Source organism: Ascaphus truei, chromosome 1 (assembly GCF_040206685.1).
Source record: "Ascaphus truei isolate aAscTru1 chromosome 1, aAscTru1.hap1, whole genome shotgun sequence".
Lineage (NCBI taxonomy): Eukaryota > Metazoa > Chordata > Amphibia > Anura > Ascaphidae > Ascaphus > Ascaphus truei.
In genome coordinates, this window is record NC_134483.1 from 166392295 (window position 1) to 166536473 (window position 144179).

At 45.3% G+C, this 144179-nt stretch overlaps 1 protein-coding gene and 1 long non-coding RNA gene across 3 annotated transcripts; one reads left to right on the plus strand and one right to left on the minus strand.

Annotated features, from left to right (window-relative positions):
- The first annotated feature begins 4349 nt into the window (after window positions 1–4349).
- Window positions 4350–98917, plus strand: CFAP95 (cilia and flagella associated protein 95). Its single transcript, XM_075597814.1, is given in 7 exon segments — window positions 4350–4633; window positions 7132–7193; window positions 7196–7242; window positions 42990–43111; window positions 68900–68968; window positions 77016–77076; window positions 98594–98917. Coding segments are annotated over 7 exon segments (669 nt in total). The 5' UTR covers window positions 4350–4508; the 3' UTR covers window positions 98777–98917.
- LOC142493574 (uncharacterized) lies at window positions 11532–17636 on the minus strand. 2 transcript variants are annotated; one of them, XR_012801139.1, is made up of 2 exons: window positions 16924–17636; window positions 11532–12286 (listed from the first exon to the last, which is right to left on the minus strand). It is a non-coding gene; the product is annotated as an uncharacterized LOC142493574 (long non-coding RNA). The 2 variants fall into 2 exon arrangements; XR_012801140.1 differs by having other exon boundaries at window positions 11532–12295.
- Window positions 98918–144179: the final 45262 nt, after the last annotated feature.

Genomic DNA, 144179 nt, shown 5'->3' on the forward strand with positions numbered 1-144179 from the left:
TTGTACTTAATGTTAAGGATAGGGTTACAAAAGGTTTATAAACGGTTGTCCACCCTTTATCTTGGGTTCTTCTATACCATCTTGATTGCTGAGAGAAATGCTATGCAATGTCTGCATGCAAGGCCTTTTCATGGCTTTTCGTGTCTTGGGATGATGAAGATTGCTGTATGAACTGCCAGTCCAGATGTGACTGTTTCATCATTTCCATCTTTAAGTAAGTGTCCATATTTTGCCTGTTATTTGTATATTTTGTGTGTTCACCTTTATCAAGGAATAAATTATATTTTATCATATCTAAGTCTCGTCCCAGTTGAACCCAGTTATATATATATATATATATTATATATATTATTTGGTGTGTATTGTTGATAGCCTGTCACAAAGCTCCCGTCACACTCACAAATATATGTCAAACAAGATCCCCGATGAAGTGACCTTGCGTCACGAAACAAGTTGGAGTTTTTTTGTGATCTGATAAGATTTATTGGGTCTACTTAGCTCAGTTGAGCTCTTCTGGACTTTTAATGAATACTCGAATGTTCAGTTCTAATGCTGCCGGACCGCGCTGTTGTGCCTCTACTTTCCTCCATCTGCTTTGCTGGCTCTGACTGCTCCGGTTCCTGGAGGGATAGAAAGGTGTGAACCACTACAACATCTGCAGCCATAACCCAGCTCGTGAGAGAGGACGTGGTACTCACCGTGGATCCTTTGCAGCAGACAGAGAAGCATACTGTCCTTTATTGGTTGACGCTTACTTGATTTTCTATTCTGATTTTCTATTCTGTACGTGCATATTTACCTTTTTACATAAACACTATTTGTTATATACTACACTATGAGGGTTTTGCGCTTTCTTCTGTTTTATCACATGGCGATGCGTTGCTATGACAATGTGATGTCACATGACGGCGCGTGATCTTGGAAATGCATCATCATGTGACATTGTGGTGTCATTTGATGTTGCTACACTGCAGGAGGAGGTGGCTGTCACGATAATTTACAGGGTTATAATATACACATAATTACTGGGTTGCATTGAATACGACTGTGATATGATAAAGAGATTTTATTCCTTCAAATAAGGTGGACACACAATGTTGGACAAATAACAGACGGGATATTTACACTTACTTGGGATGGGGAACATGAAGTAGCCAGGATCCGGGCGAGCAATTCATTCAGCAACACAGGATACACACGAAGACCTCTGGGTAGAGGGCTTACAGTGTCTTAAATAGATTTTAGCCTCTACTCCTTAACATTGGGACCCAGGTATTGGAGAACAATTATCTGGACCCAATTAACTCTTGCCAGCTCACGTGGGAGCAAGCTGGTACATGCCCCCTGGTAGGTGGGACATGCGCACACACTGTCAGTCAGAGTCCCATTTAGTGCACCCCACTCCTAAGCCTGGTGCCTCTGAGTCTGCCATCTGTATTTCTTCACAGAGGAAAGGCTGACTGGAGGTGTGATTTGTGGCACCTAAACATACACAACCAGATCCTGCTATCTCTTCCCCCCTGCACACTCAATCTGGGGGGTGAAGCCTTGATCCGGACAAAGCACGCAGACTCATCGGCACCTGATGGCTCATTACAATTCCACCGGGCCAGGAACTTTCGTGGGCTAATTGGGTAGCCCTGACTATACAGAAATATATCACAATTTATATACCGGTATATCAAAAGTACTCAATTCGGTTAATCTGAGAGGGCTGAAATCTGTCATGCAATCCTGACTCGGGGGTCTGTGCCTTGTGGCCAAATTTCAGACTTCCAGCTATCACGGAACCGGAGATAGCAATATTGGGTTTTAAAACCTCATGTTACACAAACCACATTTCAAAAACAGCAGTAATTGCAACAGCCCTGTAACCTCTGCATAGGAATACATGGCATTCTGTATGTCACTGCAAATGGTGGCCAAAAAGGCAGAAAGTGGAACAAAGGGCTATAATCTTTCAAACACAGTTAACCCCTTCCCTCCTGACCTGATCCCAGTGTAGATGTTTGGTGCAATCACGTCACAGGGCGGGAACACATAAAACAAAGGGGAATACATTTTGTGCTGAAGCAGGGGACTGCAGAAATTCATGTATACGATTACATTAACCCCTCACATCCTGCACGACTGTAGGGGCTGCCAACTGGGGGTTGACCCCTTTATTACACGCCTGGCAAGCTTATCATGACAGTGGCCGGACGGCAAAAAGGTAAGTGCCTATCGGGGGCAACATTTTACATTCGCTACTTGTTGCTGTAGCAACCAAAGGATAGTACATTTAAAAAAATCATAAAAGGTGGCATTAGGAGTTAAAATAATAATAATAAAAAAATAATAATTGCAGTCAATTTTATCTTACACACTGATTTATGTAAAACACCCATACAAAATGTTTCATGTTTTGCTTTTAAAAAATGTTGAAATATGCAAGTATTTTTACGTATTTGTATTCACATTTATACTGTATACCGATAAATAAAGTTTTTTTTCATGCGATATGGATTACATCAGACCGGGGGGGGAGGGCCCAACTAATATCACGGATAACAGGGGGTCTTGATGCTGGGACTCAGTTGGAACTACAGCTCAACCCTGTTATACCGTGGTGCTTGGGGTCCAAAGAAGCACATCGCGTTATAAGCGGATCGCATAAAAAACAAATTTGCCCAGAATTGCACTCCTCAGGGGTTTCGCGGCCACTGGAGAGGGAAAGCTGGAATAACTCTCCCATCTGTCCCAGACCTGGCACCCCCACGCAGGACTGACCCAGCATTGGCAGCAGCAGGCAGCTCTCTCCTCTCCCTGCTTCTGCTGTCAGCTTCCGGCTGACAGGAGAGAGGAAAATCAGAGCCAGCTCCCTTAAAGAGACAGTATGTCTCTGCGTGTGTGTGTGTGTTGTGCAGTCCGTGGTGAAATGAATGTAAAAGACATCGTTCGAGGGCGGCAAAATTTTGGGGCAGCAAAAATGTCCGCCCCCATATTCTTTTGCCACGCTCTTGGGTCTATCGGACCTAATGGGAAGTCATTTTAGCTGTTGCGGCCGGCTCCTCACCCGGCGCTCTCATCCTCCTTCGCCTAGGGGCGGAGGATTTTGAAATCCACCGCTGACTCTGGAGCGTTCTAGTCACTTTTTTTTAACCAACATAAGAGTTTTTTAATGTCTGAAATCCATCTGCAATGTTTCATAACCATTTTTTTTTTCATTAAAAAAAAAAGAAGTGTTACTTAACATTGTAGTTTATAGAAAGGCCATATGAATAAAGTCAGTCTTCGTTTGCCCATCTATAGCAAAAATCAGTAACCCTTGTGCTGCCAGGGATGGGGGCTAGACCTCTGGCAGCAAATGGGTTAAGTTAAGTACTACATCACAAATATGGTTGGCTGGATATGAAATGTACAGTGAAAATGTATTAAAAGGAAACCTTACTTTCTTATCGAAAAGACGAAATGTATACAATAAAAAAGAAACATTTTTTTGTTGATACTCCATTTCAAGCAGCAGCCTGCCAGATAAACTGTATCTAATCATCTCTATTGGGTTTTCCAAGAGTATATAGGCTTGTATATTTATCAATGTCATTTTCTCCCATGGGAAGTATGCTTATAAATAGAAAGATAAACTCAATATTGAAAAACAAATATGCTTTGGTGTCCCGTTTTTGTGATCTTTTGGGAGACGTTGGAAATCTATTTTGTCAATTTGAATTCCACGTTTATGACCTGCATTTGAATATTTACTTTATGTTTTTTTTTCTGTTTACTTTTATTAATCTCAAATCATCATGTCGTAATTATTTTAGTTAGAACAAATACAACAATTTTAAGATATGATTTCAATAAGATTGTTAGAATTAATATAACTCAGTCCTACTGGATGAATATGTTCAACAACAATAATAGATAACATATTTTATTCATACTGTAAGCAAATCACCTACAAGACATAGAAGATAAAGAAATCAGCACAACGTGACAGTGGTAAAATAAGATGGTTTTAATATACGCTGAGCTACACCGCTCCTCTGTCTTTTCACCGCTCACTGCATCCTCTGGGTTTCAGTATTGGCGGAGTGATCTTGGAAGCTCTGCGGTGTGTTAGCGTCCTGCGTTACCATGGAGCCATTGATTGACGTGATACGTTTTAGCTACCACTGTCCAATACTTTACTTTAAATATGCGCGACTCCAAGAGATGCCACATATCTTCGCTATCACAATTGACAAAATAACTTAAACAAGCCGTTTTTGTGGGTTGGCTCCTGTTGAGATGTTTAGTGATAGAATTAAAGGGAGGCAAATGGGAGAACTACTTTGCGAACGCTGGAGTATGTTGCGCCGCAGAGCGGAGGAGCACCAGAACGCCTGATTGAGCGACACGACTTGAGGACAGTAGGACATTCCAAACAGGTTCAGACTAGGAGAAGAACGCTACTGTAGGTGGGAAGTCAGCGCCAGTGCTGTGAGGGTCCATTTGGCCTCAGCTGTTCTGGTATAACTGAACCTCACATGAGAATGGAGATTTCTGCAATGGAAGAGGCCCCGAGACCTGACCTCCTAGAGAGGAAGGGCTCTCTGTACCTGCGCTCAAACCACACAATGCAATATGACAGACCCACCTTGGTATCAGGCTGGTAAGAAAGGACCTACTGTACAGTATGATACAGAACGTGATAGAATTGAGAATATTACCAGTACTTTTTTTGGGGGGGGGGGGGGGGGGGGGTTGATTCAACTTTTTTAAAGATCTAGGAGCAACATACCCGAAATAGTTTTTGAGAAATAAGAAGGCAAAACAGGTAGTCTTAAAAAATATACAATACAATGTTTTTTTCTCTCTGTATAGAATCATTATTATAAACGAACACCATTATAAAGCAGGAAAACTATTCTGAAGATAATGGGTTAGTTGGGCCACCTGTAAGTACTCTTTAGTTTAGCTTTCAGGGTATGGGATGTTACAAAGTACAACTCCGTTTTTTATTTAGTCTACATTTCCACTTTTTTCTAACACTATAAAATATGATCTACATTCTTTTCATTTTTTTTATTTAGGGTTCTTTTAACATTGTGATATTACATACAGCAAGCCAGACATGGCCACAAGGGTCATGTTACATTACAAATGGTATGAAATAACCATAGGGGGTGAGGAGTGACAACTCCTTGTGACCTTGGGCATCTCACTTGATCTCGCTGTGCCTCAGGCACCAAAAACATGGATCGTAAGGTTGTCTGGGCAGACACTGTCTGTTAAAATCATATGTGCTGCGTACCGCGCGCTATACTTAGGGTTGCCATGTGGCTTCTCCAAAAATACTGGACACAATGGTGAACGGTGCGACGCGGCCGAGAATCGTTGGTGGGGAAGAATGTTATTTATAAATGACCTGTTACGTCATTTTTTCTAAATTTCACTCCAATTATTCACCAGTTTGCACCAATTTATAGCGTTTCGTAAAAAATCTGGGGAGGAGTCTTGGGAGTGAGTGCCCTTCCGAGGAATTTTTTTTTTTTAGAAAATAGAATATGAAATGGAGCAAATTTATGCAAATTGGTGCATGCTTGGAGTGCAATTTAGAAGAAATGACGTAATGGTCAGATCATTTATAAATAACTGACCTTAAGTCATATCGTACATGGCGAGCAATACTAATCTTAATGCTCCTCTCCCACAAATTCCAAGATTGTTGCCCCCCTCCTCATCCTCTCTCTCCCCTTATCCTCTCCCCCCCTCGTCCTCACCCCCCTCCTTTCCTCTCACCCCCTTCATTCTCTATCACCCCCCCCCCCTCTCCCTGCATCCTCTCACCCCCCTCCCTGTCATTATCACCCCACAGGACAGCTAGAGAACACACATAAATACACACACACACACACACACACACACACACACACACACCAGTACAAGTACAAACACACACACACACCAGGACAAAACAGAACAAATCCACACAGGACACAGTCTCGCCTCTCTGCTCCATGCTTTTCCTCGTCTTTGGCCCCAACCCCAGGCTCCTGCCACCTCCATCCTGATTGGCTGCTGCTGTGTAATGCAGCCAGTCAGGATGGAGGAAGCTGCCTAGCCCCCTAGCATCAGTAGCCCCTTCTATCCCTTCTCAGGGGAAATCCCACGATTGGTTACTACAGTAAGTCCGGAGAGGTAATACCGGCCACATACATGTCCCCCCCTTCCCCTCCTGCACACATACATGCCCGGTATTATCTCTCATTTTTTACCGGACAGAGTAACCAAATACAGGGCTATCCGGTTCAATATGAGACACCTGGCAACCCTAACTATACTGTAATTGTGTCTATATGTAATAAAGTAATTATTATTAACAGTCCAGTTAAAGCTACAATTAAGGTGATCAGGAAGTGTAAAAGGAGTAACAACCAGCAATCGTATGAGAGAGAGAAATAGAAGAGATTTCCAGGCTGTTGTGAGGATCTATTCTTTATCTGCCTCATCCCATTGTGTTACATCAAAAATATAATTTATATTTTTTAATAACGGCCTGAATAGCTTTATCAGCATGTGAAAATGTAAGGAACTTTGTCATGTTTAAAAGGCACAGAACAACTGCTTTTTATAATACGGCCTGTATGCTTATAGGGCTCCGTGTTAAAATGGATAAGAAGCAGAAGGTGACACTGTGCTCATTTGCATGTCATTCCCCCGAATTCCTGGCTACAGTGGGAAGCGCTGTATGCTAAGTGATAATGGGGAAACGCAGGGTTACAGACCTGTCTGAGAAGTGGTATTGTTATGATAATTCTGACATTGGAAAGGCATGGATATAGAAAACACTCTGCAATGCAACACCTATTCTTCCTTATTAACATCTATTACCCCGTTTCCTGCCAGAGGGGCCAGCAACGTCACCCACTGCCATCTACAGGGCACCTGGAAAGAATGTTAATAATTGACTTAAGATGCAAATTTCAGATGGTTTTCACTTGACCTCTGCATATATCAGTATGTCCTTTATTACTTTCTGCTTTTAACACATCCTTGGATATAACTTGTAATGTTACTTAAAATGATCTGTGTTTGTGGATTGTTAACCTTTTTTTTTTTTTCAAATTAAATAATGACAACTGAAATAATTTGTGTTTCTTTCTTGAGGCATCAGAGTCGTGAAGCGGAACCTAAAGATTACGATGTCACAGCACTTCCATTAGGCAAGAAAATATGTCTCGATCAACATATACAAGAATTGGAAATGTAGAAAATGATGTGAGTAGCAGTACTTTCATATTTAGACTCCAATATATAATTTCCTTCTGAGTAGGGTGACCAGATTTTGAAAATGAAAAACCGGGACACATTTTTTTTTATATATATATATATATATATATATATAACAGTTTATTTATTGTAGTACACTTATACTTTACTACCATTAGAGAGAGAGAGTGTGTGTGTGTGTGTGTGTGTGTGTGTGTGTGTGTGTGTGTGTGTACACCTCAATAATCGAACAAAAAAACCCCCCAGATGTGAATGATTCTGAACCCATTAACCAGTGTCAGGATGCCCCCTCTTCACAATTTCTAAAAGCAGCAATCCCGCCTGGGATCTTACCTGATCCGCAGTCCCTCAAGGTACTATACTAGAGGGGAGGTGTTCCTTACCTGTCTTCCGATGTCTCCCGCGTGAAATTTGAGTCAGATCTGGAAGAAAGCAGAGTAGGTTACTTCGGTGTAGGTATACGGCAGTTAAGATAAGACAGAGGGTGAGGGAGACAGGGAGGAGGAGGGCGAGGGAGGGAGACAGGGATGGAGGGAGACAGGGATGGAGGGAGACAGGGATGGAGGGAGACAGGGATGGAGGGAGACAGGGATGGAGGGAGACAGGGATGGAGGGAGACAGGGATGGAGGGAGACAGGGATGGAGGGAGACAGGGATGGAGGGAGACAGGGATGGAGGGAGACAGGGATGGAGGGAGACAGGGATGGAGGGAGACACGGATGGAGGGAGACAGGGAGGGAGGGAGGGAGACAGGGAGGGAGGGAGACAGGGAGGGCGAGGGAGGGAGGGCGAGGGAGGGAGGGAGACAGGAAGGGAGGGCGAGGGAGGGAGACAGACAGGAAGGGAGGGCGAGGGAGGGAGACAGGGCGAGGGAGGGAGACAGGGAGGGAGGGAGACAGGGAGGGAGGGAGGGTGAGACAGGGAGGGAGGGAGGGTGAGACAGGGAGGGAGGGAGGGTGAGACAGGGAGGGTGAGACAGGGAGGGTGAGACAGGGAGGGTGAGACAGGGAGGGTGAGACAGGAGGGTGAGACAGGGAGGGTGAGACAGGGAGGGTGAGACAGGGAGGGTGAGACAGAGAGGGTGACACAGGGAGGGTGACACAGGGAGGGTGAGGGAGGGTGAGACAGGGAGTGTGAGGGAGGGTGAGACAGAGTGTGAGGGAGGGTGAGACAGGGAGGGAGGGTGAGACAGGGAGGAAGGGAGGGAGGGTGAGACAGGGAGGGAGGGTGAGACAGGGAGGGAGGGTGAGACAGGGAGGGAGGGTGAGACAGGGAGGGTGAGACAGGGAGGGTGAGACAGGGAGGGAGGGAGGGGGAGGGAGAGACAGGGAGGGAGGGAGGGTGAGACAGGGAGGGAGGGAAGGTGAGACAGGGAGGGAGGGAGGGTGAGACAGGGAGGGTGAGACAGGGAGGGAGACAGGGTGGGAGACAGGGTGGAGGGAAGGAGGGAGGCAAGGAGGGAGACAGGGTGGGAGGGAAGGAGGGAGACAGGGTGGGATGGAAGGAGGGAGACAGGGTGGGAGGGAAGGAGGGAGACAGGGTGGGAGGGAAGGAGGGAGACAGGGTGGGAGGGAAGGAGGGAGACAGGGTGGGAAACAGGGTGGAGGAAAGGAGGGAGACAGGGTGGGAGACAGGGTGGGGGGGAAGGAGGGAGACAGGGTGGGAGACAGGGTGGGAGGGAAGGAGGGAGACAGGGTGGGAGGGAAGGAGGGAGACAGGGTGGGAGACAGGGTGGATGGGAAGCAGGGAGACAGGGTGGGGGAGAGGGAGGGAGAGAGAGGAGGGAGGGAGAGGGAGGGAGAGAGACACCACCCACTGACACACACACTGATACACACACACACACACACACACTGATGCACACACACCCCCACTGATACACACACACACACTGATACTGATACACACACCCCCACTGATACACACACACCCCCCCCCACTGATACACACACACACCCCCACTGATACACACACCCCCACACTGATACACACACCCCCACACTGATACACACACCCCCACACTGATAAACACACACACCCCCCCCACTGATACACACACACCCCCACTGATACACCCCCCCCACTGATACACCCCCCCCCACTGATTACACCCCCCCCCCCACTGATACACACACCCCCACTGATACACACCCCCACCCCCACTGATACACACACACTCCCCCAATGATACACACACACACCCCCACTGATACACACACACACACACACACACACCCCACTGATACACCACAAACACACAAACACACCCACACACACACACACACACACACACACACACACACACACACACACACACACACACACACACACACACACACACTGATACACACCACACACACTGATACACACACACACAGATACACACACACACAGATACACACATACACACACACACACAGATACACACACACACACACACACACACACACACACACTGATACACACACACCCACTGATACACACACCCCCCCACTGATACACACACACACACCACTGATACACACACACACACACCCCACTGATACACACACACCCACTGATACACACACACATACACACACACACACACTGATACACACACACCATACACACACACACACTGATACACACACACTGATACACACACACACACTGATACACACACACACACTGATACTGATACACACACCCCCACTGATACACACACACACCCCTACTGATGTGGAAAGCGTAAATAAAAAACACAGTGTGAGGTTATTTTGAAACAGAATAACACGTGAATTTATTCAAGTCAAGTGCACAACGGAGACAGCTTCAAAACAAAAGCTCTCTCAATAATAACACGATATGCCATATATTTATACCCTAAATCCTAAAGCTCCACCCCTTTATGGGGGGGCTTGCACGTCACTAACATTACCTCATTTTGTAATACATAACAATACTAAAGCTGATGTCATTTTGTAATACATAATAATATTGTATAACTACCTGTCAGCTAGAAACCATTCTGGGGTTAAATGGGATGTGCTTATTCTGTCGCCTAGCAATATGTTATGAGAATAAATTCTACTGCAAGAATCTAAGCTTATCTCATGGGTTCTCATAACTTTTAGCCTGTTTACACTTTCAATTTGAAGCTAATTGGATGAGGAAGAGTCAATAAGAGCGAAAACATTCCTTTCTCTGCTTCACACATTTGTTTATACAGAAATGAAACACAGAAATTAGACTCACAAAGACAAGACAAGATGGCGGATTGAAATATTCACACAAAATGGCTTCATCCTAAATGCTGTTATGTTGTTATGCCAGACCCCCTAATGTCTCAACTTCGTCAGTCCCTCCTCTGATTCTTTAAAACATTGTTTTTTTGAGAATTATTGGTATGATTTTAGTCCAGAAACACGTTGGGAGGCACAAGGGTGCTCCATCATTTCATAATGTTGCTTGAGGGTGTAGGACAGTGCACGAGGGTGCCTGCCAAATGTAGTCATAGTCTCGTAGTATGGCGTTATAGCCAAATTCTTTTCCGGAGTTAGAACATTGTACTTGGCATCTTCTTTCTTCAAGGGACTGCTGTAGATTGTTTCAGCAAACAATGGCATCATATCTGCAGAGGGGGTTGCATATTTGTGGATCATGCCTTTGACAAACGTAACACAAACATAGATGACAACGAGTATCACACTCACACACATTACCGCATTCAAAAATTTCGCTCCTAGTGATCCCACCAATCCAGTCAGCTCCAAAAGGTCCCAGTCTGTGTCACCTTCCTTCCTAAGTCTTTCTTGAATTTCTCCTATCTTATCTAACTCATGTTGTACCTAGCCACTCTGATCTTGGATGAAAACACAACATTGTTCTTTAATTAGGGCACATACACCTCCTTTTGATGCTAAAATGTAATCTAAAGCCATTCTGTTTTGTAAGGCCATAAGCCTGATTTGAACCTGTTCTTGGTTTAATGATGAAATTAAAAACTGCAAAATTAAGGCCACATCCTTCCTGTAAATTGTTATCTGACTGAACATACATTTTTACACAGGTTTCATTGGTTGGTGGAGACACTTGACCCATAAATTGATTCTTGTTCCTAGTGTGTGATACACCCTTTAAAGAGGTTCCCTTAAAAAATTGGAAAATACAGAAATTATACACATAATACTAAAAACCTTATTTTATGCAAGCAACCTTTCTTTGGATATGCAGTTGCTAGATAAAGGAAATTGCATCTATCTCTATCATCATATATTTTCAGCTATTACTGAGAATTGAAGGGGTTTGGTATCTGTGGAAGCGAAATGCATGATCCTCACCCCTGCACGCATTGTATACATCATTCACTCTGAATATCAGAACAGACAATGTCTGCGATGGTCAACATGGCTGACTTATGATCCTTTCCTTGTGGCTGACACACCCCCTGGGTGACCCCCTCCTCTCGGTGGAGGTGCAACACACTTCTGGATCAAAGTTTTGCTGCATATGACACATACATAGAGAGTGATGAGTACTGCCAAAACACATACAAGAGCTTTCACAAGCCACGCTTCCAGGAAACCAATCCTCCCATCAAGGCTCATTTCTACATACACCTTAAATTTCTAACTTAAACATACTCTAAAGAATAAAAATATTGAGTCTCTGAAAAATGAAATGTTCTGATAGAAATCAGGAATATTGAGTCTCTAAAAAATAGAATGTTTTGAGTCTTTGAAAAAATGAAATGTTCCTGATAAGACCAGGCCTCTGCCTGGTATCTTATTTTCCTCGTTGGTTAACGGTTAGAGTTTTGACTCGGCAAGACGTTAACTTGATGCAGCTGTGCTTTAGATGACTTTGGTCTTTGGTGGAGCTGGAATGAGCTTTACTGAACTTTGGGTCCAGGGAAAGAACTCTGCCACTTTAATTGCTGTATTGGTGGTTAGTACGGGCCCTTTCATCTGGGATGAAGAGCATGCTTGTTTAGGAACTACTTGACCTTTAACTCCGTCTCGTGTAGGTGCACTTTTATCATACCTTATGCCTAGAGAGACTTAAAAAATATATTAGTGGCATACAATACTTATTAATTGTTTTATTACCAATAGATGGTCCTTAATTTGTTCTTTTGAACTACTGACTACTGTCTTAACATCCGCATATAGACAGAGGTATCTCCTATTAATGCTCCTCATATTTAAAACTAAGCAGCTAATGTGGACTTTACTGTACTACAATCTAAGTTCCTAAGGCTTTGGGCCTCAGTCATTGTCAAACCAATTGCTTCCATAATCAACTCTATCCTGTCTACAGGCCATATCCCTAAGACCTGGAAAACTACCAGAGCTGTCCCAATCTTCAAAAGTGGGGATAAAAACACTGTCTCAAACTACAGACCAATATCTCTTCTCCCAATACACACTTGCTCTCATTCATGCCTCACTATCATCTCCTCCGATGCAAATGGTATCAACCTTTTCATAAAATACTAACTAACCTTAAAACTTGCCCCACAAATTAAACATCCCAATAGCCTGCACTCATGGCTATTATTTCACACACAGTCACTCCTACCACACCCATTGTGGCCAAGCACTGCCATCTACAGCACTTATTCCCTCACCTGCTATCTCTGTAAATTTCCCTTAAACCTTAGATTGTAAGCTCTTAAGGGCAGGGATTTCCTTTCCTATTGTCTGATTTTGCTGCACTTACTATTCTATCATAATTCCCTCTACTGTATTCTTTATGAAGTGCTGAGAACATTTTTTACGCTATATATATAAAGTCATACATTGCAATACACTACTATCCAAAGTTATGGACAAAAATGTGTTCACTTCCAATTAAACAATTACTATACTAAGACAAATACCCCTAGCCAATTCCAGTCAGGCCTCCACCCCAAACACTCCATTGTAACTATTCTGCTAAAATGTGAAATGCCTTGCATATAATATATACCCTGCTCACTTATGTAATTGTATTTGTAACTATGTATCACCTGTCCTTTAACTCTATACCTAGAACATATCCAAAAATGAGAGGTGACTCCCAATGCACCACTTTGGCAAAACATTCTACAAATATTTTAACAATAACTACTGCTTATAATAAAATTGTACACCTATGGAAAAATAAATGGTTAAAAGTTATAAAATATATCACATATTCAGTTAATAGACAAATGATTTTGTATAAGACTTCACACTAATGTCTTGCTTTATATAATCTCTTTGCACAGTGCTGAGCACACGGTCAGCTTTATCATTTTAAAGACACTCTGCATATTCATCTGACTAAAGAAAAAATATTTTCTATAAGACTTGTTTCCGGGCAAAGAGCCATTTTGTTTCTGGGCGTTTTGCCAATTGACCCTGAAAAGATAAGATAATGACACACCACGGCTTCTTCCTAAAAAATAATTATTATTGGATTGGAACTTTTGCTTAAAGTTTAAATACATGGAGCTTTATCCAGAGCCCTAAGAACTACATTTTTTATGACCTTTCAAAAATGAACCAACGGGCTTTTATATAGCTGAGGTTCATATAACTTCTTAACACACAAATAACGCCACACGCTCATGCTATCTCCCTCCACTCAGTTCTCTTTAATGCCTTCTGTATGAACTTTCATAGTTCCACTGATTTAATTCACTACAAATTTATGCTATTCTGTTGCAATTCTGTCCTTTCTCAAGCTACACAAACCTATTTCTTTCCATTAATCAACAATCATAAGTCTACCCCACACAAATTCTTCCTTCATCTCACCTCAGGACTTTTGCTGACTATTTTTAAGAAAGAGGTTGAATCCATACACCAGAACATTCCCTCTTTTTCCTCCTATCCTATTTTGCTTCCAACTCTCTACCTGCTTTCCTTGACTCTTTTTCCACTGTCTCAAAAGAGTGTCACCATCACTACTGTTCTAGTCTTCTCCCTCTAATCTGCTACATTTCCATTCTCCTTCAAACATGTAATAGTTATACCATGTCTCAAAAATAGCAAGCTTGACCCTACCTCTCTTTCTAACTACTGAACTTGTCTTGCATTCTCCTGTTTGCTCCATTTTCTCACACCCATTCTCTCCTTAACCCTCTACAATCTGACTTCTGCACTGCTCCCTCCACGGAGACAATTCTCACTAAAATAACTCATGACCTATATGCTGCCCAAGACAGAGGTCATTACACTCTGCTCCTATTACTCCACCTCTCTGAAGCATTTGCCTCTGTGGACCATACTCTTCTCTTTTCTCTGTACACACTCTCTCTAGGTGACCTAATAACATCTCTTAGGTTTAAATATCACCACTATGCTGACAACACCCTCATTTACTTTTCAACCCTTGACCTTACACCTGCCATACAAACCTAAGTTTCTGAATGTCTCTCTGTTATCTCATCCTGGAAGGCCCTCTTTCGCCTTAAATTTAACATGGCAAAAACAGAGTTCCTCATACTTCCTCCCAAACCTGACCCTATTATCTCCTTCCACATTACTCTTGAATCTTCCATCCAGTAGCTCAAGCACGCTGCTTAGGGGTCACTCCCAACTCCTCTCTCATATTCTCCTCTTTCATTCAAAACATTTCTATAACTGTCGCTTTTTCTTCCACAATATCACAAAGATATACCTGTTCCTCTGTTGCTCAACTATTAAAAACTCTGATTCAGACCCTCATTCTCTCCCCTCTTGATTACTGTAATCCCCTGCTATCCCAGCTTCCTGACTTTCACCTGTCTTCCCTACTATCTATCCCAAACGCTGCTGCGAGAATTACTCTACTCTTTAAACTCTGATTCTGCGTTTCCCCTCCTGAAATTCCTCTCCTGGTTTCTAATCAAGTCCTACTGTTTCTGTATGCTCTCCCTACCTACCAAGTAGATTGTAAGCTCCTCAGAGCAGTGACTTCTCTTTGCTCAACTTTTACTTTTATGTCTGGATCACTTATTCTATGACCTCTTACCTTTACCATTTGATAACTATATGATTACGACATGCACCACTCCTGTGAAGCGCTGAGCCTATTAATGGCGTTCTATACATGAAAACATACAATACAATATATACTTCAAACAATGCTTATGAGCTTTTACCCATATTTTTAAACACAAAATATTCCATGTGTTTTTACTGGTTACACACAATACAGAACACACACAATACAGACACCCAAAGAACATAGACACAAACTTCTCTCCTACACAGCGAATCAGCTTCTCATATAAATAACCTGCTTTTATTCTCTTTCTAGTTGCCATTAGAACAGAAGGAAAAAGAATATTTTCTGGTTCAAAAGACCTATTCGTGTGGCCAGTACGAACAAATCTTTTCAATTCCATTCTTTTTCTTCTACTCTCTCTCTTAGGGCTGCTCTGCAATTACTGGCAACATGTCCTACCTTTTTACACTTATAACACTTTCTGTCCCTTCCAAACAATATACACACAGTCTCTAATTTTATCCCAAATTTTTTTTTGCATATAAACCTGTCATAAAAATAACCCTCAATATCTACTTCCTCAACACCACATATGCCTTAATTATCTATCGGCAAATTCACTTGCTATTTATTTCCTATTCACTTTCTTTTTCACTTGTTATTATATTAACTTCTGTCCTGGCAATAGTAAAAATTAATACAGCGGGACCCTTCTGTCCCTCAACAGAATTCTTTTGACCCATATTAATGTAAGGTATGTTTCCCTGTGGGATTCAAAAACACACGAGACGGCGCTCCCTGAGCTTATCAATCCCACAGAAAAAGACCCCTCTTTCATTTAAACATCTGCGCAATTAGTTGATAATAGTACAAACAAAAACAGTGCCATTCACTGGCCAACAAAATATTTATATTGTCTCTTTTCGTTCTCTGTATTCATTCTTTATTATTTTCGTCTGCAGACACACAATCCTTTGAGAATTTTTGGTTTCCCATTATTCCCCTGTTACAGAAATCAAATTTAATTGACCTGTACAATACTTCTTCGGTTACAGAAATCAAATTTAATTGACCTGTACAATACTTCGGCTACAGCAATCAACTGTTAATTGACCTGTACAATTTAGCGTTACAATAATCAACGCAAGCTGATTACGTACAACTCTTTTGGCATGTTATTGTTCTGAATAGTGTAAATATGCAGATAAGGACCTGTCACGAGACTGTTCCCCAATCACATTTTCTCATTATAACTATACCAAAGAAAAACTTGAATCACTTCAGCGGGTCCAACCCAGTCCTGATAAACCTTATACTTTTATAACATGGATACAGATAAGACTTTCTAACCAGATCTCCATGAATAACTCACTTGGTAAGTAAATGACAAAACAGAGCAAATGTACAATCAGGGACCCGTCCTGCTCAGACAACAAAAATATTTATCACAACCCAGGACGGTCTGAAAACAATCCCTTTAAGCACAAAAACACTCACTTTCATCACCAAAACACCAAAACCTTTAACGGGACTCTTACCTTAGCCCCTAACAACTCTTAACAACTCTTACACTTTAAAATGAATACAGGAACAGAGAATAATAAATTCACGTGAAACTGCTAGGGATTCTTACTCGTCACATCAGATAAGACACCGTTCAAAAATCAGCTCCACGCACCACTCAAAACAATTTAATCAGGCTGTTTGTCTAAAAAATGCAGGTAGCCTTACCTTGATTCATATGTGAGCTCAGATTTGAGTGATGGAGGAGTGATTCATCCGGGTGCTCGATTCCGATGATATTGAGTCCCTACTTCGGAATGCGCCATCTGTGGAAAGCGTAAATAAAAAACACAGTGTGAGGTTATTTTGAAACAGAATAACACGTGAATTTATTCAAGTCAAGTGCACAACGGAGACAGCTTCAAAACAAAAGCTCTCTCAATAATAACACGATATGCCATATATTTATACCCTAAATCCTAAAGCTCCACCCCTTTATGGGGGGGCTTGCACGTCACTAAACATTACCTCATTTTGTAATACATAACAATACTAAAGCTGATGTCATTTTGTAATACATAATAATATTGTATAACTACCTGTCAGCTAGAAACCATTCTGGGGTTAAATGGGATGTGCTTATTCTGTCGCCTAGCAATATGTTATGAGAATAAATTCTACTGCAAGAATCTAAGCTTATCTCATGGGTTCTCATAACTTTTAGCCTGTTTACACTTTCAATTTGAAGCTAATTGGATGAGGAAGAGTCAATAAGAGCGAAAACATTCCTTTCTCTGCTTCACACATTTGTTTATACAGAAATGAAACACAGAAATTAGACTCACAAAGACAAGACAAGATGGCGGATTGAAATATTCACACAAAATGGCTTCATCCTAAATGCTGTTATGTTGTTATGCCAGACCCCCTAATGTCTCAACTTCGTCACTGATACACACACCCCCACTGATACATACACCCACCCCCACTGATACACACACCCCCCCCCACTGATACACCCCCCCCCCCCACTGATACACCCCCCCACACTGATACACACACACACACACACCCCCACTGATACACACCCCCACACCCCCACTGATACACACACCCCCCCACTGATACACACCCCCCCCCACTGATACACCCCCCCCCACTGATACACACACACACCCCCACTGATACACACACACCCCCCCACTGATACACACACACCCCCCCACTGATACACACACACACACCCACTGATACACACACACACCCCCACTGATACACACACACACACACACACACTGATACACACACACCCCCCCACTGATACACACACACACCCCCACTGATACACACACACACACCCACACCCACTGATACACACACACACACACACACACACCCACTGATACACAGACACACACACCCACTGATACACACACACCCACTGATACACACACACACACTGATACACACACACACACACACACACACAGATACACACATACACACACACACACACACACACAGATACACACACACACACACACACTGATACACACACACCCACTGATACACACACACACCCACTGATACACACACACACCCCCACTGATACACACACACACCCCCACTGATACACACACACACACCCCCACTGATACACACACACCCCCCCACTGATACACACACACCCACGGATACACACACACATACACACACACACACATACACACACACACACTGATACACACACACATACACACACACACACTGATACACACACACACTGATACTGATACACCCCCCCCACTGATACACCCCCCCCCCACTGATACACCCCCCCCCACTGATACACACCCCCCCCCACTGATACATCCCCCCACACTGATACACACACACACACACACCCCCACTGATACACACACACACCCCCCCACTGATACACACACCCCCCCACTGATACACACACACACCCCCACTGATACACCCCCCACTGATACACACACACACCCCCACTGATACACACACACCCCCCCACTGATACACACACCCCCCCCCACTGATACACACACACACCCCCACTGATACACACACACACCCCCACTGATACACACACACACACCCACTGATACACACACACACCCCCACTGATACACACACACACACACACACACACACACACACACACTGATACACACACACCCACTGATACACACACACAAACACACACAGACACACACACCCACTGATACACAGACACACCCACCCACTGATACACACACACACACCCACTGATACACACACACACAAACACACACAGACACACACACACCCACTGATACACACACACCCACCCACTGATACACACACACACCCACTGATACACACACACACCCACTGATACACACACACACACACACACTGATACACACACACACACACACACACACACACACACTGATACAGACACATCCACACTGATACACCCCCCCCCCACTGATACACACACACACACCCCCACTGATACACACACCCCCCCACTGATACACACACACACCCCCACTGATACACCCCCCACTGATACACACACACACCCCCACTGATACACACACACCCCCACTGATACACACACACCCCCCCACTGATACACACACACACCCCCACTGATACACACACACACCCCCACTGATACACTCACACACACACCCACTGATACACACACACACCCCCACTGATACACACACACACACACACACACACACACACACACTGATACACACACACACACACACACCCACTGATACACACACACAGACACACACACACACACTGATACACAGACACACACACACCCACTGATACACACACACACACCCACTGATACACACACACACAAACACACACAGACACACACACCCACTGATACACACACACCCACTGATACACACACCCACCCACTGATACACACACACACACACTGATACACACACACACACACACACACACACACACACACACACACACACACACACACACACTGATACAGACACATCCACACTGATACACCCCCCCCCCACTGATACACACACACACCCCCACTGATACACACACCCCCACTGATACACACACACACCCCCACTGATACACACACACCCCCCAACTGATACACACACCCCCACTGATACACACACACACCCCAACTGATACACACACACCCCCCCACTGATACACACCCCCCCCCACTGATACACACCCCCCCCACTGATACACACACACACACACACACACACACACACACACCTACTGATACACACACAAACACACACACACACACCCACTGATACACACACACACACCCACTGATACACACACACACACACACACACACACACACTGATACACACACACTGATACACCCACACCCACTGATACACCCACACCCACTGATACACACACACACTCCCACACTGATACACACACACACACACACACACACACACACACACACACACACACACACACACACACACACACACTGATACACCCACACCCACTGATACACACACACACACACACACACACTGATACACACACCCACTGATACACACACACACACACACTGATACACACACCCACTGATACACACACACACACACACACACACACACACTGATACACACACACACACACACACTGATACACACACACACTGATACACACACACACACACACACACACACACACACACACACACACACTGATACACACACACACCCACTGATACACACACACACACCCACTGATACACACACACCCACTGATACACACACACCCACTGATACACACACACCCACTGATACACACCCACCCACTGATACACACCCACCCACTGATACACACCCACCCACTGATACACCCACTGATACACATACACACACCCACTGATACACCCACACCCACTGATACACACACACATACACACACACACTGATACACATTCACACTGATACACATACACATACACACTGATACACATACACACACACACACACACTGATACACATACACACACACTGATACACACACTGATACACACATACAGATACACCCCGCCTCCCCCTGCACCACCCACCAGCCCCTGCACCGCCCGCGACCGCGCAGCAACCACTGCCCGTCCGCGAGCTCATCTCCCACACCAAGGGGACGGGGGGAAGTGAGCGCCGGGGGGCAAAGCTGTGAGCGCCGGGGGGCAAAGCTGGGAGCGCCGGGGGGGCAAAGCTGGGAGCGCCGGGGGGGCAAAGCTGGGAGCGCCGATGGACAATGGTGGGAGCGCCGGGGCGGCAATGGTGGGAGCGCCGGGGGGGCAATGGTGGGAGCGCCGGGGGGGCAATGGTGGGAGCGCTGGGGGGGCAATAGTGGGAGCGCTGGGGGGGCAATGGTGGGAGCGCCGAGGGGGGGCAATGCTGGGCGCGCCAGGAGGGGCAATGCTGGGAGCGCCGGGGGGGGGGGGGGGGCAAAGGTACAAGGTGGTACAAAGGCAGGCGCACCCCCGCTACCACCTCCTATTACCCCCCCCTGGCTGGGACCCGGGACAGAAGGGGGACACTCACGCGCACAGAGGAAGCCGGGAAGACACGTGTGCTCTGCACAAAGCGGAAGTCCCGCCCCCGGCTTCCTCTGACCTGCCTGCAACCAATCCCCTGCGGGCCGGCCGGCATTCTAAGTCCCGCCCCCGGCATCATCATTCATCCAATCCCCTGCGGGCCGGCCGGCATTCTAAGTCCCGCCCCCGGCATTCTCCATCACTCAGTCCCCCCGGCAGCATTCACACACACACATAGACAATACTTACCGGCCGCCGCATTCTCCTCACCGCCGCTGCACTGCAATACCGGGACCAGGGACAAAAACCGGGACAAAAACCGGGACAGACTTAAACCGGTACAGGCCTCAAAAAACCGGGACTGTACCGGTAAAACAGGTACGAATGGTCACCCTACTTCTGAGAGCAGTCATAAGTAGGTAATGTTAACAAAGCAGACCCAATTTATTGTGCGTTATGGTTGAGAAACCTTACAAACCTTAACTACACTTTCACAAAGTTTTTTTTCAATTGAATTTCTATGGTTTTATCCTATTGATCATAGATAGCAATTGATCCCAAGGACTCTTTTTTTTGTTTCTCTATCTCTAATGTCCCTGCTCCACATTGACAATCCTTAAACGTCTTAATAATATCACTCATAGGTGATAAGGTGGGCCTTCTCCATAAACTGTCTCATGTCTTCTGAGGTTTGTGAAGAAGCTGCTAGAAGATCTATCTATCCTATCTATCCTATCTATCCTATCTATCTATCTATATCAGACAATTGGCTCCTGACAGCGAGGAGACCCTTTGTGACTCGTAATAGCAGCAGAATAATATAAAATTGTTTTTACACCCCACCTGTTGTCTTGCTGGATGGTAAATTCTGTTGCCATAATCAGGTCTGTGTGTTGTCTTTGTAACTATAATAACTACAAAACACTTTATCCTTTTTGAGACCCAACCACTCAAAGGCATTTCTACCCCAAAGCCACTAACTCCACAGCAAGTTTCATACATCCGTTCAGTTGTTTTGCCATTAATATCTATTTTACCTCAATAACTGCCCATCACATCTATTCTTCCTCAGTATCTGCCCCTCATATCTATCTTACCTTGGTAACTGTCCTCACTGTCAGGAGCCAATTGCCTGATGTACTGAGTGAGCAGAGCGACGAGACAGTGAGCGAGGAGCAGAGAATGTGAAGGGCGGATGGTTCAGTCGGAAATGAGGTCTGGCGGGGATCTGTAGTCGGAACATGACGGTTCAAGAGAGATGTGTGGAGTTTTCAGATTCCCCCACATGGGAGTTGATGGTGCGGCCCTGGATATTTTTTTTATCTTTTAACCTTAAATTTCTCCAAAACACCTTAGGCTGAGTCCCCGCTGGCGCTGAGCGCGCTTACCTTAGTCAAGGTGGATCGTCACATCCACGCTCATGCTGTGTGCGCGCGCTCATGCGCGGGGCTTAGATAAACAAACATAACTGACTTTTGAGCGCGCTCAACTTGTCTGCAACGCCCACCCGCGCACGCTTGCGATATAGCTAGGACAGCCGAGTGCTCATGCTTGGAGAGCTGGTGACATTACCGCTCTCAAGCATGATCGCGGTGAGTGCCAGTGTGGCCGCAGCCTTATCCTTTTAAAAACCAACCACTCAAAGGCACATCTACCCCTAAGCCAGTAACTGCATCCAAATTTCACACAAATCCATTCTTTCCTATTTGAGTTACATGGGCCTAAAAGTTCCATTGTCGTGCTCCAGCCCCATGAATGGAAATAGAAAAAGTGAAAAACAAAATGGCGGTGCACATGAATATGAAGGGTTGGAGTGGAGACAAACACTGAACAATAGATTATTGACACATGCCAAAGAAAAATGCTGAGGGTAGAAATACTCTTAATGCGTTTCGCACCTAACCTGGCACTTTGTCAAAGAGTAAGTGACATGCGTCCCTGCCGTCGTTTATGTAGCAGTATCACACCGGAACTACCGCCCCCATTGCTGAGGGAAAGGTGTCCAACTGGGAAAGAACTGGGAGGTGAAACCACCTCCACAAATCAGGAGGCATCGGTTCCAGTGTGACGCAACCAAATGACCACCACCGTAATTAAAAAAACATAAATAATATGAAAGACTTAATTATACCTCAAATATAAACATACTCAAATAGCGTATCTGACTAGCACATATTCTGCACAGTGTTAAAGCGGGGTAACGTGGAGGCCCCAGACACCTGGGTGCCATTGAGCAGCTTTGGGGAACCTAGGATTCAGGTAAGATATTAAAAAAAAAAAAAAAAAAACCAGCAATGTGCATGTTTCACCAAAAAAGCCCGATTGGCTGCATCGGACAATGTAAAATAAGGCCCAAAGAATCTATAGTATCTCACGTGTTAATTAATGTCTCTTGTAAACCATAAATGGCCACTATACAAGGTTAGAAGAGAGAAGTGATGATTAATGTATTGATCACCTATCACATATTGGAAAAAGGAGCATAGATATTTTTCCCCCATGCTCAAATTGGTGTTAACCTAGTCTTTCCAAAAAGGATCTAAATTTTATAAGCATCTTGACAGGGCATTGTGCCAAAGAAGGGCACACACAACTAATGGAAGAGATCATTTGAATGGATTACAATTTGGTGATCAATGTCTTTTTAAAAACAAATCAATGTTGCATAGTAGATGAGGTTAAAAAAAGACATGTCCATTAAGTTCAACCCATGCCAAATTTAAACGAAAGATACTCTATCCCATATCCCTACCTACAGTACACTGATCAAGGGGAAGGGAAACAAAAATCCCCAGTGAAATATCATCCAATGATTCCATAAGGGAATAAATTCCTTCCTGACTCCCAAGAATTGGCAATCAGATTACTCCCTGGATCAACATTCTTACCATGTTTACTTATTTGGTATATCCCTTGTCACGGTGAGATTATGGCAGGCTGTATAAGGTCACATAAATATATATAACAGATGATATATATTTATCACTGGGTCTGAACTGAAACGAGTCTTAGATATAATAAAGTATATTTATTCCTTTGGATAGGTGAACACACGAATAATACAGTAACAGACAAGAAGTACACTTACTTTGGGGTTGGGGAATGAGAAGTATATAGCATAGAAATTCTCTCGCCATCAGATGATAAATTGAAGACCAAGGATACAGGGTGAACGTCCGTTTATAAACCTTTTGTGCCCTATCCTTAACCTTGAGTACCGTGGATTGGTTTTCAATTAACTCCAGCCAGTGGTTAACGTGGGAACACTTTTTGACCCATGCCCCCCGGCCAGTTGGGATATGCGCAGTAGAGCTCTGGGGTCCCATTTCTATAACCCCTCCTCTATATCAGGAATGCCAGCTAGTCTACCAAATGGAGTACCTGGCAGGAAATCCTTTGTTGTGAGGTGTGAAATGGAACAATTGAAGACTGCCCTGGTTTGAGGAGTCTCCACCCTCATGCAAACAGTGGAGGTGACAAAATCCTTTGAAACATACTCAGGTCCTAGACATGGGGTCGCCTTTCTGGCCATATGCTACTCTGGTATGCAAAGGAATTTCCTCTGAGTTTTACCCATCTCTTGGAATACAGTATGTTGGATAAAACATGAACATATTAAAATATCCGGTTCCTTTGGATCCAGCAGGTCCAAACTCCCCAGTTCTCAATGCCGGAACTGGGACACCCTATGGTCCAAGTTGCGACCTGCTACGACCTGGGAAACCGGAGATACACAAATACACTTAAAAACCGTTTTACATTTTAATACACAAAACTCCGCTGTAAATCAAATCACGGTTTTTCACTAAATCCCCATTGAAAACAACGGGTTCCGCCGCCATAGACTCTCAATGGCAAATCGCCGCCATTGGCGGCTATGGGAATCCCCGCCATAGACTTTCAACGGGGCGATGCCGCCGCTGAAGTCAATGGCGGTTTTCCGCCGTAGCCGGTCAATGGGGTTTGGCCGCCATTGAAGTCTATGGGAAAAATCCCGAACTTTCAAGGGGGTCCATACTCCGTCAGGTTGGTCCCAGAGGGTCAAGGATGGTTCTGCAGTGATGCTGGAGCATTGACTACAGACACCCCAAACCCTGACTCTCTGGACCCTCCGGAACAGGAGCTATGGAATACCAAATTTCTGCATTTGACACTTAGCCGTTTTCCTGAGCTGTTTCTGCCGCCGCCATTGGAACCTATTGCGCGACCCGCTCTCCTCGGTTCGACCCTTATCGGGGGTCCATGATACGGGGACCCGGTTGTGGTCGAGTGGGGGGAGGTCTAGGAACATGGGACAGAAAGAATTTTATTCCTAGGTGCCCTAGAACTGTTTATTCCCACGCCACTTGTCGTTGAACTTGACTTGTAAGTGATCAAAGCTCTCCTATTGAAAATGTATCCGCTTTGCGGTTAAGCGGTTTGGACGGCAGCCAACTTGTTCCTGGAAAGCTCTCTCGAGGGTTTCTCCATTGAAGTCAATGAGCCCATTGACTTTCAATGGGAAACCGCCGCTCTCCCTCTCGGACGCCATCTGCTGGTCTTCTCAGGAACCAGACTCCCCAGCAAGATTCACCATTAAGAAGCATTGAGCCCTAATGGCGGCCTATGGGAACCTGCAAAATGGTGCCTGAAAAGGCGGGAAAATTACACAAAGGGCTATAATCACTATACCACTATTAACCCTTGTGCTCCCGGATGGATCCCAGTGTGTGTGCTGCAGACCAGATGTTACAATAAAACAGGAAAAAAACAGGGGAATACACATGTACATGTCATTACAGGGGTTAAATCACCGTTCTGGGTCTTAGCCCAGTTAACCCTTTGACTCCCAGGGAAGGTCAGGGGATGGCCAAATGGGGTGTAACCCCTTTAATCCCGGGCCACCCCCGTTCTCCCTCTACATCCCTGTATACATTTCCTATCTAAAAAGATGTCCAACTTTTTTTTTTTTTAACATATCTATTGTATCTGCCATTACAGTCTCCATGGGCAATGAATTCCACATTTTAACTGCCCTTACTGTAAAGAACACTTTCCTTTGTTGCTGGTGAAATCCCCTTTCCTCCAACCTTAAGGGATGATCCCGAGTTCTTTGTACTGCCCGTGGGATGAATAGTTCTTTTGAAAGCCCCTTGTACTTTCCCAGAATATATTTGTATATAGTTATCATATCCCCTCTTAGACGCCTCTTTTTAAACAAAGCTAATTTAGCTAGCCTCTCCTCATAAATCAGATTAGCCACCCCCTTTATTAGTTTGGTGGCTTTTCTCTACTTTCTCTAGTGCCATAATGTATTTTCTAAGGACTGGTGCCCAAAATTGTACTCCATATTTAAGGTGTTGTCTTACGTAATGCTTTATAAAGGGGCATAATTATGTTTACTTCCCTTCCATCCATTGCCTGTTTAATGCAAGATAAGCTCTTGTTGCCTTTGCAGCTACTGTATGACTTTGGGCACTATTGCTATGACTGCTGTCTACAAGCACTCCTAAATCCTTCTCCAACAAGGATTCTCCTAATTTATCCCCATTTAATTTGTAAGTCGCCTGTTTATTCTTGTTTCCCTAATGCATAGCCTTATATTTATCTGTAAAAAGAACAAGAGAAACAAGCGCACATACCCTAGTGCAGCGGTGCGCAAACTGTGGGGCGCGACCCCCAGGGGGGGCGCGAGACTGCCGACGGGGGGCGCGGGGTTTACAGAGGCCCCGCGCGCTTCCCGAAGGCACTTAAATTAAGTGCGGGGGGAGCTGCAGGGCCTCTGTAAACCTAACTTACCGTGGCTCCGGCGGCTTCCTCCCTGCGTCGCCATGGCAACGCGGCGTCAAAATGACGCTGCGAGGTCATGTGACGTCCCGTTGCTATGGCAACGTGACGTCATTACGCCGGAGCGCGGGTAAGTTGGGGTTGGGGGGGGCGCGGGAGTGAGGGGACAGCCGGCAGGGGGGCGCAGGGAAAAAAGTTTGCGCCCCCCTGCCCTAGTGCATTACCAAAAATATGAACAATTTATTAAAAAGAGGGGGGGGAGGAAGACAAATAAAATTGATAAAATTGAGCATGGAATGAGAGCACCGATACCGGCAACTGGCTGGAAGATCCACCGTCGGATGAAGAAATCCTCAATCGATAGAGCCATACACAGCAGCAGGGAACCCAGAGACTTTAAGTTCAGTAGCCGACAGGTAATTCAATGCAACCCGATCGGTGTGCAAAATGTCTATTTTTCCACGGGTACCCGGTACCTGGTTTTCTTCAATTTAGATGACACGGTACAACACTAGTAGGAAATATACCCCTGTGTCGACGCTCTCATGTTTGATTGCGGTAATAAAAATGAATCCCCTGCTTTGGGAATTAGTGCAGTGCTCCACTAAGAATTATTGCAGGCTTTTTAAAAATATTTTTCAGGCTGCAATAAGCAACAGAAAAACATTTAAAAACGCGGTAGGTTATACATTAGACTGCTGTAGTGCAGAATAGCTCATTATTGCATGGAAACTCCCATTCAAGACAATGGTGGTTTCCATGCCAAAGTCCCCCGATCAGCACTATCACAGGTAGTAAATAACCCTCTAATTTTGCGTTGAATATAATTCTCTTTTTAGGTATTCCCTTTTTATTTTATTTTTTTATTTAACATCATTATGGACACCAGAGGGGGCACTAATACCTTATGCAAAAAGGGTTAAGACAGTTAAGTGTTTGTTTTTTGTTTCTGGCTGGGTTAAAGCTTATTATCTGTAACAATGAGTACCACAACGACAGGAATATGCTCTATTGTCACAACGTCGTGCGTACTCTGTATTGTGTGTATCAGATGACCGCACCCTTGTATTCTATCACAATGTATTTACATACTTTCTGTAAGTGTATGAGAGGAGAGTGACTGCAGAAGTAATACATATAGTAGTTTATCTCTATTGAAAACAAGTATGTATGTGTACATGTAAGCCTGGTTCAGTGTGATAGCAATTCACTCCCAAAATACATAATGTATGAACATGTTATTTCCTTATGTGCTGAGGTAAGTAATTTAGTCCAGAAAACAACTGAGCAGCAACCCCCCCCCCCCCACTCCCCACCCCAAATAATAAAAAACCTAAGCAGTAACGTACGCTGAAACTTTATGCTGTTGTCAGATGTTTCCTTTTTTTAATTCTAAAACTCTATGCTTGAGATCATTAACATTAGTGGTCACCTTGGTAACATCTGCTTAATATGTGTGAATAGCGACAGGCATTGTTATATAATAATGCATCACTAAGAAAACAACAGGTGGATATTAGTTAAACCAACATAACAACATGTATAGTTTTTAGTGAGCAGAGAGATGTACATGTTGTGCTTGCTGTAATGTTTCCTCTGTTGTCCTCTCTTACCCTGTATTTCAAAACAGTGAGAAGTGGGGTTATGCACAGTTGAGTGGAAGTTGCTGCGTCATTAACTATGTACTGCCTACTTCTCACTAAATAGTGGCCTTAGGGGGTCACTAATCTCCAATAATGGGCATCTAAGTTTTATCCCGCGTTCAAGGTCGCTGATTGGGGAGGAGGAGCAGGGGGGGGGGAGGGAGGGAGGGAGGGAGGCAGGCAGGCAGGCGAGAGTCCGGACAACTGTTTCTGGAGGCCCGTCTGGCTTATACTGACCGAGCCCAATTTCCATGATTGGCAGCTCAGCTGGGCCCTCCTTCGTCACCATTGACGTGGTCAACTCGCACATACCGAGACTCCCCCTCCCCGCTTAACAAACCTTCAGCATCCTCCTTTTCTTCCCCCTGCTCAACAGCTGGGCCCAGGTCAACACTGTGTCCTTGGCCCCGTAAAAGCTGTTAGTTTCCCTTCACGCACTCGCCATACATGTCAATGGCAGTAAACGCTGGATTGATGTCTGAGTGAATCCTGGCATTAGAGTCTCTCCCGCAGGAACCTTAAGATACATTTATTTAAAAAAAAAATGTTTTTAACTTTATCAAAGTGATACTGAAGACATTTTTAGCATTCTCCATGTTTGTTTATTGATTCCTATATGTGGTTTCCAATTTGAATGTATTCTTTAAATCTCGTTACTTATTGTCTACATGTATGATAAACGTGCAGATTTGGTTGTATAGAGAAAGTGCTATGACAAAGACGGAATATTTATACGGAAAAGTGTATTTGCTTTTAGCAGGCCCGATGTATCCACATCTAAATGAAAAAAAAATGTGTGCAGTGAACTGCAACAATAATTAAAAACCTCCTATGACGCCTTTTAGTTTTATATTGATCCAACTTACCTGCTGGCGTTTTGTAATGTAGGTTTACAAGCAGAACGGATAAGTACATTCTATGCACCCAGTAATAATACAGCATATTGAGTGTAAAACCTTTTTACATAATGTCTTTGCTAAAATAAATTGTGTATCTACTACTTTTTTTTTCTTTGAATACATCTGAAAATTCAACAGATTGAACAGTGTTCATGTATTACGATTGACCAGTTTAAGTACTAGAAGAATTTAAAGCACTTAGCAAGCTGTGACAGAGATTGCGCAGGAGTTTTTTTTACATTTTACACTTCAGAATTAAGTGTACATATCTAGTTTTATTAATATACAGTAGCACATACACCTGAAGAATTTTTGTCTTTGTTAACCTTGCTGTGGCAATAAATTGGCACATCAAGACATAGTTACACATACATAACTAGTGTAACCCATGTCCCCCCCCCCCCCCCCCCAGACACAGATGGCTATCTAGGGTGTAGTGAGGCTGGCTACGTGTACTTGGGTGGTGCGTACCTGCTTGGAACAGGAGGGCCTGAGTCTCCCGCATTGGTGTTGGGGACAACAGGACCAGGCTTCTGGGGTAATTGCCTCCATTCTCTATAAGCCCCAGGGATGTGGGGTAGGACCCTTACAGAGAAGACACTGGTCCCAGGGGGAATGCTCCTTAACTCACACACAGTCTCTTTGTAAAATATCAGCAAGGTCTTTATTGTCTGGCAACACGGTGAGGTAGGTCACTGCAGTTCATGCAAAGTCAACAGTTCATAGGAAGCAGTTCTCCCTAATGTAAAGGACTGTTCTCGCCTCTCCTTCTCTCCAAGTAGGCTTCCCAGCAGGATGGTCTGTGGGAGGCCTCAATACCCCTATGCACACCTCAGAGGGTATCCTCTGGGTGGGGATTGATTCTCCCCCTCACCCCCTTAGCTGGGTGAGGGGCATTGGTCCACTCTGCTGCTGCTCGCTCTCCAAACTCATAGGTTGGTCTCCTTACTCCCTCTTCTGTACGTAGGACAGAACATCACTCCTCTCCTCCAACTCCCAGGACAGACAAGAAACAACTGCCACTGACAGGAACTGGCCACTAAATAGAGTCAGCCCTGCCCTGCATGATGTCAGCAGGACCTCCCTTCTGTCTAGGCCTGCAGAGTCAGGGGGCCCGCCTCCATCACGCTAGGCAGGGCTTGAAGGGGGAAAACCCATGGTTACTACTGGCGCCTGCCCTTACCAGGGCTTACTCCAGTAGGAGAAGGATAAGTAGCCCGCTCTTACTTACAGGGGCTACACTAGTAATGCCTCTTTCACATAAACATGCTCATTCTTATCATACTGTATACATAGTGTTGTTTTTTTCAAGCACTTTGCCTGGCTGTTAGGCAGTTCGTCTTCTGTTTTTTCCCTTTAAAGGAGCAGAACATGTTGGTTTTGTTTTTTGTAGGTGGGAAGCAGGGGGTCTTCGGAGCTGATCTGCGTTAATTTCAGCTCCGAGATATTTACCTCCATAGTGGGTGCCGGTAGTGGCTCCAGAGGTCCTTCTATACGTCTAATAGACACGGTCTCTGTCAATTTCCAATGTTTATTACCAATTATGAATACAAACAAATCAAGCGCTATATACCCTACAACAATATGTGCTTTTAAGTGATAAAATCAAATAACAAAAAACAAATGAAACAGTTAACAATCTAAGTTACTCTATTCTTTCCCTGGAAAATAGTCTGTCCCTTAGTCCAAATTAAGACATATGTCAAAAAGAGACCGGCGCAACCTCAATGCAGAGACAAGGGAGAGAGCTAAACTAAACAAAAGTATATTTAGGCATGGATAGAACTCAAAGTGAAGGGGGGGGGTGTAAGTGGAGAGTGGTTGTTGTCCGAGTGCCGAGGTCAGGGTTGGAGAGGTGCGAATCGTCAGAGATAGGCGGGGTCAGAAGTACGGAGGTGCGGAGTCCAAAAGCAAAGCCGGGTCGGTACACAGAGCAAGTTTCAGCAAGGCAAGACTGTGGAGGCAGACATGAGGAGCCAGTGGCACAGCTGAGCATATAAGGAAGTGAGCGACCAATGGGAGGAGAGATGGAGCGGAGGTGCATCCTCAGCGGGGATAGGCAGAGGTGCAGGAGACAGGTAACACAAAAAACAAAACTGTGCGCTACTACCTAACTACCTATAAAGTTTAAATGTATAAATATATACAGTGCAGTGACTATACCATCAATTTAGTGACAAAAAATGTATAAAAAATTAAACCACAACTCCCACAGTGAGATAATTATACATTAAATAATAAGTGCCACATAACCGTGTTGGGGATAATGGCGTCTGCAGCTGTAAACGCAGGGGTGGCTCAGCACCCCACACACACTAAGAGAATGGAAACAAAAGAAAACAGCGCACAACGCCAAATAGTGAAGCAAATTCAACAATATATTATAGAATTAAAAAGGGGGTAATATATCTGCGTACATGAAAAAAGTTGGTAAAAGGCATGTAGTGTGTATCACACTGTTTACCACTCGGCAGCTGTTAGCTGTAGATTCAGGTGCTTGCTTCCCTCTGCTGCTGCAGCTCAGTTGATTCTGGGGCAGGATGTCAGTCTTTTCACTCCCAAGGGGATTTCCCTTCATGCAGCCAGGTTCAGCAGCTGGTACTGGGGCTCGGTGAAATCGCTCCTGCTTCCTGGCCGATATGAAGCTGCTCCTGTACCTCGGCAGGTGTATCCTCTGCACAGAGGTTAAAACGCAGCTTGCTGCTGTCTACACAGCAGTGGTGGATTCAATAGGGAAGTTTGAACAGTCTTACAAAGTCTCTCACAAGTGTCCAAAACAGCACACAGGATGAAATAAAAACAGGACAGGCCAACACATAGACAAAGGCCAATGTAAGCAGATATAAGGCAATAGAATGTTACATCCAACTAGTTTCGTAGAATTAACTACTTCTTCAGGGAATAATTAGGCCATTACCCAGAGGTCTTAAATACCTCACATAGATACCTTATTGGTCAACCAATTAGGGATAGACCAATCATCTATAATAGGTAATGGTCTGCGTGATAGGGAAGATGTGTAGTTTACTTTTAAAACAACAACTTTATTAACAAAAAAACAAAAACAAAACAATACCTATTTAATATAAACTTACATATAGACAAAACCTAGCATAAATAATTAAAAACATGCTGGAATAAAAGAAACACAATATTAGTCGACTTAAAATAGACACCATCATTACTTGCATAAAAAGATGTAACTAGAAAAAAGCGTAGGATAAAGAAAGGAAAACAGAGATACAGAGATAAATGATACATCCCCTAGGTACAGAGGGGTGGTGAGCTAAAGATTCAATAAAGTGCCCAAATATCCACATCCTCATTTAACCCCTTAGGGGACATAGTATCTAACTTATGTATCCAATATGTCTCTTTAGAAGACAATGTTTTAACTCTGTCCCCTCCTCTTCTATTTACAGGAATCAACTGAATCCCCTTAAAAGTGAGACTTGACGGATCTTTATTATGGTGTATCAGGAAGTGTCTAGATACACTATGTTTTTCAAAACCATTTTTAATATTTCTGACATGTTCCTGAATCCGAACTTTAAGGCTGCGTTTGGTTCTGCCTACATATTGATACCCACACGCACATTCCAATAGGTATACAATATGTGTAGAGGTACATAGAATAAAGTCATCAATATTAAAAACTTCCTTCGTTACTTGTGAATAAAAAATGTGTTTGTCAGGATGTTGGTATTTACAAATCGTGCAATTACCACAGATATAGTTGCCTTTTGGTTTAGGCCCTAGCCAGTTCTTTTTCGATGTAGTATTGCTCTTACTTATAAAAACATCACTAGGAGCTAACAAGTTTTTGATATTTTTTGCTCTCCTGTAAATAAACCGTGGTTTAACGTCAAGATGTGATCCCAAAATGGGATCATTGCACAATATACCCCAGTGTTTGTTAAAAACCTTTTCAATGTCTCTATGAACCGAATTAAAGTCTGTAATGAAAGCCACATTAAGAGTGTCCTTTTTTGTGTTTTGACCTTCTTTATTTTTAATCGTGGATCTATTTTGAACTAACATATCCTTACGATCCATATTACGTACCCTTATGATCTCTCTTTCTAGAAGTTCCTTAGGATATCCCCTCTCTCTAAATCTCCAAAATAATTTGTTAGCCTGTTGGTTGAAAACCTCTAAACTACTACAGTTACGTCTGAGTCTCACAAATTGCCCCCCTGGTATGTTGTTTATCCATGTCTTTTTGTGATTACTATTCGCCATCAGCACATTGCTGGTATCCACCTCCTTAAAGAAGGTCTCAGTCTCCACGGTGCCATCCATTTTGGAAGTTAATCTTAAGTCCAAAAAATCTATCTGGGTGGCATCCACCTTGTGTGTGAACTCAAGGTTGTAGTCATTCCTATTAAGGTTGGCTACAAATGCACTGGCTGAATCGTAATCACCATCCCACACACACAGGATGTCGTCTATGTAGCGTCTCCACACAACGACATTCCTGTGGTATGGTTGGTCGGGCATGATAAACTGAGACTCCCACCTTCCCACGTACAGGTTTGCCAAGCTGGGGGCAAACCTAGTACCCATTGCAGTTCCGCAAACCTGTAGGCAGAAAGTGGAGAGAAACAGAAAATAATTATGTTTCAATATGAAACTGATAGACTCTAGAATAAATTCCCTATTTAATGGATGCAGATCAGAGTCTGATTCCAGAAAGGAATTAACAGCATCCAACCCTTTCTGGTGAGGTATATTAGTATACAGGGATTTTATGTCACATGTAATCCATACATATGAACTTTTCCATTCAAAATCTTTAAATAAGTTTAGAACTGCTGTAGAGTCCTTCAGATAAGAGGTTAATTTTCCAACATACGGTTGGAGAAAAAAATCCACATATTGACTAAGGTTGGCTGACATAGATTGTATACCTGACACAATTGGGCGTCCAGGTGGGTCAACCAGAGCCTTATGAATTTTCGGCAGGTGGTAGAATATGGGTATCCTAGGAAATTCAGAAAATAGAAAAGCAAACTCTGTTGTGTTGATGACGGACAGGGCTACTGCGTTGTCTAATAGTGCTTTAAGCACCCTTAGATATTCAGCTGTAGGGTCCTTAGGTAATTTTACATAGGACGTTGTATCGTTGAGAAGCCTTAGAGCTTCTTTTTCGTAGTCACACCTATTTTGGACTACTACGCCCCCACCTTTATCTGCCTGTCTTATAATGAGGCTTTCGTCATCACGCAAAGTTTTAAGGGCTAAGGACTCACTTGCACTGAGGTTGTGTTTAATATCACCTGACTTAAAATTACTAGATAAAATGTTAAAATCATTGATGACCATATTAAAAAATGTATCAATATGATGACCCTTGGAATGTGCGGGATAAAACTTGGATTGGGTTTTAAAATCAGTATGTTTGATTTTAACTTCCGTATCTATATTACTCACAGAAACCATTGCAGCCTTCTAGAAAGAGAGATCATAAGGGTACGTAATATGGATCGTAAGGATATGTTAGTTCAAAATAGATCCACGATTAAAAATAAAGAAGGTCAAAACACAAAAAAGGACACTCTTAATGTGGCTTTCATTACAGACTTTAATTCGGTTCATAGAGACATTGAAAAGGTTTTTAACAAACACTGGGGTATATTGTGCAATGATCCCATTTTGGGATCACATCTTGACGTTAAACCACGGTTTATTTACAGGAGAGCAAAAAATATCAAAAACTTGTTAGCTCCTAGTGATGTTTTTATAAGTAAGAGCAATACTACATCGAAAAAGAACTGGCTAGGGCCTAAACCAAAAGGCAACTATATCTGTGGTAATTGCACGATTTGTAAATACCAACATCCTGACAAACACATTTTTTATTCACAAGTAACGAAGGAAGTTTTTAATATTGATGACTTTATTCTATGTACCTCTACACATATTGTATACCTATTGGAATGTGCGTGTGGGTATCAATATGTAGGCAGAACCAAACGCAGCCTTAAAGTTCGGATTCAGGAACATGTCAGAAATATTAAAAATGGTTTTGAAAAACATAGTGTATCTAGACACTTCCTGATACACCATAATAAAGATCCGTCAAGTCTCACTTTTAAGGGGATTCAGTTGATTCCTGTAAATAGAAGAGGAGGGGACAGAGTTAAAACATTGTCTTCTAAAGAGACATATTGGATACATAAGTTAGATACTATGTCCCCTAAGGGGTTAAATGAGGATGTGGATATTTGGGCACTTTATTGAATCTTTAGCTCACCACCCCTCTGTACCTAGGGGATGTATCATTTATCTCTGTATCTCTGTTTTCCTTTCTTTATCCTACGCTTTTTTCTAGTTACATCTTTTTATGCAAGTAATGATGGTGTCTATTTTAAGTCGACTAATATTGTGTTTCTTTTATTCCAGCATGTTTTTAATTATTTATGCTAGGTTTTGTCTATATGTAAGTTTATATTAAATAGGTATTGTTTTGTTTTTGTTTTTTTGTTAATAAAGTTGTTGTTTTAAAAGTAAACTACACATCTTCCCTATCACGCAGACCATTACCTATTATAGATGATTGGTCTATCCCTAATTGGTTGACCAATAAGGTATCTATGTGAGGTATTTAAGACCTCTGGGTAATGGCCTAATTATTCCCTGAAGAAGTAGTTAATTCTACGAAACTAGTTGGATGTAACATTCTATTGCCTTATATCTGCTTACATTGGCCTTTGTCTATGTGTTGGCCTGTCCTGTTTTTATTTCATCCTGTGTGCTGTTTTGGACACTTGTGAGAGACTTTGTAAGACTGTTCAAACTTCCCTATTGAATCCACCACTGCTGTGTAGACAGCAGCAAGCTGCGTTTTAACCTCTGTGCAGAGGATACACCTGCCGAGGTACAGGAGCAGCTTCATATCGGCCAGGAAGCAGGAGCGATTTCACCGAGCCCCAGTACCAGCTGCTGAACCTGGCTGCATGAAGGGAAATCCCCTTGGGAGTGAAAAGACTGACGTCCTGCCCCAGAATCAACTGAGCTGCAGCAGCAGAGGGAAGCAAGCACCTGAATCTACAGCTAACAGCTGCCGAGTGGTAAACAGTGTGATACACACTACATGCCTTTTACCAACTTTTTTCATGTACGCAGATATATTACCCCCTTTTTAATTCTATAATATATTGTTGAATTTGCTTCACTATTTGGCGTTGTGCGCTGTTTTCTTTTGTTTCCATTCTCGCAGGAGACAGGTGTTGGCTATGCAACTGATTGCGTCTGACGCGGAGCTTGTGTGCATTGCGCACGCGTCACCTGCGCCCGCCGCACACTGTAGGTGCGCGAGCGCAATCCGGAGGCAGGACCCTCCGCCTCTGTCCTCGGCAGACAGCCATGTGCACGCCTGCGCATAGCGCTGCTGAGGGCAGGCGCGGGTCCCGAGGACGTGCTGCCGCGAGCAGGGACCGTGGAGTTGAAGGAAGGTAAGGCGGGAGTGCGCCGAGGGCGGCGTGACTCCTGGTTCCTTAGGCTGCGGTCCCAGTGCGTATTACAGCGCACAAGCACCCCCCCCCCAATCAGTGCGAGCCCAGTACCTGCATTTGCGTGCATTTAGCAGCCGCGCTGTGCTGCAAGTTTCACAGATCCAATTTTTTTTTGTGGAACTTGTGACGGAGGAGTGACCACGCCCCGCCGGCGGTCCAGCCAATGAGGGCGAACCAGCCACGTGAGGTCATGGCCACGCCCCTGCAAAACCCCCGCCATGCCCCCTTCCATCGCAATCTCTCCCAAGACTGCGATCTGCGGTGAAGCACTGTGCACGCGCCGGCCTTCCCGGCGGGGGGCGAGTGTGCTACAGAACGCACTGGGACCGCAGCCTTACAAGTTGGTTCGACAAGTAGACAAGTGTGAGGCAGCCTTCCACACTTGCTGTGAGTATTTTCAATATGTAGTAAAACTGTTTGGTCTACTTTTCAACATTTTATCAAGTATATTGGACATCTGTGATCTGTTTAGATCAGTGTTTTTCAATCTTAGGGTTGCGGCCCATTAGTGGGTCATGGGAGGATAGTCACTGGCTTGCAGAGGAGGGGGAGATAAGGAGAGGTAGAGGGGAGTGAGAGAGGGAAGAGTAAGAGAGGAGGAGAGTGATGGAGATGGGAAGAGAGAGAAGGGGGAGAAAGATTGAGGGAGGCAGAAAGTGAGTGGGTCATAGTCAAAAATGTGATTCTTATACTGGGTCACGAGAAAAAAACATTAGAAAAATACTGATTTTAGATGATTTAACCTTATTTTTTTTCCCTAATACCTTGGAGAAACACAGAAAACAAGTCTTCATCATCCTGGAATGACTATTGACGATTCAACTGTATGCAAAGGTTGAAAAATGTGAATTTAAACAGCCCATTGAGTTTCTTAAAGGTGTTTTGTCCCAGGAAGGTTTAACTATGGATCCCAAGAAAGTGTTTGCCATACAGGATTGGCCTTCCTTTATGGATACTAATGGCATACAGTGTGAGATGCATTATAAATATACTGGCTTTTCATGTAAAGATTCTTCAGTATTGTGGAGTACTTTACTACCCCAAGTATGAACTGCTTTAATGCTTTTATCAAATCTAGGGCTGAATGAGCAGCTCAGTGAGTCAAAGCACTGACTGAAAACCACTGAGTAGAAGCAGAGCAGCCTAGTACAAATCCCGGCGTCAACTCCTTGTGACCTTGGGCAAGTCCCCTTTTCTCCCTATGGATCAGGCACCAAAAACACAGATTGTAAACTCGTGGGGCAGGGACTGTGTCTGTAAAATCATATGTACACTGCTGGTTACCGTGCATTATATTTTATCTGTGAAGCACTTTGAGTCCCATCGGGAGAAAGGGGCTATATGAAATAAAAGTTATTATATTATTAAATCTGATGCTATCAGTCTTCTTACGCCAGTTTCCTTTACCTTTTATAATGACATGCACTGGAAGTTGGTGCCCTAATGATGGCTAGTGAATTTGATCAGTTATATGTTCGTATCTAGGAGTCATCACACTGACAATGTTCTGGGAGCGGTAAATGCAATCTAATTTGAGTACTTAGAGGTGCATCACAACCCAACACGAACCCCTCTAAAGTTTAACTCCCTGTCTGTCATGTTGTCTAACTCTAGCATGTAAAGTTTTTTTTTTTTTTCTTCCTGGTTAAAATATTATTTTTATCAATAAAAAGACTTTGATAATCCCATCACGAGCACTATATTGATAGCATCCGTTGCCCAAGTGTCTTTTCCATTGTGCCGCTAGCATGTTTGTTGGGACCTCGATGGAGATCTTCATGCATTTGTGTAGGTATTCACCTACCTCTTATGTTTCACATACTGCACATAACGTTCATCACAATGTTACCAGCAACCTTTTTTTTTCGAGAGTGCAATAACATCAACTATGCTGGAATTATATTAGCTCATCTGAAGATAAACCAACTTTTTTCTTTACTGTTAAATGCACATCTGACATGGAATTATAATGAAAAAGCCCAAGGATAGCCTCTTGGATATTTTACCATTCCCAAATTATATGATTTGTTTTATATAGAAGTATACATAAACATGTTGAGCAATAGGATACATATAAAAAGCAATACAACACAGCAGGGTATCCTTATGAGCAATGACCGTTTGCCTTTAATGGCCTGAAAAGTGCTGATTCTGATGTTTCACAGAACATTTCTTTTTCGATCACATGTTTCTTTTGAATAAAAATACATATTATTATTTCCATATAAATGGAATGATGATACATAAAAATAATTCACCGCTTTTGCAGATTCAGTTTGAGCTCTTTCAATTTTATTATAGCACATAACATTTTATTTTGGCCATTGTGATTCACTATTGAAAAGCAGCAAATAATTATGTAAGCTAGAAGAACATGCAGCGAAAAGCGGTGCACTGCAAAAAGTGAAGTAAGGTAAGCTCCAATAAAGTTTTAAAAAATGAAGTTTATTGGGCTCGTGACCTCATAGAGCAGGAGTGCGCAAATGGTGTTAACCTTCTGATTTAATACTAACTAACCTTAAAACTCGCCTCACAAATCAAGCATCCCAATAGCCTGCACTCATGGCTATTGTCCCACAGTCACTCCTACCACCCATTGTGACCAAGCACTGCCATATACAGCACTTATTCTCTCACCTGCTGTCTCTGTAAATCTTCCATCATACCACTTAGATTGTAAGCTTTTTCGGGCAGGGATTTCCTTTCCTATTGTCTGATTTTGCTGCACTTATTGTATTATAATTCACTGTACTGTATTCTTTGTGAAGCGCAGAGTACATTTGTGGCGCTATATAAATAAAGATATATGCATACATTTGATGCCGGAGTGAGCAGGGGAGGAGAGCAGGCAGGGGCGCTTTGTTAAAGAGTAGATATTCCGTTGCCATATTACGTGATTATGTACAAGCCCGCACCGGAAGTGACACTGCGCGTGACCCGGATCGGCGTCTGTCAGACTAGCCGGCACCAGCCTCGGTTCACGCACACAGCGCCTCCTTCTGGTGGAGGTCAACTATGCACAATTATATATAATATATAAAATATATACAACAAACAAATTACATGAACTAATGTCATATGCATGGATTCAAAACAAATGCCTCTCAAATGTAGATGGGATCACTTAATCATTGCTCATCATGCCATTGCATAGATGCATCTTTGATATAAATTAATCATTATATAATAAATGTTACATAAATAGGAGTTTAGCTAGTTTATAATTTCTATCCAAACAGTGTTCAGTCCTAAGTCAAAATATGCATTAATCTGCTAATATCCTACATGTGTGTTTTTTTTTTTTTAATAAATCGGTTCTATGAGAAAATACTTGTAGCATAAAAAAAAAACGCAATTACATTTTTAATGTATTATAATTGTAGCCCCGGTCTCTTTTTGGTCCCAGAGACCCCGGCCGGAGCAGGGAGCGCTCCGAGTCCCCGGAGTCTCAACGGCGCACCCGGCTAGCGGGGGTCGCCATTACAGGTGCTCGCGCATGCGCAGAAGTCTCACCGAAGCCAGTACCAAGTCGCGCATGCGCAGGAGAAGCGCACACGTGGCCCCAATGTAAAAGCAGCCTCTGCGGGACTACAACTCCCATGAGGCTGAGGGCCCAGGATTCCCTAGAGCAGGGATTGATACTTTTCGCGGGCTTAGGGCAGTGGCAGTTGGAGCTGGGAGCAGGAAGGGGAAGGCAGGGTGTAGGGAGCAAGTGGCTCCTACACCAGGTAAGGTATCCCCAGGTCCCAGGCAGGCCCCAATCAACTGTTAGGGTAGTGGGTAGGTACTGAGGGACGGCCCCTAAGGTAGGGACCCTGCCCTTAGGTGTGAGTGTGTGTGCAGTCTTGTCAGTGTCACGGCTCTCAGTGCTGTGAGTGCTGACAAGAAGGCACAGTGTGAGTGCAGTGCGGTTGCTGCAAGTACAGTGTGAGTGCAGTGGGGTTGCTGCAGGTACTAGGGAGAAGCTAGTGAGAGGGGATCTGGGAGGTTAAGGGAGAGGTAGTGTGGGTGCAGGGGGTCAGTGACCCGCCTGCATAGGACAGTTTAACCCCGCAGGCCCTAGGAGTATTCCCTGAAGTCACAATAGGTTGCAGTGCTGCAGGGAAGCCCTATAGGATAGGAACGCCATTCACCTTACTGTGTAGACAGCTAGGGACAAAGCACAGAGTTGCGGCAGTTGCAGTCATCTGGGACCAGACGGCTGGACACCATGATATCTGGAGGCTACGTGTCAGAGGTGTCTGACCCTTTTTGAAGCTGTTGCCGGTCACCGCCGTGACGGAAGGTATTATTACATCAAGTGCACCAACACCGGTCAACAGGCGCTGATACCGCCTTAGGCTTAACTCTTTAGGGACACTAAGCGAGTGGCTAAAGAACTGAGCCTATACCAATACATTACCGTACATGGACACGGTGTGGAGCACGCGGTTACGGGACAGAGACGGTACTCATTAGGAGCGTGCTGAGCCACTACCGTTATAAGGACGGTACAGTTATTAGGGTGTTAGGCATTGCTGCTAAGGTTATGTGTTAGGTTATGTGTTAGGATATGCTGTGTGTATTGATATGTGTTATTGCTACGTTGCATTATAGAGTGATAAGGTTACCGTGCATTATTACAGTAAAACTGGTTGCATTCATATGTGTGTTATTGTATTTCTTGCCCAGGGCAATCTCACACCACGGGGATCCTGGGTAAGTGGAGGCGCTGCGCTATAAGTGTTACCCCAGGCTCCCAGCTAGCAGAGGCTCAGATCTCCTGGAGCCACAGGTTGTGTACAGTGACCAGTAGTCTCTTTGGGAGCGTCAGAAAAAGGGCTACATAATGTAATAAGCATTTTTTTGTTTCTATAGCAACCAGTTACAATGTCCCACTGACTGCAGAATACTCCTCTGCAGGCATTTAGTGAACCCCCAAGCCGAATCTTTGCTGATCGATCACAGAAGAACGGATCGATCGGCAACTTAGCTAATTACTTATCATTGTGTGGACTGTATTCATGCACATATTAAACGAAGAAGGGGGGGGGGGGGTAACGGCAGCTTGGACTGCTGCTTTATCCCATTTTCTATCTCAAAGCCCTGGTTTCAGTGCCTTCTATCACTTAAATAAAAATCCAAATGCGCTTAAAAGTGTGATAACCTTAAGGGATAGAAGTTCATCAGGTCCTCCTTCAAGAGCTGTCTCCCAGGCTTCTTGTGGTGTCCAGTAGGAAGCTTGAGTGTTAACCCCCTATGAGGGCTTCCTGTTGGCCCACAGGATCTGTGGGATTTGGTGGCTGTGTAATTGTTTCCAACAGCTGAAAGACCAGCAACTAAAACTTCAACTATCTCCGAAGAGCTAAACATACTGCTGTTCAGTTCTAATTCTTTAAGAAAAAGAGTGTGTTGGGGGTCGGGGGGGCATAGTAGGCTGAACTGCTGTTTTAAACAAAAATTTACCTTTTAAGGGTTGTCCCACCTATAACCAACTAACGGAAGTGTCTTGTTTAATGTAGATGAGGTAATCCGTAACTTAAAAGCAGCAGTATGCGCAATATGTTTTCTGGCGTTAAAAATGTTCATACCACAATCAATCCACGTTGAAGCTACTACGCAGTTTAAAGTTGTACTAGACATATTGGTCTGGAGAAGTGTAGATTTGTTGTAAATTGTGATAGCTTGAAGGGGAGCAACATTAAAGTTCTTCTTAAACTAAATTATAGCCTGCAGACCTTTCAGGACCTCACAGTTCTCCTCTTCAAGTTTAGTGCAACAGTCTGGTCCCCTACCCGTTCTCACAACCTGCAATAAACCAAATCAAAATCTATACAAAAAAAAAAATAGATGTTGAAACCCAGATTTTTTAATTTCTGCGTCTTTTCAGATTTGGGACACATCAACAGAAGATCACCTATCTCAAATTCACTTACAGAAAGACTATGAAGTCAAAGATGTTCCCAAATTAATGATTAACGAGGGCAACATCGATACAGTCACTATCAAAAGGTAAGATACTCAATATTCACAGTCATTTGCAATTTCTATTGCATTTAAATGGTTGTATCCAGTGTTGCGCACCATGGCATAACATGTTGTGATACTGCTTCCCAGTGCTGGAGAAGAGATGTTCTCCAATCGAATGAATGGAAATACGACATTCTCTCATATTGAATAGGAGTCAATGTGTCAGGAATGATGAAATTTATTTGTAAAGGACAATCATTTTTTTAAAAGCGCCAAGTACAGTGGAGGTACAAACAGATATAAATGACATAAACAGAGTTGCATACTGAAAATAAGTGCGTGTTTTTGTGTTCCTCCGATTCAATGCTTGTTCGTAAGCATTGAAAATACTATGAGATCCTTGTGTGAAAATACAGATTCCGACACAGGTTTCTAGCAGTTCACATATATTTACTCTTTAGGCAGTTTACAATCCCAAGCTTCAGTTAGGCTGCGATTATACACAAACGCCCGTGGTGTCGCCTGTAGCAACACCGCGCGGCGCAAAAACAAGTTTGCTACCTACGTGAAAATTGCCTATACCAAATGCGTCCGTCTCCCGGCTTGCTACTGCAAAGCGGGAGACAGTTAAAGCGTTTTCAAAATTTGTTTTCGGGTTGCGACTGCCGCGTGTCGCGGACGACCAATCAAAAAACAGATTTCAGCCAGCAGTCGTGTGCACAAAAGAATGTGCTTGTGCACATGTTGCTCTGTGACGTCGCTATTGTGACTTCACAGATGCGTGCGCCCTGCAGTTCGGCTGTATAATCGCAGCCTTGATTACAGACAAGATGTGGTTACAGGTTATAAATGGAGATCAGTCTTTTTTCGAGCAGTCTCTCCTGCTCTCAGGTTCTATTCCTAAAAACAGGTGTGATATAGCTTTTTCCTAACTACAAATTAACCTTTTCATTTTAACTTTTTCATAGCTTGTTAGTATGAACAAACAGCTCTTAGAACAAAGCACAAAGCATGTATTCATTATTGAAGGTAGTATCTCTGCAGTCCGTGCTCCGGTGTACTCCCATTTATACCAAGCAAAGTTGTTTCTTTTGCACTCTGTGAAACCCTGTCTCAGCAGTTACACAGAACATGCAAAATTAACCCTTATATGGAAACTTCAGTGAAGCTGAATTTTTAACCCCACAAATCTATCTACAAATCCCCTCTCAGTGCATAGGCACTATCAGAGTCTTGATAGAAGATTTTTCTGGAACTCGTTGGCCTCGACGATGAGACTTCTGTTGTTTCTGACAAACTACAGCTTGTTGTACAAATATAATTGAATTGAAACATTACTATTGTACCTTCTAATGAAGCTATGATTGGATATATCATTACATTTAACACACTAGTGACTGTTAAAGGCTTTTGAACCAAGATAACTTTGATTTTGGTGACATTGGTTTGATTTTTCAAAAGTCCTTCCAATCTTAACGTAACATTACAGTTAACCATTGTTTCGGTTACGGGAAGTGCATCGGGCCACTTCATATTAGTCTCTGAACAAAGTTGGGCAGTTTATTTTTTGAGAATATCATTCTGTCTTTACACTGTGCCTGCGCTTTGAGGGTGCTATGCGCGGTGAAAATGTTGAAGTGTTTTTTTTTTTTTTTTTTTCAAAATTTTTTATTAGGCATTTAGATAATTCACAGTATGCATGAAACAAACGATAATACAGCCTAATACAGATTTTCTCCTTTTGTTGGTTAGAGAAACCAGAAATAAAAGAGGAAAGCTCACCGCTCCCCTGACCCTCCAGGGGCTATGTGGGGAGCGCGAGTATGGAAACAGAGAGTAAGAGTGGGAATAGGAAGGGGAGGGTGGGTGGGGGGGGGGGGGAGATACCCATTGCTTCCCGTATCCTCAGTCTATTTTCATTGGTGCCCCTGACCTGGTTTTCCTTTCTCTCTCTCTCTTTTTTTTTTTTCTCCCATATGTGGATTAGTGGCGTAGAGGTGCCATATGGGATAGCCACGGATCCCATATTTTGTTAAAGGAGTCAGTGGATCTTTTCAAGAAGGCAGATAGTTTCTCCATATTCATCACCTCTTGCACCCTATTTTTTACCGTTTGTTTTGAGGGGGGAGACACCTTCTTCCAGGCGGCTGCCACCGCACATCTAGCCGCTGTAAGAATGAAGGAGATTAATTTACTTGTTGGTCGGTCCAAATTTTCTAAGGGCCTGGCCAACAGGTAGGTCAACGGGTCAATAGGGATTTTGAGGTCTGTGACCTCCTCTATTAATTTTTGTATTGTTCCCCAATATTTTTGAATTTCCGGACATGTCCACCAAATATGGGCCATGTCCCCCTTCTGACCGCAACCTCTCCAGCATAAATCGGACGCCTGGGGGTAAATTTGATTTATTCTAACTGGGGTAAGATACCAGCGAAACAGTATTTTATATATGTTTTCTTTGATTGTGGTACATATGGAAGTTCCTGAGGCATTTTCCCAAATTCTTTCCCAATCCTCTCGGTCTATAACTATTTCCAATTCTGCTGCCCAATGCAGCATATAGTCATGTGTAGGGGCTTCTATGGCCCTTTCCAATTCACCGTAGATTTGTGTTATAAGACCTTTCTGGTGGCCTGTTTCTCTACAGAGCCGCTCGAAACTGGTGAGAGGGGGAAATTTCAACGTTGGGGATAAAGTTTGAATAAAATGCCGAATTTGTAGATACTTGAAGACATCCAATCTTGCTATTTCATATTTGGTTTTTAGGTGTTGATAACTCAGGAACTCCTCAAAGCTCAGGAGGTCAGCAACCGCTCTAATATTTTTTGTTTTAAATTGGTCCCATTGTCTGGGCTCACAGCCAGGGGGGAATTTCGGATTTTTATAAATTGGTATGAGTTGGGATTGAGGTGTGGTGAGCTTAAATTTAAATTTGCATTTTGTCCAAATCTCCCATGTGTGTCTCGTTGGGCCTAACTTAAATTTACTGTTCTGCATGTCTTCCCTGCTCAGGGACCAAAGGCAAGCCGGCAGTGAAGGCGTCCCGGCATAGTATGATTCTATATCTAGCCAACAGTATTGGTTTGGGTTGGCATTCCAAACTACTACCTGTCGCAATTGGGCGGCTTGGTAGTATTTTGTGATGTCTGGAACACCAAGTCCTCCTCTCCCCCTTGATGCCAAAAGAACTGTCCTGGTGATTCTGGGTTTCTTACCCTGCCAAATAAAGTGGAAGATTAGTTTTTGAATGTTCTTTAATTCTGAGCCAGGGATGTGGACCGGGAGAGTCTGAAAATAATATAATAATCTAGGGAGTATGTTCATTTTAACTGATATCATCCTCCCGATCCATGATATCTGATATCCTCCCCATTTCTCTAGATCTTGTTTGATTTTCCGGAACAGAGTCGGATAATTTTGTTGATATAGGGATTGGTAGTTCCTCGTTATCTTTACTCCCAAATATTTGATACTCGAGGAGCTCCAATGATAGTTAAAGTTTAGTTTGAGGAGTTTCACCTCTGGCTCTGACAGGCTTAAATTTAGTGCTTCCGATTTGTCATTATTGATTTTATAACCTGAAATATCTCCAAAGTCCCGGAGCTCTTTTTGGAGGTTAGGTAGGGATGTTTGGGGTTGTGTAAGGGTTAGGATGACATCATCTGCGAATAGCGATATTTTGTGCTGCCTGTGTCCAATTTCTATTCCTTTGATGTCTCTATTGGCTCTAATTGCAGATGCTAGGGGTTCTATGGTTAATGCAAAGAGGAGAGGAGATAGGGGGCATCCCTGTCGAGTTCCATTAGTGATCTCAAATCTCTGGTTACTGCCCCCTGGTAGTTTTACTGTTGCAGACGGGTTTTGATATAATCTACGGACTCCTTCTAGGTATGCGTCTTTGAATCCGAATTTACACATAACTTGGTCCATGAATAGCCAGTCTATTCTATCGAACGCCTTCTCTGCATCTAGGCTTAGGAGTAGTGCTTTGGTCTCTGTGAGATGGACATGTTCGATAATGTCTATTATCTTCCGAGTATTGTCCGAGGCCTGTCTGCCTGCTACGAATCCTACTTGATCACTATCTATTAATCTCGGTAAGATGGGGTTTAATCTATTTGCGAGTATTTTGCTATATAGCTTGAGATCACAATTGAGCAGGGAGATTGGACGATAGCTTCCACATTGCATCGGGTCCCTGCCTTCTTTATGTATAATGGCCAGGGTGGCCAGGGACATTGACGTGGGGATTTGATTTCCTTCCATGAAATCGTTAAATATCTTTAGAAGATGCGTGGATAGTACTGGCAAGAATCTCTTATAGTAGACATTAGTGAACCCGTCGGGGCCAGGAGACTTAGTAATTTTTAGTGATTTGACCGCCTCTTCCAGTTCCTCTTTTGAGATCTCAGCGTTGAGGACTGTGTTTTCCTCCTCCGTTAGTGTGGGGAGCTTACATTTATCTAAATATTGCGCTATTAATTCGGATGCTATTGATTCAGGCCGGCCATTTTTTGATCTTAGATTATACAGTTCGGTGTAAAATTTTGTAAATTCAGCTGCTATTTTGCTATCACTATGTTGTATTTCACCAGACCTACTCTTGATTGCCGTGATTTGGGACCGTTTATGTACCCCTCTTAATTTAGTCGCCAAAAGTCTGTCTGCCTTGTTCCCCTTGTCATAATATTGTTGATTAGTCCATTTGAGGGCCTTCTCAACATCCTCCAGCTGGATTTGTCTAAGTTTTACTCTGGCTGTTGTCAATGTTTTATATATTTTTTTTGAGGGGTTGGTTTTATGAGATTGTTCTATTATTTTGATATTATCCGTAAGCTCCTTTATTAATTTTTGGCGGGCTTTTTTCCTGTGGGATGCGATAGAAATGAATTTCCCTCTAATGGTTGCCTTATGGGCCTCCCACAGGATTGCTGGTGAGGAGACGGATCCTGAGTTAAAAAAAAAATAGTCCCGAATAGCGGCTCTGATCTCTCTTTCTATCTCAGGATGATTGAGTAATGAATCATTTAGTCTCCATGAGTAATTTATTGTTTTTTCAAAGGGGGTCGTCAAGGTTAAGGTAATCGGGGCATGATCAGACCATGTGATTGGTCCTATGTTGGAGTCGGATGTCGCCGCCACCACATTTTTTGTGGCCAAAAAGTGATCTATTCGAGAGTAGGTCTGGTGAGGTGCTGAGTAAAAAGTATAGTCTCTCTGGCCCTGATGTTGGGCCCTCCATATGTCCACTAGTGAGAACTCGCTTAAGATTCCCCTAAACCTTTTCCCTATGATCTGGGAGGGGGTTGTGCGGGGGGGACCCATTGTGGTTGATCTGTCCTCGGTAGGGTTAAGGACCATGTTTAGGTCTCCTCCCACTATCATCGATGACAGATATCCCGGGTCTATGCCCTCGAGAACTTTCTTTAGGAATTCTGTTTGATTCTCGTTCGGGGCATATACATTGACCAGAGCGATTGCTGAGCCCGCTAAGGAGCCATATACCACTAGAAATCTACCCTCTGGGTCCGCCGTTGTTTTGATATGATTAAATGGGGTGCCCTGTCTGATCAGGACAGCTACACCCCTCTTTTTACTAGTAAACGATGCGCAAAAACACATTGGGAACACTTTTTTGAATAAATTTGGGGGGTCTTGTGATGTGAAATGGGTCTCCTGTAGGAATATGATGTCTCCCCCTGATCTTTTCATATCTTGAAGTGCTACTCTCCTTTTTCGGTTATTTTGGAGCCCTTTTACGTTGAGTGAGGTTAATTTAATTGTGGCTTGGCTAGCCATTTGGGTTCTTTTTTTTTTTTTTGGATAATACCATAAGGCCTTCTCTTTCCCACTTGAGAGGCCATGATCCAGTAACTCTGAGTCTGGTTTAAATTTCTGAAGGTATAGAGGTTGTGGGTTTTTTTTTCGGTTAGAATAGATATCTTAAGCTGAGGAAGGGGGGCGTGGGAAGGGGTAGGTGGGGGTGGGGCGGAGATCTGCTGGGACAGGGTCAACAGATAGAGATAGGTTGTAACAAGGCCCACAAAAGGCCTTAACATATTTTCACCAGCCTTAAGAACGGCCGGCATTTGGACCAGGTGGGTCCCTTGGGGGTGATTCCGGGTTCGTCAACCGCTGGAGGTCAGAGGAGTCCAGACCCTCTATAGAATTTACTTAACCCATTTAGTATAGACCCCCAGTCCATGTGTGTGGGGAAGCAAAGAAGGCATAGGAACATTTCAAGTACTTCAAACATTTCACATCTCAAAAAGACAACCATATTGTAACTATGCGTTGTGAGAGTGGAGTAACCTCTTAAATATCTAACTTAAACAATTTCCGTTTTCTTTTGTATGCTCGCTTCCCTTGGGTGGGAGGGATAGGGGGAGGAGGGGAGGGGGGGGAGGAGGGGAGGAGGGGGTAAGGAGGAAGGGAGGGGGGAGGAGGAGGAGGGGGGGGAGGAGAGGGGGGGGGAGGGGAGGAGGAGGGGGAGGGGGGGGGAGGGGTGGAGGGGGAGGAGGGGGGAGGGAGGGGGAAGGGGGGGGAGGGGGGGGGAGGGGGGGGAGGGAGGGGAGGGGGGGAGGGGAAGGGGGGAGGGGGGGGGGAAGAGGGGGGAGGGGGGGGAGGGGGGGAAGGGGGGGGAGGGAGGGGGGAAGGGGGGAAGGGGGGGGAGGGAGGGGGGGGAAGGGGAGGGAGGGGGGGGAAGGGGGGGAGGGGGGGAAGAGGGAGGGAGGGGGGGAAGGGGGGGAGGGAGGGGGGGGAAGGGGGGAGGGAGGGGGGGGAAGGGGGGAGGGAGGGAGGGGGGGGAAGGGGGAGGGAGGGGGGGGGGAGGGGGAGGGAGGGGGAGGGAGGGGGGGGGAGGGGGGGAAGGGGGGAGGGAGGGGGGGGGAAGGGAGGGAGGGGGGGGAAGAGAGGGAGGGGGGGGAAGGGGGGGAAGGGGGGGGAGGGGAAGGGGGGGGAGGGAGGGGAAGGGGGGGAGGGGAGAGGGGGGGGAGGGGAGAGGGGGGGAGGGGAGAGGGGGGGGAGGGGAGAGGGGAGGGAAGGGGGGGAGGGAGGGGAAGGGGGGGGAGGGAAGAGGGGGGGGGAAGGGGGGGAGGGAGGGGAAGGGGGGGAGGGGAGAGGGGGGGGAGGGGAGAGGGGGGGGGAGGGGAGAGGGGGGGGGAGGGGAGAGGGGGGGGAAGGGGGGGGTGGGAGGGGAAGGGGGGGGGGGGAGAGGGGGGGGAGGGGTGGGGGGTGGGGAGGGGGGGGAGGGGTGGGGAGGGGGGTGGGGAGGGGGAGGAGGGTCTAGGTGCAATTAAAACATTTCAAATATTTCACTTCACATTTTTGTGTAACATAACTCTTATACAACTCTGCGCAGAAAACATATTTTATACAATTCTGTGACCATACAAGATAAGTTCGGCTTTCTTTCGTATGTTTGTTTTCCCCTTAGTGTTTTTCCCTCTTATTTATCTTTGCGTTTATGTGAGGTACTAGGTAGGCTTGTTAGCAGGGGTAAGAGGGGGGGGGTCTAGGTGCGGCCCAAGCATTTCACATTTCTGTATAGCACAACTATTATGTAACTCTACACAGGGAGTATAGGGAGGGGAGGGGGGGGGAGGGAGAGAGGGGAGGGGAGGGGGGGAGGGAGAGAGGGGAGGGAAAGAGGGGGGAATGGGGGGAGGGGGGGGGAATGGGGGGAGGGGGGGAGGGAGGGGGGGGAAGGGGGGAGGGAGGGAGGGGGGGGAAGGGGGAGGGAGGGGGGGGGAGGGGGAGGGAGGGGGAGGGAGGGGGGGGGAGGGGGGGAAGGGGGGAGGGAGGGGGGGGGAAGGGAGGGAGGGGGGGGAAGAGAGGGAGGGGGGGGAAGGGGGGGAAGGGGGGGGAGGGGAAGGGGGGGGAGGGAGGGGAAGGGGGGGAGGGGAGAGGGGGGGGAGGGGAGAGGGGGGGAGGGGAGAGGGGGGGGAGGGGAGAGGGGAGGGAAGGGGGGGAGGGAGGGGAAGGGGGGGGAGGGAAGAGGGGGGGGGAAGGGGGGGAGGGAGGGGAAGGGGGGGAGGGGAGAGGGGGGGGAGGGGAGAGGGGGGGGGAGGGGAGAGGGGGGGGAGGGGAGAGGGGGGGGAAGGGGGGGTGGGAGGGGAAGGGGGGGGGGGGAGAGGGGGGGGAGGGGTGGGGGGTGGGGAGGGGGGGGAGGGGTGGGGAGGGGGGTGGGGAGGGGGAGGAGGGTCTAGGTGCAATTAAAACATTTCAAATATTTCACTTCACATTTTTGTGTAACATAACTCTTATACAACTCTGCGCAGAAAACATATTTTATACAATTCTGTGACCATACAAGATAAGTTCGGCTTTCTTTCGTATGTTTGTTTTCCCCTTAGTGTTTTTCCCTCTTATTTATCTTTGCGTTTATGTGAGGTACTAGGTAGGCTTGTTAGCAGGGGTAAGAGGGGGGGGGTCTAGGTGCGGCCCAAGCATTTCACATTTCTGTATAGCACAACTATTATGTAACTCTACACAGGGAGTATAGGGAGGGGAGGGGGGGGGAGGGAGAGAGGGGAGGGGGGGAGGGAGAGAGGGGAGGGAAAGAGGGGGGAATGGGGGGAGGGGGGGGGAATGGGGGGAGGGGGGGAGGGAGGGGGGGAAGGGGGGGAGGGGGGAGGGAGGGGGGGGAGAGGGGGGAGGGGAAGGGTTTGGAGGGGGGAGGGGGGGAAGGGGGGGAGGGGAGGGGAAAGGGGGGGAGGGGAGAGGGGTGGGGAGGGGGAGGAGGGTCTAGGTGCGATTAAAACATTTCAAATATTTCACTTCACATTTTTGTGTAACATAACTCTTATACAACTCTGCGCCGAAAACATATTTTATACAATTCTGTGACTATACAAGATAAGTTCGACTTTCTTTCGTATGTTTGTTTTCTCCTTAGTGTTTTTCCCTCTTATTTATCTTTGCGTTTAGGTGAGGTACTAGGTAGGCTTGTTAGCAGGGGTAGGAGGGGAGGGGCCTAGGTGCGGCTCAAGCATTTCACATTTCTGTATAGCACAACTATTATGTAACTCTACACAGGGAGTATAGGGAGGGGAGGGGGGGGGGAGGGAAAGAGGGGAGGGAGAGAGGGGAGGGGGGGGGGGTAGGAGGTGGGCCTGGTTGCAGTTCAAACATTTCAGACATCTCCCATTTCTGTATAACACAGCTATTATGTAACTCTGCGCTAAAGATATATTGTGAATCGTTTTGTGACTAAATAAGATTAATACAACTTTATTTTATATATTCGTTTCCTCTTAGTATGTTTCTCCCATTGTTTTTGTGCTTAAGTAGGGTGCTAGGTGGGTTTGCTAGTAAGGGTGGGGAGGGGAGGTGGAAGAGAAGGGGAGATGAGGGGGGGGTGGGGGAATAGGGGGGAGAGGGAGGGGGAGAAAAAGGGGGGGGGGGGAGGGGGGGGAAAGAGGGGGGGGACACGTGGGACATGCGAGTGTGTGGGGGGAGGGGTGGAAGAGGGGGGGGGTATGCGTGGGGAAGGGGGGAAGGGGGAGGGGGGGGGGCGATTGCGTGTCTGGGTTACAGGGGGGGGGGGGGAAGGATAGAGGGGAAGCAAGGTGTTAATTGAGATATAACAGTTATATTATTTTAATCTACTCACGACCTCCGGATCATCACTATTAACTTATGATTTTAAGTTCTTTGATTCAGTCTGGGTGGTCCGTCTTCCTGGTATCCTAGCCGCCCCTAGTCCCACAGACTGGGGAGTCCTCTGTGGCAACGGGGGTCCATGGATCGTTGGCGGAAAGGCTGGATGCCGACACCGACCCCCCCCCTCCCCCCAATCCAGAGGCCCGCTCCACGGGACCGGAGAAACCGGCAAAAGGAGGGGGAGGGAGATCATATTTAAAGCGGGACCGAAAAGCCGGAGATTGAGGCTGGTGGGGGCAAAACCGGGATCTAAATTCCTCTTATGCTCCGGAGTTAGAAGATCAGCGATCCTACTGCTCCGGGTTGAGTCAGTCGGTTTCCCGGTCTTACCGTCGGCGGACGGGATCCTCTTCTGAGTCATCGCAGGAGTAGGCGGTGTTCTGTGTCAGCTCATCCTAGAAGTTGGCGGCTTACTTCTTGGTGCTGTTCTGGTCTGGTAAGATGATTTTAACGATGAGCAGAGGCGTCCCCCCTCCTCGAAGTCTCCTCAGAGCCATCTCGAGAACAGGCGCCTCGTGACTTCACATTGGGAGTGGAGGTTGGCGCCGGATTACCATGGGGGTCCGCAGCCCGCGCTCCAGTGCGGCCCCGGACCAACAAGGTAAGTGGGGGCACTCTTCCCCCTCCGGGTCTGTCCGGGGGGATTTCTCTGAGTGCCGCGGCGGTTGTCATTTTTCTCTAGGGTGTTGGGCCGCAATTCTCTCCGATGTTCGGGGGGGGTCTCCTGATGTATTTTCAGCGGTAGGATTGGTCGTTATCCACGTTTGAGGTGGAGTTAGACCTAATGCTTTTGCGAAGGGGGCCATGTCCACGGGTATTTCATGGACAGAACTTTCCATCCTGTTAACTGTGAGTTTGAAAGGGAATCCCCATCTGTATTGGATTCCTTTCTCGCGGAGTAGGTTGGTTAAAGGTTTTAATTCACGTCTGCGGTCTCTCGTTGCCTTTGACAAGTCGTTATAGACTTGGAGAGTTTCGTTTGAAAGGTTATTTCCCCCAGGTCCCGGCAGGCCGCAATTATTTTTTCTTTTGATGTGTATTTATGCATCTTTATTATAATGTCCCTACGCCGCCTCGGGTCGTCTGATTTAGGTCCTAGGGCGCGATGAGCCCTATCCATTTCGAGCTCTTTCTCCTCCAGCTCCCCGCATACTAAGTTAAAGAGCTCCATGAGGTATGGTCGGAGTTGATCCTGTGCGACCGACTCCGGTACGTTCCGGACGCGGATGTTTTGGCGCCGGTCACGATTTTCTTGCTCCTCCATAGCTTCTTTAAGGAGGGTGATCTCTTCTCCTAGACGGCCTATCTCTTCCTCCGCTTCACTCTGTCTTTGTTGAGACTCAGTGAGTTTTTTCTCTAGGGTAGTTGTTTTCTCTGTCAGCCCTGAGATTCCTTCTTATGTCGCTCACTGCGGTTCTGAGCTCAGTCTGAAAGGAGGATTGGAGCGTCGTTGCCATAGCCCCCAGGAGTTCTTCCAAGTATGCCCTGGTTATGGGTTGATCAGGGCTTGCTGGGGTGCGATCTTTTGGCTGGGTTTTTTTCCCTGAAAGCGCCGTGGCGCATGCGGTCCGCCGCCATCTTGAGGCTCCATCGTGCTGTCCCTGGCCCGTTGCGACGGAGAAAAGTATTTGGCAACTCCCTGATTGCTCGCTTTTTTGGTTTTTGACATCGCCTAGTTCTTTAGCTATCCGGGGTGTAAGTGTTACCCGGCAATTTTGGGGGAAAAATGTGGGTTTTTGCGTCTTTTAATGCGCGGGTCTATGGAGCTCCTCTTCTACCGTCCATACCGGGTGACGTCTCCGGAAGTCCCCCCATTAGGTTTTATTTTAAATCATGCATGTCCCCTTTAATTATGGGGGGGGGGGGTGGGCTGTGTACATTTGTTAAAGCCCTCTCCTCTGTAGGCTCTTTGTGCACTTCTGCAAAAGTGCTCTTTCCCAGGGGATGTCTCTTCTGGGTCTTCCCAATCTCCTGGAGTCCCTGGTCTGTGGTTTTTGGGGAGTGGGGAGGGGGGAGGGGGGTGGAGGGGGCCGGGGTAGTCCGCACACTCTGCAGGCACTTCTGCAGAGTGCCGGGTCAAAATGGCCGCCCCCGCTCCTCTCAACTCTCTGCCCCACCAACCTCCAGTCGCACACTTGCAGCCGCGCGGGGACTAACGGCAGACAGCCTCTCGTCCCGCTTCTTACCCGGCCACCCACGCACTGTGGGGTCAAGGAGGAGCGCCGCTCTCAGCCGCGTCCGGGCCGTCCCCTGGGGAAAATGGCTGCTGCACCGCGTCTCCCGGCTCCTACTTGCTCTCCGCCGGCTGGTTGGTGTTTTTTTTTAAATATTTTATTATTTATTTAATAGCTCCGCCGCCCGCGCCTTCCGCTGGTATAATTCCCTGTGGGTTTGCAGGGGAAAGGCTGCTTTACGGGGCTTTGGGGCCCGGAGCTCTTGAGCTGCACGTCTTCTCGGCTCTGCAGTTGGCCACGCCCCCCATGTTGAAGTGTTTTTAATACATCACAAAGTTGGTCATAATTCCGGTGAAATAAGTTCCCTGTCGCTATTTATGGTCAAGGGAATTCCAAACCTTGGGAATAACGCTCTTAAAGTATTTTGCAGAGTATAATTGCGTCTGAATGTATGCATGGATAGGCTTCAAACCAGCCAGAGAAATGTCCGGCACAACAAAAACATATCCATATTTCCAGCGTATAGGCATTTGTATAAAATCAATTAGCATGTTTACAAATGGTCCTCACGGTGGGGATGTGCAGCCTGTCTGATTTTAACTGCTTTGCCCACCTCGTGTACCTGACAAATTGGGCATTTTTTTACAGTATTGCTGTACCAGAGCAGTATACCAACATTTTATAATCTATACAATAATCCCCCCTTTTGCCAGCGTGAGATATACCATATATCGCTCAAGCAAGGTGGGGAAAAAGGATCTCTGGTGCCACCAGGCGGCGTCCGGAGAGTGCCAGAGTCCATCAGGGTGTAATAGGCACCCGGCCAGTCTCTATGATTTTAATTTACACCATGGGACAGAACGTTACATTTGGGCTAGATCACTAAAATCAGTGATTAGAGACTGGGTGGTAAATATAAACATTGTAGTATCCCGAGGTACATGCGGATATAAAATTATATAGTACCAAAAACATAAATAGAATCAGTGTACACAGTAGCTGTTTCACCTGCAGCGAGTACACAAACATAAAAAAGGACATTAAAAAAAATGCAACTTGAACTGGATAAAGCTTGGGTAGAAGATTTGCATTAAAACCCTCATGTTGGGATAATCTGACATTAAATTACCCATCATATCTCTCTGACGGAACCATACAGAATAAAACCTGGATTGCTCAGAGATACATTCTTTAAAATGAGAGGTTATAGACACAAGATTGAAGGTGGGACACCTTTGGAGAGAGAAATCATAAAATGTCACATGTTTAGTTAACTTCACAGTAGAAGAACAAATGGTGCATGTTGGACTTCAGAAATATCTTGTTCTTTAACATCCTGTACACCCCATAGCATAGTTTTTGAATTCCACTCTATTAATGAAACTAATTTTTCCTACCTAAACCTAGGGCGTGTTACCCTCTGAGATTCGCAATCACTGGGGAAAAACACCACACCGGACTTGGACCTAAACCTAGAGCGTGTTTCCCTTTGAGATTCACAATACCCGAGACCCTCAACCTGAGAATCTTACTCTAAAGAGAAAGACCCCACTTGGAATTCTGGTAAACCACATCGGACTATCCCGAAAACAGAAGTCCTAACCAAACAACCTTCCCCCTCTGCTGGGTTCCAGGGCCTAGGGGTTTTCCCTGTTGAAAACCCCCACCTCGGATAATCCCACCGAAGGGGTATTTAACCGGTTTTACCAAAATAAAAAAATAAGTTTGTCTAACAGCTCGTTTAATTAGTTTTTAAAAAAATGGATGGCATCAACTTAACATGAGTACCTGTAACTCACCACTCCCTTTTCCAGACCCCCACATAAAAATTAGATGTTTTGTTAAAAAAATAAACAAGGTCTCTCACCTGGTGCTTTAGGGGTCTGGCAAAATTGCATCCTGAGATTGCTGGTATCCTCACTGCGTTTTAGTCTTTTGGGTCACGGCGCCAGAATTTTCATGGAGAAAAAATCAGTTCACACTTATTATTTAGGCAAAAGCAATCTGTTTAGAAACTTTTATTGCAGCGGCCGCTTGCAAGAGTACATTCATATAAAATTCAAGACATGTGTCTGATCTAACATAAATGCACTGATGAGATGTTCCAAAACAGCCTTACTTATACCCCATAAAGGGGGCGGGCATGCATAATTTCATATGTCATTATTGGTAATACATTTGCTATATTATGTGGCCAACTAAACATAAAAAACAGATTTTGCTGCCTGACAATCTCATCTTCCCCCTTCAAGGCGAACAGCTGTATCTCTCTTGCCTAAGGCTTTGGTCCCGCTTGCTACTGCGGATGCTGCAGGGACGAGAGCCCTCCCCTCAATGGCGCCGGGCCCGCTGCGAGGGGGGGCCGCAGCGCTGTGGCGAGATTTTCTCCTGCTCTCAATAGAATTAAGAGCAGGACTCGCGACGGAGCGCTAGGCCACGCCCCCCGGCGGTTCAGCGAATGAGGGCGAACTTGCCGGGTGATGTCATAGCCGTGCCCCCGTCACTCCCCCGCCACACCCCCCCGCCCCGGTCTCTCTTCCTGCACCTCACTGCAGACCGGGGAATCGGCTGCACGCGCCGCCAGCCTCGCGGGCGCGCGTGCAGCGCAGGCACTGGGACCTTAGCCTTACTCTACAAAGAGACAATGAACAGATTAGAACTGGAGGGGCCCATATCAGGAAAATAAACACAGGGTCAGATATTATAAGGTGATAACGTTCAGAGAAGGAAAAAACTTCTTTCATATGTCTAGTCCACTACGTCACTGTTACCCATAATATACTGTAACACAAAACATGGCGTTTCTCATATTATACATTTGTTAGTAATGTAACGTTTGTGATAATCATTTGTAAGGTGTATATGGTCTGAGGAAGGGACAGGATTGTCCTGAAACGTCACTACTTTGTATTTGCTCTGATGTACTAAATACAGCAGAAGTTTTTGAACTCCATTTAAAGTCTCCTGTGTGCTACCTCTATTTCCAATATCTACTATACTTACGTGGATCCAGTTTTGAGATGCTGGGGTCAACAGAGGGTGAGCACCAAGGAGGAAAAACATTTATAATATTTGTACTTAAAAGCATTGGTGTGCCACTTACAGTTTGGTCCGGAAATAATTGGACACTGACACAATTTTCATAATTTTGGCTCTGTACGCCACCACAATGGATTTGAAATGAAACAACTGAGATGCAATAGAAGTGCAGACTTTCAGCTTTAATTCAAGGGGTTGAACAAAAATATCGTATGAAACGTTTAGGAATTGCAACCATTTTCATACACAGTCCCCTTATTTCAGGGTCTCAAATGTAATTGGACAAATGAACACAATCATAAATAAAATGTTAATTTTTAATACTTTGTCAAGAATCCTTTGCTTGAAGTCTGGAACGCATGGACATCACCAAACGCTGGGTTTCCTCCTTTGTGGTGCTTTGCCAGGCCTTTACTGCAGCTGTCTTCAGTTCTTGTTTGTTCGTGGGTCTTTCTGCCTTAAGTTTTGTCTTCAGCAAGTGAAATGCATGCTCGATCGGGTTGAGATTAGGTGATTGACTCAGCCATTGAACAATATTCCACTTCTTTGCCTTAAAAACTCCTGGGTTGCTTTTCGCAGTATGTTTTGGGTCATTGTCCATCTGTAAAGTGAAGCGCCGTCCAATGAACTTTGCTGAATTTGGCTGAATCTGAGCAGACAATATATCCCTATACACTTCAGAATTCATCCGGCTGCTTCTGCCTTCTGTCACATCATCAATAAACACTAGTGACCCAGTGCCATTGTAAGCCATGCATGCCCCTGCCATCACACTGCCTCCACCGTGTTTTACAGATGATGTGGTATGCTTCGGATCATAAGCCGTTCCAAGCCTTCTCCATACTTTTTTCTTCCCATCATTCTGATACAGGTTAATCTTAGTTTCATCTGTCCAAAGAATGCTGTTCCAGAACTTGGCTGGCTTTTTTAGATATTGTTTGGCAAAGTCTAATCTGGCCTTTCTATTCTTGAGGCTTATGAATGGTTTGCACCTTGTGGTGAACCCTCTGTATTTGCTCTCGTGAAGTCTTCTCTCTATGGTATACTTGGATAATGATATTCCTACCTCCTGGAGAGTGTTCTTCACTTGGCTGGATGTTGTGAAGGGGTTTTTCTTTACCATGGAAAGGATCCTACGATCATCCACCACTGTTGTCTTCCGTGGACATCCAGCCCTTTTTGTGTTGCAGAGCTCACCAGCGCGTTCTTTTTTTTTTTTTTTTCTCAGAATGTACCAAACTGTTGATTTGGCCACTCCTAATGTTCCTGCTATCTCTCTGATGGATTTTCTTTTTTTTTTTCAGCCTAGCCTATGGATGCCCTGTTTCACTTGCATTGAGAGCTCCTATGACCGTATGTTGTGGGTTCACAGCAACAGCTTCCAAATGCGAATGCCACACCTGGAATCAACTCCAGACCTTTTACCTGCTTAATTGATGATGAAATAACGAAGGAATAGCCCACACCTGTCCATGGAACTGTAATGGTATCAATGGCGCTATCAAAAATATATATAAACTACCTGAGAGACCCGGCGTTGCCCGGGATGTAATTTTGGGGGGGTGTACGACAGGGTTAGGCTTCCCCCCCCCCTTGACAGCTAGGTGGGTGACTGAGTTGACTGAGTGTGTGGGTGACTGGGTGGGTGGGTGACACTTGACTGAGTGGGTGGGTGACTGAGTGGGTGGGTGACTTTGGGTCGGTTTGACTTTGGGTCGGTGGGTGGGTGACTTTGGGTCGGTGGGTGGGTGACTTTGGGTCGGTTTGACTTTGGGTCGGTGGGTGTGTGACTTTGGGTCGGTGGGTGTGTGACTTTGGGTCGGTGGGTGGGTGACTTTGGGTTGGTGGGTAACTTTGGGTCGGTGGTTGGGTGGGTGAGTTGGGTCGGTGGGTGGGTGAGTGGGAGACTGACTGGGTGGGTGAGTGGGAGACTGACTGGGTGGGTGAGTGGGAGACTGACTGGGTGGGTGAGTGGGAGACTGACTGGGTGGGTGAGTGGGAGACTGACTGGGTGGGTGAGTGGGAGACTGACTGGGTGGGTGAATGGGTGACTGGGTGGGTGGGTGGGTGACTGACTGGGTGGGTGAGTGACTGACTGACTGGGTGGGTGAGTGACTGACTGGGTGGGTGAGTGGGTGACTGACTGGGTGGGTGAGTGGGTGACTGGGTGGGTGAGTGGGTGACTGACTGGGTGGGTGAGTGGGTGACTGACTGGGTGACTGACTGGGTGGGTGAGTGGGTGACTGGGTGGGTGGGTGAGTGGGTGACTGGGTGGGTGAGTGGGTGACTGGGTGGGTGAGTGGGTGACTGGGTGGGTGACTGGGTGGGTGAGTGGGTGACTGACTGACTGAATGGGTGGGTGAATGGGTGAGTGGGTGACTGAATGGGTGGGTGACTGGGTGACTGAGTGGGTGGGTGACTGAGTGGGTGGGTGACTGAGTGAGTGGGTGACTGAGTGAGTGGGTGACTGGGTGGGTGGGTAACGGAGTGGTTGGGTGAGTGGGTGACTGACTGACTGAATGGGTGGGTGACTGGGTGACTGACTGAATCGGTGACTGGGTGACTGAATGGGTGGGTGACTGGGTGACTGAGTGGGTGGGTGACTGAGTGGGTGGGTGACTGACTGAGTGGGTGACTGAGTGGGTGGGTGACCGAGTGGGTGACTGAGTGAGTGGGTGACTGAGTGGGTGGGTGGGTGACTGAGTGGGTGGGTGACTGAGTGGGTGGGTGGGTGACTGGGTGAAAGTGGGTGACTGGGTGAAAGTGACTGGGTGGGTGACTGGGTGGGTGTGTGGGTGGGTGACTGAGTGGGTGACTGGGTGGGTGTGTGGGTGGGTGACTGAGTGGGTGACTGAGTGAGTGGGTGGGTGACTGAGTGAGTGGGTGGGTGACTGAGTGGGTGGGTGACTGAGTGAGTGGGTGGGTGACTAAGTGAGTTTTTGGGTGACTAAGTGAGTGGGTGGGTGGGTTATTGAGTGGGTGGGTGACTGAGTGGGTGGGTGACTGAGTGAGTGACTGAGTGGGTGACTGAGTGAGTGGGTGGGTGACTGGGTGGGTGGGTGAAAGTGACTGGGTGGGTGGGTGAGTGTGTGGGTGACTGGGTGACAGTGCGTGGGTGGGAGACAGTGTGTGACTTACCTTGACCCCGTGGCATCTGGCTGGGGCAGGAGGTGAGTTCGGGAAGCTGGGGGGGGGGCAAGAGTGGCAGGAGTCCCGCGCCGCGCTTCCCCTCTCCGGTAGCGGCGCACGTGATGGGGAGTCCCGCGCCGCTTTCCCTCTCCGGTAGCGGCGCACGTGATGGGGAGTCCCGCGCCGCTTCCCCTCTCCGGTAGCGGCGCACGTGAGGGGGAGAGCAGGAGGCCCGGGCTGCGCTTCCCCTCTCCGGTAGCGGCGCACGTGAGGGGGAGAGCAGGAGGGCCGCGCCGCGAGGGGGGAGGAGCCTGGAGTTTGCTGCTGAGCAGCAGGGACGCGCTTCCTCCGCGGCGCACGGTGAGGGTGATGGTGCGGCTGGGGATGTTGCGGAGCGTGGGGATTTGGGTGAGGTGGGGAGGGGGGAGAGAGTGAGGGGCACCGGGAGAGGAGGGGCACCGGGAGAGGAGGGGGGGGGGGGGCGTGTGGAAGGTGAGCTGCGGTCCAACTGACGGGGGAGAGTGTGTGTCCCTGTGTGTGTGTCCCTGTGTGTGTGTGTCCCTGTGTGTGTGTGTGTCCCTGTGTGTGTGTGTCCCTGTGTGTGTGTGTCCCTGTGTGTGTGTGTCCCTGTGTGTGTGTGTCCCTGTGTGTCCTTTGGCCCGTCACTCCGCCTCAGGCCAATGAGAGGTGTGCGGGGGCGGACCAAGGGACCAATGAGATTTCCCCTAGGGACACCGGACATCCAGGCAGGCAAACATACAGTGCTTTCACTAATATAGTATAAGATATAAAGGAATATACAACCAGATGGCGATTGGAAAATTCAATGATAATCTCAGCAGACGGTGATCAACCATGAAATATAAGAAAAAGAAAACATAGTACCCTCCAATTATATGTTTATTGTGTGTTTGATAGATATATTCATTGTATGCTAACCACCATGTTTTATTCTGTTCTGTTGTTGCTGATTCATGACGCGGTATATGAAATACTTTACTGCGCATGTCCGGGACTTTATAATGGTACCATGTACCTTTAAATCTTTTCTCATAAATACACGGACACACAGGGACTTTATTCATTCAATTTTACCCCTGAGGAAGGAGGCAGGGGCTTCCGAAACGCGCTGGGTGGTCCCTGGTATCACTGAGACTGTCCTGATCCCCGCAAACTGTGCCGTGCGGCTGCTCCACCAAAGCATCTTTTGAATTTGCCGCCATAGATCTACACGCGACCGCGAGGAGCTGGTGAATCTGCGGCTTAAACCTTCTGGTGTCGGGCGCTTTTGCGCATGTCCAAACCACGGAGGACAGAGACACAGCATTCAGACAGCTTTCCCTGCTCCTGCGACAGTGTGGGCGGATGCTCTTTCCACGGACGGTCTACACCACACGTGGCAGACGCCGGAGAGACGTGCAGGAGCTGTGCCAGCAGTGTATGAGAGGGGATACTCTCTGATTATCCACTGCCTATTACCATCCAGGCTCCGGTAAGCGGGCATTTCGGCCAGTTACAGGATATTGTTGGGACCTTTAACTTTGTCATATTTGTCTTATATGTCTTATATGGTTTTATAACATATTAAATGTTTTTTTATTAGTCATCTGTGTGATCAGCAACATTGTTAGTCATTGTCTGTGTGTTTGTCTTGAGTGTGTTACAGTATCACCGTCTGCTGAGATCATCATTGAATTTTCCAATCGCCATCTGGTTGTATATTCCTTTATATTTATATATATTTTTGATAGCGCCATTGATACCATTACAGTTCCATTGCTCTTCTCTGACTGGGGGTCAGAGGTATATCTAGGCTGCTTATATTATATGTAATTTCCTTGTCCTTATTTATTCTTTTTTTAGCGCTACCTATTGTGTTTTACTCCACACCTGTCCATGAAACAGCTTTTGAGTCAATTGTCCAATTACTTTTGGTCCCTTGAAAGAGATGGGGCTACATATTAAAGAGATGTAATTCCTAAACCCTTCCTCCAATTTGGATGTGAATACCCTCAAATTAAAGCTGATAGACTGCACTTTAAGCCCATATTCATTATTTAACTGTAACTTGAATTTATTTTGGTACATAGCCGAAATAACACAACTTGTATCAGTGTCCAATTATTTCCGGACCTAACTGTATATATCTTCTTTATGAAGTCCTCCTGTTGTTAATTGGGGTCTTCCTTGATGTTCTTGGGATCCTCCCTGAGGTCTGATTACAAAATGGAGGAACCCACCTTTTATACCTAGGGGCGTGGCCAATGGTCTGCCCCAGTATCTGGGCAGAATAAATGTTGCATCCAGGTCACATCATTACCATGTGACCATCTAGCAACTTCCAGAACTAAACGTGGCAACACTAACCTCTAAAAGAGCAACATATTAGACACAAACCGTGTGCCTAACTGGCATGTACTGAGGCCTGGTGAGGATTTAACCCCTACACTGCCTGCACCTACCAGGGCTGACATGCAGGGATTTTCTAAACTTAGCAAGGATGCTATAAGAGGATAGAGGATTCACCGTTATGGGTCTGTATCTCTGGTATTCGTTTGCTGTGTTGGGGAGCTTTCAGAGTCGGAACCGAAGCCCTTGTCAGATATTAATGTGTGTTTATAGCCAGAATGCAGACAACTTAGCACTGTCTCATGCAGGATTTTAAGCAGAGCTCGGCTACATCCTGGTTTCAGCGCACTACCGGAGTATAAATTGCTAACAGTCGGCCCACGATCTTCAGTGTCCAGTGGCCAGAGAGCTTGCCGGTATTGCACAGAAAAACTGACTGGCTCTGCAAGAGCCACATACTCCAGAGGATGCTGATCCAAGTCCATATGTGTTGTTTGATGTGAGGTAAAAGGATCCTTAATATTAGTTGGCTGTGCACTTAGATGAGGAAAATAACGTTTGAATATTTGCATGATGAGTTTATTTATCTGGCTAACAATTTACTGAGCAAGAAGGCTGACATCCGTGTTTGACACACGTGCAGTCTGCAGCTGAGTTGCACTGTCTTCTGCCAGCCCACCAAGGCCCGCAAGACATCTCACCAATAACAAATTAAACAGCATAAGTATTACCACTAAGATTCTCAATTTATCTTATATAGAGAAGCTTCTTATACAGTGACTGACAAACTTCAGCTGATTTTGATCTAAGGCATACACAGGAAACAAGGCCTGCAGCCACGAGGTGGGCCTCAATTGTAGTAAGTAAATTCTAACTCCAGCGACAGATCCATGGTAGAAAATATAGTATTTTTCAAGAGATCTCCTTTCGTCCTGCACCATAGAGTATATATTGTGACCGTCTTATGGCTAAAAAACAAAGGATTGCAACCAATGATGAACGGTCTGGTTAGGAGCTGTAATGTAAAGAGGCCATCTTGAAAAGCTCACCTTCTGGAAGTCAATGCTGTCCTTTTAATGAACCTAATAAATGTAATCCAACAAGGCAATGCCATAAAAAAAACATCTGATTGACCGAGTTTCAGCCTGGATGTGAATATTGGATGAAGCTTCAGAGCTTGATATGAGTCAATATATTTAATATTCAAAGACTCCATTTCCACAGGCTCAGTACCACAAGATTGGCGTAACACATTTGACACACGTGCAGTCTGCAGCTGAGAAGCACTGTCTTCTGCCAGCCCACCAAGGCCCGCAAGACATCTCACCAATAACAAATTAAACAGCATAAGTATTACCACTAAGATTCTCAATTTATCTTATATAGAGAAGCTTCTTATACAGTGACTGACAAACTTCAGCTGATTTGATCTAAGGCCCCGGACATGTTACCTGCTTGCTGGCGTAAGCGCACGGAGGCGCGCTCCCGCTCAGCACTGAGCCCCTACAGCCACAATTAGAGCGGCTTTAGTAGGGGCTCACCTGCGCTTCCGCGCGCTTGCGGAAGCGCAGGTCTTGGGGGAATTTTAAATTCCCCCGCTTGCCGGCAAGACAGGCCGGTCACGTGAGCGGTTCGCCCAATGAGGGCGAACCAGCTCCGTGACGTCACTGGCCCGCCCCCGGCCAGTGACGCGTCCGCCCCCGGCCCATCCCCTGATGGTCTGTCCCCCTTCTGCCCGATCATTGTCCCCCTTCTGCCCGATCCATGTCTCCTGTGTGTGTGTATGCGTGTGTGTATGCATGTGTGTGTGTGTGTGCATGTGCGTGTGTGTGTGTTGTGACAAACGCCCCTCTTTTGTAGTGCTGACGTCTGTCTGGGTTCTTCCCGACACAGTCTTCTAGGGTTATTTATACAACAAACAGGAACATGCAAAGTATTACGTTGCTTAACTCAGGCTTCTGCCTGCTTTATTTTCATCCAAGTAAGGTACTGCAGCTTTAACATGTGTAGGCAGGAGGTACTCAGACATTTAACCTTCAGCGGTTTACTCATATCAGTGTTATAGCATTTCACTCAGTGTCACTTTTAAGAAATAAAAACCAAATCATATAAAGAAATTCTATCCCTTTCAGGGAACTAACTACACATCAGAATCAGCCTCTAACTGCGAACTAACTGGGCCAACTAACCTGGTTCCCCAGCTTAAAACAATGCCCTCTCATTTAGGGTCACTAGATACAGCACAGTCTTTTAGCAACAGCAAATAAACATTTGTTTTGTCTTATCTGTTCGTGGTGGGAACACGGTCCCAAGTGTCCAGGCAAATCCTCTGGTACTGTGATACTTGGAGGGGCCGTCCACCCCGAACTGGATTCCGGGGAGCAGCGATACCCCCAGCCTCCAGGCTCTAAGGAGAGAGAGTGAAATGCAAAACCTCTCTGCTCTAAATACCTGTGCATGTGATTAGAAGAGCAGGTGAGAGAGAACTAGAGCCATTGTAATCTGTGGTCTGGATTTTCCATCCAGCTGCCTGAGTTAATGGGAAGCTGTGGAACGGATCATTTTTAACTATTCCTGCACTTTCTGACCTAAAATGGGGCAGAAAGCTGCCTAACATCTTTGGACTATGTCACATATCCCCCTCCCCAGCTCACACCTACTGGGGTGAGCGGCCATGGACCTCACTGTGGTGAGCGTCCTACCTGAAATACTTGAGCTAACTCCTCAGAACAATATTAAGTATTCACATGACACGAATATGAACTTTTCCCACGGCAATTATGGACAATAGGTTTCGTCATAAGATACTATACTTGGCAAACATATTTTGTTGCTCTCTATTAGGGAACTATTTTGAAAAATAAGTGTCTAGCACACATTCTTACAACCCAGGATATGCTAAATATATTCACAAAACCAGACAATTTCTATTACCTCCCTGGGTTTTTCTACTCTAGAATATGAACCTCATTATATATTTACCAACCGAAAAGGGCATTTTTTTTTATATTGTAAGCTACCAATATATATATTTTTTTCTTATACTACAGCCTTGTAATCTTAAGGGCCATCAACCCTGTATATTAATTTGTAGTTTAGCTACATTTTCAACACAGAGAACCAATATAACATTGTAATATTGACAAAATGCTTATTCTAGAGGCCTAATATAGCATAACTACACTAGCTTATTTGCAAAGTTAAGTGACATAGTCCACTCATATAACATAAAAATTGGTCATTCCCAAACATTTTTCCTTTTTTTTTTCCCTTGACTTCCAGTCCATTACATCTTCTGACTTCATTTCAACACCCGCTGCAACCTGCAAATGACTGGACTGTTTCTTTAGCTTCTGATGGAACTCTGGGGCCAGATAGTCTTTGTCTTTATATTGTGGCCCAGAGTGGCGAGATCCGGAAAAATTCAAGGCCAGCGTTGACCTTCGTCGCTTTTGCTTTGCAACCTTTGAACCTTTATGGTACTTCTTACTGCCATGTATTTTCTCACGACCATCACTCTCGGAGATTTGGGATTTTCCCTTTGGGGCAATTATATGGTACTTAGAAGATGAAGCACTGATTACCTGGAGCACCTTCACATTGATGGAGCTCTCACTAACTCCGTCTGTACCCTGTGGCATTTTACCTTTGCAGTCGGCAGGCATGTAGTCTTGGGCCTCTCTTTCCTGAGGCCTACATTTTTTCAGGCGGAAGTACCGCTGGATAACCAGTGACGCATTTCTCAGGGTTTGATAGCGAATCCTGTTCTGTGTCATCCTAGTCAGAGACTGGATTTTTATAGTTGCTCCTTTCATAATGAGGAATCTGTTTCGTACCATGCGGGCACGGTAGAATGATTGAAGAACACAGGCTGCTTTATTCCGGTGATTGAACTGACGAATTTTCATCCCTCTGTAGGCAGCCTGTAGGATGATAGTTGCGGCGCGTTTACGCCGATAATTTTCTCTTTCCCTTCTTCCTTGGATAAGAGCTTTGCAGTGCTTCTGAATTATTCTAATGCTTTTCTCCTTTTTCAAAACGTTAAGTTCCTCCACGAGAGAATTCTGTTTTGTGCATACATGTCGCAATTTTGTTCTCAGAGCGTCCATTTCTTCCTGGTGCTGGCTCTGAGCGTGCATCAATGCATTCTGTAGTGCTTCCTGCACTTCTAATTTTTCCTGAGTCAACTGTTTCTTTTCTTTTTCTGCTTGGTCAGTCAAATCTGAATTTTCCAATTTCAGACTCTCATTTTCTTGCTTTACAGTCTCTAACTCACTTAGGGCAATCTCATGGGTTTGCTTCAACATTCCCAGCTCTGTGTTCAGACTGTGGCCCTCCAGGCGTGAGTTTTGCACCTCTGTGCTGAGCGCGTGAACCTCTTGTAGAGCCTTCCCGTATTTCTGTTTTCGGATAGCAATCGATTTGTCAGACTTAATCTGTTTTTCATCCATGGTGGCAATTACGGTGTTGGCCTTTTCCAGCCTAGTCGTCACCTCTTCCAGCTCACTCCGTAAGAGAGACTCTGTTTTCTTCAAAGCCTCGTACTCCTGTAAAGCTGGAAGTATACACCTCTGTAACTCGGCGTTCGCTTCTCGCACCTTATTGTTAGATTCTTGCTCCTTCTTCCAACATTCTCACTCCTTCACCAAATCCTGCCACAGGACTTCATAATTATGGCGGGCAGCTTGGAGTGCAGAAACCAAAGCCTCTTTATCCTGGTTCAAGGATTCAGCTTCCCTTTGTTCCTCCTTTTCCTTTGCCACTGTTCCCGTGACAATTCTGCCGGTCACTCCGGTCTGCAGCACATCTCGGCGCCTTTCTGGCTAAATCTTGATTTAAAAACAATTTTTGCTAGGCCTTATTGCAATCGACCTTATTGGAATTTGTAAAGAAAGGCTTCATATTAGAGATTATGGCCAATCCAGCGGTAATTGCCATTCAGTTCAGTGGTGGTTACCTTTGGATCGGAGCGCAATATCCAGCATCGCAGCTTGATGAATCCCAGCCTAGGTGGGGCTGGTAAATCCCAGAGCATCGATCAGCCTAAGCAGCCCCTTGAAACTGTCCAACCCACTACAAGAAAAAAAAAGGTGCATTTCCAAAAAACACAAAGGTCCCACACAAAAACCACATCAGATCATGTCTATTTATTGAATGAACATTTAAAATTTGTTGTGGCTAATTGTAGCCACTATGTAATCAGCAGTACGATACTCGCATTATGTATTACCTTATCACAGTGTGTGTTTATAATAACATTTAGACATCCAAGTCGTGCTGTTTTTTTTGTAATATATGTATAACATATCAACTACTAAATTAAACAAAGCTGCATCTTTGTAAAATTCCGTTTGAAGATTTTAGTCCATAGGCGGAAAAATATTAATGTATGTACCGTATAACATTTGAATTGTGTTTATTGTGAACTTGGTTATTTTTCCACATCCTGATAACAACACAGTCTGGTGCTTTTCAGGCAAACGGGACATCCAGAGAAGGGCTTTGGAGCTGTTTTGCCCCAGCATATCAAGGACCACAGAAAAATGTAAGTAAACAGAGACCTGTAGAAAAGGACATGTAAGCTCTCCGGGGCAGGGATCCCCTTTCCTATTGTCTGATATTGTTTATTGCACTTATTGTATTATAATTCTATGTACTGTAATGTCTCTCTTGTAAAGTACTGAGCACACTGTGGGTGCTATATAATTAAAGATATAGGGGCCTATGCAGAGAGCAGCGCTATTTCGAAATTCGCCATTTTTTGGAGAAAATCGCGCAGAAAGCAGCAGAAAATGGCGAGTTCCGAAAAACGCGCCAATTTTTCTTTTCTATTTGTAAAACTCGCCTCGCGGCTGGCGAGAACCTCAATCTCGCCAGTTTAAAAAATATCCGTATGCAGAGAGGCGCGAACGGCATCTAGCGGCTGTTCGCGCCAATAAAATGGCGCGATTGTCTCCGTTTTGACTCGCCAGAAAAAACTGCCGCTCGCGGCCATTGCAAAGGGAAAAAAAAAGGCGCGAATTTGTTTTAACACATTTCTGAAGCGCGCATCTCGCCAATTTAAACTCGCCACACGCATCCATGTTAACCATAGCAGAATTCGCACTTTTCTGCATATGGAGATTAAAACTCTCCAAAAAAACTACTTATTAATAAATTCGCCAATTTTAAAATTCGCTGCTCTCTGCATAGGCCCCATACTGTACATACATGCATTTATTATATGTTCTGTTGTCATTAGCAAACAAGAAGACATTTTTATCAGTTTAATAATATATTTAAGTAATAATCGCCCAGAACAGGGCATTACTGGCCAATAATGCCCTGTTCTGGGCGATTATTACGAATATAGGCTAAATGTAGGCTTATTTCATAAACAATAGACACTTTTGTATCGTTTATATAGTTCAATTCATCTTTTGTCATGGAGCCTTCTCCGTCCAACAGCGGGGGACAAAGGGCACTGGCGTCCCGGGCCCCGTGGGTGAGGGGGGCCCGGCCGGGCGCCAGTTATTTAAAAAAAAAACGCTGCACGCGGCGCCGGGTCTCCCAGTTGCCAGCGCTGGAAGTAGGTTGGCTTATGCTTCCGGCGCGCCGGCGTGAGAGGGAGGCCCGGCGCGCGCGGGAGCAGCATTGGCCATTGGGGGACAGGTGTCTCAGCGGGGCCGGCGCCCCCCCCGCAGCCCCTGCCAACTAATCCCCCCACGCCACCACCTCCCCCCCGCAGCCACCGGGCCAAAACCGCCAGCCCCCGCCGCCGCAGCAGCCCCCCCCCCTGCTGCCACCGAGCCGTCCCGCCCCGCCACCCCCCTCAGCATCGGCCACACCCCTGCAGGCTGCAGCACACCGGGAGCAGCAACGTGGGGTGCCTGCAGCGGGGCCGGCGGCAACTGCTGTAACCAGGTGCCGGGCCCCTCGCAGCACCGCCACCCCTTTCACGCAGGATCGGGCCGTTCAGCCGCCAGAGACCCCCGTACTGCCCCCCCACCTGCAGCATCGCAACCGCAGCATCGTGCCTCCCCCCCCCTCCCCAGCAGCACTACCGGCACACCGCGCCCCCCTCCCCCCCCTCCCCCTGCAGCCACCGGGCCTGACCGGCTGAGATCATCCCCAATGTAAGTTGGATTTTTATATATATATATGTATTGGGGGTCTTGGGGTATTTTTTACATGGATTGGGGGTCTTGGGGTATTTTTTACATGGATTGGGGGTCTTGGGGTATTTTTTACATGGATTGGGGGGGGCTTGAGGTATTTTTACATGGATTGGGGGGCTTGGGGTATTTTTTAAATGGATTGGGGGGCTTGGGGTATTTTTTATATGGATTGGGGGGCTTGGGGTATTTTTTATATGGATTGGGGGGCTTGGGGTATTTTTTATATGGATTGGATATCTATCTATCTATATATAATATATATATCTACAGATATATAGATATATATATAGATATATATAATATTTTAATTTTTTATTTTTAAACGTTGTATGTTGGTGTCCCTATGGGCAATCTGATTGGTCCTTTGGCCCGTCACTCCGCCTCAGGCCAATGAGATGGCTCCCTTGGCCCGCCCGCCCCCCTCTCATTGGCCTGCGGCCAACGCTCAACACACCTACACCACTGGCACACTCTCCCAACCCTCACTGAGCACCTAACCCTCACTGCTCTCACCTCAGAAAAAAACTACCCTCACCTCCTGCGAGCACCTCAGAAAAGAACTGCAGAAAACACACCAACACACCACCTCAGATACAGGCACTTCTTATATGCCATTTCGGCAGTTTACACACACCACCCCTCCCACAACACTCCCCACCCTCATCCAACAGCGCACGGTGACCTCTCAGCCACGCACACCGGCCTGGATACCACCGCCACACAACTCACGCTCACGGACCGCACACTGACGCCAACTGCTTCTTCAACCCCCCCAACCAATGCACATCACTAGCGCACGCCCTCCCGGTACCGAAGGCCCTCACCCGGTACCACAGCCCCTCTCCGTCCCCCACACACTCCTGCCTACCCTGCCACCACCCCTCCCCTTCAATGCGCGTCCTCACCTCAACCCTTCAGCCAACAGCGCACGGTCACCTCTCGGGCCCGCACACCGGCCTAGGGACCGCGGACACACCTCACGTTCACGGACCGCACATCGACGCCCACCGCCTCTTCACCTCCCCCCCCCCCTTCCCCACCACTGCAGATCACGAGCGCACGCCCTCTCGGGACCGCAAGCCCTATCCCGGTACCGCAGCCCCTCTCCGAGCCACACACACTCCTGCCTACCTTGCCACCACACGTCCCCTTCAACGCGCCTCCTCACCTCAACCCTTCCGCCAACAGCGCACGGTGATCTCTCGGGCCCGCACACCGGCCTTGGGAATGCGCCCACACACCACACGTTCACGGACCGCACACCGACGCCCACCGCCTCTTCACACCCCCCTTCACCACCAATGCACATAACGAGCGCACGCACTCTCGGGACCGCAGGCCCTCTCCCGGTACCGTAGCCCCTCTCCGACACGCACACACTCCTGCCTACCCTGCCACCACGCCTCCCCTTCACCTCAAGACAACTACGCCGGACCGCACGTTCACTGCCAAAACACCACACACTCCCACCCCCCCCCCCCCCCCCCCAAAAAAAACTGTGCTACTCACTTTGAACACCACAGCCCCTCCTCGGTACCGGACAACGCCCGCATCTTCATACACACCCCTCCCGTACGCATCAACTCCAGCCCCCCCCCACCGTACGCCACAACCGTACGCATCCACTAGCCCACTACACACTCACGTACGTATCACACCCACCCCCTCACGGACGCCTCCCAAACAATACTACCGGATGCTGCAACACCCTTCCCCTCCCATACGCCGCAACCCCCCCCCCCATTCCCCTCCCGTAGCCCGCAACCCCCCCACCCACTCCCGTAGCCCGCAACCCCCCCCACCCACTCCCGTAGGCCGCAACCCACCCCAACACCTCCCGTAGGCCGCAACCCACACCAACACCTTCCGTAAGCCGCAACCCACCCCAACACCTCCCGTAGGCTGCAACCACCCCCACCCGTAGCCCGCAACCCCCCCACCCCCTCCCGTAGGCCGCAACAACCCCCCTCCGGGGGACACACACCTCACCTTCACCTTCCTGCCACATGATTGCTTCACAATACAAGATAGGAGCACAGCTTCAATTCAACAACACGTCCTGCCACATGTCTGCTTGCCTACACAATATAGCCTCACTGCCTCACTTACACACAAACACACTCCAAACACTCAACCACACACACAACAGGCACCCACACAACACTCACTCACCCCCACAACACGCCCTCCCCCACACAACACGCACTCACCCACACAACACTCACTCACACACACACACCCAAGCCTCCTGTGCTGATACGTCACACAAAACAACACTTCAACACCCCCCTACCCCCCCACCCACGCTACAACCACCGCACCGCATAACGTACTCTGCCGCATATTCAACGCACCTCCCCTACCCAACGCCTCAACACACACCCTCCCGGACGCCAAACCCACCCACCACACCCTCTCCGCTGGAACTACACCTCACCTTCACCGTGGTGGCAGCCACAGTACACTCTACACAATGCAGATTGCCACGGCTATGCCCTCCCTCCCCTTGCGACTCAACCACACACACCCCCCCCTCCCATACAACGCAAACCCAACCCCCAAACGTGCGCACCAACACACCCCCTCCAGTGGCACCACACCTCCCACAGTCAGTCAGGTCTTCGTTGTAATAAAAAAATCCCGGGCAACGCCGGGTCTCTCAGCTAGTATATATATACGCGCGCACACACACACACACATACACACACACACACACACACACACACACACACACACACACACACACACACACACACACACTGTGTATATATATATATATACTGGTTAGGTGGGATTTTTTTATGCATTTGGTGGGGGGTTGTATATATTTTGGGGTGGGAAGGTTTTTGGTATATATCTTGTGGGAGGAATTGTGTGTGTGTGTGTGGGGGGGAGTAATGAATGAGTGAGCGTGGGGCAATTGACGGAGGGAGAGGAGGGGGTGAGTGAGGAAAGGAGGGAGTAAGAGTAAGAAGCAGGGAAGAGAAATACATGCGAGGCGGGAGGGTGAGACGGAAGGGAGAGAAATACATGGGAAGAGGGGGGGAAGAGAGGGGGCTCGTGAGGTGTGAAATGGGGGGGGGGGGGGAGGTGGCGGGCAATACCGCTGTCACGGGGGGCCTTCATAAAATGTTTGTCCCGGGCCCCACGATTTCTGTTGGCTCTATACACACCACACTGCAGCCCTACAAACACCACACACACTACAGCTCTACATACACACACACACACACACCACTGCAGCACTACACACACAAAAAATCACACACAAACTCTGCTGCTACAATCACACACTGCAGACAGGCACAAACTCTCCCTCCTTGCTGCATCTCTACACACACACACACACACACACACACACACACACACCACACTGAAGCTCTACAGACAAACACATACTGCAGCCCTACACACACACACACTGGAGATACACACACACACACACACACACACACACACACACACACACACTGCAGCTCTACACACATACACACGCACAACACACTGCAGCTCTACACACATCCACACTTACAACACAACACACTGCAGCTCTACACACATACATCCACACTTACAACACAACACACTGCAGCTCTACACACACAACACCTCTATATACACACACACACACACACACACACACACACACTCTGCAGACAGACACACACAAACTCACCCTCCTCACTGTGTCCTGCGCAGAGCTCTCTGCAGGGAGAGAGGGGGAGGAGTCACTGCCTGGCTCCTGCCTTCTGTCCAATCATGGCCCCTGTCTGAGAGTTGCTCTGACGAGTGAAAGCTGATTGGCTGGAAATAAAAACTTGGCAAGTTGCCAAATATTTCAGGTCATTACTGAATGGATAATGCCCGGAATTTTAACCAATCGGAGAGCAGGGATTTCATTAATGCCCAAAAATGAACAGCTTTAGCCTATAATTAAGTAATAATGCCGGAAGTACCGGGCATTACTGGACAATAATGCCCTGGCTGGAAGAGTTGAAGGACCGAGGCGAAGCTGAGGGACTTTAACCCAGCCAGGGCATTATTGGCCAGTAATGCCCTGTTCTGAGGGGATTATTACTATTAAAGGATAAATGTAGGTTTATTTTTATTTTTTACATTTTACATAAAGATACACTTTTGTAGTCATTGATTTTTATCAGCATAATAGTCAACACTCTTTTGCTTTTACTGCACGTGTCTATTAAAATGAAATTGTACATACACACTCTCTGCAGCCCCCCCCCTCTCTATACACACAAACACGCACACTCTGTAACATATATATATATATATATATATATATATATATATATATATATATATAGCAACTGTAAATATTACTGTATGTTCATTTGCATGTCTTAGACAGGTCTGCAACCCTCACATATACACACACTTTTCCGCGCCCCCCCTCCCCCACCACTCTCCTGGCCCCCTCCCACCACCACTCTGCAGCCCTCCTCTACCCACCACACACACCCACACCCACACCCACACCCACACCTACTGCAGCCCCCATGTAAACTCACAAAACTGCCAAAACACACAATAAAACACACTCTGCAGCCAGGGCCGCCAACAGAAATCATGGGGCCCAAGACAAATAAAAGGAGCAGAACACCCCCCCCCCCCCCAACCCTTAGCTCACCTACCAATATTTTTTAGGACGCAAATTTTACTTAACTGTTTTCTTCTTATTGTAATACGGAAAAAACATTACAATGCAATCTGTTTATTTTTATATTTTCAACAAAAGACAGGCGACTGCCTGCCTGGGTGGGTGACTGACTGACTGCCTGGGTGGGTGAAAGCCTGGGTGGGTGACTGCCTGACTGCCTGGGTGGGTGACTGACCTTGACCGGGTGGGTGCTGCTTCCTTGCCCGCCAGATGCAAGGTAGGCTCGGGGGTGCAGGAGGTAGGCTTGGGAGGTGTGAGGGGGGGGCGCTTGGAGGTAGGCTAGGGGGGCGTGGGGGGTGGGCGGCTGGCGGGGCGAGACTGGCGGGCTAATTCCGCGGCTGCTTCCCGGGGCAGGATGCGGGCGCGCGGGGAAGTTGGGTTGGCGGGCGCAAGCGGGAAGCTGAATTGGCGCTCGCAACGGCACTTCCCCTCTGTCCCACATTGCGAGCGGGGGGGGGGGGGAGCGGCTTCCCTGTGCATAAGCGCCGGGACCTTGGCTCTGCACATGCGCACGGGGTATCGCCGGCATTTTAAAAAAAAAATACCGGGCACGGCCGCGCAGGGGGCTGGACGGCTGGGGCCCCTGACTCACGGGGCTCGGGACGCCAACACCGGCAGACACGCCCTGTTGGCGGCCCTGTCTGCAGCCCTCCTACACCCTTTACACCCACTTAACAACTGCAGACACACACACACACACACACAACAAAACAGACTTCTGCCCCTCTCTATACCCACAACACACACTGCAGCCCCCATGTAAACCAACAAAACTGCGGAAACACAGACACCAACAACATACTGCAGCCCCCTCTACACCCACAAACACACACTGCAGCGCCCTGTAAACCCACACACTGCAGACACACACTCTGCAGCCCTCCTCCACCCTCTGCACCCACAAAACACACTGCAAACACACACCAACAAAACAGACTCTGCTGCCCCCCTCTACACCCACAAAACACACAACAGACACACTTCTTTCCCCTCACTCTCCTGTGCGGAGCTTACTGCAGGCAGGGTGGGGAAGGAGTCAGTGCCTTGCTGCTACCCCCTGCTAATCTCACTCTTTGTGAATGAGAACTGAAAGCTGATTGGCTGAAAAACTTGGCAGGGTGCCAAAGATTCCGGGCCATTACTGAGTGGATAATGCCCGGAATTTTAACCAATCAGAGAGCAGGGATTTCAATAATGCCCGGAATTTAACAGCTTTAGCCTAGAATATATAATATTATATAATTGTATATATAATATCATTGTATTTACAATATGTACCATTTTCTGCACTATTTTGTCTACCTCCGAGACTAATGTTGATCTGAATCTCAAGTGTACATTTTGTTTTCTCTGGATTCTTGAAGCAGAGCGTGTGGCTTCCTTTTACACATGTAGCATCCTCCCTGCTAACTTATGCATGCAATACGTACTGTCTATGGGATAATTTATTTCTACTGGATAAATATCCTTCAGATTTATGCCGGTATTTACTAAACCGTGGGTCATAAGGTGCCTTATCCCCTTTGCTGTAGCTCTCTCTCTCTCTCGCTCGCGCTCTCGCGCTGGAACAAAGCATGCACCCGCTAACCTTGGTTGAGTACTTATTTTTTATACTTTAATCTCGTGCCAACCTCATATCCAACATTCTCATCTGCTCAATTTAGAGCAGGTGCTGATTTATTTTAATATGACTTGCGGTATAGTTAAAAAGTACATTTTTGTCACATTTCTTTAACATGTTCACACATGTTTTGCAGGTATATGGACACAACGTATAGCACTGACTACTTGCTGCCTTTTCATTATGCAGCATCATTCGTAAGTATTGCAAATTCTAATCCAAGTTTTTGTATATGCACCTTATTATGCACTTTCTACCTGTAGCCCTTAAAGCGACTTAGAGGGAGGTAGATTTATATACACATCAGCCCCACATGTGTTACTTCCGGCCCTTAGTATGTATATTAAGCTGCCTATAACCACATACGGCTTTCAGATGCAAGTGGAGCAAAATTAGATAGTGATGCATCTTCGAAGTAACTGTATTGACATTTCACCCTAACTGTTTATATTTTGCCATTTGCTTTCCCAGCCAACATGATGAAAGTTCTTCATAAATGTAATGATTTACCCCTTTGAACATAGATGAATTACAGCTTAGAGAGTTTGAAACAATCTCCTCACTGCACTCTTTTTAAGTGTGGTTAGTTAGAATATTTTTTATGGAGTAATGGTAATGATATCTCTCTCATGAAAGTTAAATGATAAAATGGGTAGGAAAACCAAATCAAAGAACAATTGACTAGTGCCAACCTCGGCCTGGAACATGTGAGGCTGTATTCTAAGCGGGCGTATAACCGTTTCTATCTTCTGACCGCACCAGCCTTCCAGTCAAAGCCGTCCATTCTGTTTGTAGGAAACAGTTGTGTCACGTAGGCCGTGATTATAGTGCCTGCTGCAGGGCGCGCGTGGCCGTGTGATGTTACTTGCGCGATGCGCGCGAAACCTGCACTGGCATCGGGAGGCGACAGGGAGGCTTGGCCGTGACGTCACGCGAGCGGTTCACTCTCATTGGCTGAACCGCTTCACAAATGCGTCTATCCTGGATTCTGCCTCTCCGTCGCGGTGGCGTGCACTACGGGCAACTACATTGGAAGCTCGGTACTTGTTTCGGTGCCGTGCGCGGCACTATAATCACGGCCTAAGAGTTTTCTTTGCTGATCACTCTCTTTTTATTTTATGGTTTCTACCTTGTTATGTAGCACTGTCATTTGTAACCATCATTACTATTTAAATCATTTAATATTTATTATAGGCTAAAGCAGCAAAATTCCGGGCATTATTGAAATCCCTGCTCTCTCATTGGTTAGAATTCCAAGCATTATTTATTCAGTAATGCCTGGAATTTTTGGCAACTTGTCAATTTCCTTTTCAGAGATGCAGGGAGAGTGCGCTGAGAAGATACTGCTGATTTTAAAACTTAACTGTAAATACCTATCCTGGTCCAAGCTTCGGCAGCACCTCTGCTCCTCTCCTCACTCAGCTCGGCAGCATATGCAGTCTCTCCCTCTCTCATAGCACCTCTCCTCACTCAGCTCAGCTCGGCAGCATATGCAGTTTCTCCCTCTCTCACAGCACCTCTCCTTACACAGCTCAGCTCGGCAGCATATGCAGTCTCTCCCTCTCTCACAGCACCTCTGCTCCTCTCCTCACTCAACTCGGCAGCATATGCAGTCTCTCCCTCTCTCACAGCACCTCTCCTCACACAGCTCAGCTCAGCAGCATATGCAGTCTCTCCCTCTCTCACAGCAACTCTCCTCACACAGCTCAGCTCAGCAGCATATGCACTCTCTCCCTCTCTCACAGCACTTCTCCTCACTCAGCTCAACTCGGCAGCATATGCAGTTTCTCCCTCTCTCACAGCACCTCTCCTCACACAGCTCAGCTCGGCAGCATATGCAGTCTCTCCCTCTCTCACAGCACCTCTCCTCACTCAGCTCAGCTCGGCAGCATATGCAGTCTCTCCCTCTCTCACAGCACCTCTCCTCACACAGCTCAGCAGCATATGCAGTCTCTCCCTCTCTCACAGCAACTCTCCTCACACAGCTCAGCTCAGCAGCATATGCACTCTCTCCCTCTCTCACAGCACCTCTCCTCACACAGCTCGGCAGCATATGCAGTCTCTCCCTCTCTCACAGCACCTCTCCTCACTCAGCTCAGCTCAGCAGAATATGCAGTCTGTCCCTCTCTCACAGCACCTCTCCTCACACAGCTCAGCAGCATATGCAGTCTCTCCCTCTCTCACATCACCTCTCCTCAACCAGCTCAGCTCAGCAGAATATGCAGTCTGTCCCTCTCTCACAGCACCTCTCCTCACACAGCTCAGCAGCATATGCAGTCTCTCCCTCTCTCACAGCACCTCTCCTCACACAGCTCAGCTCGGCAGCATATGCAGTCTCTCCCTCTCTCACAGCACCTCTCCTCACTCAGCTCAGCTCGGCAGCATATGCAGTCTCTCCCTCTCTCACAGCACCTCTCCTCACACAGCTCAGCTCGGCAGCATATGCAGTCTCTCCCTCTCTCACAGCACCTCTCCTCACACAGCTCGGCAGCATATGCAGTCTCTCCCTCTCTCACAGCACCTCTCCTCACTCAGCTCGGCAGCATATGCAGTCTGTCCCTCTCTCTCACAGCACCTCTCCTCACTCAGCTCAGCTCAGCAGCATATGCAGTCTCTCCCTCTCTCACAGCACCTCTCCTCACACAGCTCAGCTCAGCAGCATATGCAGTCTCTCCCTCTCTCACAGCACCTCTCCTCACACAGCTCGGCAGCATATGCAGTCTCTCCCTCTCTCACAGCACCTCTCCTCACTCAGCTCGGCAGCATATGCAGTCTGTCCCTCTCTCTCACAGCACCTCTCCTCACTCAGCTCAGCTCAGCAGCATATGCAGTCTCTCCCTCTCTCACAGCACCTCTCCTCACACAGCTCAGCTCGGCAGCATATGCAGTCTCTCCCTCTCTCACAGCACCTCTCCTCACACAGCTCAGCTCAGCAGCATATGCAGTCTCTCCCTCTCTCACAGCACCTCTCCTCACACAGCTCGGCAGCATATGCAGTCTCTCCCTCTCTCACAGCACCTCTAATCACACAGCTCCGCTCGGCAGCATATGCAGTCTCTCCCTCTCTCACATCACCTCTCCTCACTCAGCTCAGCTCAGCAGCATATGCAGTCTCTCCCTCTCTCACAGCACCTCTCCTCACACAGCTCAGCTCGGCAGCATATGCAGTCTCTCCCGCTCTCACAGCACCTCTCCTCACTCAGCTCAGCTCGGCAGCATATGCAGTCTCTCCCGCTCTCACAGCACCTCTCCTCACTCAGCTCAGCTCGGCAGCATATGCAGTCTCTCCCTCTCTCACAGCTGCTAGTGCTGTCAGAAGCTGTGTGTCCCAACTGGTAACTTTGTTACGTGCAACAAAGTAATATTTCTCACCACTTCTATAGCTTGTACCAAGGTAATTTGTATTTGCTTTTTATTTAGTTGTAGTTAATATTAATGTCTCCCAATTCCCGCCCCATCTCCCCTCCACCCACCTCTTCTCCTCCACTCCCCACCATCCCCCACTTCCCTTTTCTCTCTTCACCTCTCTCTCCCCCCTCACCTCTCTCTTCCCCCTCATCTCTCTTCCCCCTCACCTCTTTCTATTCTTTCCTCACCTCTCCCTTTCCCCCATCACCTCTCTCCCCTCCCCCATCACCTCTCCCCCCTCACCTCTCTCCCCTCCAACCCCCTCACCTCTCTCCCCTCCAACCCCCTCACCTCTCCTCCAACCCCCTCACCTCTCTCCTCCAATCCCCTCACCTCTCTCTCCTCCAAACCCCTCACCTCTCTCTCCTCCAAACCCCTCACCTCTCTCATTTGCTACTTTACTTCTTTTTCCTACAAAGGTGCATCAGCGTAGTTCCGATTTATATATCTATACAAAACTGTCAATTATGTAATGAAAAGAGCCTACATTTAGCCTATAATAGTAATAATCCCCTCAGAGCAGGGCATTACTAGCCAATAATGCTTCGCCTCGGGCCTTCAACTCTTCCAGACAGGGCATTATTGGCCAGTAATGCCCTATTCTTTAGGGATTTTTCCTTAAGTATTCTGTCAACTATATAAGGACTTGTTTTATATAATTTAGGCGGTGTTGACAAGCACACACTAATTTAGAAGGGGCTGTTGCTAGCCTGAAGCTATCAACTATTAAAGCTATGCGGGTAAAAAACTCACTGTCAGAATTACAGAAACATTTTAATTTTCATTTTTGTTTTGCGGAAAGTTGTAAATCAGCGAAGTAAATGTGTTTTTAGTGAGCTGTGGTATATAAAAAAAATGCTTTGGAACTAAATACTAAAATGAGGATAAACGGTTGATTCCCAAAAAAATGTATTTCACGGGAAAAAATTCTCAGACGTAGATGGTAAACGAAATGTTATTGATGTTGTAAAGAAAAAGTGTGGTCATGTGAGTGTTTTCACAGTTATTTTTATATTAATCAGCAGTTAATCAACAAATCCACCATTATTTTTTTTTTACAAATCTGCAACTCAGAGATAATGTTGGTGAAAATGCTAAATGTATATAGAAATTTATATGGAGCCAAAATAGCTCTCTCAATGCAGGTGCCAGCTATCTGTCTGGGCATTGGGGTTTTGATGGGGACACAGAAGGGAAATCAAGTGAATCTGACATGAACAATGGAAGTGACTGAAGTGGACTATATGGGATACTGACAAGTATGGGAATACTGACCAACATTTGAACCTAATATACATTTCAGGGATCGTTATACCGTAGAATCTGTGTTATCTGGCATGTGTGCCAGATAAGCACAAATTCCTGTTACTAAGGGTTAACTATACTTCTAGTACAAATATTCACAGAATTATAATGCATTCAATTATATAAAGTATAAAATAGTATGCAGGTACTCATCAATCAAGTAGTACTGTCATTTTTTATTTTATTTTTTTACCGCTGTACTTTATAAACATGCAGGGAAGAGAAATCTTGTGGCAGTAAACTTGCACTTAGTATGGGCAGCACATGGCAAATACCCAGATCACTTAAAACTACACTAAACACTACACTAAAAAATAAAACTATTTACACTACCGTACATAATTTACTGCTTAGTTGGAGAGTCAGGTGGCATCTGACAGTGCCTCAGGGTCATCGACATCAAGTGTACATGTAGAAGGTGATGGTTCAGGGGTCTGAATGTGTACTGGCCCTTTGACAAGCCCTGATGGCTATTTTGAATAAATCCCTGATAGCAGCTTGCCTACTTGTCTCCTGCCTTTTTTGCATGAAAATAGAGTGCAAACTGTGTACTTGCATAACCTCTTGTGCAGATTCACAAGTCTGACTTTCTGAAAATTGTATTTGTTATTATTATTCTCTGTTCTTCAATAAAATCTTCCTCTGAGTCTCTCAGTGTCCTTAGGTTTCTCAGGATTCACAACACACACTATTATTTCTGTCACTAACAATGTGTCGCTTCAATCCACTCTTCTATCTCACTTTCTCAAAGTTTGTTAATTGGTTTTGCAGATGGATTATCTTTCACCATATCAAGAATTGGTGCTAATGTATTTTAAGGTCTTGCATTAAAGCCTACAAATTCTTCATCAGACGTCACTGGGCAAACATAACGCTGTGCCAGAATTTCCTCCAAGCCCTCCTTAGTCTTTCACTTTCAACTAAATTCTAGACACAATCAACCAAAAAAATGCATCTTTTATGATATACAGTATAGAGATTGAAAGTTCTGGATAGGGCCTTCATGATTTGATTAACTTTTTCAGAGAATGTCTTCTGTGATAACATTTTATATTTTGGATAACACTGGTCCATAGGTTGAATCAATGAGATAGCTGTCATGATAATAGCACGAGTTAAGTATTTTAGTCAATCTGGTACTTCAGGGGCTAACGTTGGTTAAAAATTGCCTATAAAAATTCTTTATAAAGCTGATAGACTCAAGAGATAAGAACATCTGTTTTGCCAGAGATGAGATTGAAGTATGGCCTTCCTGACACTAAAATAAACTGACCCTTCTAAATACCCCTTGGAAAGCATTCTTGGAAGAGTTCTAGAGTGCTAAGGGGCGTGACTAACCTTACCATGCAAAACATATGAAATACGGAATCCTGGACCTGACACATGCTGAAGTATAATGAATAGATGTTTGTAACTGTTGAAAAAAGATGGATGCAGTAAGGCCAAACACTTGATTTTTTCAGAGGTGGCAAGGGACAGTTATCCATTTGTCGCTCAAATTTAGGAGCAAGGCGGTCAAAATTAGTATTGTTACATTCGGCAAACTTGCCTAAACCTATTGATATGACTCACGTGTGTCTAAGAATTATGCCCACAAAGTTATGAGTTACGACAGGGTTGGATTTTATGTGTGTTTCAATGCAAAATGGTCTGGACATAAATGTTGACATGTTTGAATAGAAAATAGAAACTTTATTCAATTTACCATAATTTTCTTTTCCTTTACTCCAATAGTGGCAGTGGGTACTAATTGGGATTAGCTCCTCCCTCAGCATAGGAAGGACAGAAAACTCTTCTACAGGGACCTGGTATATAATCCCCTCCCTTTCCCTGCAGGGGCAGTCTTCAGTTTCTCCCATAGCTATAAAACATAATTGATATATGTTAATTACAGGGAGGATATGATGTACTCTGCCATTAGTGGCGTACAGGAAAAGAAAAGGACGGTAAGATTAATGCATTTTCTCTTTTCCTGTTCTCCGCATGGCAGTGGGGACTAATTGGGATATACCAAAGCTCACACAATGGGAGGGAAAACAAGAGGACAAGAACACACCATTTTTTTATTTAATAGTTCAATCAATCTACAATTGCTTGCAGAATTCTCCTGCCGTAGCTTGCGTCAGCTGAGGCTTGTACATCCATCTTGCATTATTTCACAAACGTGTGAACAAGGACCCAGCTGCAGCCTTACAAATTTTCCGTGGAGATGCTTGGGCTTTGAATGCCCATGAGGTAGAAAAAGCCCTGGTCGAATGTGCCTTTATTCCATACGGGACCTGTTCGCCTTTAAGGTTATAGGCAAGTTTGATACACTAAGTAATACATTGTGATAAGGTTGCCCTTGAGGCTTGCTGTCCTCTTCTAGGATTATAAATCATCCAATGATTTTCTGAATTTTTTTTATTTGAGTATTTTTACCTTCAAATACCTAACTACATTTAAGTTATGTAGCCTCGACTCATTATGATTTGCCCGATTCGGGCAGAATGATAGATTGATCTCTTGATTTGAGGTGAAATGAGGACACACTTTTTGAAAGGAAACGTGATGCAGGTTTTAGGACTGCTTTTTTCCTGCAGGTGCCAGACCGCCTGTAAAAATCTCAGCACTAATGATGCTATATCTTTTCTTAATAAAGTGGACAATTCTTTTCTTAAAGCTGCAGTTCAGTCTTTTTTTTTTAAAAAAAATTTAATTCAAAAGGTTCATGTGTGCAATCTCTAATTACCTAAAGAACTGTATAGCTGCCAGTCAATTCATTCTCCATGTATTGATCGGCAAAATTTGTCGACATCTTTAGATATGGGATATGTTTTTCATCTGCTTCTGTCAGTCAGTGGAAGATCATGAATATTCATGAGCACTCCTGCACTGACATGTGCAAGAGGGAGGGCAGGGCTCACAAAGGGGTGTGCCAGGGCTTGTGACAGGACTTGAAGTGGCAGTGCCTTAGCAAATGCTTGTTAAAATAGAATACAAGAAAATTGGTCTTTCAAAGTTGTTGTTTTTAAAACAGAAAATGCTAAAAGTATTTTTTCTTACTACAGAACTGATTTATTTAAAAAAAAACACACATGCAGGATATTGCCTGAACTGCAGCTTTAAACCAAAACACATGCAATTCCATGCTCAACTTAAAGTCCCAGATAAAAATAATAATGTAAAAAGGTCACATTGTTTTGTCTTCTAAGGCCCGGTTCCTCGGCTCTTCTGGGTCCTGCCAGAGGACCCTCAAATATAGGAGTCAAGAAAAAAAAGACAAGCGCTGCCTTCTTTAGAAAAATATGATGTGAGCTATAATAGCCCCAATTCTCACTTGCATCATTGTCCCTCTCTGAAGCTTCACTAATTTTACCATACAGGAGAAGAGTCTATAGAGTCAACACTGGTCACATACATTATGCAGTTGAGTCAGACGTTCCTGGGAGTAGACCGCATATGGAGTGCTGCGATGGCCGTCACACGGCAGGGCACCAAGAGATTGCACCCACATGTAGTCCTCCATTCTTTTCTGGATTCTTTTCGTCGGCGTCTGACGTCACGGATGACAGCTCACAATAGTGAGCTCTATTAGGAGGGAGAAAGACCAACATTGGATCTATATCCAGTAAAATGAAAGGGACCTGCTGACTTGGGAAGTGGGGAGGTGCGGGCTTAAAATAGAACTGATTTATTAAAAAAAACACACATGCAGGATATTGACTGAACTGCAGCTTTAAGAGGCATCATCTATTTTGAGAAAGGTCCGTGTGGGGACCGAAACGTTGATTCAACAAATATATTTAATCACAAGACCATGTAAGGGCCTGTTTAATACTTATCTACTATACACGTGCATGTGACAACACCAACCTACTGTGCACCTGCGAAAGATGCACAGGAATATCGAAGTGCTTTTCTTATTCACTATTTATACATTAACTCTTAGCAGTTAGTCAGGATCTTTCTCTCTCTAGTTGTACAGGCACCTCGGACGATGTATGTTGGGGCACCTACTTCCTTAAAGTGATTTGTTAAGGATGTTGTTCAAAAATATGTTGGCTCACACTATTGGTAGAAACTCAACCATGAAGGTCTGGCACACCATAGATTAACAATGATAATGTTGCAGTAAAGAGCCACAATGTAAACAAATGTACAGATGTAGTAAGACTTACTGCATCCAGGACAGCAAAAATTTGTGAGGACTGGAACGTGGCCAGGTCAAGACTTAATCGCAGCAGAGAAAGCAGTAAGCAGCCACTGCATCTGATTGGGACCCCCGCAGATTTAATCCTACCGGGCCAGCCATGTGTCTGTAATAGCTGCGCAGTGGAGTCCCAGAGAGAAGCTTTCTCTGTCTCTGTCTCCCTGAGCAGCTGTTACAGTGATCCAATGTTTTATTATTTTCATTTTTCTATACTGTATGGAAGCAGGAGCTCCCGGGAGACCCCCTGCTTCAATCCATTACAGAAAAATAAAAAGTAAAAAAAAAACACAGTAAAACACTAAACATATATTTAAAAACCCATTGATCGGCACTGTGGATACCTAGGCCCTCAATGTGGCCATGGTACATTACTTACCCTCTTCATTAACTTAGTGACAGACATGATAGGCTTGCCAGGAATGTAATAAAGGGTCAACCCCCAGTTGGCAGCCCCTACAATCGTGCAGAATGCGAGGGGTTAATGGAATCGTATACCTGTATTTCTGCAGCCCCCTGCTTCAGCACAAAATGTATTCCCCTTTGTTTTATGTGTTCCTGCCCTATGACGTGATTGCACCAAACATCTACACTGGGATCAGGCCGGGAGGGAAGGGGTTAACTGTGTTTGAATGTTTATGGCCCTTTGTTCCCCTTCCTGCCTTTTTGGCCACCATTTGCAGTGACATACAGAATGCCATGTATTCCTATGCAGAGGTTACAGAGCTGTTGCAATTAATGCTGGTTTTGAAATGAGGTTTCGGACCTAAAAACATTGTCTCTGGGTTGGTTGTCTAATCGCAATGGTGACAGATATCCATTTGTTACTCATATAAATTGCTGTCAGGCCCATCATGTCTTATATTTAATAAAGCCTCCAACTAAGTGGTGACCTGTTTGTCACCTCCCTCTGTGATGCACAGGGGCTATTTGAAAAATGCTATGGTTTTCTTTGAGGCTGACAGCCCAGGATCTGGAGATTGTCCCCAGCCTTCTAAACTATACATGTTTCACTTTCAGTGGGTCATCAGGGATAGTCCCCAATTAAGACCTCTTTGTAGATTAGCACAGATACAGGAAGAGTCTTGACCTATAATAAAAACAATTTCTTTGATGTAAAAATACAAACTGTAGCCACATTAACCCCTGAAGTACCAGATTGATTAAAATACGTAATATCCCCTTTTTTATTACAGTACATAATTATGATTTTCATACAGTATCTCATTGAGGAACATAAAAATGTACTTGTTAGAATACACAGGATCCCTGGGGTGAGGATCCCAGATGAGCCCTGAATTGTGTTGCTCAATATGGGTCCAATACCCAACTACAAATTTAAAAAGGTTGCTGGTGTTACACTTACTTAATACAGCAAGGGGGCTATCCCTGTGATGTGGAAACAAATGATGACATTCTGTAGAGACCTGGATGAACAAGATATGGGAAAAATATAAATATGGAGCTCACACATATAACACATGACACACTGTATAAATTTGAAGTGATGTGTATCCCTGGGTAGACTTCACAGCCAATCCCCCCATGGACACCTCTAGAGGCATAACCTGAATACCAGAACCGATGCTAGGGGAACAGGAGAGCTGGATAGTAGAGGGAAATGGCAGTGTTGTGACGAGTTATACATAAGGACTTGGGAATTAGGAATAAATGCCTGACTTGACAAAGTAGGGATAAGCGCCCTGGTGACATCTGATGGGTCCTCAGAAGGGGGAGGTGTAGGTCTCATTGCTCTGAAAATCAAATATAGGGGAACTGATGTGGGGGTAATTATTACTGTGACAACAGTGATAAATTTACTTTTTCGTTTACTGTTTTATATACTTTTCAGTTATTGTATGTATGTATGTATGTATGTATTGTGATACCATCACTGTCCTTTAGGTACTGGAACAGTGCAGTATGGGACCTTTCCAGCTCTTCGAGAGTTAATCCCCTAGAGTAGCCAGCAGCAGATGCTGCCTAATTAATCAGGTTGGACTCCTTGAGTGAATGAGGAAGTGTTTTAAAAGACACAGGAAGCTGCCAGACTGAGAGCCAGAGAGACTGTTTTTCCCCGGAGAAGGGGGGAGATAGAAAGTGCTCCCCAGCTGTATAAGAGTCTGGAACCGTTCCCTAAACCTGCTGGACAGTGGTCGCGGAGTCTGCTGGGAATGCCTGGGTCGTTAATCCAAGGAAGCGAAAGGACGACAGGCCGTGCTGAATTGGGGATGTCCTATCCTTTATATTGGACTTACAGAGGAGAGATTCTCTGAGCTCATGTGGGGCCGAGTTCCCCTATGAAGGAAGGAGTGAGGCCGTGCTGAAGCGGGGACATCTGCTCCAATGGACTAACAGATAAGAGAGACACTATATTGATGTGTTTAAGACTGTTTAGGTGGGGTGCATATGGTACTACATGTTTTAAGATGGGAACCAGTATTGTTGGCCAGCGGTCATTAGAAAGGGCTGAAACAAAGTTGAGTTATTTTCCCTAAAGGGAATAGGTGTTCTTTTTCTTTTGTTTTGACTTAAAGGGACGGTGGGCCTGTTGGTGTATGATTTAATCCCTGTAAATAAACCCCATATAGAGAAATATAGTGTTTACTGCCTTAAATTGGGACTAAAAGAGACTGCAACGTGGTGTGGGCATCACAGTATGTATGTAACTATGTTTGCAAAGTGTAAAAGCTGAAAACAAAAGTGGACTGTGATGGAAGATAGTGCATCTATGTCGGCATGTTAAGAAAAATTCGATATTTCACTACTTCTGTACTGATTGTGTTCAACTTTAATGATGTGACGTAAGAGAGAATTTTCCAAACATGAACGTGTATTCTATCAGCGCCTTCTCCCGTCATCACCAGTAACAACTCTATAACAAGACATTTTCTAGCAGCTATTTTTGTTACCCCGGTAGCAACAAAAGCCGTATACAAGGGATTGTCCTACCTCCAACATTGTACTGCGCTGTGAAGTGACAGATAACAATAATGGTTTCCAGATGAATAAGTAGTTGAGTCATACACAGGGAGAGATTGTGTAAAGAAATGTTTTATGTTTATATTTTTATTCAGACCCACCCATTTGACTGCTGAGCAAGCTATTAAGGGTTCAGTTCATTTTCTTTGGGACTTATCTTGTATATTGAAAAAGCAAACAATATAATGCATCATATTTTGTTCTCTGCGGTGCAATCTTCATGCCTGCACATATTAGCTTATGAGACTAATATCTTTTCTGCAACAAACAACAAAAAGAGAAGAAACATGAAATGTATTACACAGACTATTTGCATGCACAAAGATGTATTGTTATCTAACTTGGGACCACACAAGCTGCTGGATCTAGCTTTCACATTTTGATCTCATGGGACAAGTAACTATAAATAAACTGAAGATGCTAATAACGTGTTTCTTAATGAAACTACAGTACGTGGCTGAGTTTCTAATTCACACAATTTCTCTTGTGACCCGTAGATTTTAAAACAATGTTTGGATGATTAAACGACTTATTAATTCAATTGCCTAAATCAATTACTTTCCACTACTGCAGTATATCTGTACTGATGCGATGTTTAGGATTATATTTAAATGATATTGCTGCAATATGGGATGATGAGGTGGGAATTGTGTTGCCTGACAGTTTTTAAAATCTTCTCTGTTGGGACCCCTTAATATGTGTGTGTGTGTGTGTGTGTGTGTGTGTGTGTGTGTGTGTGTGTGTGTGTGTGTGTGTGTGTGTGTGTGTGTGTGTGTGTGTGTGTGTTATATAGCTTAATAATCAAAAACGAATAGATGATACCATTCTGTGGCTAACCATTTAACACCTTAAGACATAAATCGCATACTGCATAGGGGGAGGGATAGGCTTCAGTCACAGATACATTCCAAGATACAGGCATACCCCGCATTAAGGTACGCAATGGGACCGGAGCATGTATGTAAAGTGAAAATGTACTTAAAGTGAAGCACTACCTTTTCCCCACTTATCGATGCATGTACTGTACTGAAATCGTCATATACGGGCATAACTGATGTAAATAACGCATTTGTAACAGGCTCTATAGTCTCCCCACTTGCGCACAGCTTCGGTACAGGTAGGGAGCCAGTATTGCTGTTCAGGACATGCTGACAGGCGCATGCGTGAGCTGCCGTTTGCCTATTGAGCGATATGTACTTACTCGCGAGTGTACTTAAAGTGAGTGTCCTTAAACTGGGGTATGCCTGTACACTGTTTTTACGTAAAAACCTCTCTTGCTTTATCCATTGTAACATCGCCGGAAGAAGAGATCAGTGTTTCTCAAAAGCTTGCAAAAAAAAAAAACCATTTCGTTAGCCACAGAACCGTATCGTCTATTCGTTTTTGATTATTAAGCTTGGCTCACATGGTACAGATCGATCTCTCTCCCTCTCTCTCACATTTATATATTTATACATAAACAACAAAAACAATGAGTAGCGCTAAATGAGTATTATCAATGTCTTTGAGGGAATAAGTGGTTTGAGTGTGGTAAAAGTTAATAATAAAATTATTCCACTACGTGGAACAGGCGGAAGTTACCATCTTGCCAGATATTGGTGCGAGCCCTTTGGAATCCCCACTATTACTGCTGACACGGAAGGGACCCCAGGACACAGCATCTGTGTGCTGTACCACAGATGAGTATCCGTTTGTTGACATCAGCCACCTTAGGTCCTCTGTATATTAACAAGTTGATCCGTCCCTCAGCTGTTATAAACAGTTTACAGATTGTCTCAGATGAAGTTTTTTTTTACGAATTTGTGTGCATGTCCGGTTGGCCACTCCAGCTTGTAATAAAAATTCTACTTTTTATACAGTATTATGGTATGGAGCTAGCGCTTCCTTTATATTTATATATATATATACACACACACACACACACACACACACACACACACACACACACACACACACACATTATGAAAAATTCCACTCGCCCGGAAAATAAATAAATAAATAAAGGCACTCGCTTTTTTTATTTTATTTTTTGCTATTGTAAAATTCTTTTACACTCACCCACCTCCCCCTCTCACCCCCCTCACTTACTTGGCTTCAGTGGATGGCAGCGGCGGCTGAAGACTGGAGTGGAAGAAGAAGCTGGTGGCGGGAGACGAGGATCACCATGTCAGCAGGGGTTCCAGATGGCGGGCGGCGGCAGAGCATTGAAATCCATGGGAGCAGCAGCAGGATAAAAGTCGGGTAGGAGTGCGCCCCTGCAGTCTGACACGAAAGTCTTCAGTAACTTTACTTTACGGAAGACTTCGGGTCGCACTCCTACCCGGCTTTGCTCCTGCTGCTGCTCACATGGATTTCAATGCTCTGCCGCCGCCCGCCATCTGGAACCCCTGCTGACGTGGTGATCCTCGTCTCCCGCCGCCAGCTTCTTCCATTCCCGTCTAAAGCCGCCTCGCCAGCTGACAAAAATGTGTCGAGCACTGTGTGCGTGTGTATATATCAAATGTAAAAGACTTCACAAGACACACTTATAGACATATAGCAGATCCTTTTGAGTTTGCTTAAAGCTCTAGGGAAACGCCCTTGTTAAAAATGACATTCTGCTTATTTCCATGTCATTACCCAGAAACACTGTCTGCAGTTTCCCCACTGTGTGACTTGTGACAGGTTTTGGGGGGCTGTGCAGGACAGGCAAATGCACTCATGAGTTCCTTCTCTTTGATGTAGCTAATACAGTGGATGGTTGTTGTCCCCTTTTTTAAACGTATCGTAATTGAATTGGGTTCGGTTCACATTCACTACTTCTTCTTCTTATATCCAGAGATGCCTGCTTATTCTCAGATGGGGTACGTTTCAGGGCAAAGGATCAGAGGTCATTTTAATGCTCTCAAATTGCATTTTTTTTTTAGGTTGCAAGGGGTGTTTAAAATCCTTGCAGCAAACGAAAATCATATATTCTCTTTTAGCTTCTCCCATCCAGGTAACTCTGGGTGGTAATTAGAGAAGTGCACAATTTTCGCAGCAGTTAGTTAGAACCAATGAAAATGAAGCCTTGGTTTTTGCGCAAAATAATAAACAATAAAGGCACTTGTAGCCATGCCTGGTTTGGCTGCCGGTCTGCCCTCCTTGTCATGCAAGTCCTGGTAACAGTGCATGCAGTGACGGGACCAATCATGGGTTTTCCCCACAGAGGCAGCTCTCTTGAGTGGCAGGGGAGGAGGTGGGACAAGGCCTGTGTTCTGCCCAATCCTGGGTTCAGACCTTGTACCTTCCTCCCACTGTACTTAAGGAGCTGCACCACCAAATGTAGGCAGTTGTCTCTAACATTGAGAGAGACCGGTATCACACAGGATTGCTTGAGCATTGGCATTCCGTTCCTCGTCCTCTTGGGGGAAAGTGAGTGATTACCATTCTCCTGTCCCTGCTAGAGGGCAGGGAAGAGTAAGGACTGCTTCGGGTGCCCTTGGCCCGGAGTGGAGGACCATGGATCATCCAGAAGTTGGAGACCTGCAGCTGACTGTATTGAACAGAAGCCTGAGATACTGTGTATGCAGAGGATCAATAAATCGGTTCCAGTTATCTATACCTCCAGCACAGTGTGTAATCTTTTGGGGGGGGAGAAGAGTACGGTTCTTCTGTAGGAGATTGCCTCCATACATCTGGAGCCTGCAGTAGATGAAGGCGCTGTGTACCCAGAGATAAACAACAGTAATATACCCCAGAAGCCTGTCAAAACGTCCCCACTACCATCAGCGGACCACTCCGCATCCTGTGAGCCAACAGGTAGCACACACCATGCACCTGCTAACGGGAATCTCCCAGAGGGTGGGTGAAACATCGTTACACACTTATATTCTATGCGTAAAGATCTCTGTGAACCCACCTGAGATACCTAGGAAATAAGCATCTATTTCCTCTCTAGCAAAACCCTTATTTCACGGTCTAGACATCTGTCTTGTAAGATTACACAGCATCTAAGACTTATTTTATGAAATATTTAGAACCGTAAAGCTTGGCAAAATATCTCTTAAAACAACAAAAACAAAGTATATATGTTTGCAAACACAGTTGGGACAGTTTTACACATCTAGTTGTCATTTAGTCTTATGCCTGTGGAATTAAATGGACTGCAGGATACCATATCTGTTAACTTGCATTAACCTGGCCAGGTTTATTGAATTAGTTATACAAGTTAAATAATACTGTGGAAATTCTGGATGCAGAGCAGACATTTGTCTATTGCTGTTTCTTCATTTACAATATGTTGGGAATCTTATTTATGAGAATGTATTATCTATGTAGCGCCGACTCCCTCGTTTACCTCTGTGATGGGTGCGTGAATAGGGGGGGAGCTGTGGGCAATGGTGGGAGAGCTCCGGAGCTCCGCGGCGCACCCAGCAAGTGGGGGCCGCCATTGTGAAGGCGCACGCATGCCCAGTACGATCCTCGCGCATGCGCAGTGCCTTGTTAGTTGCGGCGGCCATTACAAAGGCTCCACAAGGGACTGCAAGTCCCAGCATGCTGAAGCACAGCCAATAGGGCTGCAGGGTTTTGCTGTCAAGAGATAGATACATTTGGTGCGCTGGGCACCACGCGTCAGTCGGAGCAGGGACAGCAAGGGTTAAGGTAGTGTCCGGGTGCAAGTGGCTCCCGGACTAGGCCAGGCATCCCCCTTAGGTCCCAGCTAGGCCCTGACCCTGTCAGCTTGTGGTGCTATATGGAAGGCCCCCAGATAGGGACGCTCCCCATTAGTCCATTGTAGTGACAGGTCTTATAGCAATGACAGACGGCTACGCTGTGAGTTGTGGCCTGTGGTCTAGGACCTAAAGAGACACTTAGAAGGGACACACTCCAACGGGAGCTCTCTCAGAGGCGGACGTCTTTGTGGAAGGAGTGGAGAGATTGCGTTGTGGGATCACTCCACTGTCCGACGGATCCACGCTACAGTTTGTCCTGGTCTGGCCTAAGACCATGAAGGTATCTCACCTACGTGCACCAACGGCCACACACAGGGGTAGTGCTACTCCTCACACACTTTGGGGTGGACCTGTATTGTGGACACCGGGTGGTTAGGTGCCCAGGGCACCCTCATAACTTTGGGGTAACCTCACTGGGGTGTGGGCAAGGTGGTGGGCTTACACTGTGGAAGTACTGTGAAGTATTGTGTGGGTACGGCCTTGCATAGCCTTGTTATTATAGTGTTGTCTGGTTTTATGTCTGTATATACGTTGTTATATACTCTGTGTGTGTTTACTGACTATTGGTTCCTGTGAGGGGTAATCCTACTCGTTGGGATCTCTCTCAGGTGGAGGCACTGGGTACATTGAACGTCATCACCCTAGGCTCCCAGCGGCGGAGGGTCAGGCCGCCATTAAGCCACGCAGGTATGGCAGCACAGGTAGTTTCCCCTATACACGGGGAAAGGGGGCTACATGTAAAAATAGAGAAGCAAGTTTTAACATATAGTCGATAGCCAAACCGCTATATTTAATATTCAAGGACTCCATATCCAAAAACATAGTACTACGAGACTGGCGTAAAGCAGATATGGTGCCTATATTTAAGAAGGGAGCTAGATCACAACCGGGAAATTACAGACCTTTAAGACTGACATCTATAGTGGAGAAGCTGCTTGAAGGTTTTGTAGGGGATAATATTCAGGCATACCTAATGGATAACAAAATGATTACTAATAGTCAGCATGGATTAATGAAGGATATGTTGTGCCAAACTAACCTTATAAGTTTCTTAGATGTAAGTAGGAATTTAGACCAGGGTAATGCAGTTGATGTGGTCTACTTAGAGTTTGTAAAGGATATTGATACGGTGCCACACAAGAGGTTAGTGTACAAAATAAAGGAAATTGGTATGGGTAAAAATATTTGCACCTGGATTGAAAACTGGTTGACAGACAGAGATTTGTCATAAATTTAACCTTTTTAGGTTGGGCTAAAGTTTTAAGTGGAGTACCTCAAGGTTTGGTACTGGGACCCCTGATTTTTAACTTGTTTATTAATGAGCCATCAAATTAATAAGGGGACAGAAGATCTGACTTATGAGGAAAGGCTAGCTAAATTAGATTTGTTTTCATTGGAAAAGAGCCATCAAAGAGTGAACTATTTATTATATTATAACTATTTTATAAATATATTCAGGGACAATAGAAGGAACTTTAAAAAGAACTAATCATCCGTAAGGGCTGTAAAGACGACACAGGGTCGTCCCTTATACTGAGTCCCCAGTGGTCACGGCGGCGTGTGCTACGGCGCGCACGCCGCACAGCCCTCTATGGGGCAGGCCCCAGAGGCTGTGTGTGTGGGCGCACAAAGCGCTATGAGGCGTACACTGGCAGGGAAAACAAGAATTTTGTCTTTCTGTGCCATTACGCGGTCACGTGGCCGTGCACAGCCAATGGCAGGGCAGATATGCCCCATTTATGGCCGCGCCCCCCGTCATGGCCCCGCCCTGCGCTCTCCCTAGATCTCCCCTACAGACCGCAGATCGCGGTTGTGATCTCTGCACGCGCCGCCATGCCACCCAGCGCGCGTGCAGCAGGGAGGACTGGGGCCGTCAGAGGAAAGGAGATGTCACCAGCAACAAAGGAAATGGTTATTTACAGTAAGGGCAGTTACAATGTGAAATTAATTACCCATGGAGAATGTGATGGCAGATACAGTAGATATCTTTAAGAAAAGGTTAAACATCTTTTTTTTTTTTTTTTAAGAAATAAAAGGTATACATGGATGTACCAAATGAGTAAACATAGGAAGGTTGTTGATCCAGGGAGATATCTGATTGCCAGAAAATAATTTTATTTTCCCCTTCTGAGACAGCATTGGATAATGTTTCACTTCCTCTGTATCAAAATACTTTAAATACAAATATAGAATGAGTCTCTGTTCTCTAAATTTAACATAGGTTGAACTTTATGGCATATTTATTTTTTCAACTTCATAAGGAATAAAACATAATTTGAGAATTATTGTAATTGTGTATATGTAATTGCATTTTAACTGTACATATAATAATTTGTTGTAATTTTAGTAGTTGTTTACCATGTTGAAAAATTCTGTACTGTATCAAGCAACAGAATAAGTGGGGGTACCTGGCATGCTTGCCTTAGGGATCTGGTGTTCATTATCTCTGTCAAAATGAATATTATCTGGTTCCAGAAATATGAGCTTTCCTTTGTGCTTCAAGAGCGTATTATTTATGGAAGCTTCTTTTACTGGGTCGGCCCAAGAGTAAACATCCCAAACTCAATGTTCTTGTGCTATGTTACTGTTGTAAATTTACGACAAGTTAAAACTGCTGTGCTGGTACTGTATTTTTATTCCTGTAGCCTTGGCATTTTCAATTGTCCTGAGATATATATGGCTGAGCCGGGAATGACACAGGACTGCTAAGGTGAAGGTTTCGCAGCAATGAGTTGTGGACGATCAGCACACAAGTCATTGCCTTGGTGTATAGTAAAAGTACTGTAGTTACAATATGATGGGAGCATTTTCATTTGGTAAAATTTGTTTTCAGGATACTTTAGTTTGTTTTCAATGGGAGCCAACAATAGTTATTGCATTACTATTGCTTGTTAACTCCCTTTGAAAATAAACTATATCTGTTTTTTTTTTGTAAAAATAAAATATCATTATATATGACATTGGTGTAATACAGTACAGCGGGGGTGCGCAAACTTTTCTGTTTGCGCCCCCCTGTCTGCTCTTCCCCCCTACTCGCACCCCCCCTTCTTACCGGCTCAGTGATGTGGCGTCGTTATATGACTTAACAACATCATGTGATGTTGCGTTGCCATGTCAATGCGTTGCCATTTGTCCCCGCTGCGTCATTTGATGCGTTGTCATGGTGATGTGGCCCCCCCTTAGAAAATCTTGTGCCCCCTAGTTTGCAAACCCCTGCAATACAGGACGAACATCCAATTTCAATAATAAACCATGAAAATAAAAATTCATATAGCAATATAAAGACATTTTTTATTGAATCACAAGCCATACTACGTTAACATAGACGTATAAACACACCGGCATTTAACATATTTACATTTAATAATAAACTATAAGCATATTTTATCAAGACAGCTAATGAACATTGGAGAACAGAGAAGATTATTGAGCTGTTGTCCACATATTTTAACAACGGTTGAACTGATATATCGGTTAATAGTAATATTTGAGAACAATAGGGAAAATGTTCGCTAACTCAAAATGTTTGAGAAGCAGAAAGTTGTTGATAGTGTCCAACTCAAACTTGGTGTACACTTTTGAGGCCAAACCACTCGAGACTTGTAAAACACTATTCATCAGTTTATATAGAAGAAGCCTTGTTCTTGTTTTCTTTCCCATTGTTCCTTCATATCTTTATGTAGACAACATAGTGAATAATTGACTTACATGGGATATAAATAGCTAGATGGGCAGTATTCAATGCTAGGACGTTTATGCAAGTTACTTGTCCTGTGGTGTTTGGCATTTTGCATTCTGAAAATATATTTTGGGTCTACACTTACAAGTTGTTAATCATATCGTTACACAGTAGTATATTATATTGTCACAAGAATAGCACATCTTTAACTGCTTTTACTTTATTGTAACTCTATTTTTTCCATGGCAATGCTACTGTAAATCTGTTAACAATAAAAGCTTTATATTCATATAAAAGCAATCATTGCTTAAAAATAATAATAAGTAATAATAAATGCAAAAATGTAAGTTTCATAATTGCGCTTAAAACATTTTTTTTTATGTTGGGCCTTTGGAACACATTGAAAATCCTGTATGTGGTATGTGAGTAGCTGTATACTAAAATTGATAAATGAGGTCAGGGCAGCAGGGTGAGTAGCTGTATACTAAAATTGATAAATGAGGTCAGGGCAGCAGGGTTTATAATTGGCCAAGGCTATCTTATGTACTCCGAAACCTAAAAGTACTGTGCTACCTAGTACTGTATAAAGTGGAGCTGTAATAAAATGCCATTTAACATCTTCCTAATTTTCTTTATAAGTTGGTTCAAAATTCAAGAGGTTTGACAGTGTTTTAAATGTAGGTACGAAAGAGTAAAATCCAAACAGCACATGTGCAAATATGACAAAATACGTTACTACGGTAAGAATGCCACCACTGTACAATCTGAGCGTAGTCATAAAGCAGTTCTTGTAAGATTGACAGCAGTCGTCATTTTTAAAAGTCCCCAAATAAATTAGATTCCATCCATTCTTCTTAAAAAACAGAAATCCACAAGAGATTTTTTTTACAATGAAGTTTGTGATCATGATGTAGAAATATAAAACATGTATGCCAGGCCTGAATAAATAATGTATCTAAAACATTATACTTATTATTTATTTATAAGGTACCAATCTATTTTGCAGCACAGCAAGAAAAAGTGACATTTAATTTGCATATAAATACAAAAAGAACGCAATAAAAATACTGATGCAAAAAAGTAGAAAAAAGTATCTCGAAGCAGAACAAGGCTCCATGGACAGTACAAGAAGTCCATTAACTGCAACATACAACGAATGATATACAGGTGTACAAGGAGCTGCTATGCAATTACAGGTTGTGGGGTCGTACAAATTCACTTTTGGTCACCCTGGAGCCCTAAATTCTTCTGATATTGTTTGTGAGCCACAAGAATCCCCGATCTAATATGTGGGCATCCCAAAAAACATTGGTCAGAATTAGGATAAATCATTTGATAAAGCACCACCTTTTTGGCTTGCACTTCGTCAGGACTAATAACCAGGTCACTGCTCGCCACAGTTTTTTTTTTTTAATGATTTGAACAGATGTTTTTATTTTTATGTTTCTATCATACAGAAAATTCCAGATGTTCCAGACTATTCTTCAGCGTATAAAAAATGCCACTCCCAGTTTACGGACACGGCAGACTACCGGAGGCATGGCAAAAATACCTGGCATGATGAGAGTGGAAGCTATGCCAATAGCCAAATAAAGCAGATGCTGTTCAAGCCAACCTGTCCCATTACACCACATTGGTGATGTAAGAGAGAAGATAACATGTTCTATTATATATCGGCATCGTGTCCCGCCATGAAGAGAAGCGAGTTGAATGAAACAAGACTTGATGCCACTATAGACTTATTTTGTGTTGTAATATAATTCTGTTTAAAATAACACTTATCTACCCATTATTGTTGTGATTTTTGGTAGTGGTTGCCCTGTAAGGAACTCTAGAAATCCTTTAGCGCCAGGGCACTGGATTTTGAATCTATGAAACAAATTTACAGACTAATTGGAAATGTGACATTAATTGGAAGTGGCAGTCTAAAGCCTTCACAGGAACCGTACCAGGAACTGTGTTGTTCCGTTGTTATACATTATGCTTGTGGTGGTGGAGGTATTTAAGATGATACTGCCTTGAAGCTTTGGCTATGCAGTCTGGATCTACAAAATACAGATACGGCCTGTTCATTGTCCTTTTCATGTCGGTAGACCTAGGGTAGAACTACATTACCCACAGCTAACTGGGGGCTTAACATTTTCTAAACGGGGTGCCGAACCAAGCCCTGCGCTTACAGAGGCCCCACACTCTTCCCCACAACATTTATTGCCAGGGTTGAGCGCAGAGCCTCTGTATGATTACCAGGGTTGAGCGCAGGGCCTCTGTATGATTACCAGGGTTGAGCGCAGGGCCTCTGTATGATTACCAGGGTTGAGCGCAGGGCCTCTGTATGATTACCAGGGTTGAGCGCAGGGCCTCAGTATGGGGGAGAGCGCGGCGCCTCGGGTTTGATTGCTGGGGGAGAGCGTGTGGCCTATATGATTACCAGGGAGACCGCATGGTCTCTGTATGATTACCAGGGGAGACGCGGGCCTGTATGATTACCAGGGGAGAGCGCAGGGCCTCTGTATGATTACCAGGGGAGACGCGGGCCTATATGATTACCAGGGGAGACGTGGGTCTATATGATTACCAGGGGAGACGCGGGCCTATATGATTACCAGGGGAGAGCGCAGGGCCTCTGTATGATTACCAGGGGAGACGCAGGGCCTCTGTATGATTACCAGGGGAGAGCGCAGGGCCTCTGTATGATTACCAGGGGAGACGCGGGCCTGTATGATTACCAGGGGAGACGCGGGCCTGTATGATTACCAGGGGAGACGCGGGCCTGTATGATTACCAGGGGAGACGCGGGCCTGTGTGATTACCAGGGGAGACGCGGGCCTGTATGATTACCAGGGGAGACGCGGGCCTGTATGATTACCAGGGGAGACGCGGGCCTGTATGATTACCAGGGGAGACGCGGGCCTGTGTGATTACCAGGGGAGACGCGGGCCTGTGTGATTACCAGGGGAGACGCGGGCCTGTATGATTACCAGGGGAGACGCGGGCCTGTATGATTACCAGGGGAGACGCGGGTCTGTATGATTACCAGGGGAGACACGGGCCTGTATGATTACCAGGGGAGACGCAGGCCTGTATGATTACCAGGGGAGACGCGGGCCTGTATGATTACCAGGGGAGACGCGGGCCTGTATGATTACCAGGGGAGACGCGGGCCTGTATGATTACCAGGGGAGACGCGGGTCTGTATGATTACCAGGGGAGACGCGGGTTTGTATGATTACCAGGGGAGACGCGGGTCTGTATGATTACCAGGAGAGATGCGGGTCTGTATGATTACCAGGGGAGACGCGGGTCTGTATGATTACCAGGGGAGACGCGGGTTTGTATGATTACCAGGGGAGAGCGCAGGGCCTCTGTATGATTACCAAGGGAGACGCGGGCCTGTATGATTACCAGGGGAGACACGGGTCTGTATGATTACCAGGAGAGATGCGGGTTTGTATGATTACCAGGGGAGAGCGCAGGGCTTCTGTATGATTACCAGGGGAGAGCACAGGGCCTCTGTATGATTACCAGGGGAGACGTGGGCCTGTATGATTACCAGGAAGACCGCAGGGCCTCTGTATGATTACCAGGGGAGAGCACAGGGCCTCTGTATGATTACCAGGGGAGACGCGGGCCTGTATGATTACAGGGGAGAGCGGAGGGCCTCTGTATGATTACCAGGGGAGACGTGGGTCTGTATGATTACCAGGGGAGACGCGGGCCTGTATGATTACCAGGGGAGACGCGGGCCTGTATGATTACCAGGGGAGAGCGCAGGGCCTCTGTATGATTACCAGGGGAGAGCGTGGGGTCTCTGTATGATTACCAGGGGAGAGCGCGGGGTCTCTGTATGATTACCAGGGGAGAGCGCGGGGTCTCTGTATGATTACCAGGGGAGACGCGGGCCTGTATGATTACCAGGAGAGATGCGGGCCTGTATGATTACCAGGGGAGACGCGGGCCTGTATGATTACCAGGGGAGAGCGCAGGGCCTCTGTATGATTACCAGGGGAGAGCGTGGGGTCTCTGTATGATTACCAGGGGAGAGCGCGGGGTCTCTGTATGATTACCAGGGGAGAGCGCGGGGTCTCTGTATGATTACCAGGGGAGAGCACGGAAATTCTGTATGATTATTGGGGGAGAGCGCGGGGTCTCTGTATGATTATTGGGGGAGAGCGCGGGGTCTCTGTATGATTATCGGGGAGAGCGCGGAACCTCTGTATGATTATTGGGGGAGAGCGCGGAACCTCTGTATGATTATTGGGGGAGAGCGCGGAACCTCTGTATGATTACCAGGGGAGAGCACGGGGTCTCTGTATGATTACCAGGGGAGAGCACGGAACCTCTGTATGATTATTGGGGGAGAGCACGGAACCTCTGTATGATTATTGGGGGAGAGCGCGGAACCTCTGTATGATTATCGGGGGAGAGCACGGAACCTCTGTATGATTATCGGGGGAGAGCACGGAACCTCTGTATGATTATTGGGGGAGAGCGCGGAACCTCTGTATGATTATTGGGGGAGAGCACGGAACCTCTGTATGATTATTGGGGGAGAGCGCGGAACCTCTGTATGATTATCGGGGGAGAGCACGAAACCTCTGTATGATTATTGGGGAGAGCGCGGAACCTCTGTATGATTGCCGCGGGAGAGTGCAGGTCCTCTTTAACGGCCCCTTACCTTCTCTCCGGCTTCTGCATCTTATAGCAACGACGCGTCACCATGACAACACGACATCCCAGAGATGAGGAGATGCCGGAGAGCAGGTAAGAGTGCAGGGGGCACACGACTGAAAAAGCTTACACACCCAAGCATTAGGGTGCGATAGCACCAATTCATTCATTGCCATTTTGTTTTCTTACACCTTTACAGTAATTTGTCACTGTTAACTATGATGATCATCACCTCCTCCTTGCAGCTGTAGAAAATGTGTCAATGTTTTTTTTGTGGCTACATGTATTGAAAGTGGCACTTCCCTTGTTACAAGGTCATGTCAATGCTGGATGCATAAAAAGGAAACCACAAATGAAAGTTCATCCTCCTTTAATGAAGTTATCTGTATTCATGTTCATCAACAAAATGCATTGGTTCAGACGTCATGCAATCAAATGAATTCTCAGGAGTTACTGGTGCTAGTGAGAAGCCCGGGAGACTGACTTGCCATTCATTTCATTGTCCTCATGGACATTGATGGATTAGGGATGCACTTAATTTTCGGCTGTCACACAAATCAAGTCCATTTTTATTAGCCTTTCTTGCTGTGTGTATATAATATATATATATATATTGTAAATAAAAAAGTGTGCAATGCTATGCCAACATAGAGAGATGCATCAGAGGATTCGTACTCTTTTGGTACAGTAAGTGTTTGTTACCCTATCTCTGCTTGTAGCGTAAGGCTCGAAATGTAAGGCTGCGCTTATAGTGCCCGCGACGTCGCTCCAAAAGAAAACAATTGACTCAGTCGCGAGCGTTTACAGTAAGCGTGACGGCGACGGAGCGACCAAACATTTGGAAGACGGGTAAATTTGATTTTGCAGAGACTGTCTCCACATGTGACTGTCTCTGAACCAATCAATGACCCCGTCGCTATCGACGTCGCTGCTGAAAGTTAAATTATAACTTTTGCGGGTGGCGACGGGTGACGTCATCGGTCGCGTCGCCGTCACCAGCACTATAAGCGCGGCCTAAAGTAGCATCGAAGAATTTAACAAAAAGGACGCTAACTTTGAATCAGGAGGACATGGTTCAATTCTCGGTGTCGGCTCCTTGTGAGCTTGGGCAAGTCACTTTATCTATTTGTGCCTCAGGCACATTTACCTCCCCCCTAAAGCTCGCTTTGTGAAGTTGTGTGTACAGCGAAGACTTTATATTCACCACGTCACAGCTTCATATTGTGCATCTGACACCAGGGAATCGTGATAATATAAATTTGTGTGTATGTTCTGGTTGTAGTAAGGCTGAAGGAGTCGCTCACTGAGTTTGAAGTAGGGCAACCTGGTGGTATCAAGCATCAAAAACAGATTGTAAGCTCATCTGGGCAGGCACAGTGTCTGTTAAAATTCCTATGTGCTGCGTACTGCGCACTATACTGTCATTGTGAAGCGCTTTGATTCACATTGGGAGAAAAGCGCTATATGAAATAAAGTTATTATTATTAACCACATCCCATTTTAAGAGGGCATGAGGTTGTAGAAAGACTTATTGAAGTTACACAATATGGATCCAGTGTATGCTAAATAAAAAAAAGGAAGTTATTTAGTTATCACGTTGATCTCTAGTGACACAGACTAAGCTGGTAAAAAAAACAAAAACCCCAGAGATCAGCAGGATGTGTGGGTTACCATTCTAGCACCACCTGGAGCCAAGGATTCCATATGGATTAACAAGAGTCACATGCACCGTCTGCTCTGAATAATACCCACAGGAATTCTGCAGCTAAGCTGACTTTGCCATGAGCCATTCCGTTGTGCAGATGTTCATACTGGCATGGTACAGAAAACATGTTGCTTAACAGGAAAACTTGAAGTAGCATGATAAAAAAGCCTCTACAAAGGGCAGCTGAGGAGAAGAGGGGTACTGAAAAAAGCATGATCTAATGGAAATAATGATAAGGGAAATATGAAACGCAGCAAACATTGAGAGAGCCTCAGCTGGCTTACTGCAGATAAACATAACTTGTAATTGGTGGGTGACCTTACTCTCCTAATCAATTATATGGGATTACGCTACTATTAATTGCCAGAATTCTAAATCAGTCTGCACAATATTTACTACACGGTAATGCATCGGTTTATTCATTTCATACATGATTCATGATCTTTAAGGGGCTCGAGATCATGATAAACAAAATACTGTAGGTTTTTTGCCATCAAATTAATGAAAACATGCATTATTTAGCATGACTGCATTAAATTACTTTGCACGCTGTGCGACAACCTGCATTTGACACACATAATTGGATGAATCAAATCTGTGTTTCAGTCATTTTTCTTAATGTCCATATCACTCTCGAATCTGAAGTAAACTGAACCCACTCTGCCTAATAATCTGCATGAAATATAAAAGAAATTGATTTACTGTACAACCTTCTCACATTTGATGCAGCTGTGACAAAGAAAGATGGAATTTGTATGCATGTCTAGTAGCACTTACCAAGAACTTGATGCAAATCTTCTTTACTGTTGGAGCGTTGTCTACTGGTTGGCCTACCTAATAATAGCACGATAAGATACAAATTAGTAACAATTTCAAGTCAAATATCTTACCGTTTAACTGGTGTATATGCCTTGAGACAAAACATCTGGGTTTCTTGTTCAGTTATCAGCACACGTTTCAAGATGAAGAGGGGGATTTATTCTATTACGGATGTTTTTATCTGCGCTAAAGAGACCTTGTTATAAAGAGACCTTGTTATATTGTAAGTGCAAAAAAGAATTTATGTAAAGAAACTTAAAAATTATTTTTTTTAAACCTGCATAAGCTTCATCTCGGGCTTCCTGACTTGCTTCTCCTACATATAAAAATGAGGAAATTGTTTCTAAGATGAATGTCAAAAGATTATTGTTCAAAAACCTCCATCATGATTTCCTTAATCTCTAGCTTCTGAGGTTACCATGGTAATGTTCAGACTGGGCTGTGGGGAGAGCTCCATTTTAACCTCCCGGAGACTTAATATTTCAAACGCTTATAACGCCTGAATGGTGCATCATATTTAACAAAATAATAATAACAGAGTTGGAAAGGGCAAGAAAGTTTCTTAAACTACGTTAAAAAAAATGTCATTCTGCGGTAACCCTTTTGGTGGCCTAACACGTAGTGACTACGGTAGTCACTACTACATGGTGGTGCCCTATGACGTGGCTGTGTCGTGCCCAAGGAGTGCTTCTTTTCTTAGCTTAGAATGCGTCCTGCGTTTCCACAGGAAAATGGAAGAGGAGGACTCCTGTTTCCGGGCTAAGGGTGCCGAGGTCACGTGACCGTGCTGTGCTGGAGGGGTCGTGGCACTCTGTTGCCGTAGCTACTGACCTTTTGTTACCAGGGGGGCCAGTAGCTCATTGCTGTAAGGTTTCACACCAGCAATAAAACAGCAAAGTTGTAATTATAGCACGTGTGCCTCATGTACTATATAGTAATTGTCAGAAGTAGAGACTTGTAATAAATCCTGTTCTATGGATCATATATAACATGAAGAAAAATGTGCACTTCCTTGACTTTGAAAATGTATATTACCTCGTTGCATGCCCCGCGCCCAGGTGCAACCAGCATTATGTCCAACAATGCTATCAGAGATTTTCACCAATTCACATTTATGATCTTGAAAAACCTCGATTTTGGCTAAATAAATATTTTTCTACTTTTGAAATAAGACCTCTGGAGTGCGCCTCTTTTCCCCTCTAGATTAGGGAGGGTTTTTGGACATACTATGGATGATACACATATATAAGAGAATGCAGAGGCAGTGTAACATGGGTGAAGTGCTTTGTTTTAGCTGCAGAATTTGCCTGTATCACATACAGTACACGGCGTGATTTGCATCTCATAGATGACTGTTTTGAGTTTGGCAGCTGCTGTCCCCGGATGTCCAGTTGTGAAATATATTTTTTTCCAGCAGTAGCATCCAGATCTGTTCATATTTCTTGGTTGGTTACCTCGCTTGTTTATCTGTGTTTTGTCTTGCTGCAGCCCTGATTGACACTGCTGGACTCGTGCTTGTCTGGCAATCGTCTGTCTGAAACTTCTAAACATTTATTTCTGAGTAAGGAAATGCAGATGTTATGCTTCTCAATGTAATTCCTGGCAGTTTACCATACACATGCTAAAGAGCTACTGTATGTAAACAATACTCGGGCTGAAGGCGTAGCTTGGTGGTAAGAGCCTTTGAAGCAGCTTTCCCAAGTACCACATCTCCATGTGACATCGGGAAGGTGACTTTTCCCTGTGCCCCAGACTCCAAAATTAGAATGTAAGCGCTCATTGTGCTTGCAGAATGATGTGTTCACGGCTGAATACATTATCAGCACTGTACAAGAAACACATATTTTCCAATTCTTTATTTTAGATTAAGGCCAGTATTATACAAGACTTCCCTTGACAGCCCTTAGCGAGCACACGCGAAATGCTCGCATCACGACATCAGCAGGCAGAACAGAAAAATGCTCCCTGCCGTATGCGGTGGAGCAAGCTTGTGAAGGATCTCTAACCTCAGTTATACTGTACTTATGATTAGCTATTAAGCAGTTCTTTATTATTATAAACTTATGATTAGCTATTAAGCAGTTCTTTATTATTATAAACTTACGATTAGTAATAACTGTTCTCTATTACTATATTATTATGCTCACATTTAGCAAAGAGCAGTTCTACGCTATATATTACTTATAGCAGGGATCGCCCGTTTCCATAAAACTATTTCAGTAATGAGCGCCAGACACAGTGATCATGTCTCACGGAGATCTTAGATTGGGCAGCAATAATCAGCTGACCCACAGGTAGTATACTAATATACTACGCTATAGATGATAGCATTTCTGCACAATCTTATTCCTTTTTGGTATATGGAAGCACAGCAAAACAAGCTGCCTTCCAACTGTCTTTTAACAGCTACACAGGGAATTTTCCTTCCCCACATACCCCTATAACAGAGCGCCAGATCCAGCGACAGCTCTATGTTCAGTTGTAGCAATTCCTTCTGTCGCAAAACTGACCAGGCAGAACAATTGTATTGTATTGTATTGTATGTCTTTATTTATATAGCGCCATTAATCTACATTGCGCTTCACAGTAGTAATACATGTGGTAATCACATAAATAACAGATAATATAAATAACAGATCATGGGAATAAGTGCTTTAGACATAAAAGTAACATTAAGGAAGAGGTGTCCCTGCCCCGAGGAGCTTACAGTCTAATTGGTAGGTAGGGAGAACGTACAGAGACAGTAGGAGGGAGTTCTGGTAAGTCTGCAGGGGGCCAAGCTTTATGTATCATGTGTCCAGTATAATCCACAGTGCTATTCATATGCTTCTTTAAACAAGTGTGTCTTAAGGTGGGTCTTAAAGGTGGATAGAGAGGGTGCTAGTCGGGTACTGAGGTGAAGGGCATTCCAGAGGTGTGGGACAGTCAGTGAAAAAGGTTTAAGGCGGGAGAGGGCTTTAGATACAAAGGGGGTAGAAAGAAGACATCCTTGAGAAGAACGCAAGAGTCTGGATGGTGCATAACGAGAAATTAGGGCTGAGATGTAAGGAGGGGCAGAAGAGTGTAAAGCTTTAAAAGTGATGAGAAGAATGGAGTGTGAGATGCTGGATTTGATCGGAAGCCAGGAGAGGGATTTCATGAGGGGAGATACTGAGACAGATCTAGGAAAGAGTAGAGTAATTCTGGCAGCAGCATTTAGGATAGATTGTAGGGGAGACAGGTGAGAGGCAGGAAGGCCGGACAGCAGGAGGTTACAGTAATCAAGACGGGAGAGAATGAGGGCCTGAGTCAGCATTTTAGCAGTCGAGCAACAGAGGAAAGGGCGTATCTTTGTTATATTGCGGAGGAAAAAGCGACAAGTTTTAGAAATGTTTTGAATGTGATGGGCGAATGTGAGAGAGGAGTCGAGTGTGACCCCTAGGCAGCGTGCTTGGGCTACTGGGTAAATGATCGTAGTTCCAACAGTAATGTGGAAGGAGGTAGTAGGGCCAGGTTTGGGAGGAAGTATGAGGAGCTCTGTTTTAGCCATGTTGAGTTTAAGGCGGCGGAGGGCCATCCAGGATGATATAGCAGAGAGACTTTCAGAAACTTTGGTTTGTACAGCAGGTGTAAGGTCGGGTGTTGAAAAGTATATTTGTGTGTCGTCAGCATAGAGGTGATATTTGAACCCAAAAGATGTTATTAGGTCACCTAGAGAGTGTGTACAGAGAAAGAGAAGAGGTCCCAGGACAGAGCCCTGGGGTACCCCCACAGGGAGATCAATAGAGGAGGAGGAGGTGTTAGCAGAAGAGACACTGAAAGTACGATGGGAGAGGTAGGATGAGATCCAGGATAGAGCTTTGTTCCGAATACCAAGAGTATGGAGAATATGAAGGAGAAGAGGGTGGTCCACGGTGTCAAATGCTGCAGAGAGGTCAAGTAATATGAGCAGAGTGTAATGACCTCTGTCTTTGGCAGCATGGAGGTCGACAGTTATTTTAGTGAGGGCTGTTTCCGTGGAGTTAGCAGTGCGGAAGCCAGATTGTAGAGGGTCTAATAGAGAATAGGTGTTGAGAAAATGGAGCAATCGAGAGAATACAAGACGTTCAAGGAGTGTAGAGGCAAAAGGCAGGAGGGAGACAGGTCGATAGTTAGAAAGACAGGTAGGGTTAAGCTTGCTGTTTTTGAGTAATGGTATGACTGTTGCATGCTTGAAAGAGGATGGAAAGGTTCCAGAGCAGAGGGAGGAGTTAAAAATGTGTATGAGTGGGTAAGTGCTTTAGCGTAGGAGCAAGAGGTTTTAGGAGATGGGAGGGAATGGGGTCAAGAGGGCAAGTGGTAGAGGGAGAAAAGGCGATCAACAGAGACACATCCTCCTCTGAGACAGTGGAAAAAGAGTCAAGGAAGGCAGGAGGAGAGTTAGGAAGAGGTGTAGGAAGGGAGAAAGAAACAGAGGGGATGTTCTGACGTATGGATTCCACCTTTTCCTTAAAATAGTCAGCAAAGTCTTGAGCGGAGATGGAGAAAGGAGAGGCAGCTGAGGGTGGTTTGAGTAGAGTATCAAAGACAGAGAACAGTCAGCGTGGGTTAGACTTGTGCATGTTGATTAGAGTAGAAAAGTAGGCTTGTTTAGCTTGCGAGAGGGCAGAGTTGAAACAGGATAGCATAAATTTGTAGTGAAGGAAGTCTGCGAGAGTGTGAGACTTCCTCCAGAGGCATTCAGAGGAACGAGTGGAGGAACACAGCATGCGCGTGTGGGAATTTAGCCAGAGTCTAGGGTAAGATGGGCGAGGGCGGAAGAGAGAAAGCGGGGCAAGTAGATCAAGAGACGAGGACAAGACAGAGTTGTAGTTCCTGACCAGGTTGTCAGGGTCTGTAGCAGAGCTGAGAGAGGAGAGGGAGGAGCGTAAAGTGGACTCAAAGTTAGGTAAGTGAATAGAGCGCAGGTTTCTGCAGAACCGGGGGGTATATGGAGGTGGAGAAGGGGAGAAGCGAGGTAGAGAGAATGAGATGAAATGATGGTCAGAGAGTTTTTAGTGAAAACCAGGTCTAAGTAGTGGCCATCCTTGTGGGTGCTGGCTGCAGTCCACCGTTGAAGGCCAAAAGAAGAGGTTAGAGAAAGAAAGCGGGAAGCCCAAGGGAGAGAGGGGTCATCAGTGTGGCAATTGAAGTCCCCAAGGAGAAGAACAGGGGAGTCTGAGGAGAGAAAGAAAGAGAGCCAGGATTCAAAGTGAGAGAGAAAGGCAGAAGGGGGGTGAGTAGAGGTAGGTGAGCGATAGATGACCGCCACATGGACAGGGAGAGGAGAGAAGATCTGGACAGTGTGAGCCTCAAAGGAGGGAAAAGCAAGAGATGGAGGAATAGGAAGGGTTCGGTAACGGCAGAGAGAGGAGAGTAGGAGCCCCACGCCTCCACCCGTGCCATCAGTGCGTGGAGTGTGGGAGAAGGAAAGGCCACCACAGGAGAGGGCAGCTTCCAGAGCAGAGTCAGACTGAGTGAGCCAGGTCTCAGTTATAGCAAATAGGAGCAGAGAGTGAGAGAGAAAAAAGTCATGTACAGAGAGGAACTTGTTAGAAAGGGAGCGAGCATTCCAAAGGGCACAGGAGAAAGGGAGAGAGGAGGGAGGGTGGCAGGGGATAGGTATGAAGTTGGAGGGGTTGACACCAGAAGGAGTAGAGGTTGCAATTGGCAGGCGAGGACGAGCGCATGTAGTAATAAGGCAGGGACCAGGATTGGGAGAGATATCCCCAGAAGCAAGGAGGAGAAGCATGGATAGAAAGAGAATGTGTGAGGATGATTTGTAGGGGTGTTTTTTATTGCAGGGTATATAGCTGTGTGGTGTCAGAGGATGCAGGTAAGAAAGGAGTTCATGTGAACTGGGGAGTGGGGAAGGAAGGAGAGATGGAGATATATGAATAGAGTTAGAGACATACTGAGGCTGGTATAAAGAAGTGCATAATTTGAGAAGAAGTGAAGTCACAGCAAATATAAATGGTAAAGGCAGCATCACAGCAGTAATGATGCAGTCTGGTATAGATGATATCCTCCTTTCCAGCGTAGTTCAAATGCAGGAATCAGGGCCAGTTGGGCGTGTCCAGTTCTTCACAACTTCCTTTTAAACGTGAGTTGTTCAGTAGTCCTGCCACTTATAATGGGCCACTTGGATATGGGCTGCAGGCAGCATAAAGCTGTTCTATCTGGGGTTATATAGGCCTAAAAAGTCACCTAACAGTGTGGTTCTGTCTACTTAATTAGCACATCTGAGGCACATTCAAACAGATGCTTTTCTACACAGGGTGTTCCCTGCCTAGGTGTCAACACTTAATTTGATTAGGGGTAGACAGAAAACAACATTCAAATATGGTTTTTACCTAGCATTGGGTCACTTGCATATATATAATACACACAGCAAAGGCTTCAATGAGGATATAGAGATGGTTTTTACCTAGCATTGGGTCACTTGCATATATATATATAATACACACAGCAAAGGCTTCAGTGAGGATATAGGGATGGTTTTTACCTAGCATTGGGTCACTTACATATATATAATACACACAGCAAAGGCTTCAATGAGGATATAGAGATGGTTTTTACCTGAGGAGAGAAGAAGGATAATTACTGTCATTTCCTTTACAAGTTTATAGGAAGTGCCTTAGCAGTGATTTAATACATCTTACCTTATACTTATCACTATTATCCTACTGATATCTCCTATACTGCTACAGTTTAAATAACAGTGGCTACCTTTTACCTGTAGTTACCCACTAAGGAGGGACAGTACACAGTGTTTTGGTGCTATTAATCCCTTATAGGAAGCAATTAAGCTTGCCAGGGCTACAAAGCTTATAAGACTGCTTTATCACTTCACTGTTTAGAGGGCAGAGAAACAGCCTAGCAGCCGAGATAGATCCCGCAGAACCCCCTTTTCTAGGCAGCAATTTACACACAGCCAGTTCAGTGCTGCCACTAGGCAGCTATATCTGAATCAGTATTCCCACCATGACTGCTTGTGGCTAAATCACCATTGTGTAACATGCTGTAACTTTGTACTTCTTACCATCAGTACAACAGCGATCTGTGTATACAATAAAAACATATAGGTTACAACTTCTCACAATTCTCTCCTTGTGTTTTACCACGTTCATATAAATAACTGTTTCTACTAACCTTTGCTACAGCTATTTAAACTAACATAGCGCAACATTGTGCATCTCTTATGCAATGTATGAATACAATGTATACCGTATACTTATACTGCCAACAAATTCTGCAGGACTACTTTGTGGATTAATTTTCAGCCCTAGCAATCAAAGATCATTTATTTGAACAAATATACCTATTAAAATTATAATAATTTTATGTACACCATACTGTATATTCCAACATTCGCAACGATCTCTATCATTTCATACTTTACTTTATACTCATCACGGAATAATCTGTTGCTCATATTCTCTATAGGACATAAAAGTGTGCATTGTCCCCAGCACTAGAATACCACAGTGTAGGATCCGAGTGCATACAATTGGGGACTTTCTTGTACTATTATCCCCTTCATCTGTGAGGACTGATTGACCTAATTGTTCTAGATATTATACAATAAAAAAGAGAAGAAGCACCATATTAAAATTAACTGGATCAAATAATATTAAATACATTTAATATGTAATATGTAATAAAAAAGCAAGCAGAAGAAACGTTCACCTTAAAACAAAACTGCAACTACTTCTAATGCCAACAAACTGGTCTTTACATGTTTCAAAATATTTAAAACACGTAAAGACACGTTTGTTATTATTAGTAGTAGCTGTGGTTTTTTTATTGCATCTACCCTGTCATCAATACAGCTGTTCAGTGACTAGAGTAAAATCTAGCTCGCTCAGGGCATTTATTTCAACACATTTTGCTATTATTTTAGCAAGTCCAAATATGTGAAACCATAATAGAAGAATAGAGTTCAGTTTATCCAACGATGCTGTAGCAATAAAACTCTTGTCTCCTCTCTAATGTACTTTATCTAGTGCATTTTCTGTATCCTTGTGTTAGATTCCTTGCCCGGCTCTAAAAGAGTTTACATCGATTTGGATATATATATTGTGATACCATCACTGTCCTCTAGGTGCTGGAACAGTGCAGTAAGTGTGCTTTCCAGTCCACAGAGAGTTAATTCCCCTCAGAGAAGCCAGCAGCAGCTCCTAACTAATGGAGCTAATCAGCCTGGTCTGAGTGAACAAGGAAGTGGTTTAAAAAAAGACAGATTGAAAGCTGCCATGCGGAGAGACTGCTGTTCCTCAGAGAAGGGGGGGGGCAGAGAAGAATTCTCCCCAGCTGTGGAAGCTGACACAGCCCTTTAGACCCGCTGGACAGTGGTCACGGAGTCTGCTAGGACTGACTGGGTTTGAATCCCAGAGAGAAAAAGGAAGGACAACAGACCATGCTGAAGCGGGGATGTCTTGTCCTTGACAGTGGATGTACTGAGGAGAGTTACTCTGAGCTCACGTGGGGCAGAGTTCCCCTAAGAAGGAAGGATGCAAGGCCGTGCTAAAGCGGGGACGTTTGCTCCAAAGGATTAGCAGATAAGCAAAACACTTTATTGTTATGTACAGAGACTGTGTTACATTGTTGCATATGCCAGGGCATGTTTTGGGGTGGGAAACAGCTTAGCTGGCCATCCAGTTAGATAGGGCTGAAATAGTGAGTTAGTTTCCCTATAGGGAATAGGTGTTTATGTTATCATTTCTTTTGGACTTAAAGGGACAGTGGGCCTGTTATATGATTTAATCCCTGTAAATAAACCCCATGTAAGAGAAGTGCAATTTTGCCTGCCTTTATCTGGGACTAAAATATGCTACAATGTGGTGTGGGCATCACTATATATATGATGCCCACACCACATTGTAGCATCTTTTAGTCATACATTTTATACAGTAATGCAGTGGGATTTTATATTATATATAAAAAAAAGTAAAGAAAAAAAGCGCCCAATCCTACTGCATTACTGTATAAAAAATGTTCCAAAAACTCAATTGTTAAACTCACAAACAATGAAGGTAAAAAAGCATGTATGAGATCAATACTCATGCTCCGAATGGTCAGCAAGAATGTGTGGTCCTCGTGAGTCCCCGTCCAGCAGGAACTCTCGGCACCAGTGGCTTCTCAAATTTTTCTTTTTTTTTGCTTCCTTTTTTTTTCTATGCAGGTAGTGGGGAGGTCGTTGAGCCCTATCAAAAGGCTGCCTGTTTCCTGTTTTAGTGCTTTTGATTTTCTGTATCGGACTTAATTTTTTGGACTCGCAAGGACATTATGTTCTAAGTATTGTGATTTTCATTGTTTTTATATTTTTGTATTATTTTTTACCATTTTATTTGGGTTAAATAGGCACCCACAGCACTATTTATAATTGGTTTCACATTATTTGCTTTGGCTACCTATGCTGGGACATACATGTGTGGTATTTAGTGGAGTATATATGGTTCATTAACACATCGGTGTAGATCCACTTAGATTTATTTGTCCACTACTAACTAGGCATTGCCAGCGGCAATCACCCAAGTGCAGTCTATGTTGTGTATGTATATATATATAGTACAGTATATATATATATATATAAAAAATCAAATAAAAAGATCACTTGTGAGCACATTCACATGTCTTAGGCAGGTCTGCAACCCTGCCTTTCACCATTATCGCCAGCATACAGTGCTTCCACTGCAGCAAGGGATTTGGGGAAATGATATGCAAACGAGCACACAATGTGTCACCTTTTGTCTGAAAAACCATTGTTACATGGAGTCCATATAAGCTAATGCTCGCTGTTAACACAGCTTTAAAGCACAGCATGGGAATCAGATGCAAAGCCAGAGAAACCATTCACAGACATGTTTCAACCTTAATGGGTATCAGTGTGAAGTTGGTTGTACTGCTGGCTTTGCATTTTCAAGACTGTAGGGTTTACCATCACGTTTTAAGTTATGGTGGGTGAAAAAGGCAGCAAGAAACCTCCTATCATATTGCATATAGAAAATAAAAAGATCACTTGAATGAGCACAATCACATGTCTTAGGCAGGTCTGTATATAATATATATTTACATACTCAAAAACTGTGAGCACACACTTCTATAAATATAATATAACAATTTAATAAATGAATAACAGATAATATGACCAGTATGGCAGATACACCCTTTTTGAATTACAGGGTTTTACATATCAGGACATAATAACAATCATCTGTTCCTTAGAAGGTCTTAAAATTAGGTAAATACAACCTCAGATAAACAACAACACATGACGTATTACACCGTGTCATGATTTATTTAACAAAAATAAAGCCAAAATTGGGAAGCCATGTGTGAAAAACTAAGTACACCTTATGAGTCAAGAGCTTGTAGAACCACATTTAGCAGCAATAACTTGAAGTAATCGTTTTCTGTATGACTTTATCAGTCTCTCACATCGTTGTGGAGGAATTTTGGCCCACTCTTCTTTACAACGTTGCTTCAGTTCATTGAGATTTGTGGGCATTTGTTTATGCACAGCTGTCTTAAGGTCCAGCCACAGCATTTCAATTGGGTTGAGGGCTGAACTTTGACTGGACCATTGCAACACCTTGACTCTTTTCTTTTTCAGCCATTCTGTTGTAGATTTGCTGGTGTGCTTGGGATCATTGTCCTGTAGCATGATTCAATTTCGGCCAAGCTTTAGCTGTCAGACAGATGGCCTCACATTTGACTCTAGAATACTTTGGTATACAGAGTAGTTCATGGTCGACTCAATGACTGCAAGGTTCCCAGGTCCTGTGGCTACAAAAACAAGCCCAAATCATCACCCCTCCACCTCCATGCTTGACAGTTGTTATGAGGTATTTGTGCTGATATGCTGTGTTTGGCTTTTGCCAAACGGGGCGCTGTGCATTATGGCCAAACATCTTTGGTCTCGTCTGTCCGAAGGACATTGTTCCAGAATTCTTGTGGTTTGTTCGGATGCAACTTTGCAAACCTAAGCCGTGCTGCCATGTTCTTTTTGAGAGAAGAGGCTTTCCCCTGGCAACCCTTCCAAACAAACCATACTTGTTCAATCTTTTTCTAATTGTACTGTCATGAACTTTAACATTTAACATGCTAACGGAGGCCTGTAGAGTCTGAGATGTAACTCTTGGGTATTTTGCAATTTCTATGAGCATTGCACGGTCAGACCTTGGGGAAAATTTGATGGGACGTCCACTCCTGGGAAGATTGGCAACTGTCTTGAATGTTTTCCACTTTTGAAAAATCTTTCTCACTGTAGAATGATGGACTTTAAATTGTTTGGAAATGGCCTTATAATCATTCCCAGATTGATGGGCAGGAACAATTGCTTCTCTAAGATCATTGCTGATGTCTTTCCTCCTTGGCATTGTGTTAACATACACCTGAATGCTCCAGACCAGCAAACTGCTAAAACTTCGGCTTTTATAGAGGTGGTCACACTTGCTGATGATCAATTAATCAAGGGCATTTGATTACCAGCACCTGTCTGCTACTTAGCATCTTAATTCCTATGGAAGCAGTAAGGGTGTACTTAGTTTTTCACACATAGCTTCTCCATTTTGGCTTTATTTTTGTTAAATAAACCATGACACAGTGTAATATGTTGTGTTGTTGTTCATCTGAGGTTGTATTTACCTAATTTTTAGACCTGCAAAGGAACAGATGATTGTTATTATGTCCTGATATGTAAAACCATGGAATTCAAAGAGGGTGTACTTTCTTTTTCACATGACTGTATATCAGATCAATGGTTAAAAATATATATATTAAAAAGAGGGTTGAGATTGCTGCAGCAATAATTATGAGGATACCCAAAGAGACAATAAAAGTCAGATAAAGTTCCACAAGTGAAATGTTCCTTATACAGTCCTCCTGATAGAGATGAGTGAATGTCTCCAATGACAATAATGTTGAACAAACAGTTCCACTGTGGTAGATGGTATACACAATCTCCTAGCACTGTGCCCAGATGTACACTGAACTGGAATACACGCTGCTTGCGCGCCTGTCAGCTGGGAGTCTCATGGTTAGGATTAATTGGAACCGATGCGAGAGCATTAGAGGGAGAACCTGTTTGGTCGGCGACGGGACCCGTGTGTCTCACAAGAACACATCCAATGTGTTCAGCGGGTAGATATCCCAGCTCAACCAGATGTAAGAACAGGAACACTCAACCCCAGCTTTGGCTGTATACTGTATAAAGGTGGAATCGGTCAAAACCGCAGCAACAGTAGAGTAGTAAAATTCGTCGCTCAGAAGCAGTAAAAGCAGGAACGTGCTCACTATGGAACAGCTGACTCCGTCTCAGGGGATCCTCGTGTAGCTCAAACCCCTACGTGATGACGCAGCTTACGCGTTTCATCAGTGATTGACTGACTTCATGCCCTGATGAGTTGAGCTGGGATATCTACCAGCTGAACACATTGGATGTGTTCTTGTGAGACACACCGGTCCCGTCGTGTCTCATAAGGCACGGGCATCACGTGAGGCATCTGTAACTTCTTAACTTACCTTGGTTCCAACGACGCGTCTCCATGGCAACCGGCATGTGACGTCACATTGCCATGGCAACTTGACATCCCACGACCCGCAACGTCATTTGACGCCGGAGCCGTGCATTTGCGAGCTGGAGAGGAGAAAGGGGGACGCATTACGGTAAGTTTGCGCACCCCTGGCTTAAATAATGCCCTATCACAGGTGCACCCTTGTTGTGAGATACACACTATTCTCTGGAATCACTATCCGTTTTGGTGCCCAGCATTCTTAATCTATACTTGTCGGATCGGGAGTTTACTTAAGACCTTTTGGTGGGGCCGATCCGATTATGCTCCGGAGCTTCTACTCTGTGAACTCCCTGCGGAGCACAAGAACAATCTTGGGCCATTACTATGAGCTCTAACTATATAGAGCACATTCCTTAAATGAAAACAATAAATGGTGACAGGACATCCTTAGTACACATAACTATACACACAAACCAATTTACAGGGCCCAGGGTGAGGCTGCGATCTGAATTCTGAGAAATCTGTTTCTAGAACATCAAACAGACCTATATATACACAACACTGGTCACAAGACATACAAAGGAGTTGCTATCTCTTTCTGCATAGTGATCCTGCATCACATGGTGGGAAGGGGAGTAACCTGAGTGATTCCACACAGTTAACCAATTAAGGCTGTTAACCCCTTATACTAACTGGTAGTCCCCAAAGGAGGAGGTGGGGGGAATGGGGCTACCCCTTTTTTGTACCATGTTATCTTTTATTATGTTTTGCATACTATTTCTATACGTGTTACTATTTCTAAGCTGTAAAACCAAAATATGCACAAACAGGAGATAAATGTTTAGTATAAAGCATTCATGTGTGCCTTTCATGGAAAACCAAGGTTTCTATACTTTTCCATAAACTACCGAATAAGGTATACATTTTTACTGCATCTTTAGCTGCTCTTCTAAGTGAATTGTGCACATCCTTAAGACTAGTGCACAACAACCCCCACCCATCAACCCACCCCCTAAGTCCCCCCCTCTCCCAAAAAAGAACAACACAATCGGAACAACTGCATGGAAAGCATGTAAGTGTAAGCCTAATGATATCATGATGAAATAAAAATAAATAAAATGTGAAATATAATTGTGTGAGACAGTTTGCAGATGGGCTATGTTGCCTTATTTTTCCGCCTTAGGCACTTAGTCCACATTTGTATGTATTAGTAATTTATTTATATGGGGCACACTTACATTATCCATTGAAATAAAGATATATTCAGACATGCAAACTTAAAATAGTAAGAAGTTCACTGGCTCCCATTTCTGAGCTCCAAATCAAAGAAGGAACAGCAACCTCCAGAAGAAAGAGTGCCACAAGGTATGAGAATCTCCCTGCATCATTTCCCATTCAATCAAAGTTCTTCTCAGCTAGTTACAACATGATAACTGGGATGAGGCATCTCCTTGTGTGCCCCCAGGAAATATCTGGATGACATCACTCACATCCTCCACTGTTCTCATTACCAAGGTTGTAAGATCATGTCCTCATGCTGCTTGGAGAAACATACTGTATGTGGTGGTTGCAGCTCTTTCTATTTGGGATATCCTGAGGCATGTCCCTTCAGAACCCACATGATGAAATGATAGTTGGCTATTCGTACATCTCTCTGCATTACTGTTTCCATGTAGTGTACATTGCCTGCGTCAGTAAGCAATTCGAGGAGTAGTTATATGGAGGAAAAGGTTGCTGTCATTTGACTTCCTGTTGTCTGCATCGATAAACTTGGATGGACCTGAACTGGAGTGAACCTACTGTACTGTATGTGGTTTACAGATCTAAGCAGCTCATGCACATGCTAAGTATAGGATTGTTTTATCATTGTCTAACCGTCCTTGCCCGGCATTAAAGGAGTTTACATGCACTGACTATATACAGTACCTTAGCTCGGTCTCTGTTACCTTGTCTTTGTGCTGTCCACACAAGCTGGGTATCTATGCTGGTGGAATAATGATGGGCACCAGGAACTTTTGTAGTACAAACAATGGGCCTTTACTAACATCCATTGATAAGGTTCTTCTCATCATTCACATACAGCATATTTACAGGTGTCTTCACACTGTTACAAATACACAAAATGGAAAGAAACACAAGGATATCTTTCATAGTGTGCACACCAATATAGTTGTGATAAATCAGGATGGCAAGAAGAATGAATGTGGATAAAACATAACATTCAATAAAATATAATAATTCAACTTTAGAAAGGGAGGAGGGAGGAGAAGGATTAAGCTAAATGACCTGATCAGGAAGTCAGAGTTGCACTACTCCCAGACTAACTAGGTACCTCAGAAGTAAAATACTCACTGCTGCAGTCAGTGATATATTAGCCCAATGGTTTCCAACCTTTATTTCGTTAAGGAACCCTATGTGAATTGTAAGGAACCCCAACCCTCTCTAATAGCGCGTCTGAGATCAGATACATTGTAAGGAACGCCAACCCTCTCTAATAGCGCGTCTGAGATCAGATGCATTGTAAGGAACCCAAACCCTCTCTAATAGCGCGTCTGAGATCAGATGCATTGTAAGGAACCCCAACCCTCTCTAATAGCGCGTCTGAGATCAGATGCATTGTAAGGAACCCCAACCCTCTCTAATAGCGCGTCTGAGATCAGATGCATTGTAAGGAACCCCAACCCTCACTAATAGCGGGTCCGAGATCAGATGCATTGTAAGGAACCCCAACCCTCTCTAATAGCGCGTCCGAGATCAAATGCATTGTAAGGAACCCCAACCCTCACTAATAGCGGGTCCGAGATCAGATGCATTGTAAGGAACCCCAACCCTCTCTAATAGCGCGTCCGAGATCAAATGCATTGTAAGGAACCCCAACCCTCACTAATAGCGCGTCCGAGATCAGATGCATTGTAAGGAACCCCAACCCTCTCTAATAGCGCATCCGAGATCAAATGCATTGTAAGGAACCCCAACCCTCTCTAATAGCGCGTCTGAGATCAGATGCATTGTAAGGAACCCCAACCCTCTCTAATAGCGCGTCTGAGATCAGATGCATTGTAAGGAACCCCAACCCTCACTAATAGCGGGTCTGAGATCAGATGCATTGTAAGGAACCCCAACCCTCTCTAATAGTACGTCCGAGATCAAATGCATTGTAAGGAACCCCAACCCTCACTAATAGCGGGTCCGAGATCAGATGCATTGTAAGGAACCCCAACCCTCTCTAATAGCGCGTCCGAGATCAAATGCATTGTAAGGAACCCCACCCTCACTAATAGCGCGTCCGAGATCAGATGCATTGTAAGGAACCCCAACCCTCTCTAATAGCGCGTCCGAGATCAGATGCATTGTAAGGAACCCCAACCCTCTCTAATAGCGCGTCTGAGATCAGATGCATTGTAAGGAACCCCAACCCTCACTAATAGCGCGTCTGAGATCAGAAGCATTGTAAGGAACCCCAACCCTCTCTAATAGCGCGTCTGAGATCAGATGCATTGTAAGGAACCCCAACCCTCTCTAATAGCGCGTCTGAGATCAGATGCATTGTAAGGAACCCCAACCCTCACTAATAGCGGGTCCGAGATCAGATGCATTGTAAGGAACCCCAACCCTCTCTAATAGCGCGTCCGAGATCAAATGCATTGTAAGGAACCCCAACCCTCACTAATAGCGCGTCCGAGATCAGATGCATTGTAAGGAACCCCAACCCTCTCTAATAGCGCGTCCGAGATCAAATGCATTGTAAGGAACCCCAACCCTCTCTAATAGCGCGTCTGAGATCAGATGCATTGTAAGGAACCCCAACCCTCTCTAATAGCGCGTCTGAGATCAGATGCATTGTAAGGAACCCCAACCCTCACTAATAGCGGGTCTGAGATCAGATGCATTGTAAGGAACCCCAACCCTCTCTAATAGCGCGTCCGAGATCAAATGCATTGTAAGGAACCCCAACCCTCACTAATAGCGGGTCCGAGATCAGATGCATTGTAAGGAACCCCAACCCTCTCTAATAGCGCGTCCGAGATCAAATGCATTGTAAGGAACCCCAACCCTCACTAATAGCGCGTCCGAGATCAGATGCATTGTAAGGAACCCCAACCCTCTCTAATAGCGCGTCCGAGATCAAATGCATTGTAAGGAACCCCAACCCTCTCTAATAGCGCGTCTGAGATCAGATGCATTGTAAGGAACCCCAACCCTCTCTAATAGCGCGTCTGTGATCAGATGCATTGTAAGGAACCCCAACCCTCACTAATAGCGCGTCTGAGATCAGAAGCATTGTAAGGAACCCCAACCCTCTCTAATAGCGCGTCTGAGATCAGATGCATTGTAAGGAACCCCAACCCTCTCTAATAGCGCGTCTGAGATCAGATGCATTGTAAGGAACCCCAACCCTCACTAATAGCGGGTCCGAGATCAGATGCATTGTAAGGAACCCCAACCCTCTCTAATAGCGCGTCCGAGATCAAATGCATTGTAAGGAACCCCAACCCTCACTAATAGCGCGTCCGAGATCAGATGCATTGTAAGGAACCCCAACCCTCTCTAATAGCGCGTCCGAGATCAAATGCATTGTAAGGAACCCCAACCCTCTCTAATAGCGCGTCCGAGATCAGATGCATTGTAAGGAACCCCAACCCTCTCTAATAGCGCGTCCGAGATCAGATGCATTGTAAGGAACCCCAACCCTCTCTAATAGCGCGTCCGAGATCAGATGCATTGTAAGGAATCCCAACCCTCTCTAATAGCGCGTCTGAGATCAGATGCATTGTAAGGAACCCCAACCCTCTGTAATAGCGCGTCTGAGATCAGATGCATTGTAAGGAACCCCAACCCTCACTAATAGCGGGTCCGAGATCAGATGCATTGTAAGGAACCCCAACCCTCTCTAATAGCGCGTCCGAGATCAAATGCATTGTAAGGAACCCCAACCCTCACTAATAGCGGGTCCGAGATCAGATGCATTGTAAGGAACCCCAACCCTCTCTAATAGCGCGTCCGAGATCAAATGCATTGTAAGGAACCCCAACCCTCACTAATAGCGCGTCCGAGATCAGATGCATTGTAAGGAACCCCAACCCTCTCTAATAGCGCGTCCGAGATCAAATGCATTGTAAGGAACCCCAACCCTCTCTAATAGCGCGTATGAGATCAGATGCATTGTAAGGAACCCCAACCCTCTCTAATAGCGCGTCTGAGATCAGATGCATTGTAAGGAACCCCAACCCTCACTAATAGCGGGTCTGAGATCAGATGCATTGTAAGGAACCCCAACCCTCTCTAATAGCACGTCCGAGATCAAATGCATTGTAAGGAACCCCAACCCTCACTAATAGCGCGTCCGAGATCAGATGCATTGTAAGGAACCCCAACCCTCTCTAATAGCGCGTCCGAGATCAGATGCATTGTAAGGAACCCCAACCCTCTCTAATAGCGCGTCTGAGATCAGATGCATTGTAAGGAACCCCAACCCTCACTAATAGCGCGTCTGAGATCAGAAGCATTGTAAGGAACCCCAACCCTCTCTAATAGCGCGTCTGAGATCAGATGCATTGTAAGGAACCCCAACCCTCTCTAATAGCACGTCTGAGATCAGATGCATTGTAAGGAACCCCAACCCTCACTAATAGCGGGTCCGAGATCAGATGCATTGTAAGGAACCCCAACCCTCTCTAATAGCGCGTCCGAGATCAAATGCATTGTAAGGAACCCCAACCCTCACTAATAGCGCGTCCGAGATCAGATGCATTGTAAGGAACCCCAACCCTCTCTAATAGCGCGTCCGAGATCAAATGCATTGTAAGGAACCCCAACCCTCTCTAATAGCGCGTCTGAGATCAGATGCATTGTAAGGAACCCCAACCCTCTCTAATAGCGCGTCTGAGATCAGATGCATTGTAAGGAACCCCAACCCTCACTAATAGCGGGTCTGAGATCAGATGCATTGTAAGGAACCCCAACCCTCTCTAATAGCGCGTCCGAGATCAAATGCATTGTAAGGAACCCCAACCCTCACTAATAGCGGGTCCGAGATCAGATGCATTGTAAGGAACCCCAACCCTCTCTAATAGCGCGTCCGAGATCAAATGCATTGTAAGGAACCCCAACCCTCACTAATAGCGCGTCCGAGATCAGATGCATTGTAAGGAACCCCAACCCTCTCTAATAGCGCGTCCGAGATCAAATGCATTGTAAGGAACCCCAACCCTCTCTAATAGCGCGTCTGAGATCAGATGCATTGTAAGGAACCCCAACCCTCTCTAATAGCGCGTCTGAGATCAGATGCATTGTAAGGAACCCCAACCCTCACTAATAGCGCGTCTGAGATCAGAAGCATTGTAAGGAACCCCAACCCTCTCTAATAGCGCGTCTGAGATCAGATGCATTGTAAGGAACCCCAACCCTCTCTAATAGCGCGTCTGAGATCAGATGCATTGTAAGGAACCCCAACCCTCACTAATAGCGGGTCCGAGATCAGATGCATTGTAAGGAACCCCAACCCTCTCTAATAGCGCGTCCGAGATCAAATGCATTGTAAGGAACCCCAACCCTCACTAATAGCGCGTCCGAGATCAGATGCATTGTAAGGAACCCCAACCCTCTCTAATAGCGCGTCCGAGATCAAATGCATTGTAAGGAACCCCAACCCTCTCTAATAGCGCGTCCGAGATCAGATGCATTGTAAGGAACCCCAACCCTCTCTAATAGCGCGTCCGAGATCAGATGCATTGTAAGGAACCCCAACCCTCTCTAATAGCGCGTCCGAGATCAGATGCATTGTAAGGAACCCCAACCCTCTCTAATAGCGCGTCTGAGATCAGATGCATTGTAAGGAACCCCAACCCTCTCTAATAGCGCGTCCGAGATCAGATGCACTGTAAATTCTTCTGTATGTGGTACAATTTTCAAATGATTTGAAAATGCCAGGGAACCCTTTAGGGATGCGCGGGGAACCCCTGTAGAAAAACACTGTATTAGCCTATTGTACCCTAAGGCCAGGTCCCTAGTGGTCACGGCGGTGCACGCGTCGCACACTAGACGCTCACCTCTAGTCAGGCAGGCCCCAGTAGCTCCTTGTGTGTGCGGTCCCCTCTCACGATGGCGTGTCCGCCGGTAGGGAAGACCAGAATTTTGTCTTCCCGTGCCGCGATGCGGTCACATGCTCGGCGGGCAGCCAACAGAAGGGCAGATATGACGCACCCCCGTCATGGTTTCAACACCTCCCCCCCCCCCCCTTGTGCTTCCCATCGCTCCCCTACGGACCGCAGCTCGCGGCTGTAATCTGTGCACGCGTCGTCAGGCTGCCAGGCTCGCATGCAGCAGTGAGCACTGGGGCTGTAGCCTAATAGTTCTGCAACGACTACAAGACAAATTTGCCTCCAAGTGTTATGTAACACTATGCAGGCAATTGGTAGTAATCTCTGAAACAAAGTACAAATTGTTCCCAAGCCTGGGATAATTGTACTAATAGCAGCTCAAGTGCTCAGAATCATGCAGATCTGCTGTTCAATGAGATGTAATGCTGAAGTGTAATACTATCAGCTAGTGAAGTACATCCGACTGCTACAGTGTGAAGTCATTATTGCCATTTAGAGTGGAGACAGCTACAAAAAAAAGCTCCTAAATATTATTGATGCTCAACGAACAAGCGGATATATATGTGACACAAATAGTGAACTAATCCCCACTGTAGCGGTTCCCAAGCCTTGGAAAAAAGTGCTAAGAGCTCAAGTGCTCAGTATATACAGTATAGATCAAATGTACAAACACACATCTACCGCTGAAGTGTAAGGCCGCGCGTATAGTGCCCGCGACGTTGGCGAGACGTCACCGTCGCCGCTAGCGAAAGTTGTATTTGATTGGTTCAGGGGCTGTCACATGAGGCAATAGCCCCAGAAAAATCAAATATTCCCGGCTTAAAAAAATCGCGTTGCCATGTCGCCGTCACGCTTACTATAAGGGAACGCGGCGGCACTATAAGCGCGGCCTAATGCTAACTGCACATATTTCTGCTAGTATAGTAAGCAAGGAACAAAGCTATCCATACCAAATCCCGGCTCTGTATGAATGACTGCAGTAGACTTGCTTGTTTCATTGCTTGTACTATTATCTTCTAAGTGCCCTTATCTTAACCCTATAGTGAGGTACTGACACTTGGCTTGTCTTGGTCTATCTGACCTGTCCCTGTTCTGCATAACGTCCGTTATGTTCTGTCCCTAAAGAGCCCCTTCTGGGCTTTGGCCAACTCATCACTATCAAGGGATCCGTGTCCCGATTCTGTATTCTGGCTGGCACTTCTAGGCAGACTTGTATTGAGGCCGATATGGACCAGTCAGTTGGGATGGTTCTGTTAAACCCTGGAATTCCTCACTTGGAAACCTCTGTAGGGTATATGTCTCCTCTATTGTTGTCAGGATGGTGCTTAGGCTCCGCATCCATGACATGTCTCGTGACGCCCCTGGTGTCGCGATCGTGCGCAGGTGTCGTCCAATTGTTGTCAGGCGAAGGACTCCACCACGAGTTGAAACTGACAGCAGGATAACTACATCTATTTCACCTGTGGTGCTTACTCCACCCCATGACAATCGAGTGGGCTGATGGCAATCAGCATTTAAAGCCATGTAACACAGCGTGGAACGGCTCTTCAATCAAGAGGCAATCATTACATTCAGCCTAGTGCCTTTCATATGATTGGCCAACAGTCCTTTATATGCTCACCGTTGCCTGCTCCAAATCAGCTGAGCATAGTAGTCCTTAACCTGCGACAAAGTGCTACCCACAAGCACCCCGCTTGCTGTACCCTGCTTTGCCTTGTGCAATTCTGCTAATCTTGTCTTGTCTCCTAGTATCATTGACCTTGGCTTTGTACCTGGACTCCCACCTTCTCTTAGCCACAACCTCGGCTACATACCTGGACTCCTACCTTCTCTATACCTCGACCTCGGCTACACACATCAACTATTCTACATCTCCAACCCTAGACCATGGCGAGTATTAACACTATCCTACTTCTCCTATCCTGACCCGGCTAGACGATTACAGATCTGCACCCTGGATGCAGTCTCATGGCTGCGGGTTGGTGTATTCTAAATGCCCGCCTCAACCTCGCGGTTCTGTTCTGTTTTTGGCGAGCACCCATTATAATTGTGAACTACTGTGTTCACCTTGGCCATATCTGCAGGTACTGAAGACTGAAGGGACACTTGCCCTAACTACAACACAATTCATGGGAACAGATCATTCTTATATCTATATACTCAGGAACTTATCTACAATATATACAGTGAGGCTCCTCCAACTGTTACTCTTCCAGGAACCTGATTTCTAGAATCTCCTGAGTATATATACTCTAGTGGTGATGTCACTATTACCAGACAGAAAGTGGGCATGGCTTAGTTTCTGCCAAGTCACTCCTTATCACATGATGGAGAGGGAAATAACTGTGTGTAACCCCACACAGGTAACCCTCTAGGGTCCTTAACCCTTTAACTACTAGTAGTCAATAGCAAGGGGGGTAAACGTGCATGCTACTAAAAAGTCGGCTTGATTAACTATCTCCAGCAATGTATTAAATACAATGCAAACTCAACACAATATTTTCTACTACAGTAAATATATTTAATCAAATAGCACAGTGATATAAAAATAGGGTTCATCCCATACATTTTCCACACGATTCAATCTACTCTTACAACATTTATCACTGTCTGTGCTGCATTAGATTGTGCGGATATCTCATCTATTTTTATTTCTCTGCTTCTCTGGCCTTGAGGTTACATATGTAGTTTCTACAATCTCCCCAGATATTGCTTGAAGAGACACACATAATCATGTTTATTCTATTCCCCCTATTGCAGGTCCCCTTCATACAGACTTTGACGTACCGTAGTTGTAATGGAGGTGATGCTGCATCATGGCATCTCCTTGACAGCCTGTAAGTTCTTCTCCCGCAGGGTTTCACCACTGCTTTGCCATTTTAGTAGATCTCCTTAGCCTCTTCCTTGTCTGTCACTTTCCCTTGTATGGAATATTTTTACCAAGGCCTTCTGTAGCAGTCCATGCTAATTGCTGTTTTTGGTTTTTGCATTAATTACTCACTTTAAGAGATCTCTTGTTGCCCTTTCTGAGGCTGTTATTTTTAAAATCCCCTTCAGGAGATGTGTTTGACATATTAAGTGTCCGGGAGATTAAAATGGAGCCCAGTGCAGTCTAAAGATTCTGATCAGAAACGTGGGCGCTTGATGTCACGTTAACATTTGCACGTGTGTGTATGGGGTCAACAACGAGCTCTCCAGTAATCCCACTCACCTCCCCGCAGGGCACTACAAATGAGCACTCGCACCACAAAAACTGTCAAACTACACCCCAATTACGTTGCCACATCGAGTATTTAATTTAAGGACTTATTCCTCAAGAGTCCTCGGTCCCCCTTACACTACAAAAATATGTAATTAGAACAAGAACCCAATTTAGCAAAACGTGTCCGAAAATTTGGTCAATCTCATACATTGTTACTTTGGGCTACTTGTGCCCTATTATAGTATTTTGTGGACATTTGTTTCATGCTGTTTCCTTTTGCACTTTATCCCATTCTGTCTGTAGGGCTGTATTTCCTAACAGCGTTTAACAGAATCTCTCAGACCATATTAGCTTTAATTAGAAGCTTATTTTAAAAGAGGCAGTTCAAGTGACGTTTTTATTGTTTTTTTTTAATAGGTTTGAAGCAGTGGGTCTCCTGCGGTCTAGGAAGCTTGAGCGCCGCCCCCAGCGCTCCACCTCCACGCATGCCAGACAACTGACCGCCGGGACACCTCTCCACTTCACATTTGCCGCACGCTCTCGGACTCCATCTGTAAAGGTCAATGTCCTGCACGCCCCCTGCGCCACTCTGATGCGCCATCTTAAAATGTCCCGCGTCACACGGACCAATAGGAAGCCATGACGTCATCACTTGTTTGTTCCTGTTGGCCCGCGTGATACGAGAGCTTTAAACAGCAGAAAGATACCTGCTCCCCCTACTGAGGTAAGTATCTCGGGAAGCAGGGGATCCCGGAGATGAAATCAACTCAGTCTAGCTCCGGAGACACATGCTTCAAACCTATATATATAAAAAAAACTGGTTTGCTCCTTTCAAGGGTCATTACTATGCAGGCTCAAGTACCCTTTAAAACTGTACTTTGTACTGCAGAGCTCTAAGGAACTGTTAGATTTTATCATAGCATGCATGGGAAATGGTGATTAGAAATAAGATGCATTTAAATATGTACTATTTTCAGAGACCTTTACTTACATTTAGTTTAGACACAAAACAAACTACAGTAAGTCATAGTCATATAATTCTGTTTTTTTCCTTCCATTATCTCTTTTTACCAGAAGAAAGAGTACAGACAAGTTTGCTAATGTGTATGTTTATTTATTTATTATAATTAAACGTTAGTTTTTTAATATACAAAAATGACATTTCAAATGTTGGCCTGTTTCCAAATACTACGGCACTGAGATGAACTGATACGTTATCAGTTGCTTCTCGTTGTACCTAATTTATTATTAAAACCCCTGAATTACAGCTTCTTGCAACATGTTCTTGACAGATAAGTGACATAAATAGTTTCCAGGCACTGCAGATTATCTGCAGCATTTAACAGTTTAAATGATTGAACCTAATCCATATTGTTATAACGTGCATTCCCTCTCGACTAATTTAATTAGTTTTATTCATAACGGTATAATATTGTACAGAAGCACTCGCTGTAAGTTTGAATTTGGCAGGATTTGGGGGATTTATGAATCGAGAAATGTCTGCTTTTATGTACGGCAGCATTTTCTGGAAATGTAAGAAGCCCGTTCATTATATTTCATCCAGTTTACATAGATCCTTTGCCAGGAGGACTCACACTTTTTGTCCTGGTGATTTTTTGTGGTTGCGAAGAAAAGAGGAAGCAATGACAAGAAGATTCCTACAATCCCATTTTAATACAGGTACTGTATGTGTATCACTAAACTCCCCTCTACTGCTTCCTATGCACACTTCCCAAATCAGAAGTCCTGTAGGTGCAAAGTACAGGATAAAGGTTCCTTTTTGTGCATTAATAAGACTCCACATTTTCCTTTATACACAGTGTAACTGTAAGGAATCCGCTCCTCGGTTTACTGTTTGCCTTACCTTGCAGGCTTGTGCAGTCCTGGAACATTCCCCTGATATTTACTGCAGCCTGGATTCACTCACCAAAGCAATACTGCCACACGCCCCTTCTGCCATTGGTTCTCTGACCTTTAAGTACTCCTTTCCCACAATGCTCCCTGCCAAGCATAGTCCTTCCTGGATGTCTCTGTGTTCTGCCATAAGCCTTGTCTTGTCTGTCGCCTTGGTTCCTGAGACCGGCTGCTAGTGTCACGCAGCGGTCTGTTCCTGTGCTGAAGCGGAGTACTCTCCTTGTTGTCTTCAGCTCCCTAGTTCCTGTGACCGGCTGCTAGTCTCATGCAGCGGTCAGTTCCTGTTTCCTGTGCTGAAGCTGAGTACTCTCCTTGTTACTTCAGCTCCTTGTTTCCTGTGACCGACTGCTATATTCACGCAGCGGTCTGCTCCTGGTTTCCTGCACTGAAGCGGAGGTTTCCCCTGCGTCTTCAGCCTCCTGGTTTCCTGCACTGAAGCGGAGGTTTCCCTGTGTATCTTCAGCTTCCTGGTTCCTGGGGCCTACTCTTTCCCTAATCTAGAGAGGCCGTGTCCTGGTTCCTGTGTTGAAACGGAGGATTCCCCAGCCCGCTCAGGACTCTTGCGCTGAAGCACTGGTTTACCAGTGCAGCTAGGCGGTGTGCTACTCTGGTCTGTCTACCACCTTCTGAGACCAGTACCATGGGCCATGGTCGCCGCATGCGCAGAAGCCACTCCCGCGCTCCTAAGCTGAAGCGGGGCTCTCCTGACTACCTGTTGCCGAACTCCTGCTTGAACAACGTTTACCCTGATGTCTCCAATCCTGACCCTGGCGTGTCCACCGACGATGCTATCTTCTCCTATCCTGATCCTGCTACGTACGACTACGAACTGCGCAATCCGGATCCGCCTGCGCGGTCTAAGGTCGGTGCTTTTACAACCCCACCTCAGCCACGCGGTCCGACCCAGGTTTGTGGTGAGCACAGCCGTGACAGTATGCTCGGCCCCACAAACTCGGACCGCCCTGTGGTGAGGGTTGGTAAGTTTCTATCTGAAATCCTGTCCCGGCCTGTAGACCAGTCCCAGTTTGAAAACCAGTATCTTTTCGAAATACTACCACTAATAGAAGAACAGATTATGTATGAAGGTTTAACCCCGTTGCAAAGACAATGCCGTAACGATCTCATTATTAAGGCTTACTGCCTCAAGGACTTAAAACGGTCTCTGGCCGCTTGTGTTTGCTCCCCTGGTTCCCCTTTAACCTGGGATAATGTGAATCCTATCAAACTTGCCAACGCCCAAGATATACTCTTTGCCTTGGCCTTATCATTGGACATTCCCGTAGTACAACAGGACCCTCTCTTCATGTTGGTTCATGCTCAAGACACACTCCGTGTACTTTCCCAGACATTGGACATTTGCATAAAGGAACAGGACCCTCTCCTCGCCAGCTACGCTGCCGCTTGGCAGTCCCCCTGTACTGCCAGTCCTGTCGCTAAACCTGGGGACGTATCTCCCACTCCAGGAAATGACCAAACTGACCCACTATTACTGCCCCCTAACGTAGAAGCTGCCACGGTCCCTAGCCCTGATTGTACACCCGTGTACTCTGACACCAATGATACGTCTACGTTAACCCCTTCTGATCAGTCCTGTGAGCTTCCCCTGGAATATACGTATATTTCTCTAGCCAACACTAAGGCTCTAGTATCCGAGAACAAGTCCTTTTGTCCTTCTATTCCTAACTCTGAATCTCCCTTTTCAGCCCTTGAAGTTTTTCCTGCTTTAACCCCTGCTAGGCAGTTCTGTATGCCTTCCCTGTCAGAGAACAAATCCCTCCTACCTCCACGTACTCAGTTTGAATTTCTAAGTTCTGTTCCCAGGGTCATTCCTGTATTAACCCCTGTGTGGGGCAGCTCTCTGAGTCCCCTTTGGTAACCCCCTGTTCTCCGCCAGCCATGGTCACGTCCCTAGCTCCAGAGGAAAAATCCCTTGTCTCACCTATTACAGAGGAAAAACTCTCTATGTTCTACTCTCTGGTACTGTCTGCATTAACTCCTGTAAATTCTTGCTGCCTCCAAGCTAATGCCTTCGTTCTAGCCTCAGAGAATGTGTCCCCAAGTCCTACAGCAGAGGTTGCATTAAATGACTTCCCCAAGGTTGCTGAATCCTTAGTTAGTTTTTGCTATAAAACCCCTGCTTCAGCTCAAGTCTCAGCTGCTGCGTCCCCTGAAACTTCGGCTAAAGTTCTGTTTCCAGTTAAATGTATTCAGTTACCAAGTTTTTCCCTAAGCTTGGTCGCAGAGTTTCCATTCCCGGGTACTTCGCTGAACCAGTCTGTCACCCAGAGAGCGATGATCCCGGCTTCAGCACATAGTCCCCATGTTGTGGAATCTGCAGTTATTTCTGGTTTCCCAGACACTCCTTACCAAATACCCACTTCAGAGACCAGTACAGTTATGATTACCCCCCGTGTACTGTCTGTGTTCTCCCCTTCTCAAAGCTTAGGGTTAAAATCGTACAGTGGTCAGTATGCCCCTCCTGGGGTTCATGTGGTGTTCCCAGGAAAGTTTGCTGACACACTGTTTTCACTCAAAAGTGACGCTTTTTCATATGTGCTAGCTAGAAGCCTGCACACAGTTTCCCCTCTCTCTGAAATTTGCCTTGCTGGCCCTGATACTCGGAGAGGTAAAGACCTCCCTTCAGATTCAGAATCTCTTTCTATAGAGGTCGTCCTTGCTGTTAGTTCCCCTGATTTCTCTGCCCATGCAAACCCTCCAGGGATCAGCATATCTGTGGTTACCCCCTTAGTACAGTCTGTGACCACCCTGCCTATATTACAAGTCCTGGTGTTTAAATCTGAGCTATTTAGTTTTACTGCCCTTGGTAAACCTCAGTCCCTCAGCACTGCAGCTAAACGTGCTCCAGCAACCGTTGGGTTACTCGGGGTAAAAATTAAAATTCCTGTCTTAAAGGGTACTTTCTCACACATGTCCAGCAAACATAGAACCTCAGTGATTGATTCTAAGTCACTTATCACTATATCTGATTTTCTCACTAGTCAAACCCTGACACCCTCACCACTGGCTAGGAGTCCCGTTATCAGAATTTCTGCACTAGTAAACACGCCTAAATCTGTTTTTGTCATGACAAGCACCCCTGTTGTTAGGGCCCTTGCAGTTTTGGATAAGACTCCTTTTACTTCAAAGGTTTCTGCTATTGTGAGTTTCCACGGTTCCAACTTACCGCTTATTGTCTCTTTAACTCCCATCATTACTCTCCCATTACCAGTCACTGATTCCCAGGCACCAGCTCCTGACGCTAGTTCTCCTATCGGTACCCCTGCTTTGCGAGATGTTTCTGTTATGGATTCCGAGCCTCCAGCTCCGGAGTCAATTCCTTTACTCGTTGCTGTTTTTGTAGTCTCTCAGGTCCCTGTCACTGAAGTACAGACTTCAGCTTCTGAGGTTAGCTCCCCTCCCTCCGCTACCCTTGCTCTGCCTGATTCTCAAGTTTCTGATATTAAAGCCCCAAAGCCTATTCCTACTCTCCAGACAATACTATCTCCCACTGAGGGTTCCCCAGTATTTGGTAGCTCCACTGCTGAGTGCTTCTCTGCCTCTGTGAAACGATGGTTTTCCCCCTCGGAACCTTCTGTTGCCCCTGTTATTTCCTTTGAGTTGGAAATACTCTGTACGTATCCCAAGATTTCGGTCTCTATGTCTGGTTTACTGCTTGCCTTGTCACCTTCCATACCAATACCGGGAAATGCTCCCACCCACCCTATACCCTCGCTGACCACTACCTGGGAGACCTCTGGAGGAGAAGTCCCTCTCAAATTCCTACATGCAGAGGGCAGCCAAGACTTTGTCTGTCCCGAAGGTCGCCCGGGTATATTCGATCAACTATCAAGGCCGCTTATTCTACATTCTGGTCCCATTACTAAAGACTGGGCTCCCAGTGGGGGTTCTTCTGTCGTTTCTGCTCCGGAACCCTCTGGTTCTTCACAGCCTTGGATTCCCAAGCCATTTCGCGGGGCGAGCCATGTACCGGAGGTCTCACGTGAAGGGGGGGTACTGTAAGGAATCCGCTCCTCGGTTTACTGTTTGCCTTACCTTGCAGGCTTGTGCAGGCCTGGAACATTCCCCTGATATTTACTGCAGCCTGGATTCACTCACCAAAGCAATACTGCCACACGCCCCTTCTGCCATTGGTTCTCTGACCTTTAAGTACTGCTTTCCCACAATGCTCCCTGCCGAGCATAGTCCTTCCTGGATGTCTCTGTGTTCTGCCATAAGCCTTGTCTTGTCTTGTCTGTCGCCTTGGTTCCTGAGACCGGCTGCTAGTGTGTTGTGCTGAAGCGGAGTACTCTCCTTGTTGTCTTCAGCTCCCTAGTTCCTGTGACCGGCTGCTAGTCTCATGCAGCGGTCAGTTCCTGTTTCCTGTGCTGAAGCTGAGTACTCTCCTTGTTACTTCAGCTCCTTGTTTCCTGTGACCGGCTGCTATATTCACGCAGCGGTCTGCTCCTGGTTTCCTGCACTGAAGCGGATGTTTCCCCTGCGTCTTCAGCCTCCTGTTTTCCTGCACTGAAGCGGAGGTTTCCCTGTGTATCTTCAGCTTCCTGGTTCCTGGGGCCTACTCTTTCCCTAATCTAGAGAGGCCGTGTCCTGGTTCCTGCGTTGAAACGGAGGATTCCCCAGCCCGCTCAGGACTCTTGCGCTGAAGCACTGGTTTACCAGTGCAGCTAGGCGGTGTGCTACTCTGGTCTGTCTACCACCTCCTGGGACCAGTACCATGGGTCATGGTCGCCGCACGCGCAGAAGCCACTCCCGCACTCCTAAGCTGAAGCGGGGCTCTCCTGACTATCTGTTGCCGAACTCCTGCTTGAACAACATTTACCCTGATGTCTCCAGTCCTGACCCTGGTGTGTCCACCGACGATGCTGTCTTCTCCTATCCTGATCCTGCTACGTACGACTACGAACTGCGCAATCCGGATCCGCCTGCGCGGTCTAAGGTCGGTGCTTTTACAACCCCACCTCAGCCACGCGGTCCGACCCAGGTTTGTGGCGAGCACAGCCGTGACAGTAACGGACATGCTCGCCACAAACCTGGACCGGACCGCGGGGCTGAGGTGGGGATAGATATACACCGACCTTAGACCACGAAGCTAAGTCCGGAGTGCGGATTCTGTAGTCAAATGTAGCCGGGTCAGGATCGGAGAAGGCGGGGTAATCCGTGGACAAGCCAGGGTCAGGGTTGGAGAAGGTGGGATTAACGATATCCATGCAGGGATTCGGTAACAGGAAGCTTGAGCGAAGCTGCTTCAGCGTAGAAGAACTTCAGGAAGAAAGGAACAGTAGATCCAGTGCTTCAGCACAGAACAGCTCTCCCTAGCCGGGTACAGCTGTGAGTAGTGGAGGCTACTGGAAGCAGGGAGATTGCAGAAGGTATAGCACAGAGGATCCAGTGCTTCAGCACAGAACAGCTCTCCCTAGCCGGGTACAGTAGTGGAGGCCACTGGGAGATCACTGGGAACAGGAAATGCAGACAGGCAATAGGAACACCGAAGGTTAGCACTGGGGATCCAGCGCTACAGCACAGGAACCAGGAAGCAGGCCTCTGCAAGGAGGATATGCAGCAGGCCACAGTAGCAGGCCTCTGCAAGGAGGATATGCATCAGGCCGCAGGAACCAGTAAGCAGGCCTCTGCAAAGAGGATAAGCAGCAGGCCACTGGAACAAGGAATGGCTAAGGCAGGTAGCTTGTGGCAAACACAGTTACATCCAAGTAGCACTTGGCTTATGCGCAGCAATGAGGAAAAGGGAGAGCCCAGTATAAGAAGGGCAGGGAGCCAATCAAAGGAGAGGGGTGTGAGGGAATTCCTTCAATAACAAAGCACAGAGACAGAACTGCAGTGATTGCAAGCACAGGTGTTACTGATTACAGATTCAAGGGGGAGTTGTCTAGAAACTGCATTGCACTGTAAGGAATGGGTTTCAGCCAAACCCAGGAGCGGATTCCTTACACACAGACACTGAGCTTGTAGTATGTATTTTTCCTGAAGTTCTGTCAAACTTTGTGGGATTATATATCAAGGTCTCCCAGCTGCATTAAAATGTTTTTTTTTATCTTTGATAAATGGAATATGGATGTTTTGCTCAAATATTGCCCTTAATAAGTAACCGTGTTGGTTCTGAAAGCATCGGAAGAGAAAGCTTTCAAGGAGCAAGTACTTTCAATTCAAAGCTAGTTTTATCACGTCTTCTCATTTTCAATATGGTTTCCATATCAAAACAGCAATCCCAGCTGGGTTTTTTTTACCACTCATTCTTTTTACAGGATAGCAACAGGGGGAGGGAAGGGATCCTCCAGAGCTGAACAACGCTATTTTCATGGGACTCTCCAGTCCTGGAGAAGTTACAAGCTTTAATTGTCCATCCCGGGGGAAACACAATGGTGCCAAATCTTGCAGGCCCCATGGAATTATAGGAAGCCGTAATACCATACTATACCCACACTGTAGCCATTGATTGGCACAGTGGTAAATGGTACCCATATAATATGGACATGATATAGTGGCCCGTCACTCAATGGTCAACCTAATAAAAATTATTAATGCCAAAAATACACAATAATCACATAAATACAGAAGCACCTAAACACCCCAACAATAAAAGAACTAAATAGCCTAATAGAACCCATCACAAATAATTATCTATCACCAAAATAGCAAAATTATTACAATTATGTTATTCCAAAAAATACAAGTAAATAAACAACTACCCAAGCAAACTATTAAAAATAATAAAACCACTAGCCAAGAAAACAAATAATAAATTTACAACACTAGCCAACAAATCAATTAAGGAATTTAATCCAGTAGCCAACAAAACAAATAAATAATTAAAAACACTAACGAATCCTAAAATGTACTTAAAACAAGCCATCCAAATTCTAAACAATTTAATCCAAACAATAAACAGAAATAGAAAAAATAACAGTCAATAGAAAACAAGCATTTGCCAAAAAATGCATTGGCTATCACTGTATTTATCTGTACCCTAAAGGGGGACAGATTAATACATTAGCAGTCAATGGGCAATGAAAAACTTAAAATAAAAAAAATGCAATCAAAAAACCTGTAAAAATAAAATTACATACATTCAAGAATTTTCTTACCTTTAGAAGCGTTGACCCTCCGAATCTCGGCATATCAGGAAGCTCTCGTACCGCGACGTCATCAAAATCAATCCAACGCCACCCACTTTGTAGATCCGGAATAGGTAACAAAACTCTTCTCTCTTTTATCTTCTATCGCCTTCTTCTATCTTCTTCTGTCATTATTTCTTTCTTTAATCCTATCTTCTTTCTTCATCTGTTAATCCAACCCCATGGTAAATCCCAACAGATGTTGTCCCATCATCTTCTTCCTGTTAAAGAAGACGTTACAGGCCTTATATATGGCCTGTGACGGCACATTTTATGGTCAGATGGTACATCTCCAATCCGATTGGACGCCGTATCATTTAATTATTTATTTGTTTGCTACTGGTTTTAATTCATTAATTGTTTTCTGGCTACTGGTTTTAATTCGTTAATTGTTTTGTTGGCTAGTGTTTACAATTAATTAATTGTTTTGTTGGCTAGTGCTTTTATTTATTTAATTGGGGTGTTTAGGTGCTTGTGTATATCTTTTATATATATTCTATTAATATTCTATTAATTTTATTAATTTCAAAACTGTCATCCAGTATGTCTACATTACTGGACAAAACCACCATGTGTGTGCTAGATCCCCTATCTGCCTGCATCCCCTCCAGCATTTATCAGTAACCTCCGGAAATATTTGCTTTAACCTTTTGGGAGTGTAATACCAGCATAACAAAATGTTATAAATATTCTCTTTTGTAACTGTGCATATAGAGGTTTTACCCGTATTATCCCATATATCTTCCCAGTCCTCTCTTGTTATTTCAGTCTGGAAATCCAGAGCCAACTGGGCTATATATTTATGGGCCGGGTTATTCTTTTGAGTGATTAAACCTTGAGAATGGGGTGAAAACAGGCCTTTTTGATATTTTTTTGTTTTGCATACATCTTCGAACCGTGTGTATTTACGGAATTCCTCCTCTTAGAAACCCCGGCGCACACCCGGCGGACCTGCATATATTTAAACACTTCCGTCCAAGGTAAACCGTATTTTCTCATCAATCCCTCAAACAACATCAACTTATCTTTTTCTAATAAATCTCCCGTCTTTATAATCCCTCTATGTCTCCAGGTTTCTAAGATCCTGGAAGATCATCAAAAAACCCTGGATTACCGAACACGGGCGTAAGTCTAGGTGGAGTTGACATGACCTTATATTTCTTTCTTGCCAACTGCCAAATTTTCAGAGTAAACCAGATTACCGCCGGCTCAGGCTATCTCCCAAGCACAGTCCTGGAGCTCAACCATAACAAAGTAGGCAGGCCAACCGGGTATTTAAGTGAGCTTTCCAGATCCACCCAAGCAGAGGTCCCTCCCGGGGCCAGTAAACCATTTGTTTCAAATGAGAGGCTACATAGTATTTTAGAATATTTGGAACTGCTAGACCCCCACCTTCTTTAGACTCCAACATAATTGACCTGGCTATTCTTTGTTGTTTATGTTTCCAAATAAATTTTATAATTCGATTTTGGATTTCTTTTATATTTGTATGTGGGACAGATATTGATAATGTTTGGAAGTAATCTAGAAATCTTGGGAGGATATTCATTTTAACAGCAGTTATACACCCAATCCAGGAGATATAGTGAGAATTCTTGACCTGTAGATCCTTACTAATCTTAGAAAAGAGTTTGGGATAGTTATATTTATATAATAAGTTGTAGTCCCTAGTAAGGTATATCCGCAAATACTTCAGATGGGTCTTTTTCCACATATAGTCAAAATGTCGGTTAAGAACCTTGACCTCCTTTTCAGTTAACGTTAAATTTAGCGCTTCCGATTTCGCCCCATTAACTTTATTCCCAGATAATTCCCCAAACTTCCGGAGAACGGATTGTAAATTTGAGAGAGATGTCAATGGGTTAGATATAGTAAGGATAATATCACCCACAAAAAGTTATAATTTGTAACACATCTTTTATATTAATCCCTTGTATATTTGGGGAACCTCTGATTGTAGCCGCAAGGTGTTCGATTGTCAAGGCAAAAAGAAGAAGAGAAAGGGGGCACCCTTGTCTAGTCCCATTCTTAAATGTTATCAGATACCTCTACCCCCTCGGAATCTTCCGAGTGGCTGTTGGCATCTGATAGAGGGCCTGGACGCCTTTAAAAAACAAAAAACAAAATCCAAATGCCTCCAATGTCTTATCTAGAAAATACCATTTTATCCTATCAAACGCCTTCTGCGCATCCAGTCTCAACAGCTTTGCTTTGGTCTTAGATTTATGTATCTGATCTATCACATTAATAAGTTTCCTTGTGTTATCTGATGCCTGGCGTTCGCTCTCAAAACCTACCTGGTCATAGTGGATTAATCTAGGTGTGTGTGTGTGTGTGTGTGTGTGTGTGTGTGTGTGTGTGTGTGTGTGTGTGTGTGTGTGTGTGTGTGTGTGTGTGTGTGTGTGTGTGTGTGTGTGTGTGTGTGTGTGTGTGTGTGTGTGTGTGTAGGTAAGAATCTCAGGAAGCAAAGGTTTTAATGTTTCATTGATTAATTAACATAAATTAACATAAATGTAAGGTTATGCATTTGGAATGCAAGAATAAAAAGGCGAATTACAAATTAAATGGGGATAAATTGGGGGAACCCTTGATGGAGAAGGATTTGTCTTGTCTGTCGCCTTGGTTCCTGAGACCGGCTGCTAGTGTGTTGTGCTGAAGCGGAGTACTCTCCTTGTTGTCTTCAGCTCCCTGGTTCCTGTGACCGGCTGCTAGTCTCATGCAGCGGTCAATTCCTGTTTCCTGTGCTGAAGCTGAGTACTCTCCTTGTTACTTCAGCTCCTTGTTTCCTGTGACCGGCTGCTATATTCACGCAGCGGTCTGCTCCTGGTTTCCTGCACTGAAGCGGAGGTTTCCCCTGCGTCTTCAGCCTCCTGTTTTCCTGCACTGAAGCGGAGGTTTCCCTGTGTATCTTCAGCTTCCTGGTTCCTGGGGCCTACTCTTTCCCTAATCTAGAGAGGCCGTGTCCTGGTTCCTGTGTTGAAACGGAGGATTCCCCAGCCCGCTCAGGACTCTTGCGCTGAAGCACTGGTTTACCAGTGCAGCTAGGCGGTGTGCTACTCTGGTCTGTCTACCACCTCCTGGGACCAGTACCATGGGCCATGGTCGCCGCACGCGCAGAAGCCCAAAGTCCAAAGTCATGCACTAGCTGCAAAGGCAAACAAGATCTTATCTTGCATAAAACGGGCAACGGATGGAAGGGAAGTAAACATAATTATGCCCCATTACAAAGCATTAGTAAAACTACACCTTGAATATGGAGTACAATTTTGGGCACCAATCCTAAGAAAAGACATTATGGAACAAGAGAGAGTACAGAGAAGAGCCACCAAATTAATAAAGGGGATTTGCATTTTTTTTTTTTTTTAAGTAAGGTAAATGCCAAATAATATAGCTGGTTACGTAATAAACAGAAATACAATTATTTTTGTATATTATATTTATCCACATTTTAAATAATATTCATTATATTTATCTATGCCCTATATTGGTGTATATTTAACCTTTTAGATTTCAATAAGGAGTCCATATATTTCTGCTGCGTGTTAAATCCTATACACATCCTGCAAATATATGTGCATTAATCGACGCCCAAAAGGAAGACTCATAACCAGAAATACTTGGGGCTGGGAATAATGTTTGATCTGTGATTGACATTTGAAAGTTATGCAGTGTTCAGTTTCCAATTGGTTATAAAAGAGAATTGTGATCTTTCATGGTTTCTTAACATTCAGTAAATCAGGTTTATTGATGTACTATTGCCTCAGAGAATGCCAACGTTATTCTCGTCAACAGATAGGTAACCTGAGGCTGTGTATTCTGTCTGGTATTATGCCTACACGCCCTAATTTGCTGGAGAAGTCTGCATCTGTCAGCACCTGTGTGACTTGTATTTCTTGGTGGTTACACAGTAAAATATATCGGCTCTAAAACATCAAAGTGCCTGTTACTGTATATTGTTTATTAGATAAATGCTTCTGTTTATTAGCATTATTTAATAGCTGTTTTCATGTATTTCTACGCTAGCTGTACTTGAAGTATGATGAAATATAATCAGAACGGTATTTTTCCTTCTGATTTAGGGTTCTCTGGGCATGAAGGGATATATATTTACTAAGTGTTGCTAAGATAAAACACTCCTGTACCAGAAGACCTTTTATGGGTCATTCAAGTGAATGTGCCATAAAGTGTCTTCTACCACCAGGTGTCATATGGAATAAAAAATAAAGAAATATAGTGCGCAACTAATAAACCATTTAACCAAAACCCATTTTTTTTTTTTTTTAACTTTGATTTTATTGGGTGCATTCAAACATACATGTTATCACTTCCCGTTAGCATCAAAAATATCACCCATTTTTGATTTTTAACAATCGACCAAAAACTAGACGTACTAGACTCACAGGACAAACAAGGGGGTCTGGTTACGGGGTAGGCTAGGTAGGGGGGGGGGGGTGGGAGGGGGAGGAGGGTGCGATAAAGGCTCTCTCATAGAGGCGGCGAGAGATTTCGGGCTTCCAATCTCCCCGTTCTCCTGGTGATTGTGCTGCTCCTCTGGAGTTCCACGGGTTTATATGTGTGGCCTCTCTGCCCAGCGCTCTGTGGATCTATGTGATTCTTCCCTGTTTCCTGCTATGGCCGTTGACTGGCGCTTTCACGCCCTCGTCCCCTGTTCTACTGTCTCTCTCTTGTCATGGATCCCTTTCGTTACCGGAGAACGCCTTTCTCAGCTATCATTGCAATATTGTGGCACTATCTATACCCGGGATGTCCGTCTGTGCCAGCCAGGGCGACCAGACTTTTAGATAATTTTGGCCGGTGTCATTAACCAGACTTGTTAACTGTTCCATCCGGCAAACAAACCAAATTCTATTTCTAATCTTGGGATGGTTGGGAGTATTGGTTGCTTCCATAATGCTGCAATCTCGCATCTGGTGGCTGTTGCCAAATGTGTAATTAGCTTATGCGAGGCGTTAGATAGTCCCTCGACCCGTCTGCCCAGTAGGAACAGCCATGGGTCCAGGGGGATCTCCACCTCCAGTAAACGTTGAAGCCAGTCTCTAATTTCTGCCCAAATCGGCGCCACCCTTGTGCAAGACCACAGCATATGGCATAGGTCCGCTCTGTCTCCGCACTGTTTGGGGCAGAGCGGAGAGTAGCCTTTGACAAATTTAGATAATTTAGTGGGAGTGTAGTACCACCGCATCAGGACTTTATAGGCGTTCTCCTTTAACGTGGTACAGATAGAGCTTTTGGCTGCTGCCTGCAGGATCCTATCCCAGTCCTCGTCTTCTAATGTCTCCCCTAGGTCCGTTTCCCACTGTCTCATGTAACTAAGTCTGGGTCGGTCATCCGGCTCCGGACAGACCACCTCCCGGTACATTCTAGAGGTTAGTCCCCTCGTGTCTGTGGCTCTTGCACAGAGCTGCTCAAAATTTGTTCTCCGTGGCCGAATTGGAGCTTCATTGTTGAAAGCTCTGATCTGGAGGTACCTGAATAATTCAGCATTAGGGATTGCTTTTTCTTCTTTTATGTGATCAAATGTCTTAATGTGTTGCCTACTCTCCAGATCTTTTAAACGGAGATACCCTGCTCGAATCCAGTTTGAGAAATTAGAGCTATCCAGTCCAGGAGCAAAATCTGGGTTCCCCCAAATCGGGGTCATCAGGGAATTCGGGGATGTAAGAAAGCATTTAAATTTGGTCGCCTCCCATGTTTTCAAGGAGCTGGCTACTGCCTGCAGAGGTGTACGTATGGCGGACCTATTCCTTTTGGCCAGCCAAATTAGACTGTGAATTTCGATTGGTGCGCAGCACGCCTTTTCAAGTTCCACCCACCTCCGGAGACTTGGGTCTAAATGCCATTGCACAATCTGGCTCAGCTGGGCTGCCTCGTGATAGGCGAACAAGCATGGCACCCCCAACCCTCCTCTCAAGGTCGGCCTCCTCAAGATTTCTTTTTTAATTCGTGGGCTTTTCTTATCCCAGATAAACTTTGTTATTAGGGACTGTAACGCAAGGATGTCGTCTTTGACTAGGGGGATCGGTAGGGCCTGGAAAAGGTACAGCACCCGTGGGAGGAGATTCATTTTTATGCTATGAATGCGACCTATCCACGAGATGCTATACTCCGCCCACCGCCCGAGATCCTCTCGCAAAGTCCGGAACAACCTGGGATAGTTTGCTTTATACAAAGCTTTGTACTCTTTAGTGATATATACCCCTAGATATTTAAGCATAGAGGGTTGCCATTTGAAGTTGAAATTTAGTCCAATTAATTTTTCCACCGGCTTTGATAGATTAATATTGAGGGCTTCAGATTTGGCCTGATTAATTTTGAACCCTGAGATTTGTTTGAAGGTCCCCAGAATTGAGAAGACATTGGGCAGGGAGGTAAGGGGATTTGATAATGTCAGGATCACATCATCCGCGTAGAGCGCCACTTTGTGTGATTGCTCCTTTACAGATATTCCCGTAATATCCGGGTTGTTTCTTATATGTGCCGCCAGGGGTTCTACGCACAAGGCGAACAGCAAGGGAGACAGCGGGCAGCCCTGACGCGTTCCGCTCTTTATTGGGAACTGCTCCGAGGGGTACCCCTGGTGCCGTACCCTTGCCGCTGGCCCCTCGTACAGTGCCATGATGGCCCCCAGGAGACGTCCTCCAAAGCCAAACGCCTCAAGCGCTCCTCTCAGATAGGGCCAATCAATCCTATCGAAGGCCTTTTCGGCATCCAGACTCAATACCATTGACGGGGTGTTTTGTTTTTGTGCCAGATCAATCAGGTCAATGATCCGCCTGGTATTGTCTGCCGCCTGCCTTCCTCCGATGAACCCCACCTGATCTGGATGAATCAACCTGGGAAGGACGATACCCACTCGATTGGCTAACAATTTGGAGAAAATTTTGAGATCTGTGTTTATCAACGAGATGGGCCGGTAGCTCTTACAGTCTGCCGGGTCCTTGCCAGGTTTATGGATCAGGGAGATGGACGCCTGAAGCATCTGCGCTGGGAACGAGGCCCCCTGCATGACCGAATTAAACATTCTTAATAGGTGTGGGGCTAGAGTTTTTAGGTATTTTTTATAGTACAGATTAGAGAAGCCATCAGGGCCGGGCGCCTTGGCCGGCTTAAGTGACTTTACAACTGTCGTCAACTCTTCTAAAGAGAAGTCCGTCTGTAACGCTTCCCTTTCCTCCCGGGTCAATGTTGGTAATTTTGCTTCCCTTAAAAAGTCCCTGAGATTGTCCCTCGTTTTTTGATTATGTATGACCTTCCCTCCATCGTAGAGCGCCTCGTAGTAGCGTTTAAATTCCGCCACGATCCGCTTAGGATTCGAGGTAAGGTCTCCCCCTTGTGTGCGGATGGCTTGTATGTGATAATTAGGAATTTTGTGACGGAGTCGATTAGCTAATAGGGTGTCCGGCTTGTTCGCCTTCTCAAAGTACCTGCGCTTAGACCAGCTCATTTCCTTTTCCGCCTGGGAGGTTAGTACGACATTCAACTGCTGTTTAGTGTCCGAAAGAGCTTTTAAGGAGCCCTCACTTTTATCTCTCTTGTGCTCCTCTGTTTGGGCTGCCAGTTTCTCCTGTAAGAGTTTTATCTGGCTATCTTGCTCCTTCTTTCGTCTAGCTGCTAGATTCATGAGCGTTCCCCTAAGGGTGGCCTTATGGGCCTCCCATAGTGTGGTGTGTGAAGACACACTACCTAGATTGTCTGAAAAAAATTCCGCTATCCTCTCTCCAACTTCCTTTTGGGTATTTGGGATTTTCAGCAGTAGTTCGTTTAATCTCCAGTTTGCTCCTGGCCTGTCTAGTGAATTTAGTGTGCACCGCAGCTCGATGGGTGCGTGGTCTGACCACGAAATATCGTGTATACCCGAATGGGAGACCACTGGGACCAGTCTATTGGATACCAGGAAGTAGTCCAGCCGGCTGTAACGGTTATGGGGATGGGAAAAGAATGTATAATCTCT